The 140,452-nt window shown below is 53.8% G+C and overlaps 4 protein-coding genes across 15 annotated transcripts in view; all 4 read right to left on the reverse strand.

Annotated features, from left to right (window-relative positions):
* KIF21B (kinesin family member 21B) overlaps window positions 1-3,475 on the reverse strand; it is a 50,106-nt gene extending 46,631 nt beyond the window's left edge. For 2 of the 3 annotated variants that reach the window (XM_025855259.2, XM_025855258.2), the window contains exon 1: window positions 3,129-3,474. In XM_025855259.2, the coding sequence (XP_025711044.1) occupies window positions 3,129-3,169 (41 nt within the window). In that variant the 5' untranslated portion in view covers window positions 3,170-3,474. Of the gene's footprint in view, window positions 1-3,128 lie in introns of all 3 variants that reach the window. The other variant, XM_025855257.2, reaches the window with a different exon arrangement.
* A 12,448-nt stretch (window positions 3,476-15,923) lies between these two features.
* Window positions 15,924-83,819, reverse strand: CACNA1S (calcium voltage-gated channel subunit alpha1 S). The gene is made up of 44 exons (XM_025855063.2): window positions 83,668-83,819; window positions 81,837-81,942; window positions 66,804-66,943; window positions 64,894-65,036; window positions 64,562-64,714; window positions 61,702-61,907; window positions 60,202-60,305; window positions 58,226-58,371; window positions 57,696-57,777; window positions 55,623-55,783; window positions 52,285-52,510; window positions 51,298-51,505; window positions 50,202-50,322; window positions 49,245-49,359; window positions 48,080-48,173; window positions 47,351-47,420; window positions 44,907-45,039; window positions 44,116-44,245; window positions 43,141-43,200; window positions 41,432-41,538; window positions 40,847-40,934; window positions 40,507-40,614; window positions 38,043-38,095; window positions 37,611-37,757; window positions 36,934-37,135; window positions 36,302-36,460; window positions 34,835-34,945; window positions 34,048-34,131; window positions 28,345-28,401; window positions 27,359-27,487; window positions 27,096-27,161; window positions 26,425-26,516; window positions 25,833-25,992; window positions 24,729-24,856; window positions 23,640-23,736; window positions 23,209-23,311; window positions 22,133-22,234; window positions 21,709-21,833; window positions 20,183-20,311; window positions 19,134-19,384; window positions 17,745-17,830; window positions 16,913-17,004; window positions 16,560-16,703; window positions 15,924-16,426 (listed from the first exon to the last, which is right to left on the reverse strand). The coding sequence occupies exons 1-44, from the start codon at window positions 83,817-83,819 to the stop codon at window positions 16,043-16,045; spliced, it is 5,754 nt and encodes a 1,917-aa protein (XP_025710848.1). The 3' UTR covers window positions 15,924-16,042.
* Window positions 83,820-85,439: 1,620 nt separating this feature from the next.
* On the reverse strand, window positions 85,440-86,236 carry ASCL5 (achaete-scute family bHLH transcription factor 5). The gene has a single exon (XM_073884501.1). The coding sequence runs from the start codon at window positions 86,234-86,236 to the stop codon at window positions 85,664-85,666; it is 573 nt and encodes a 190-aa protein (XP_073740602.1). The 3' UTR covers window positions 85,440-85,663.
* Window positions 86,237-103,695: 17,459 nt separating this feature from the next.
* TMEM9 (transmembrane protein 9) lies at window positions 103,696-123,432 on the reverse strand. Of its 10 annotated transcripts, none has more exons than XM_025855290.2 (6): window positions 123,387-123,432; window positions 122,784-122,885; window positions 121,582-121,673; window positions 115,659-115,767; window positions 113,131-113,262; window positions 103,696-104,788 (listed from the first exon to the last, which is right to left on the reverse strand). In XM_025855290.2, the coding sequence occupies exons 2-6, from the start codon at window positions 122,847-122,849 to the stop codon at window positions 104,636-104,638; spliced, it is 552 nt and encodes a 183-aa protein (XP_025711075.1). In that variant the 5' UTR covers window positions 122,850-122,885; window positions 123,387-123,432; the 3' UTR covers window positions 103,696-104,635. The 10 variants fall into 10 exon arrangements, with proteins under 10 accessions (XP_025711075.1, XP_073740621.1, XP_073740619.1 ...); XM_073884520.1 differs by having other exon boundaries at window positions 122,775-122,885; XM_073884518.1 differs by having other exon boundaries at window positions 122,775-122,955; window positions 123,387-123,412.
* Window positions 123,433-140,452: the final 17,020 nt, after the last annotated feature.

A 140,452-nucleotide genomic window follows, 5' to 3' on the forward strand; every position in this document is an offset into this window, starting at 1 on the left:
ACCACGTGTCTTGGCTTCCTTCCGCAATTTCAACTTTGCCAACTTGCATTTCTTAACAGCTACCCCTTCCCCTCCGCCTCCCATGAGTTGGGGCCGGGCCTGTGTTGCAGCCTGGGACAGGGCACAGCTCGGCCTCACCTCTCTCAAGCATCCTTCCCCTCACCCCCCACCCATCCCCAGGTAGAGAGAGGCTGGTTGTAGGCCATCCTTGGGCCCAGGGAGCTGAGTCCCTATCTACAGGGGATTAATGGATAAAGGGATCACAGGGCAGGCTGGAGAGGGGCTGGCCTAGGAATCTCCGTGCAAAGGCGACTAGCCGATGTTCAGGGGCAGATGGGCCAGGCTCCAGGGAGGCCTGGGGTAGGGTTTTTGGGGTCTGTTCACACCTACACCTTCTCCCTTTATCCCACAGCCCCAGGTTCTGAAAGTTTCCTCTGGCTCTGCCCCAGCCCTGCCTGCCGTGTGGAGATTTGCAGCCAGCCAGCTTTGATCCTCTTCCCAAGGAGATTATAGGGCCAAGAGCCCGGGGCCTGGCACTTCTCACCCAGTGTAACAGTCCCTGCCAGGACGTCCCCCCTTACACAGGCATGCATGTGTACGCGTGCGCGCGCGCACACACACACACACACCACACTAAGTCTGGCTCATTCGTGGCCTCCCTGTCCCGAGAGGTGGACCCAGGGCTCGCCATGTTATTCTCATGGGAACTCAGACAGCACTTCAGTTAGATACAAGAAAGGACTTGCAGGAAGTCAGACAGCTGAACCTGACACCGGGTTGGGCCCCGGCAATTCCAAAGCTTTGGCCTTTCCCCACAATGCCCTACTCCCCAATATTCTACTCCAGCCTGCCACCCAGTCCTTGAGGTGGGACAAGTGACTTCTGGAGGTTGGGATGGGGGGTCGATGGGGATCCAAAAGCACGGATCTCCCCTACAGCTCCTCAGTGACACCATCTGCTCCCTGTCCCAGCCCCAGCCCTAGTCTGGTCCTATCCTCAGCTCTTTGATTAGAAACTGGGTTTTGTCCAGGCATTGTCTGCCTTCCACGGCCGGCTGCCCATTGAGGTCTGGCGTGTGCCAAGCTGGGCACTCATGCTGGAATGGGAGGGGGCAAGTGGGCTGGGCCCTCACCTTCCAGAAGCCCCCTAAAGCCTGGCTCTTCTGATGTTCAAATCTCCCCACCCCTCCATCCGAGATCAGCAACTGGAGGCAAGGAGTGGGGGCATCTGGACACTACTAGAGCAATCTGAGTGGGAAGCAGGGATGATACCCATCACCCCCAAAGAACTGGGTACAGTGGGCAGGCACAATCCCTTCTCTGGAAAGGGTCTCAGAAACCTTCTTTTGGTGGTGCCGAGAAGGCCACACCAGCTTTTCCTCACTCCTCTGCATAAAGTGCCAATCCCATGGGGCTTTCCCACACTTTACCATGCCCCAGTCTAGTCTGGGGAGGCTGACGGTGGTGGTAGTAGAGGGGGGCTTTGTTTGGCTCTCTCCTATAAGATGGAGTCTAAAGGAAAGCCCCCATGGGAGGAGCAAGCACCCTAAGTCCCTTCCTTCCCAGCCCTGGTTCACAGTGAGTGGGGCCAGGGCTTCATTTCCCTTTTATGATGTACTTGGACTCTCCCAGTCTGCTGCAGATGTCATATTTACATTTCTCACTGGCCCCCCCACCGCCGCCCCCACACTTGTACCTCCCTCCCTCGACCTCAACAGAATCCTGCTGCAATGTCAGCCCAAGCAGCAGCCTGGCCCCGCCCCGGCCAGCCCACCAGGCACCTGCAGGGCTCCTCTTTGTCTCTCAGGCTGCTCTGGACCAGCAAGGCTGTGTTCAAGTGATGCTGAGGCCGCGTGATGCATGGGTGGGAGGTACCTCAATCTCCCTTCCCTGACCCCAGAGCTGTGATCGGCCGTCCCCTCCTCCTCTCTGGGCTGCAGAGGACTGGCCAGATGCCTGGGGGAGGGCATCTGCCCTGGGGCAGGAGGGGGAAGCTTTGCCCTAGTCATCTCTGGTCCTGTCTAGAGTGACTTCCATGGACTCTTGGAATCTGGGTCACCTACAACCCAGGGAATCTAGAGACCTGTCTCAGAGACCCACCCTAGCCCTGGACCCAATACTCCCACCCCCATCATACAGGGCTGGAGCAGAGATGGTTGTATTTCTCCACCATCCCTGCCTTGGTGACCAGTCTCAGATTGGCCCTCTCCCATCAACAGACCCCTCTTAAAGAGAAAACCCTAAACAAAAACAAGGAGAGGTGGGGTGGTGCAAAGCCTCTCTGCCCAACACAAAGGGCATATATGGCTCAACTTTGCATGATTTCCTGCTTCACACCTCTGTGTACCCCTCCCAATAGGAGCCCCCCCCAGCCATGTCCTCTCCCCATCTCAATTCTATCAGGACGTCACCGCAAGTCCCAGATAAGGCCATGCACCACCCTACCTCCATCTTATCTGAGAGCCTGAAGATCGGTTATCAGCATCACACCCTCCTGCCCTCTCAGAGGTAGAACCTCAGATACACCGCTTCCTCCCTGCCCTAGCCCCATCTCCTCTTGGGACAGGGCCAGCACGGTTCTCTCCAAAAGCCCTTGACTCCCCACGGAAGGCCAAGGCACCGTCCCAGCCCTTACATTCGTCCCTGCACTCAATCAATCGATCTTTGTCTGCGGAACCGGCTCCCGCCCTCCTAGCTGGACCAAGAGCACAGAACTAGACGACTGGGGTGGATGAAGGGAAAATTCCCCCCCCCCCAATATCCCAGTATGAGACAGCAGCCCCAAGGGGAGGCGAAGAGGAAACACACAGACGCTCCGGCCTGGGCCAGGGCTGGGTGTGAAATACCGGATTTCCTTGTTTATTCGATTTTCTGATCATTAAGGGCTCCCAAGAGGGGCCCGAAATTACCACCCAAACAAAGCCACCTTCCAGCAGCCCGCCGGCCGCCGATCTCCTGCGGCAGCCGGTCCAGAGCACTGCGCCCTCCTGCCTGGCCCATGCCAGCCCCTCCTCCCGGGGTGCGGGCTCCGGAGTGCGGGCTCCGGAGTGCGCCCCCCGGCCCCACGCCCACGCAAGACAAAGCCAGAGCCCCTCCGCGCACGCCCCCCGCCCCGCCGCCGGTCCCTACCTGACGGCCACCTTGACGCAGCAGTCCCCCTGGCCGGCCATGGTCCTCCGGCTCTAGGGTCTGGGCGTGGATCAGGGGCGGGGGTCTGGGGGCCGATGCCCCAGGCAGCGGCAGCAGCTGCGGCTGCGGGAGGCGGGGGCGCGGGTACTGCTGGCGAAGTCTGCCGCGGCGGCTGAAGGTGACATGCTCGCGGGCGGCCAGCCGAGGGGCTCACCCGCGGCTGGGGGAGGCCCCACGGGGCTGGGCCCGCGCGCCTCCTCGCGCCATCGGGCGGCGGCGCGCAGCTAGCTGACAGCCCGCGGCGCGACCCGCCGCTCCCCACGGCGCGGCACACGCGCGCACACACCTCCCACCCTCGCAGCCACCTCCCGCCGCAGCGCGAACAAAGGGGGCGGGAGCCGACCCGGCCCAGGACCCGCCCCCCAGCCCCGCCGGGCCCGCGCCGGGCCCCGCCCCGCTCCGGATTCACCAATCGAAGGTCCGAGGCAGCAGCAGGGGCGGGACTTGAGCCTTTAAAGGGACCTCTTGGCTCGCGTCCACCCGCTCGCTAGGGGGCCGGCGGGATTGGAGGATCGGGGAGGAGGAGGGCCCCGAAGCTGACCACGCCGGAGTCTCTGTCCCCCGCAGTCGCAGAACCTCAGCCTCGATGGGACCTCCGTTTCATAAAGAGGACACTGGGACGCAGAGAGGGGAACTTCCCAAGGTCACACAGATTTGGTGGCTAAGCAAGGGGTAAGAGCCCAGGTCTTCCCCGGGCGGAGTGCCTCACTTCAAAGCATCGCACAGCGATTAGCGGTTTATATTTTGAAAGCGCCCTGAAAGCTTCCCTTCTGATTTGTAACAGTGAATTTGTCAACCTTTATTGAAGGAGATTCTTGCTGGTGACTAACAAAAATTCCCTCCACCTCCACCCTGCAGCATTTTAAAATTCATCTTTTGGTTGGTTCCTGGCTAGGCTCCTCGCCCAGATGAGCCCCTCTCTCTGCTACCCCAAGGCGGTTCCACTGACCTTTATGACCACAGATGACCCTTCTGGGCCTGGCTCACACTCTGTCGTGGCCGTGGCCGTAGGGGCAGAAGGTCAGTGTTGGAGGCCTGAGCTGCTCGGGGAGACCAGGGAACAAAGGGGGCACTCAACTCCAGGCACCTGAGTAGAGGCTGGAGGGGCCAGATGGGTGGGGAAGGGGACAGAGCAGTGCAGCTGCCTTTACATGGATATAAAGGACAAGGGGGGGCCCTGGAGCCTTTAAGCACAGGGCAGAGTTGGAGAAGAACAGTGCTCTGAGAAGCCACAATTCCCTTTCCACTCCACCTACCCTCTCTCTGAGCCCAGACACCTTCTCCCTGCCCCCCCCCATACTCCCAACATTGGGGCCATTCACAGGGCCCTCACCAGCTGCCCTCCCTTCCCACACTTCAACCAGCTCCCTCCCCTGGAAAGGGCCCAAGGGGAGGACCCAGCTGCAGCTCCAGATGTGGATCATGCTCTCTGGGGGGGGGGGGGAAGGGGAGTCAGACTCCAAGCCTCTTGCATCACCCTCCAGTGATGATGAAACTATGTCAGAGATTTTGGCAAGGGTGTGGGTTAGGGTCTGAGGATGTATCCGTTGGTGCCATCCTCCTTTCCCTCCCCTACTCCCCCCCACAGATAACTGCTCCATCCAAAGTCAAACCAAAACAATGATAACTTCAAGCGCAAATTTCAAGGGCAAATCAACACCCGTCTCCCCAACCTGATGGAAAACAGGGCACCACCAGCAGTGCCCCAAGGGTGGAGGGGGAGAGGGAGGAGACTCTGGTGGGATCCTGCACCTTTTATTAGCATTTGAACCTAGAGGAAGCTCTTTCTGGGGCCAGTAGGTCACCCCTCCCAGAGCAGCAGGCCCGCAGAGTGTTGAGTCAGATCCTGGACAGTCTCTCCCCATCTTCCAACCAAAATAAGAGGTGGGGAGGTAGGTAACATTTATGGACCATCTATGAGAACCAGATACTTTATATGCATATTCTCATTTCATTCTCCTAACCTCGTGAGCTGGGCTTTATTATTATTTTTCAATTTTGCGGGGCAGGGGGGTGATGAGTCTCACCCCGCATGTAAGCAACAGACCCAGGATTTGAACTCATGTGTCTTGTTCCAGATTTCCCAGATCACCTCCAGGCAACTGCCCAGAGGGAGGGAAGCTGGGCTGACCCAGGGTTTTGCTCCAGGTGTAGGCCTCCTGGATGATAGTGCTGCATTTTGCAAAGCTGCTGTCCCGCCCAACAGCCCCTGGACTTCTCTGGGGCTCATCTCTGGTTTCCTGCCTCTAGGAGGTCCCCTCTGACTTCTGAGAGTAGGTGACCCTTCTGACTCACAGCTTCACTGCTGGGAAATGGCGCCGGAGGGGCTGCACCAACTACCCCTCCCCCACACCCATTCCTCCAGACTAAAGGATGTCCAGCCTGAAGAAGCAGGGAGGCGCACGGGGCTGGCAACTCGGGCCACCTCAGCAGCTCCTTCCTGGACCTCCAGGGCAGTGAGATGTCCAGACCCAGCCTCCTGGGCACTGCTGCCCAGAGGTGAGGAGGCAAACTGGGCACAGAGGTCAGAGGGGAATCCAAGTGGCAGGAAGAGGCTTAAACTGTAACTTGGAGAGATTGAGGTTAGATGGGTGATGGGAGGCCAGGGACAATCCCTGCCCTCCTCAGTCTCCCTGCAGCTTCGGCTCAGCCTCTGCTTCCTCTCTCTGGTTTGTTCCCACCCCCACCCTTTCCCACCGCTTCTCCCTCCTCCCAGCTGCTCTTCTTTCCTTCCCTAACCGTGAAGTTTCTCAGGGAGTTGCCTATACACATATCTCCCCCAACCCCCACCCCTTCCCTCTCTGCCTGACAGAAACAGGTAAACACACATACACGCTATCCCGGGTTTGGCCCCGAGTCCCCTGTTTGGACCGGGATTTGAGCCCCAGTTCTTGTCCTGAGCTGAGGCCTTTCCTCACCAGGCGTCTAGGGGCCTCCATCATTTCCCTTGACAGGAGCAGTGGGTGTCTGGGCAGATGGGAATGTGGGGGAGCTGAGGAGGACCCTCTCCGAGGCAGGAAGCTCCCACTCCTATAGTTAAAATACTCCAGCAGCAACTTGAGGAAGCCATCTGGCCCAGATCTCTCAGGCACCGCCTAGCTCTCAACAGCAACCCTACAGTAACAAATCAATATACCTAAGAGATACCCTTAGGCTCTAGAAGTGTCTCCAGAGGTGGCCTGAACTTGAGTCCTGTTCCATTTTATCATCTTTAGGATTAGCACTAGGCACTGACATTTGCAGAAACTAGCTGAGCATTGTCCTAAATTTCTGGGGGTGGAAAGTATAGAGTTCTGGACCTCCAGTCCTAAGTGCCGGGCCCACCCCAGCGGCTGTGCTGGTTCCATGGGAGAATGGGCACGAGCCCATCCTGCCAGTCCAGCCATGCCCTCCAGTGCCCACCTGAAGAGGGAGCTCAGCTCCGCCACCAACAGGCGCTCAGAGCCCCAGAGAGGGTCTACGGGGGTGCAGATTCAGAGGTCTTAGCTCAGGCTCGGGCTCATCCTAACTTCCCCTGTTACAGAAGGAGACAGACTTAGTCTTAGAGGAAACCAGAATTTGTTATAAATAGAAGGGAGAGAGAGAACCGCTGTGGATTATAAACACCCTGTCAGTCCTAAAAAACCCCAACTATTTTTGGTTTCAAATGTTAATGACCGTTTAATTAATACTCCATATAACCTCAGACATGGGCTCTTCATCTGCTTTCAACTTTGCCATGCTGCCCATGAGGGCCAAAGGCAGGAGGAGCAGGTGTGGGCAAATTCTCAATGTCACAGAATGCTAGGGTTGAAAAGAACCCAAAGATCATTTAATTTTACAGCTTTGTTTTCAGGTGAAGAGACCAAGGCCCAGACAGGTAAAGAGACTTGTCCACAGTTGTATGATAAGCTGGTGAGCGGGGACCCTGGGACTAAACGCATGGTCCCATAGTCCCAGAGCAGGGCAGCTCCCCCAACAGCACGGAAGGACCCAGAGGCCATATGTGACTTTATGGTTTGGATAAAAGCAAAGACTGTACAAAATAACAGATAGCTTGGAAGCCCAAGTGTGGCGCTCCGAGTCAGAGATCTGGGTTCAGATTCCAGCTCTGCCACTCGCTAGCTATGTAACCCCTTGGTGAGTTACGGAGCTACTGCAAACATCCATTCCCTCACCCCAAAATGAGGATAATCACCCTCGCCTCATCGCAGGACTATGATGAGGTTGAGATAAGGTAACCTGGATCAAGCACCCAGTACTATGCTCAGCACAAAATGGATAGTAATTTCCTTCACGTTGCCGTTGCCCATGGATTCTCTGCCCCTTCTTCAGTGGGCCTCTGTCCTCCAAGTGGACATAAAGAAGTTTTTTGCAGGACAGGGAGTCTCCAAGATGAGTGTGGATGAGCCTGGTGCAGACAAGGTGATGAGGTTTGGCTGGCCCGGGTACTCCTTGTTGATCCAGGGAGGTGGAAGAGTTACTCAGCCTCTGCTGGCCACTCAGTGGGGCAGCCCGGGGAAGGGGGCCAGGGGAAGTGTTTGCAGAACGCAGGAAGGAGCCTGGCATGCTGGATCCCTTCTGTACACAAACAGTCCTGGTCTCAGCCCCACTGGAGGTTAGCTGGAGGGCATCTCAGCTTCATTTTACTCACCGCATGTGCTACACTGTGCCAAGGATGTTACATAAGATTTCTCATTTAATCCTCACAACAATCTCCGAGGTAAATACTGTTATTGTCCCCATTTTGCAGAAGAGGAAATGGGCTCAGAGGTCACTTGGCCAGTGCAATAGTCATTAGTGCTGTGCACCAAATATTTCCGGCCCTCTGCTTCTGTCACAAGGGCAGGACTGCATGTCCTCTGTGTTAGCTATGGCCATGTGACTGACTTTGACCAGTGACGTGTGGGCCAAACTGACACGTATCACTTTTAGGTGGAAGCTTTAGGAGCTCCCGGTGCCCTCACACCACTTCGTGTTTTGTATGGAGTTTAAGTGAGAAATAAACTTTTATTGTGTTAAGCCCCTGAAATTACAGGCTTATATGTTACCTTGGCATAGCCTAGCCTAAAGTCAGTAAAGGGGCAGAGCCAGAATTCAGAGCCTTGGTCCATAAAGATCCCAAAGGGCCCCAGTACCTTTTAGGACTCCATGTGCATATCTAGAACCCACAGAAGCCCTGTGGGGCCGTAGAAAGGGGCAGGCAGCCTCTCTGCCTCCGCTTATCTCTACTCCTGATGATTTGACTAACCTTTTGCCATGGTTCCAGATTGCTGGGTCCCAAATGAGCGTGGTTCCATATTAACCGTTTGGGGGCTTGGGGGTCTCCTGGCAGCTGTCCCGAGCTATCCCTAGGGGATCAGGAGCCACTCTGAGAAGTAATCAGAAGAAATCCAAGGGACTTCCAGTGCTGCTGCCCATCGCTTGCCTGGGAAACTGTTCTCAAGTTGGGTATCAGGACGCACCTGTGTGAACCCCAGTTCAGAGCTCCTGGAGGAAGCCAATCGTGGAGTGGATAGATGCTCTCAGGGCACACGCCGAGCAATGACAGCTACCATTTCGGAACATTGTGTCAGGCATTGTTTAAATGCTTCATGTAGTGCTCACAACAACCCTAGGAGGTAGGAACAGCTACCATCCCTGTATTAACAAAGGACACCAGGAGTTGCCCAGGGTCACACCACAAGCGATAGAGCAGGGGTCGAACCCACCCAGGCAAGCTGATTTCCTGTTTCATCCTGTGTTGAATTACAGTGAAGAATAAGGATGGATCTAGGCCTTGGTGGCTGCTGAGCTAAAAAAACAAGCAGAGCACCCTGAGAAGTCACCTGCTTCATAGGTCCACACAATGCCTTGCACACAAATGTTCATAGAAGTTTTATTTGTCATAGCCCCAGACTAGAAACCCAAATGTCCATCAACAGATGAATGGATAAACTGATGTAGGTCAAATAATAGAATACTATCAGCAATAAGAAGGAAAACTATTGGGGATGCCTGGGTGGCTCAGTTGGTTAAGCATCGGCCTTCGGCTCAGGTCATGATCTCGGGGTCCTTGGATCGATCCCCGCATCGGGCTCCCTGCTCAGCGGGGAGTCTGCTTCTCCCTCTGCCTCTGCTGCTCCCCCTGCTTATACACACACTCTCTCTCTGACAAATAAATAAAATCTTAAAAAAAAAAAAAAAAGGAAAACTACCAATGGTACAGCATGGATGAACCTCAAAGTAATTATGCTGAGTGAAAGAAGCCAGACCTGGGCCCAGGGGGCAGTGAGGGTGCAGAGAAGAGGGAGGCAGGGGCAGTGAACAGAGCAGGGAGCAGCAGAGGGGGGATTACTAATAAGCACCAAGAAATTTGGGGGGGGGTGGACAGAGTGGTGTTGGTTCCATGGCTGTGTATACATCTTTCAGAAGTAATCAAATTGAGCACACAGACTATGTGCAGTTTATTATATATTATAACTCAACAAACTTTTTTTAAAAAGGTAACTTGCTCTGACTTCTTTGCTCCAACAGGGGTGCAGAGCAGCTGGTAACTGTTCCTGGGTCTTCGGGACAATGAACTGCAGCCCTGTGCCCTGCCCCAGGTGGCCTGTGGGCTCATTGAGGGTCCCCTCTCCCCCAGAAGGGACAGGGGTGGGGAATTAGCAGACACAAAAGGAACAAGCAGGGAGCCAAGCAGGGAAAGCAAAAGAGAGGGGAAAAAAAGAGATGATGCCAAGGAAGGAGGAAGGAAAGGGGCAGAACCCCTAGCCCCAAACGTGGTGGCGAGGAGGGGGCCTCCGAGGCAGTCCTAGCCAGGAACCCAGAGAAGCCACATCCCCTTGCTTCAGATGCCACCCTGGTAAGCCCCTTCCCTCTGATTAAGTTGACAAATACGCCCCACCCTGCCTAGGAGCTAGTGATTTCGAGTCCCCAAGGATGCAGCAATGCCTTGGATTTTAATACATATTTGCTTCAGCCAGACCACGCAGAGCAAATTGCCAGCAAACAAACATTTAACACTTTAAAAATAGGAGGAGATGGGGGAGGGTGTTAGAGACTTGGAGGGAGGTGGTGGGGGCGGATCACACAAGATTAACCTCTGAAGGATGCCTTTACACAAATATACCAGGTTGTGAATTTTATGGGACAGTAATGAATGCCAGCACACCAGGCTGTGTGTGTGTGTGCGTGCGTGTGTGCGCGCGCGCGTGCGCGCGTGTGTGTGTGCGTGCACGCTGAATCTCACGGGATGATTTTAGGAGAATTTCAAAGGCCCTTTGACAATGACAGCCTGCGTTGGGCTGAGGTGACATAATCTCTTGAAAAATTAATCTGTGTCTTTCCCCCCACGCTTGTGCTTCCTGACACTTATCCCTCTGACAGAGGAGACACTTCACCTTGAGGAGAATTAGCCGGGCCTGGGCGGATGCAGGGACATCTCAGCGACGACAAGTGCTGAAAGCCGCCCCCCCCAGTCAACCTCGGTCTGCATGTTGCCTGAGAACAGTCCCACATGGGACCCCCACCTCATTGAGCCCTCATCCAGACTGATTTGTATAAACTGCCCCAAAGCAGAAGGTGGGGTCTCTGCCTCCCCCGACCAAAGCGGCAGTGGTGGTACTTGGGTGTGACAGGACAGTGGGGTAACCACCCTCATTATAGTAGGTTAGACATGAAATTGCTCTTTTATAGACAAAAGAGATAGAATATCAGCAATTTCAAATGATTCAATCTAATACACAGGGTTTAGCAGTCGACGTGGTGTGCGGTCATGCATTCACTCTCTCTCCCTCCCCTTCTCATCTCTCCCTTTCTACCCTCCTTCTTTCCTCCCTCCTTCCTTTGCCCTTTGCTGGGGATACAAACTTGATAAAGAAACTCACTGTCCTTGAGGAACTCTCAGTAGAAAAAACAAACTTTAAACTCCTAGTTACACTACATGGTAATAAATGCCGTAATAAAAGTTATCACACAATACAAAAGCCCTAAGGAAGAGACAACGGAGTGGAGTGTACCCAGGCCATCGGGGAAGACAGAGGTCGACCGCAGCGGCATTTGCTGGGTGCAGAAAGGCACCGCGAGTGGGGGCTTGTGAGTGTGGCCTGGGCCAGGAGGGGCTGCGTTGAGGGTGGGGCCCACTTGGCAGGGTGCGGGAAGGGTCTTGGGCCAGGTAAGCGGGGGACGGAGTGGGGGTTGGGGGGCATTGTCGGGGGGATCCTCACAACAATGCAAGAAGTCAGCAGCTCAAGAAGAGTGTCCAGGCTCTTGTCCGGCCCCTGGCATCACTACTTCTCGGCCAAGTGACTCTGGGTAATTCACTTAGTCTTTCCGAAGGTGTGTTTCCATCACAGAATGGGATTCACAAGGACGCCTAGTTTACAGACGGCGCTGAAAGACTGAATGAGATGTCGCCGGCCGGGCACTTAGTGAACTGGGCTCCCTGAATACCAGATCTTGGAAACCAACATTTCACCGGCCTTTCTGAAGTTCGACAGAGGCTGAGGTCTCCTCCTGGCTCCTCCCACTGACTTGGGAAGTTGGGTGTCTATGGCTCTGTCCTTCTCTGGGGCTTGGTTTGCTTTCGCAGCATGGAAAGAGTCACCTGGCTCCATCAGCTGTCAGCCCCACGGCAGGAGTGACATGTTATTGGGATCAGATGCCAGAAAAATGGGGGTCAAGGTCAACTCTGGGTTGGCAGTGCCTTCCATAGTGGCTTCTCCGGAAGCAGGAACTGGCCTCTCCAACCACAGGCTGTCCTGGGAGCAGGCAGGGCCTGTGGGGGATGCGGTCTAATGCAGAGATCCCTGGGCTGACAGTCACATTGCCCGGCTTTCCCTAAGAGGCCCAGGACGTCCCCTGAGCTCAGTGTCCTCCCAACTTAAGGGTCTGGCTCTCTCACTAGCCAGCATCAGACAGAATCAAAGCCACAGCTTCTTACCAAGGGCTGGGTCTTTACATGGTCACCGTCACACCTTTCAACACCCTGGAAGTAGGAACTAGTCCCCCATTTTACGGAAGGAGGAGCAGAAGCTTAAGAGGATTGTGTGAACGGCCTGACATCACAGCATGGAGGTAGGTGAACGGGATTCAGGTGTAAATGGGTCTGGCTTCCAAGTCTATGCTCTGAAACCCGTTGCAGAGAGTAGCCATATGTTTCCTTTAAGAATCACTCAGCCCCATCGAGAGCCGGGCCTACATGTGCATGGAGACCAGAGCCAGGGAGCTCCTCCCTACTCCGAAGATAGTCTGGAACTGGGCCCATCCTCACTGGTTTTCCAGAGACCGTCCATCTGAGCTTCACACCTGCCAGATGGGAGGGCTCTTCTAGTCTCCACGGCCGGCATGAGGCTTTGTGCCCATTCCCTCCCACCAGCGGCACCCCCGCCCCTTTTGGCAGACCCCCGCACCCAGCAGCTGGGCCCCAAGTCTGCAGGGAATCAATAAGGAGAAGATAGGGGTCCAGCAGACACTGCCTCTGGCCTGTGTCCCCTGGCGACAGAAGGCGCCCCCCCCGGCCCCTCCGGGTACAATGTCTCTGTCCGACAGTCCTGCTCAGCAGAGGGGCATGTCTCCCCGCACGCCGGCCTGCTCCCCTCTGCTCCCACCTCCGTCCTCCTCCTTCCACACCGTTCCTTTCAGGCTTTATGGGAGCAGCCTGGCAGCCAGGCGTGTGTAGGGCTGAGGTGAAGTCCGGCTTGTTGCCCCTAGAGGCAGAGCACCTCCTCCCTGCCTTCCCTGGCCCGGACAGACAGCCAGTGTGGTGGAGGCTGCAGAACCCTGGCGGGTGACAAGGGGCAGGGAGCTGGTGGAGGGAAGGGTCCCCGCTGCTCACCCTTGTCCTGCATTTATTAACAGTTACGGAGACACTGGTCTGGGTTGAAAAGCGCTCAGCTTTGGGGGGATAACTTCAAATAAAGTGGACCTGCTCCTGATTTCGTGAAGCTAGCCTCTGGCTAGGGTAACAATAAACAAGCAGTTATGATCCCCACTGTACTGGAGGTGGGGGAGGGCGCCATGTTTCTGGGCCAGGCTTCAGAGGGTTGTTCAGGGAAAGCTTTCTGCAGGAAGCAATAGCAAAGCTGAGCATTGAAAGATGACTAGGGAGGGATCCGTGGGACTGAGGGTTCTGGCGGCAGGAGAGGGGGAGACCAGGCCCTGTGTGAGGGCTAGGCCTAGAGACGTGTAAGCAGAGGCAAGGGTTTGCACGACATTCTGAGGATTTGGGGTGCCTTTAAGGCTTTTAAGCAAAGGAATGCGACAACAGACTTCTCCTTTCAGAAAGATCAGAGACAGACTAGGGGGAAGAGAAGAGAGGAGTCCAGGAGGGCAGGCCAGAGGCTCTTGCAATAGAAGAAGCGTGAAACGGGGCTGCCTGGGTGGCTCAGTTGGTTAAGCATCTGCCTTCAGCTCAGGTCATGATCTCGGGGTCCTGGGATCGAGCCCCGCATCGGGCTCCTTGCTCAGTGGGGAGCCTGCTTCTCCCTCTGCCTCCATCCCTTTCCCTCCACCCCCACCCCACTTGTGCTCTCTCTCTCTCAAATAAATAAATAAAGATCTTAAAGAAACAAGAAGAGGCATGAAACGTCGATTGAACATACCAGGAAAGTCACCGTGGACACAAAGACAAGCTTGGGAACTGCTTAGGAGGATGAGTCTGGGGGGGCAAGCTGGGAGCCCAGGACAACACCCAGACTTCTGGTCTGAACAGCGGGTGGGTTTCCTTGAGACCAGCAACACCGGAGTAGCAGCCGTCTATGGGGAAAGGACAGCAAGGCTGAATTTGGACACGATGTGCTTTGGGCGCGTTGGACATACGTGAGTTGTCAGGGAGAAGGATACAGAGATGTGGAGGTTCGCTCTAGCCATATGGAATTGGGAATTATCGACACAGACACAGCTGAGATGTGAGTGGCTAAGAGCATCCAGGGACACTTCCCAAGTGGAAAGAGGGATCAAGGACACAGACCCCTGAGGAGTCAATCCCCCACCGGAGAGGTAGCTGGGCCAGGCGAGAGCTCACAGGGAAGTGAGGGGTTGGAGCACTTGAAAGGTAGGAGGAAATTCGGGAGAGCCAGGGGTGCAGGCATGTCAGGAAGGAGAGGGAGGTAAGTCGTTCCTAATGCTGCCTAGAAATCAAGGAAGGTAAGGACTTGGGGTCCCCTAGATTGGCAACAAGGTTGTGGGAGATACTGGTGAACGATGGGCAGAAGGCAGGCTGCATGGGGATGAGACATGGGAACTAGGAATGAAAATGTGGATGAGGAGACAACCCAGGGAAGAAGTTTGGTCTTCAGGAATGCACTAGACAGACAGACAGAGAGACAGACAGGCCGACCTCATGTAGGTAGACAGGACGGCTGGAAGGACATGTTGTTAAGATGGAAACACCTCAAATGTGACCTACAGACAGAGGGAGCAGGGGGTGAGGGGGAGACAGGAGACTGGCTGGGGGAGACTCTGAGGAGGGGTCAGGAGGGAGGAGAGCAAGAGACAAAGGGGGTGAGTTCCTCGCTTGGTAAGAGGAGCTGAGGGAGGGACCCTGTGGCGGCAAACAGCAAGCTGTTGAGGGGAGGCGTGGGGGAAGCCGCTGGTGCTGAGGCTTGAGGAGAGGAGCCCGGACAGAGCCCGGGACCACAGCTCTGCAGCCAGTGGGCGTCTCCCTGCCCTCGCAGTCTGGGGCTTTGCCAGGGGGCTGTGGGGTGGCCCAGCGGTCACCGCAGCCGCGGCCAGCGCCGGGCAAGCTCGGTGAGGAAGGAGTATCGGGCGAAAGGCACCGCTGGGACTTGGGGGGCTGAACTCTGCCTCTCGCTTGCCAGCTGTGTGAGCAGAGGTGCGCCCCGCCACCTCTCTGGGCTGCCACTGCCGCATCCTTAAAACCCTTTAACTACTTAGAGAAGACCTGCTTCGCGAGGCTGGGATAAGAACGAGATGGACATGGTGTGGAAATGCTCTGTACGTAGAATGTGCGAATCCCCTGGGCACAGGGGAGCGTGGGGCACGGGCGGGGGGGAGCCACTTGGTAAATCGTAGCCAGCGGTACTCACTACCGCTTGGTGTGGGCGAGAGGAGCCGTGGAGACTGCAGATCTTTGATGTCCGAGGGTACAAACACTTGAGGGACCCGAGGCCTGTGTCAGCAGTGGGCTCTGGCCAAAGAGACATGGTCATAGCTTTAAAGAAGGTTGGCCTTGGCGGGACCGGGGATGCGGGGCCGTGACTTGTAAGGCCACCGGTCCTTCCTGGGGCTACGGGGCCCCAGTCAGTGGAACTGGCGGCAGACTTCCAGGAGAATCCACATTCTCCAGGATGGGCCCCTCTTGGCCGCATGCGGGATAACAATCCAGACGGCCCTTCCCTTCGGTCCTCCCAGGCCCAGGCTCCCCAGCCCACGAGCAGGAAATGGAACGGGGAAGAGGGAAGAGTGAGGAAAAAAAGAGTAGGAAACGTTTCCAAAAAAGGAGACAAGCAGGGGCCAGGTGCCAATGTCATAGGCCTGGAGCCTGTAACGTCCTGCTGGTGGGAGTGGCCTTCTGCCAGCCAGACACTGGCACTGACAGGCCTATTTGAAAGACGTTAGAGGCTCCATCCAACTGTGCCTCTTGCTGGTGTGGAGAGGGGCCTGTCAATCTACTTCTTCTTCTTTTTTTTTTTCTATAAGATTTTATTTATTTATTTGACAGAGAGAGACACAGCGAGAGAGGGAACACAAGCAGGGGGAGCGGGAGAGGGAGAAACAGGCTTCCCGTGGAGCAGGGAGCCCGATGCAGGGCTCGATCCCAGGACCCTGGGATCATGACCTGAGCCGGAGGCAGACGCCTAATGACTGAGCCACCCAGGCGCCCCGCGTCAATCTACTTCTTCCCAACTTTTTGCGGTGGTTCCTGACCACCCCTACTCAGCCCATCCATTGAGCTGCGGAGAGAGCGCGGGGCCCCGTGGTGGGCTAACCCTTCTCCGCCCCAGCAACCCCTCCCTCGCCATGGGGCTTGCTAGGTCTAAGCCCACGCTGCTGCTGGGTGGGCCTTCACAGCCTGGGGGGATCAGGATCTCCTGGGAGCCCTGATGCAGGTCAAGGCTGCCCAGCGAGGACCTGAGGCTCCAGCATCCAAGGGCACTGGTCGGACCCTCTGGGGACCCTTGTCTTTTCAGTAGCTCTGTGGCTGCCACCTCCACTTCCTCTGGTGTCATCTGGCAGGCATCTGCCAGGGCCTGGCCGGTCGCCAGGACAAAGTCAGCATCAGCCGCCAAGGTGTCCAGGCCTCCTCGAACCAGAGCCTGCAGGGAGGACAGAGGCTGGGTGGGCTCTCCCGGGGAGCTGTCTCAGGGGTCTGCCTCTACTGGCCTGCCCAGGCGAGCCCAGGGCCAGCCCTGAATGCTGCCCACAGCTCTGTCCCCGCCCCCACCTCACCTCGTGAATCAGCTGGGCTGTCGCTGGAGTCTGGCACCAAGGACTACTCTCCTTGGTCCTACGGCTACGGGATGCTTCCTCAGGCAGAGACGCCGGGGTGGGGCTCCTCTTCTCCTCAGGCAGGGGAGACTCAGCCCTGGCACGCTGTTCCAAATGCACAAAAGTGAAGACCCCAACAGGGATGTTGGAGCCCACTGGGATCCAGTGAAACTCCAGCTCTTCAGAGGGAGCCTCTGCCAAGACCCACAGAGAGAGGAGGACCCAGGAGTGCGGCCCTTTCTGTTATTAATGGGCAAATTACGGTGGCCCCCTTCCTCTGTATAGAGTTTCTTCCCAGGCTTCTGCCCCATTACCTGGCAGGGGGCAGGAAATGCCTGGGATCTGGGCATTTCTCTCTGGGTCAGCTGTCCTTTTAGCTGTTCCACACAGGATTTGCTGTGGGGTCCTGTGGGCAATACAGAGCAAGGGCAAGAGGGGCTGCTGAGTCCCGCCAGGGCCCCTGCGAGCTCTCTGAGAGCCTCGGGGCTGTGGAAGGCATCCTAGAGGGGTGCACAGGCTGACACCCAACCAAGTCCAGGCCGGGCAGGACCCTGTGCTGTCCCCTGGCCCCTCTACTTGCCCTGGTCTCTGTCCTTGTGGGTCGGGGAGCGGGGTTGGTGGGGAGGGATCAGGGCCAGAGTTTGATCAGATCTGGTCAAGCTCTTTTTCAGTGTGTCCGTTTGTGCTTGCGTGCAGAAGTGTGCATGTGTGTCCTGTGTGCGTGTTGTGTGTGTTGTGTGCATGTGCGTGCTCTGGGGAGGGGGGCGAGTGCCCTCAAACTCGGGCATCCTCAGGGCTCCTGCTGTCACACACAGCGGTCTAGGACCCGCTGGGAGATTGCCAGACCATCTGCTGAAGGGCCCCAGGGCCAAGGGGTCAGTGTGGCCAGGGGCTGTCCTTCGGAGGGGGGGCGCGGTGGGTGGGAGTCTCCTGGCACGCCCCCTTCCCACCTCACTCAGTTACCTAGATGGCTCCCTTCTCCTCCGCCTGGATGAGGAGCTGGCCCTGACAACTCTTCCATCCCAGGCCCAGCTGACTCCCATTGTGACAGGCTCCCAAGCCAGATTCCCCAAAGGAAAGGGGAGAGCCAGGCTCCCCAGGCCGCTCTGGGAGGCTCAGCTTCTAGGGCGCACAGAGAAGACTGACCCAGGACCCTTCGGGGCTGGCCAAAGGCTCCTCCTCTGGCAGCAGGCGTATCTGTCTCTCCAGGGAACTCCCTTTCGTAGTGGATGCTGAAACGGAAGCAAGGCTGGTGAGCCAGAGCAGGCTGCTGGTCCTCCCGCCATCCTGCCCCTCTGTGGCCCCTCAGGGTCTGGCCCCATCATTGGTGTCATCTTGACTCCAGAGCTGGTGCTCACCCCGCTCTCTGCCCAGCCAGTCCTGGCCCTCTAAGAGAAAGAAGCCAAATACGTCCCCTCCTCTTCTCCTTTGCCCAATGGATGCCCCTCCCTCATGCTTTCCACATTCTGTTCATCTTCTGAGGCCCAGCCCCAGCCTCACACCCTCTAGGACACTGGTTCTCAACCTTGGCAGCACACTGGGTCACCGGGGGGCTTTAAAAACTGGTAGTGGCCGTGTCCCATCCCCAGAATCTGTGGTGAGGCCCCGTGCACTGCAATTTTGGAAGCTCTCTACATGCTTCTAATGCTCAGCGGAGGCTGAGAAACATTGCTTAGCTCCATTCTAGGCCTTTCCAGCCCTTGGCGATCAGGACGCCTGCATTCTCAGGGCATTCTCAGGCTCTTTGTGATTATTTGGTCACAGTCACGTCACAGGATGCATGTCCCAAGAAGACTACAGTCCTTTCAGGGCAGGGCCCGGGTCTGGCGCTTTTGTGTCCCCACCATGGTGATCCAGGGCACAGGCACCCTTCCGGGCCTAGGGGTCTCTGAAAGGAAGGGGGTGTAGGCAGCCCTGGCCCGGGGAAATAGCTGCTCATGGGGCATCTGCCCTGTCCTGCCCATTTCTGACCGTGTGTGACAGCCATTCCAGGTCCTCCTATCTAGAACGGAAGCTCTTCTGGGACCTGAGCCCTCAGGGGCTGATTTCCAAGAGGCTCTCCCCCCATCCTGCTGTTTTTCATGGTACTTATGTAACCGCAGATTATATTTAGTCTACAGCTCAGCGTGGGAGAGAGAGGACCCACTCAGCAGTGAGATCTCCCTAGAACCCAAATCCAACAGTTAAACTTTAACTTCCCACAGTTTTTTTTGTAGTAACTCTTCTTGTAGTAACTCTCTTTTCCTAACCTACTACGTTCAATAGGTCCCAGCTCCTAGACCTGCTGCAGAGAAATAAAGGAACCACAGAGCATTTGTGCCAATGCTGCCCTCTGCTGGCTAAAGGAGTCTCTGCAGTCCAGGCCTGCGTCTTGCATTAAGGCGGAGGATGGATCCCAAAGGACACAAAGGCAAGCAAAAGGCAATCTATACATTTCAGAATGTCCCCCTCCCAAGAGCCTGGAACCCACTAACCATGTCTTCCCAGCCCTACCCCAGGGCCCCTACATCCAAAGCTGGCAGTTGCTGCCACTACCTGGAAAACACCTGCCTGTTGCTATGGTTGCTGTTGCCATAGGCGATGTTGGCGTTGGCATTGTTGGTATTGGCATGAGCAAGAGGGTTGGTGCTTGGATCTTGAGGGAAATCCTCCAAGAAGACAGGCGATTCCAGCTCTTCCATCTCTATCTCAGCAAACTGGAGGGGTCTCTGGTTGGCCATGACAGGGGGCAGGGAGTTGGTCCTTTCCAGGAAGTTGTCCACCTGGCCAAAGAGGCCTCCAGTCCTCTAGGGGCAAGGAGGAGAGAGTAAGGGCTGAGAGCAGTGATGGGGGGATGGGAACTGGGAGTGCATGGGCACTGCCATCCTGGCATGATGTACTGGGAACAAGTGATATATTAGAAGACAGATCCTGTAAGGCCAGAGGAGAATGGACTGGGCTATAAGGCCAGAGAAGAGATCATGATCTCCCTCTTCAGAAAGTTCTCAATTGAATAGGGTAGACAGGACGCAACTAAGGAACTACATCGGAGACATAGACAGCCAGATAGAGAAATATGTTGTCGTGGAAAGAGCACCAGCTTGGGAGTCTGGAGAACTGGTTCTAGTCCCACGTCTAAAACTAACTTGCTAAGTGATATTGGACCTCTCCTATCATCTCTTCAGGTCACGGTTTCCTCAGGGAAAACCAAAGGCATTCGCCACTAGGTGGTCATTAAGAACCCTTTAGTTTTACAGCGTCATAAAAAACACTGGACAGAGCTAAAGACTGAGGACCAGTTAACTGGAAGCAGGCAGGGCATTTGGTATTGAAGGGATTCCAAGAGACGAATGTCAGCTAGGGCTTTGGGGGAGGTGAGGACGAGAGTAAGGCTTGGTAGAGGAAGGGAAGAGAGTATGTGTCATATTTGACAACTCCGGCACCTTGGGTCCAGTAGGATTCTGTATTCCCAAGAGAAGTGGGCTGTGGGTGTCTTCAGTTTCCAAATTCGCCCCCTTTATGGCTGGGCTCCTGGCCCTTGTATCTATGGGATGTTGCTGCTCCCCATGCCTAGAACACACGGGGTGGTCACAGTCTTCACTTACCCGGAATATCCCTTCCTCCAGCGCAGCCTCCACCATGGCTCTCTCCAGCTCCTCTTCCGCTGTCAGGTCTCCTGAGATGGTGCGGCGGATCTCCGGAGCTGCCTCTTCCTCAATGGTCCGCAGTCCAGCCTGGGGACAGAAGGGCAGTGACCCCTCCAGTCTAGTGGGGGAGACCAGACTGCTTCCCATGGCCTCGCTCATTTCTAGCCCCAGCTCCAGCCCCACTCTCTCCTGGACATTCAATGACCCAGGGCTCCATGAGGCCCTGCTCTGACCATCTGGGATGGTCCAAACCCTAATGGCTCCCAAGGAAACTTTTCGCAACCTTATGCGTGATTTCGCACCCTCCCAGGCCTCCAGGTGGAAAAATCTTTTTACTCAGTACAGTCTTCTAGACAAATGATCTCTTTTGATTGAACATGTCATTCATATAATTTTTTGAGTTGATCAAAGCAATGGGAGGACAACATCATTTCTGTGGCATTCCTGTCCAAGATGTGTATCCTAAATCTATCATGAAGAAACAGCACATGAACTCAAACTGAAGGATATCCTGGCGATCTTCAAAAGTGTCAAGGTCATGTCAAGGAAAGACTGGGGAACTGTTCTGGATGGAAGAGTCTAAAGAGATATAGAAACTATGTGTGATTCTGGATTGGATTCTTTTACTATAAAGGACATTATTGGGACAACTGGTGAAATTGGCATGAGGCCTGAGGACGTGATGGTAGTAAAGTCTCAATATGTGTTTTTTTTTTTAGATTTTATTTATTCATTTGACAAGAGAGGGAGAAAGAGAGAGAGAGCGCAAGTACCCAGAGCGGCAGGCAGAGGGAGAGGGAGAAGCAGGCTCTCCGCTGAGCAGGGAGCCGGACCTGGGGCTCGATCCCAGGACCCCAGGATCATGACCTGAGCCGAAGGCAGCCGCTTAACCGACTGAGCCACCCCAGTGCCCCTAAAAGTCTCAATGTTAATTTCCTGTTTCTGGTGGTTGCATTGTGATTATGTAGGAGCATTATGGAGGAGAATGCCCTTGTTGCATATGAAAATGCTCTGGGTTGATGGAACATTATGTTGGGAATTACTCTGAAATGGTTCAGGAAAAAAGGTGTTTGTATTATACACACAACTTTTAAAATTGTGAGATAGTTTTAAAGTAAAAATTGCAAGTGAAATAAGTTTTTGAGCACACAACCCAAATGCATGTATATTTTTGAATTTGTCAATTGTGTGCATTATAATTAACACAAAAAATAGAAATAAAAAACAGATGAGATGAAACAAAGTTTTAAATTTCTTTGTGTACCAGTGGATCATTTTAAGCACTCAAATCTCTCTTTTGAACAAATCCCATTTCTTTGGGTTCTATCATCCAGAGATGGAGGAGCTCCTGGCTCTTCTCCTCACTCACCCTGGCTCCCTCCTTCCCTCTGTGCCTCCATCACTGGCCTTCAAAGACATGAAGAGGGAGCTGGAGCCTGGAGACCTGGCTCAGTGGAGTCCCTTGGAGTTCAGGTTGAGCTTACCTGGATCTGTATGGTGTCCTTCTTGGGCCGATACCCATAATACTCTTCCTGGCGCTTCATGAACTTCCGGAAGTGCTCCTGGATGAGAAATGTGGCGTAGAACTTCCCTACAGTCACCTCATCATCTGCAGAGGAGCCAACAAGGGATGTCCTGAAGGTGGGTAAGAATCTGAACTGGGTTCATAGTGGGAGCCAGGGGTAGCCAGGGCCGGGCCATTTAGGACATTCCTCTCCTTGCTGACTTGGACAGTGGGCAGTTTCCATCCTAAGTCTAGTACCTGCCCTGATGGCCACCATGGGGTCTATCCGAGGTATTTACAAAGGGTCTGGGCTATTCTCAGATTCTCAAAGGGCTTCCTGGAGAAGTTCCTTGTCCCCTCTCCTCAGCTGCTTCTGGACTCTGGTCTCCCAAAGCAGCACTCACCTCCTATTGGAGGAATGACCTGGTCCAGGAGCTTCATGCTGGTTCTCTTCCAGATCTTCTTGATGATGGCCCTCAGCTCCTCATTGGCCTGCTCAAAGTTCCCTGGGGGCAAGGGAAAGGCAGAGGCCGTCTAAAGTCACCCAGCCCAAGTCAATGGCACTTGACAAAGCCACCTAGGATTCTCTGTCAACACCTCATTCAACAAATGTTGGCTGAGGTTTTTGTTTGTTTTTTGTTTTGTTGGTTGGTTTTGGCAGCTGCTGTGCTGAGCACTGACCATGGGGGGAGGGCATCACCATCCCCCTGGGGAAGCCCAACCCTTGGGTCATGTATTCACAACCCACAAGCCTTGGCACCCAGTGTTCAGAGTGGCTGCTTTTGAATGCTGTCTGTCATCTCCTGCTCTTCTCCCTTTCCCCTCAAAAGCCCTCAAATCCCCATGCCCTATGGTCTTCCCAAGGACCCCCAGGCAGCCTTCCTGCTGCCCTAACTTGGTTTCTCCAATTCTTGACTCTTTGCCTTCCTCTCCTTGCCTTCCCAAGAAAACGTTCCCTGGGGCTGTCTCAGATGCTGGCAGAGGTCCTGATGGCCTTCGGGGATGGCTCTGGTCGAGCTGAGCCCTAAGTGACGGCTCAGGAACGATACCAAGACTCCCACCCTGACTCCTTTCCCTATTCCCACCACGTCTGCCTTCCTGGCAGGGGGAGACCTGCGGGGTTAGCGGAACTGAGTGTGGACTGCCTGCCCAGTGCGACCTGAGGAGCTTCTCTGCCCCTGCCCAGAGCCAGACCTCAGGTGGCCCTCCCCTCTGTGCTAACACTGCCATTTCTCTGGCCCCATTCAGATATAGTTGTGTGGGAACAGATCCTTAGTGACCTTTGCCCTGTAGAGAATTTTCCAGCTCTCTCTAAGCCCTGAAAGGCATGAGAATGTTGTGGTCATGGTCTGGAGTCCCCCTTCTACTTTCCCCCATGGCTCTTGGTTCCAACCTTTAGCTCTGAGAATCTGGTAGAATCTGCACCAGAAAACTCATCCTCTGAGAGAAGGGAGGGGGCCGCACACCAGAAAGCCCTCACCTTCCGTCTTGATCTTGAGTGCCGTGCGGACCAGAGCGAAGAGTGTGGCATTGAAGGTGACCGTGCCATCGCTGTTCAAGGGCATGTTCATACCCACCAGCCGCTGTGAGGGGAGGGGCAGTGGCTGGCTGCTGAGTTGGGACCAGGCCAGGCTTGGCAGGTCATCCCAGCCTGGTCTCTGGACTGGGAAGGGATGGGACATGAAGGCTGGGGGTGCGGGTGATTCAGGACACCCTTCACGAGGGAATGGAAGGATGAGTTGGGGGGACACTGTTGAGACTTGAGGTCCTCAGGGAGGGACTTGGGGACCCAAGAGATGACTACTCTAAAATGACTCATCCAATCAGGCCCTCCCTCACCAGCTTCCCTGTCCCAAGGTAACTGAGCCTCTCCTTTCCCAAAGGCCACCCCTCTCTGGCAGCACTGGTTACCTTACATGCCACCCGGTGGGGGCAGAACTTCCCGAAGCCCAGAGGGGGCTGGATCCGTCTCAGCAGAGTCACCACATCCAAGTGTTTGATTCTGCCCCTGCAGGAGGACACAGAGACTTGTACCCTCGCAGTCCCACCCAGAGCCACTCTCCCTGCTCAGAGAACAGGCCAAGGGGAAGAGAGCCAGGCCACGGGGGAACACTTACTCTTTTCCAAGGAGGTAAAAGCTGAGCTCACTCTTTAAAGAAGAAACAATGTTTGGCTTCACTATTGCCCACCACCAGGAATGGGCTGTTCTTTTTTGGGCAAATGTCCTTGTGAGAGCAGAAGTCCCTCAGATATGGGATCTCCAGGTCTAGAATCTGGACTTCATTTTCCCCATGGCAGAGCCTTCCTTGGGTTCTATTTGAGCTGACTGGGGGGCTCTTGGGTTATATTAACAGAAGTAGAGGGTGTGGATCATTGGAGGTAGACCCTCACTTCCAGGGACTGATAGAGAGCTGGAGAGCTGTGTCATAGATTGTTGTAAGGATTAAATGAGATAATGTACGCAGTGGCTAGCGCAGTGCTTGACACCTGGGCAACATTCATCAAATATGAGCTTATTACCTTTTTAGAAAGAATGTAAAGCAGTAGTGCTTCTCAAGGTTTAACATGCATACAAATGCCCTGCGGATAAGGCTACTAAGCAACGCAGTTTCTGATCAGTCAGTCTGGGGTGGGGCACGGGGCTCTGCATTTTAATCAAGAATCAAGCTAGCGCGCTGTTGGTCAGTGGACTACAACTCTGACCAGCCAGGGCCTGTGGAGGTACTGAGTTCCCTGCTCCTGGATGTGTCCAAGCAAAAGCTGGATGATCATTTCCCAATAAAGTCAAGGGGTTTTCTGCCCTGGGAGGCTGTGGGATCCCTCCAACCCTAAGAAACTCCAATTTTCTGATCTGGAACCTCAGATAATGGAGGGAGAAGAAGCCCACTCATTCTTATGAAACTTGAGAGTGACTACATATAGGACACCAGGATGGGGTCTAGGATGGAAGGGGGGACAGTTGAGGGACAGCCCCGCACAGAGCCTACAGACTGGACTCACTTCGCCTCTGGGTCATACTCTGCCCAAATGGCCTTGAACTCGTCCAGGTGATGAGGGCCCAGGATGGACCAGTCCCGCGTGAGGTAGTCAAAGTTGTCCATGATGACAGCAACAAAGAGGTTGATGATCTATAAGAGGAGAACCGAGGGCTCCCAGCATGGAAAAGCGGGTGATAATGGGGATAAGGTTGGGGGCTGGGAGGTGTCCACTGGGTAAGGGGGCCAGAGCTCCTTCCTCCCTGGGCCCTTCCTTGCAGCCCTTCTGAATGACCTACACCCCCCACACAAGCAACCTGTGTCACACCTTTCGCTCCTGCACGGGCAGTGTCTTCTGACGGGGATCTTAGTGCTCATCCTGGAAAACCCAGCTCAAGCTCTTCCAGTCTCAGCCTCTTGCCCCCAGCCCAGAGAGGTGACCCTCCTCAGTGTCCTCACGGGACCATGTCCCATCACTGCTCTTGCCTTGTCTGTGTATAGCAGGTGTCCCTTTGAATGGCAAGATTTGCTTACGCATGGATTCCCCAGGTACCCAGTGAGCTCCTTCAGGGCCAGACTGGGTGTTAGCATGTTTCTACCCTCTGCACTGAGCCCAGGGGCACACAGATGCTCACACAACAGTTTTGACCGAAATAGGAAAGAAGAAAGAGTGAAGGAGTGACAGCCCCATGGACACCACTGGCTCTTTGCCTTCAGCATGTGACAGACAGCAGCCCCGGAGTCTGAGAATAATCTGCGCTCTGTTTCTAAACCCATTAGGGACCTCCTCTGGGACCCTGTTTCCAGGGCCTCATCCCCCTCACGGTGGGGCAACTTTCTCTTCAGAGGAATAGGAAGGGGCAAGTGGCTTTATTGGGAGCCCCTATCTATTTAGGACAGAGCCCCATTAAATTCTTTTGATTACTAATTGCGAATCAAAAAAGGTAAAACTTTTTAGCAACCCCTCTGGAGCATGATAAAGCCCTCAGAAAATCAAGTCACGCCCAGGATATGCGGAACAAGGGGCCATCTAACCAGAATCTCCTGTGTCCCGGAGGCCAATCCCTGAGGGACAGAAGCTGACAGGGGCGGGGCAGGGGGCGGGCAGGCTCCTCTCCTGGTGTCTCACCAGGAAAGCACAGAGCATGTAGAAGCTGATGAAGTAGTAGTAGGCGAAGTTGGTGCCACACGTGTACTCCTCACCCGGGGCGTAATCTGACTCAGGGTCACACAGTTTGCCGTAGCTGCAGGCCAGCAGGATCTCCTGCCATGCCTCTCCTGTGGCACACCTGGAAAAGACAGGATCCTGCTGGTGAGGCAAGGTCGCAGCCCTGAGGCCCCACGGCTCCCGTGAAGGGACCTTTGGCCCCGTCTCCTGCTTCAGCGGGATGAGAGCCGGGGGGATAGGCCATACTCCACTCAGGACCAGCCACGTCATTTCTGGGGCCCAGTGCAAAATGAAGATGTGGGGCCACTTGTCCAAAACGGATTTTAAAAAATGGCATTGGTTGTGCAGTGGGGAGCTTAGCTGACTTCCAAAAGCGATTAAACATTTCAAGACGGGAACAGCAGAGCCTCAGCGGGTCAGGGCGCAGGGCCCTCTGTAGCTACACCGGCCCCGGGGCCAGGAAGCCCAGGCCTTGCCTCTGGAGCAGAGTAGAGCAAAGCAAAGGCCAAGGGCAGGGGGTGGGGATGGGGTGGGGGCAGCGGGAGCCTTGAACCTGAAGAGCAGCAGCACAGCTTGTGGAAAGGTCTGGAAGTTGTTGTTGCGGTTTATTTGGGTCCCGTCCACCATGGCGATCTTACCAAACATCTGCAAATCACAAAAGGCTCCCACCTTGGGACCTAGATCACAGCCTCCCCTCAGCCCAGGCCGCGCTGTCCTCTCCCACCTCACCTGCTCCCCTCTCTCACCCCTACCTCCTCCAAGTCCCCTTCACTGCGGGCCACAGCAGACCGGGAGTCAAATTAATCGGATTATTTTCAAGGTTGGGTGAAGTTCTTCCCATCAAGCCAAGGGGAAGCAGGAGGGCAGACGGCTTTTCCCAGCACAAGCCAACTTAGGGACTCCATGTGGGGAACGGGGGGAGAGGGCTCGCCGGAGGGTAGACTGAGGTCACCTGAGGCCCTTGTCATGTGACCCCTGCTGTCCGCCCACATGCCAAGTCTCCTCCTGGGTGGCTCCCAGCCCACCAGTCCTGTGGCCGCCGGCGATAAGGTGCCCAGCGTCCTTCCTCAGTCCTGTGTCTGACACCTTGGTGGCCAGGATGGAAGAGGCAGGGAGGGTGGAGGATCCAGCCTCCATGATGATTAGGCCTCTCTCGAGGGTCCCCAGATGCCCCTGTCACATGGCCAAGATCCCTCCTTTGACCTGGGCCCCCCTGTCTCTCACCTGCATGCCGATGACTGCGTAGATGAAGAAGAGCATGACGATGAGCAGAGCCACATAGGGCAGGGCCTGGCGGCGAGGAGGGAGGGTCAGTGCGCAGGGCTCGGCGCACCTGCTCGGCAGCCCGTCCCCTCCCTGAGCTCACTGTGCACCCCACGGCCACCCCGGGGCTCTACCCTGGGCTAGCCAGACGTCCCCAACAGCCTCTCCGGGTCCTCCGTGCCGACCTGGCCTGGACCCTGGTCAGGCGGGCTGGGCAGGCACACCTGGAAGGACTTGATGAAGGTCCACAGTAGAGTGCGCACTCCCTCTGCCCGGCTCAGCAGTTTGATCAGCCTCATGACCCGGAACAGGCGAAAGAAGGCGCTGGAGATGCGGGCACTCTCGTCTGGGTCCTGCGGGCCAGCAGCCCCAGAGGTCAGTCTGGAGGTGGCATCTCAGAGGGGTAAGGAGCAGGCGGGGCGGGAGGGACAATGTGTGTGTGCCGGGGAGATGTCCATGGCGGAGGGGAGCTCCAGCCCCACCTCATGGCCCCTGCTGAGCACTAAGTGCCCGATCCTCCTCAGGCTCAGGGCTCTGGGCTTGTTGGGCCAAAAGGAGGGACGTGGGCCAAGCAGTGCGCTAAGCCCATTCTCAGGACAGGCAGCAGGGACTCGGCCCCGGGCCCAGTGAGGCTGCAGCCAGGCCCAATGCCTGTCATTCTGGGGCCTCCTGCCTCATCTCGCCTTCTCCTCAAACTGCCACTGAGCGGAGGACACTTTCAGTGCAGTTTCCCTAGAGCGTGGGTGCTCTGTCCCCGTCAATTCAACACGGCCACTCCACCACCCCACCCAGCACATGGCTGTCCTAAGCCAGGCAAGCCTAGCCTCAGACACCGGGATAACTCTGGAAGGGGAGAGCCCTGCCAGGCTTCCTGTGTCCCCAGAGACCTTGCGCCAGCGAACTGTCACTAAGGTCCTGCACCAGCTAGCAGTCACAGTCCTCTCCGGATGCTCCCATCTGGACGGAGGGTGCCAGAGAGACCCCTCACCCCGTCTCCCAGAGCTCTGAGAAAGCCACTGCATCCATGCACGTTCTGCCGCAGGGCCCCCGCCCCCACCCGAACCCGAACCCTCCAGGGGCGCCTGCTCTAGGGAAGGAAGCCCTCTGGCCGGATCCACCCCATGCAAAGCCATGGCCAGGCCTGAGCATGCAAGCTGCAGGGCGGAGAGCTGGCGGGCGTGCGGGGCAGGCTCATGCAGCCCGGAATTACAACGTTCCCGCAGCCTCCACCCAGGCAATACAGTCCTCCGCTGGAGGCCAGGAAAGTCTGTGGAGAGAAGAGACCAGGGGAGGGGCAGGGGAGGAGAGAGAGGAGGAGGGACACGGGGGAGAGGGGGCAAGTGAGGAGAGGCGTCAGAAAGGACACACAGAAGAGTTAAAGAGAGAAAAGGAGCGGCAAGGGATGAAGACCCCAGGTGGCTGCCAATCAGGGGCGGGGGTGGGTGGGTGTGAGGACCAAGCTGTGGGAACAGTGAGGCAACAGGCTGGGGCCAAGGGAGCAAGAAGGGGAGGGAAGACCAGATGGGGACGGGTCCCGTCCTGTCTCTGGGACGTGCCTACAGCTGACAAGGGGCCCAGGTTCTTCCTGCGTGTCTGGGTTATGAGATGCCGGGGACACATCCCCAAGGGGACACATTAAAGTGCTGGCCCATCACTCTGAGTGGGCTCACACCCCTGTATCTCCCTGGGTCCAAGGAGGCTGCCAGCTCCCTTGTGCCGCCCAGGCCCTTATGGAAGTCCCATCCTGCAGGGGCAAAGGCCCTCCGCGGGAGTCTGAGCCGCCCACGGCAGACGTCTCTCTGCCCCTGGCCCGCGAGCATGACCAAGGCTTGCATCCCGGTGGCCAGGTTCTTAAGAGCAGCTGTTGCATGTGTGCAAGCAGCAGTTTTTCCTATTTACTCAGCTTCTCTCTTAGGCCACCCTTCAGGAGAAACCCTTGTCCTGGAGTCACGGGGCAGGGGAAGTCGTTGTTTTGTCTTCCCATTATTTGTGGGTGAACTGGTTCCCGGTACACCGGTTTCCCCACCAAGCAACATTCTCTTTCCCCCGGGCCACTGGTTTTCAAGCCTGCCGACACATCAGAATCACACGAAGAACTTCAATAGATGCCTTCGCTGGGTTCCCCACCCAAGCCAATTTAGTCAGCTTCTAGGGGATGGGCCTGGCTTCAGACGTTTCAGTGCATCCCAGGGCATTTTAACATGCAGCCAAGGATGACCACCAGTGTTCTAGACCTGCGCTGCCCGTATGGTAGCTTCCAAGCACATGTGGCTCTCTAAGTTACAGTGAAAATTAAACCAGATGAGAAATTCATTTGTTCGTTTGCACTCGCCACATTTCAAGTGACCAACAAACACAAGTGCCTAGCAGCTACTGTACGGGATGAAGCAGAAGATTTCTATCACCGCCGAAAGTTCTAACAGACAGTGTTGCCCTAGTCTGCTCCCTGGTTTGTATGTCAGGAATAGAAATCAGTATCTAAATTTAAAGCCTTAACATGACTTCAAAGAAACATTGCTGGTATCTCTGCTCCTAAAAATCAAATAATGACCGACACCCTCTGGGTCCTCCACCCCCAAAGAATTGTTCTGATTTACCCAGGCTTCCTCTACACGGACCCCAAACCTCAAGAAGTAATTACCTTTAATTTGGGCTGTTTATTTTGGCTCTTTAGAGTTCTCCTAACTTTGCTTTCAAACCCTGGGGCCTTTGGGATGCTATTCCCCGGTGGAAACTGAACATAGATGGAAATATACAATACCCACACACCCACGCACGCACATGTGCACACTGGTTCTGCCCAGGACCCACCCTGCCCTTCGTCTGCCCCACCCTCTCAGGATCTGAGCAGACAGAGTTCTGTCATTGTCTTTCTGTACATGGGGGTGAACAGGATTCCCAGGCCAAGCCCTCCCCCAGAGAGTCCGCAAGGCAGCCAGGTCCCCGGAAGGTGCTGTTCCTGCCAGGGCTGAGCCTAAAGGAATCGCAGGCTGAGGGCTTCTTCCTCACAGGCTCCAGACTTTTCCTGAGCTGTCCACGCCCCCACCCTGCCCCCTCTCCGGTGCCTCTGATGCCAATCCTCTTCACCTCCCCACCCACCATAGGGTTCACGCCTGGGCTGGCAGAGTCTGAAGTGCTTATCATCGGGCCAGTGGGAAGTTCAGAAGGAAGCCCTCTACATGGGGGAGGCTCTGGCTTTGGGGCTAGTCCCCAGCCACCCCTGAACGGAAGCCCACCATGGCCATGGTTAGGGTGGCTCAGAAGGCTGAGTGCTCTTCTCCACGCCCGTCCCGGGATACAGCTCAGCAGGCACTCTGCCCAGAGGGCAGCCGTCTTTTGACTTCAGCCTCTGATTCTTGGATCTCTTCTTCCCTGCGCCCTGCTCCCCTCTTTCACCCTGCAGTGACCCCCCACCCCCACACCCGAGCTTCAAATCTGCAGGGAGGCCAGCCTGGAGAGTTCAGCTTCGAAGATCTCAAACACAGACCTCGCTGGCTGAAACCTCCTGCCTGCCCCCAGCGCTGTTTCTCACTCCACCCCCGGGGGCCTCGTCCCCTCCACCCCACTTCTCTTGGTCCAGCTCCTGGGGCCATATGCCTCCCCGCTCAGCCCGGACCCTTGTCCTGCCATTTCGACAACGCCCTTGTTTGCCCTAAGATGCTCCATGCAATGTGCCTGCCCTCAAGACCACACCTGGTGTCTGGTCCCTTTCCCCAAGCTCCTGGGCCGCCGAGCATGACTCCAGGGTGAAACCGAGCTCACTAGGCCCACCGCAGCCCCATCATTCTTCCTGCAGACGGATTCATCACATCGGCTAGTCCTCAAGAGTCCGTTCCCGCCCTCATGCCCACTGTCCTGTCCTCCCTTTCAGTGGAAGGTTCGGCCGGCTGCCTCGGACACTGCCGTGGCCGCCCAGGATGAATGCCCTCTTCCCTCCTCCCCACACCCCCGCTCCCTTGCACCCTTCACACGTCTTACGGCCTCTGCTCACGCCCTTCCTCTTCCAGTGGTCTGACTTGTGTCCTTTGCTGTCACCCCTGAAAATAATCCCTTCCTCAACAATCTCTTCTCATGTTGTGAATTTCTCCTCTGCACTGGCTCCGCCTGTAGTCTCCCTTTCCCGGATCAACACCCGCCACTTTGCAGCAACTATCTCTACTGAACTCCTTGCAAAAGCTGTTTCCTTTGCGCGTGGCCATTTTTTCTCACTTTCTGGTCACTGACTGCTCCATCCTTATCATTGGCTTCAACCCCACAGTCTACCCTGCTCAATGGACAGTTTCTTTATCGCAGACCAAGTGGCTTTGCTGGCTTGAACTCTGCGGGAAGCTCAACTCTGCAGCTGGCTGGTCCCACCCGAGGCTTCAACTTCTGTGCATCAGACACCAGCCCCTGTGGATGGAGCTGCGCCCCCAATGGATGCAGAGCGACACTCGGCCCCTCTCCTGCATTTCCAACCACTCGCTACCCATTTCCACTTGTGTACCCAGCACCCAAACCCACAGCACCAGAACAGAATCACGGTGAGTGCTCCCTCCAAGTCTTTCTTTTTGGGAGGTGCTGAGTCACCCTCACTCCTTCCTTCCTGTGGCCCTAGGTCACCAAATCCTCTTGCCTTTGAGCTTTTCTGTTCCTCGCCTGCCATCTGAGCCCCAACTCTCATTGCTTCGTGCCCATTTGTTTTGCTTCCCCTCTTGCTACCATGGATAAACTGTGGCTTTCTTCAATCCAACTTCTCCCCTGGGACACTGGGTCTTAAACACTTTCATTTATTCAAAGGCTTTGCTCCTATAGTTATATCCTCACTACCAGATATTTGCAGAGCCTAAGGATATGCCGTCATTCCTCCCATTTTCTTTTCTTTTCTTTTAAAGATTTTATTTATTTATTTGACAGAGAGAGAGAGAGCGAGAGAGGGAACACAAGCAAGGGGAGTGGGAGAGGGAGAAGCAGGCCTCCCGTCAAGCAGGGAGCCCGATGCGGGGCCCGATCCCAGGACCCTGGGATCATGACCTGAGCCGAAGGCAGACGCTTAACAACTGAGCCACCCAGGCGCCCCTATTTCTCCCATTTTCAAGGAAACCCTCCTTGGCTCCACATTCTCCCCCAGCCTCTATCCCATTTCTCTCTGTAGAGAGAAACACCCTGAAGGAATTGCCCCTGCTTGCATTCTTTGCTCTCCCTCCCCGGTCCACTGCAACCAGGCATTCTTCCCCATAATTCCACTGAAACTGCTCTTGCCAAGGTCCCCCTTGATCTTCCCATTGCCAAAATCAAGTCAATGCTTGGCTCTCATCTTCCTTGACTTTTCTGTTCTCCTTTATCTCAGGACCTTCTCCCACGACTTTAAATACCATCTTGAAATTTAGACACCAACCTGCCCTAACCTCTAAGCTCGACTCATAAATCCCAGCCTACTTGGTGTCTCCATCCAGATGCCTCGTAAGCATCCTAAATTACCGCGTCTAAAACAGAAATCTTGGTTTCTGCCCCACACCTGCTTTTCTAGCAGTTTCCTTACCTCAGTAAACAGAAGCTTAATTCCTTGGACAAAAATCCTTGTAGTCACGTTCAGTTTGTTTTTTCCCCTCTCACTCTAAATCAAGGCCATGTGCAAATTCTGCCAGCTCAACCTCCCAAACAGATTGCCACAATTCTTGCTACATCCACAGCTAGCCACCAAGTCACCATCACCTCTCATGGACAATCACAACAGCCTCCTGACTGCCCTCCCTGGGCCAGCCCCGTGTCCCCGACAGCTTGCTCTCAACACAGCAGCCGGGGGATCCTTTTAGAACTAAAGTCAGACCAGGTTTAAGCCCTCCAAACGGCTCTCAACTCTCTCAGAATAAAATGCAAGGTCGTAACCATGGCCTTCCAGGGACTAAGCCATCTGGCCCCTGGCCGTCTGTCTCTGAACTCATGTCCAGCATTCTCCACGCCAGCCACGAGGGCCTCCTGCTATCCCTCAAACTCAGCGCCTTTGTACTCACTTGTTTTTCTCTCCCAACTATCCTAACACCTGCACGGCTCACTCCTTTGCTTTATTCACGTCGTCACTGAAATATCTTCCTGACACCAACCCTTCATTCCCTTCCCTTCTAAGCTTTTATCCTGCTTTATTTTTCTTTGGAATACACACTGGGCCTACCTGCCATGTTAGAGATCTTTTATTGTCTGCTTGCCCCCATGTTCTTGTTCATTGCTGTATCTCTGGCGTGGGTAGGAGGTACTCGACAAATACTATGTGATAAGTAAATAAATGACCTACTCCCTAACTGGGTGCTCTCATTTTAGTCATTCTTACCTCTTGCCCCTTGCCTCTAGATTAATTTTTTTAGAAGACTAGCTTTAATCCTTCAACTGCTCGGTTCAAACACTTCCTGCGACTTCCCATTGCCTGCTACATAAAATTCCAGGCCCCCTTGCCACCCCTTCCCTCTCTAGTCGTACCCCCTCTCCCCTCAGCCACCCAGCATGCTCACATGCTTCTGCAAAACAGGACCTCTCGGTGCCCTGAATCTTCTATCATTCATCTCCTACTCCGTGCCCCTCCTACAGCAGCCTGCCTGTGGTGCTTGCTCTTCCCTCCGCCTCCAATCACCAGCTCCCCTTCCTTCAGGACCCACTTCAGTTTGTGCAACCTCCATGAAGCCTTCCCTGACCACTCCACCCAGAGAAGACCTTTCCCTTCCACAACAGCTCTTGCCTTGGGCAGCCTGGCCCATGGATTATGTCCGCCTGGAATCTGAGTTGTCTGTCCGTTCTGTAGGCTTGTGGCTTCTGTCATTTCCATCTTTGTAAGTCCCCAGGGTGCCATGCTGCATACACGGTGGGTACCCCACGCATTTCTGGGGACCGAACAAGGGCCTGCACCCCACCCCAGTGATGGCTCTGTTTGCCTGATACTCACGTCGATTTCACTGAGGATGACGTCGATGATGCTGCCGATGACAATCAAGAAGTCAAACACATTCCAGGGGTCTCCAAAATAGCCCTGGGAAGGACAGCGATGGGAGAATCAGGGGGTGAGCTTTAGGGGGAAGGAGTTTGGATGGCCAGCAGGTGGTGGTGGCCCCCAGCCGAGGTAATGCAGAATAGCCAAGCCGGGCCAAGGTGGGGTGCATGTGGCTCTACTTTCTACCAGGGCTCCCTCCTGCCCCCACACCCCCCTACCTCCTCTCCCTTGGGTTCTGTATTTCTCTCCCTCCAGTGCATGATGTGGTCAGAGGGGAGGGAGAGAATGGTTGAGAACTCAGGATTCGGGGTCCTCTTTTTCATCCTCCCCAGCTCAAAGCCCTGTCTGGGGCTCGATGGTGTGGACCTGCCAGGGGGTGGCCAGGTGGGCTGGGTGCAGTGGGAGTGGACTGGGGAACCAAAGACACAGCAAAATACTCCCCCAGCCCTCGGCCTCTTCTTCAGAAGCTGAAGGGGAGGCAGGGCACATAAGACAAGCTCAACAGAGGGCGCAGGAAAGAGGTAGCCAACACCTATTATCATCGCCAGTTCTGGCAGCCTGAATATCTTGCATGCCCTGTGTCTGGAGGTGGAAATGGGCCAAGGAGTAAGCAGAGTGGGAGCAGAAGTGCTGGACGAAGGAGCCCTTCAGTAGAACAAGACTGGGGTGGGGGTGCTCCATGAGAAGGCCCCCATCCCACCAGGCTCCACCTGCTCATCTTGTCCTGTATCCCAGGGCTCACCCTGGCCTTGAACGCCATGAGCTTGAGGACCATCTCCAGGGTGAAGATGATGGTGAAGGCCACATTGAGGATGTCCGAGATGTGGTTCATCTCCTCTGACTGGTTGTAGTGCTGTGGAGAGGCACAGGAGAGGGGGCTGCAGGGGCCTGGCTTCCCCGCTCTGCAGGCTGCCTCCCAGAGCTCCGTGCTCTTCCCAGGCCACCCACGATCCTCTTCTTCGGCCTTCCTGCCCAATTTCTTTTAAAATCTCAGAATACTAGGTGCCTGCTTCAGCCACCTCCTGAACTCCATCAAGTCTGATGGATCCCCCTCTCCCCCGAAGAGATGGTGCAAGGAGGAGGCAAGAGTCCTGCTGAGCATGCTGGTCCACACGTGGGCTACAAGGCCAGAGCTCCCTTCCAGATCTGTTACGGGACGGCCAGGAGGAGAGGCCCCCCCCAGCAGGGCTCTGGGACAGGTTCCATCTAGTCATCCGAGCACAGAACCAGGAGAGAAGATCGCTGGTTCTAGAGCTGGTATTATCAGCAGCTGCTGGAATACTGGTGGACCGCTGAGCTCACCAGGCTGACTATCTGCACACTGCCCCCCACACCCTGCCCCATGACAGCGAGGCAGTCGAAGCAAGAACCTCAGCCCCTGTGCCCCACCACTGTGATCCTCCTTCAATATATTTCCTTATAATATTTGCCAGGAATCTCTTGCTCTTTTTGGAAAGTTGATGAAATCCCACTTTTCCCACAAAACCTTCCCAGATAGTTGAGAAGGATCTGGTGGCTGCCCCCACCCTACCGTGTCTTGGCAGGACTGCCTAAGTCTGTGCCCAGTTCAGACCCAAAGTTGAGCCACTGCTCACGATCCTCTGGAGGACCTGGGCCTGCTGGCTCCGTGATTCCTTTTCCATGTCCTCATCACGGGGCAATGCAGAGTCCCGCGCCTGGGTGTGTCTCAGAGAGCCTAGCTGCACAATTCTATTTATACAGGCCTGACGGGATCTGATGCTTAATTAAGGTTTGCTAACGATGCTGCTGATTATGATATTGTCTATGCTCAGCTCCTAAGAGACACCTGTTCTGTGAATATTAAATCCATTTTTCTTGAGACCGGAGCCAAAATGCCAACCAACTCCATCGTCCACATTTGCAACAGCAGAACATAAACCGAGAAGGCACTCTCTACTTCCTACGCTGCTTTGTCCTTCTGCTTAGCCATCTCCTGTTTACAGAACTGTGTAGCTATTTGTATGTGTGAATTCCTTCTTAATAAACCGGTGGGTGCCTGGCAACAAGGCCTGGGCCCGGGGTGCTTCTCTGTCCCCCCATGGCACCTCACCGCACAGTGCCCGGCACCTAGCAAGTGCCAGGAAAAGTATCTTGCGGGGGGGGGGGCAGGAGAGAGGAACCCTGCCCTACCCACCTCCCTGCCCCAGTGCCGGTCCATCAGACTCTTGTCTGCCGGGGGGGCCCTTACCTGCATGCCCAGGCAGATGGTGTTGAGCATGATGAGGGCAAACATCAGGTATTCGAAGTAGGAGGAGGTGACGACATACCACACCTGGTACTGGTATGGGTTTTTGGGGATATAGCACCTCAGCGGGCGGGCCTTCAGGGCATACTGCACACACTGTCGCTGAGACACAACACCAGAGGGCAGGTCAGCACAGGGGATCCCTCCCGCACTCTCACACTCACTGTGAGGCTGGAGGGCACCCTGCATTCTGGTCAGCCAGGAGCAGCTGTGGCCAGGAGCTCGTGGCCGATGGGCTCTGCTGGCCTGTTTAAGGGAAGAGTCCCAATGGGCCTGTGGGCTCCCCTGTGTTCCCGCAGCCTATTTCAAACATGGCCCTAGCCCCAGCCAGGGCTCTGAAGGGCCTCCTCCGGGCACGATGAGGGTTCCATGAGTGGACTCCCACACCACCAACTTGTGTTGCTTCATGTTGGGGATGGGTCGGAGATGGGGTAGAGTGGGTGGAGGCTGGGTCTGGGCGTGAAATGGAAGTTCTGGGGGTCATCCTTGGCCCCAGGACGTTCACAGTCCAGAGCCTAGGGCTCAGGCTGGCAGAAGGCCGGCTGGAGCTCCACTCTCCACCTCAGCCCAGGTACCTGGTTCTTATCCAGCTCACAGTTCTTGTACTCAGTCTCCCCCTGCTCCTGGAAGGTGACGATGACGAAGCCCACAAAGATGTTCATCATGAAGAAGGCAATGAGGATGATGTAGATGATGAAGAAGATGGCCATCTCCACCCGGTTATTGTAGACGGGACCCATGTCCTCCTTGTATGAGTCTATGGCCTGGTAAAGTAGCCTTGGGATGGGCAGAGAAAAGTCTGGGCTGGACTGGGGTGATGAGACAGAGTGTCAGGCCAGGAAGGTTGGGTTTTACCCCACTGGCCATGGGGAGCCAAGGGAGCTTTCTGAACCATCAAGCAACAGGAGGGAAATTAGGACCACGCCAGAAAATGCTGGAACAGGTCCTGGAAAGGGCCCGCTTTTCAATGGGATGCCCCATCTACCCTAATCAATGAGTAGGGCTCCCCATGTGGGCAGAGAGGCCTACACCTGTTGGGGGATGAGGGACATTTTGTCAGCACTGCCAGGTCAGGATGTCTTCGGGGTGGCCAGTCAACATACTAGTCCTCCAAAACCTCCGAGCTGGTGGGTCTGTTGAGCGCTTACCACGGGCCTGGCACAGCGCAGCAAGGGCCGCAGAAGGGCAAGACGGCTCCCTGGCACTGCCCGCACCGTGCCCGTGTGGGACCCAGGCCCCAGCCCTCACTCACTGAGGCCATCCCTCAAAGGTGGACACCGTGAAGAGTGACATCATGGCCGAAAGCACGTTGTCAAAGTGGAAATCGCTGTGTATCCACTGGCGTGGACGCAGCTCCATCTGCGTGGGGTCCCCATGCTTGTACACATAGTAGTAGCCCCTGAGGTAGGGAGGCTCAGTCACTCCACTGTGCAAGGCCAGGCTGCCTCCTCCCCACCCACGTCCTCTGGGCCTGGGCAGTGAGCGCGCAGGAGAAATGAAGGCCCAGACAGGGGACCAGAGGAGACACTGCTGGGCACTCCGTCACCTCAGTTACCCAAGGAAAGGCACTTTAGGACACCCCTGCTGGGCCTAGGGGCTCGGGTTCCCCAGGTCCGCCTCACACAAGGTCCCCCATCCAGTGGCCGTCCCACCGTGTGCCCTCAGCCAGCAGCTCTCAGCCCACCTGCACTCCTTCTCCGTCATCTTGGATAAGTCATTGCAGCTGAAGAACTTCCCCTGTGTCCCAAGAAGGAGGGAGGAAGGGAGGGAGGGACACACATGGTCACGGAAACCTCATTCCATGGGCTACGGAGGTGACTGGTGGAAGGGAGAGGGGAAGGCAGGGCATGTGGAAGGAGGAGCCTGTCTTTTCCTTTCAGAGGGGGCAGGACGCCAGAATGGTCCTTCTCCTTCCCCGTCATCCGTCATCCATTCCCTCAGCTACCCTGTGGGCTTCCCCACCAGGCCTGAGGCTGCCAAGGCTGGGAAGCCAGTTGCTTAGCAGGAGCCTTGGCTGCGAGCCCCAGGCCGGGCCTGAGGGGAAGGGAATATGTATACAGCTTGGCCCTGCTCCTCCCTCAGGCAGACCCCCGTCCCCCACTGCTATAGGACTCCCTCTTGGGGTCTCCCCATTACAAACCAAAAAGAAGGGTTGTGCCACCTCCCACCTTCCCTCTCCTGCCAGTGGGGTGGCCACAGGGCTGCTGTGGGAATGAGAGCTACAGGGATGGAGCCCATTGGGCCATGATGGTGCAAAGTGGAACAGGGGTCCCAGCACGCCCCTGCCTGAGGGCCTGAACAGACCCCAGCGCTGTGCCCCCCTATACTGATTTCAGGCAGAGCAGTTTCTTTTTTTAACTACATCACAGACTCGGCACCCACAGTTCCCAGTTTGCTTGAAGAAAACAAGTTGATGGCTAGGTCTTCATGTGGCTAAATGAAGTTTGAAATCCATGGAATCTGGTCGGGTTCCCTCAAAGGCCCCCCGGAGGGAAGTGCTTCCGTCAAGGATATGGGACCGGTTGAAGGCACAGCTGTCCTACCCGCTGCAGGTTCCTGCTCTTCCGACCCCCTTTCCAGTCGCCGGAGCAGCGGGGCCAGCACAGGGGAGGCAGGTGACATTGCAGGAGAAGCAGGGAGAGGACACGCCTGCCACCGGGCAGGTTTGTGGGGACTTGAAACCAAACACTCAATTTCATATAGAAAGCAAACTCTTGATGTGATAGGGAATGCACGCAACAAGGGTGCACAGGGGAAAACGGGAGGTAAAATGCCACTTGGAGCTGATGTCTGACCATTACCGGAATGGGCAGTAGCTGGGGGTCTTTTGATAAGAGACTAAAACACAGGGGTTGTTTGGGGGTTTGTAGGACAGCTGCTCTTTCTTGGAAGGACACAGGAGCCAAAGGAAGGGGTTGCTTATTCATTCCTTAAGGGAGTGTATCCTGTGGGCTGTCTACAGGCCGGGCCCAGGCTGGGTGCCCAGGTCAGGGATGAGTCAGACACAGACTCTGCCCTCAGGAGGACCCAGGGCCCCTGGCCTGGCAGTGGAGGCGGCAGGAGAGTGAGGGAAGGGGGCAGCCCTCTGCTGGAGCTAGGAGAAGGTCCCACGCAGATCACAGTAAGCACTGTTTTGAGGCTCAGCTCTCTCAATCCCGATGCAGGTTCCTAGGTGATGCCCCCTCCACCGCTCCAGGACAGCAACCCACAGCACCCATCTCCCTTCAGGTCATCTAGGAACCCCACCCTGACTGCTCTCCCCAAAGCCTGCTCCCTGCCCACAGGGAGAGACTTATGGGGTTTGCTTCATGACCCCTGACCCCTTCTCAGCCTTAGCAGAGGCCCTGGCCCAGAGAAAATGCTCCATAAATGTTGTTGGATGAGTGAATGATTGCAAGAGGTTGCCACTGCTTAAGTCTGGCTGAGGTGACATCATTGTGATTATCATGCTCCGGGGGCAGGAGAAGACTGGGTCGTGAGAGGCAGTGTCAAGGGTGTTGGGGAATGTACTCAGACACCAATTTCTGTGTGAAAGGTGGAGGCATCCAGAAATCAGCTGGGTGGGAGGGGACACCCTTGCAGGGCTGATTCCTAGAGAGGAACTGCAGAGCCGTGTCGTCTCAGGAGGGCGAGAACACAGTGAGGCAGCTCCCAGACTAGAAGGATGGCCTCCCGCCCTCAGAGGCTCCCGGTAGATAGGAATGATGCCGCAGGCATAGCAGCCAGGAGAATGGGGTGCAGAAGCCCAGCTGACCGAAGAAAGTGGAGTGGCTGGGGCTGGAGTGGGGAGCATGTTTAGACAAGCCTGGCAGGATGGGAGGGGTGGCAGGGGTGCTCACAGGGCCCGGCAGGTAGGGGAGGGGCCTCCATCCTCCAGGAGAAGCCACGGAGAGCCAGGAAGACAGCAGGTGCAATGGCCATGGTGGCCAGCAGAGCCATGGGGGCCAGGGAGGGGCATCACCCAGAAAACTGCATCCAGACTCCAGATGGCTTAGCCTCACAACCCTGTGCACTCAAGGACATCTGTTTGCACAGTTTGGGGCTCCCTTTGCTTAGAGGCAGGGAACAGACCAGCTCTGGCCTTGGCCTGACAGCTGGCCCTAGAACTGGGGAAGGGAGGCAGGCTTCCCCGCATGGGCGGGGCTCACCTTGAAGAGCTGGACGCCGATGCAGGCGAACATGAACTGCAGGAGGGTGGTGACCAGGACGATGTTCCCGATGGTGCGGATGGCCACAAACACACACTGCACCACGTGCTGCGGAGGGAGACCGGGTCGGCACCACTCCACGCTTGCTATCCCTTGTTGCCTCCCAGCTAGGTGGAGGCAGAGAGACGTTCCTGGGGGCCAGAGGGCTGCCCAGCCTCATCCTCCTCCCCCGACTCCCGTTTGGCAAAGGGGATAGAACACACACTGGGCTGAGGTTTCTAGCGTCAGGCCCTTGCAGCCCCTCTTCCCTGCTCCTGGGGTCCTGCGCACACCCTCTCACCTTCAGCCCTTTGGCCCTGTTGATGGCCCGGAGGGGTCTGAGCACCCTCAGCACCCTCAGGATTTTCACCACGGAGATGGCGCTGGACCTGGGGGAGGGCAGCCGAGGGGTGGGGGCTGAGGGCAGCCAGCTCTGGCCTGGTCTAGACAACCCCCCCCATCTGCCTCCTCTCCGCCTGAAAGCCCTGCCACTGTTCCCCGCCCTCCCGTAGGCTGCCCGTGTGCTCTGCCCCAGGGTAAAGCCGCCTCCTGCTAACGGTGAGGGACTCCTCCCCCGCTGGCTACAGGGCTCTGTTTCTCCCATCAGACCGGGGCCCCCCCAAGGTAGGAGCTGTGCTCCCCGCGGCGTAGCTGGAGGACCGCCTTCTCTTTGCCGTATCCCCTCCTACTTTCCAGGACACTGCTCTGCTCGCTGAGCGTGGTCCCTTCAGTCCAGTTGGTGACACCCCCGGGGGCCCTGGACCCCCATCCCCGGCCCTGAGAATCCCTCCCCTTGCAGCTTGGGGCCCACCAGCATGCAGTGGGTGGGGCTCCACTCCAAGGAGGGGAGCCCCCCTCCCCGGGCCGACCCCTGCCCCTGGCTCACTCAAGTCCCATTGAGATGAGGGACACGGCCACCACCAGCAGGTCCAGGATGTTGAAGTAGTTGCGGCAGAAGGAGCCCTTGTGCAGGAAGGCACCGTAGGTCGTCATCTGGGGGCAGAGGCAGCATCCTGGGTGGGGGCGGGGGGGCTTGGGAACAGGCCTGTCCCCACAAAGAAGGGCTTCTCGAGGCAAGAGCCACCTGTCTGCTCACAAGGCACTCGCTGAGGCAAATAGCTGCCAGGGGTCTCTGTCCTTCACTGCACTCCTTGCTGCGTCCTCAGGGCTGTTTCTCCCATTCTCTGCTCCCAGTTCTGGAAGCAGGACTTTTCACGGGCAGCTATGCCACACTTGGCTCTCTGAGCTCACCTCTCTGCTCAGAGGCCATAGGGCGCCCCAGTTTCCTGTTCCCTGGGGCCACAGAGTGGGGACGCCCCGGCCCATTTTCCCCTGCACAACATGATGAAATGCCTATTGCTCCTCCCCAGAAGGCTTCTTCAGAAGCCGCCTCCGCCCTGAGGATTGCTGGGTCGGGCTGAACAACCTGGCGAGGACCAGAAGACCTCCACCAGGCCCCTGACCCCTCCTGCCCCCGTTGCCCCACCTTTTGCTGGTCTCTCAGCTTCTTTCCTGTGCTCTGTGATAATCTCCCAGGCCCTGTGCACCAACACGTCATACCCTTGAAGTCTGATGAGCGCGAAGCCTTTCCAGGCATTGAAGGTGATTTCATTTCAACTCGCCTTCCTGACTTCTGAAGCCAGGTCTCCCGTGTGTTCTGTGCTATGTCCCAGCCCAAAGGGACCACTTTCTCCTCTCTGAGCACATCCCAAACACCTTCTCACAATGCATGTGCTGTTGTTCTGTCTTCCCAGACTGGCCCTGCTATCTCTCTCCAATGAAGTCCTGTCCAACCTCAAGGTCTAACTCTAATGCCACCACCTCCAAGAAGCCCTCTGGGACCTCAGGCAAGCCACCATCCCTCTGCTCAACTCCTTTAGTATTCAAGGGCCCTGATATAAGGAACTGTTCTGAATTCATATTGCAGCCTGCTCTGGGCTCTTCTTCCTGCAAAGCCCCCCTCTCCCCTCCTCAGTCATGAAGGTGAAGACTGGGGCTAGTGGGTCTCAGTCACAGATGGGCCCTCCCTCTGCCTCCCACACCCTCTACGGCGGTGAGGGTGATGGTGCGAACTCCGTGTGTCCACCTGAGACTGGGAGAGCAGTGATGTGCTATGGGTAAGGAGGGGGAGGGCCATGATAGGGCAGAGCTGCCTGAAACCCACCCAGGGCGGAGGTCACTTCTCTGGGGACTCCCGGAGAGATCATGTGTCACAAAGATCTAGGAACAAATCACAGCCCCCTGGGTCTATTCTTAGGCTAACTGTGCCTTCCCTCTGGGGGAAAAATGCCCAGGGTTTCATAGAGATGGGTTGTGCTCACTGAGAGGTGCCTAGGGGTACACAGCTGCAGGTTGGTTGTACTTCATGTCCCCACCTGGCCACCTGCTCACCTGCTTGCCCAGCTTACAAGCAACAACCCCATCTGCTCTCCTGGGTCTGGTGAGTCCTTCCCTGATGATCTCCACTTTCCTCTTGCTTTTCCCTGCAACCCAGCCTCTGAGTGAGTGCAGCATGTGTAAGTTGGAGCCACATCAGGTCTGGTTTCCTGGCCTGTAGACACTGCTCACCCAGGTTGTCCTACAGACTTCACTCACCTTGAGGACAATCTCCACAGTGAAGACAGAGGTGAACGCGATGTCAAAATACCCAAGGATCTGGTGACAACATAGAGGGGACAGAAGTCAATGAGAGGAAGGGCCGAACACTGATATCATTATTATCTTCAACACCGTCACCACCACCACCACCATCATTGCCATTACCATCACCACCATTACCACAGTTATCATCACTATCACCGTCACCACCACCACCACCATCACACCATCACCATCATCACCGCCACCACTACATCATCACCATAGCCACTGCCATTACCATCATCATCACCACCACCACCACCACCACCATCACCACCACCATCACCATCACCATCACCATCACCACCACCACCACCATCATTGTCATTACCATCATCATCGCCGTCACCATCATCGCCGTCACCATTATCATCACTGTCACCATCACCACCATCACCACCACCACCACCACCATGATTGCCATTACCATCACCACCATTACCACAGCCATCATCACTATCACCGTCACCACCACAACCACCATCATCGCCACCACCATCATCGCTGTCACCATCATCATCGCCATCACCATCATCGCTGTCACCATCATCATCACCATCGCTGTCACCATCACCACCATCACCATCATAATCACCACCACCATTACCATTATCACCACCACCACCACCATCACTACCACCACTGTCATCACCATCACCACTACCACCACGACAACCACCATTACCACCATCACCATCATCATTAAAACTCGGCCTCAAGAGCCTGTCAGTGCTGCATGCTGTGACAACACTGTTCAGGAGTGGTTTGGGCAGTCTTGACCCTCCTGGGACTGAACTCTAAGAGACTCTGATGCCTACGGCCGCGTAGAGCATACATTGAACTCTGAGCACCAGAGTGAAGTGTGCGGGTGGCTGAGGCCTGGGGTGGGGAGGGGCGCTGCGCTGACAGAAAGCAGGGGTCCACCATCACCTGATTCCTCACAGACTCGGCCCGGATGGGGTCCTCAGCGGCCAGTGCAGCACTGCTGAGCAGGATGAAGAGCAGGATGAAGTTGGTGAACCAGGTAGCATTGACGATACGATGACACAAGACACGGATCCTGTTGGGGGGACGGCAAGGGGGTCAGGAGAGCTGTGAGCTCTCGGGCACTCAGGCCTCTCCAGCCTCTGTCTGGCAGAGAGACACTGGAACCCTCCCTCCCAGGTCAGCGGAGAAGGATGGCCTACATCTGAACAGTCCTCTGGCTGGACACGCGGGGCCCCCACCCCTCATTCGGTTCCTGCAGCCTCAGTCCCCTCTCCCAACCAAACCCCTTCCCCCAATACTCCTCCGCCACCCTGTGGTTTTGAGCCAAACGAATGGGGCAGGCTGATCTCCAACCGTGAAGCAGACAGATGAAACTCTGTGGCGACTATAGTCTATGCATATTTTAAAGGTGTAAAACTGTGAAGCCAGTAAGAACTACAGCTTCACCTGGTTCTCATCCCCTTGTTCTGTCTAAATTTGCCCTCAGAAAGGAACCAAAATATACAAAATATACACCGCTTAGGTGTAAGTAACTGCTAAGGTTTCAAGCACTACTTCTCCCAGAGATACTAGCATTTTAAACAGGGCGCAAGATCTTAAGTTAAGGGAGTCAGTTTCTCACGGTTTAATTGTAAGCCCAGAGAATGAGGAGAAAGGGGTCTTTTCAGAGCAGAAACCAGCCCTTTTTGAGCACCCCATCAGTCACCCGGCACAGCAGCCAAGGGGCCACCCACTTGTTGGTGGGGCTGAAGATGAAGAAGGAGCTGGCTTCTGGAATGGGTACTGCCTTCTCTTTTAGCTGCAGCTCAGCCAGGGGGCGTGGTCGGGGGCTCACGGGGATCTCAGGCTCATCTTCTTCATCATCGCCTGTGGGGAGGGGAGAGAGAGAAATCAGGGGCATGTTTACATACTTTACTGCTCCCCAGGCTTCTGTGCTCTGAATGCAGCCAGGAATCCCCAGCAACCGGAAAGTGAGGGTGGTAGCAGGTCAAAGGAGGCCACAAGGATGTCAGCAGAGTCCAGCCCAGGCATCTCCCTTTCCCCTCAGGGAATATAGGTTTGAACTGTCAGGGAAAACTGTCAGTCCCAGAACCCTCCTGAAGCGGGGCCAGGAGCAAAGTCAAGGAGCCTTGCTGTTTCATCTTCTGTCTCAGGGCTGGACTCACACCATCTCAAATGCTCGCAGCTGGGAAGTAGAGAGGGGACCCTGCTTCAGATGAGACCTGAGGTGTGATCCAGGCTCTGCCCCTAACTTGCTGAGCCAACTAGGCAAGTCACTGTCCTTCTTGGGCTTCAGCTTCCCAATTTGTGAAATTGATTAGGGGCAGGAGGCCTGTGGACATAAATAGACTCTGAGTTCCTCTCCTGGGCTAGGATTCTAAAAATAATCATTTCAGAGAGGAACTGCCAGCATGAAAAAAAAAAAAATCAATATTCCTTGAGCTTCAGCCAGTCGCCAGTACCGAGGCAGATACCGGGGTGGGAGGGGTAGAGGAGGAAGAGATGGACCCTCTAGGTTTATTGGTAGGTCTCATGGCCTCATGAGACAGCTGACTACCTGAGCTCCTCAGCTGGGGAGAAGGGAGAGGCGAGGATCCAGCGATCAAACTGGAAGGCACTGTCAAAAGTCGGGGTGCCCCTCATTGTGCAGGTCTTGCCCAGTCTCTTGTTGCCCTCACCCCATAGTCACCTCATCCCTACCTCTACTGGCCCCCTGACAGAGCCCCTTGGGGAAGCCCAGAAAGAGCCACTATATTCTGCTCTCTCCACTCGATTCTGCTCTGCGCACAGGCTCTCAGCTTCACCACCCTTTCTCCTTCCTCACGACGAGTGTCCTAATGTGACACTTCCCACCTTGCCCTGGCTGCCAAGGACCCCGAAACACATCTTATGCTTAATGGAAGAAACTGTTAATTCTTAGAGTTAGTATATTTGCTTTCCTTTTTCCCTTGTCTATGCCCATTTTGTTAATTTCATTGTACATATATTTTGTCCTAAGCGTAAGCCATTTCAAATGGTCTTTGGAAAGAAGCAGGATAAACATATTCAACCCCCTTGGTGAGAACTCTCTTCCAACTGCCCACCCCACGTCCCCTCGATCCTCTACCCTCCCCCTTCTTTCTAACCCTTTTCCCTTTCCTTAACCTCCCATTTCCTGGGTCAGCCATTTTCCCCGGCACACCAGCCACGCTCGTCTGCTAGGTCATGGTCCTTAGATGGAACAGCTTGAGATGAATCATTTTAAAACCCAAATATTCATTTCTAGCAGACATTTGAAGAAATATTATTAGTCCTGTCTCTATCAGTTCCATGCTCCCCACACACTCACTTTGCAAAATCCTTTCATGTGTTCATTCATTCTATTTATTGAGTGCCTACTAGGGTGCCATTTGGAGCACAAAAAGTCCCCCCTGGAGCTTAAGAGTCACTGGGGCAAACAGATGCTAATCAGCCAATTCCACAAATAACCGTGTAATTGCACCAGTGACCCTGTGCTCTGAGGAGGACCCGTGAGTGAGCTAAGAGAGAACCTCAGAGCCCTGGGGCTTTCAGGCCTCTTCCACGTGGCTCTTTCACATGAACCCAGCCTGGTTCTGCTCTTCCCAAGGTGTTCTCTCCTTGGCACAGATGAATGGTTTTCTGCGGCTGCCATGGTTATTTGCATTTGCGAGACGTTCATAGTTTATCTGTGGCTGTGTATTACACTCCTGCCCACCCTACCCTTGTCTCCTTCATTTTGATTTTCCCACAGTGCAAGTCAAGATTCTATTTATTCATGTGTCAGTCTAGCCCCCAGCTCTGCCGGACACTGGGTGGGGGGGGGGCGAGTAACCTGTCCATCTCCTACCCCACACAGACAGACATGTCCTCGTCTGTGGTCTGCTTTGTGTGGCCAGAATGGAAAACTTGAAAACGGAGTCCTCAGCACTGAAGTACATAATGGGCACTCAACAAATACTAGCTGAATTAAATGAAAATAGAATGTGTGGGGTTTTCGATCGTGTGTATTGTAGGGAGAGACAGGCTGGCAGATGGCTTACATGTGTGACTAGGTCAGAAGGGATGTCTCTGTGTCGTGATCCCCTCATGGAAGTGTCCAGGTAGGGGACATGCAAGAGATTGCCCCTGGAGAGAAATCAGCCCCAGGATACACCCCCAACAGTCCCAGGACCCTCACCTGGGAAGTCAGCCGAAGGGTAGGGATCCTTCACTTCATTGACATTAGATTCAAATTCATCGATTTTCAGCTGTAGGAAGGAATACCATGAAGATGACGAAAGCCAACCTGCAGTTTCCACTTACTGAGCATTTACTGGAGGGTCAGTGTAGGCATTAGCTCAATCCTCCCTGCAGCCTGGGGGGTAGGGAATATTAGGATCATTCCCTCTTTACAAATGAGAAGCCAGGCCCGGAATGGTCAGATGAGTTGCCAAGACCTCAGCCTGTCTGAGCCTTTGCATGGCACACCCGGTTTAGTTCTCTGGGGCCCATCTCCCCAACCCTCTGACCTCTGCTTCCTCAGCTTCCAGAAGGGTTGAGCAGAGCAAGGCTGGAGCAAGCAGGAAGTGGTGGGAATCCTGTCTGGGTCTCACAATGGAACAGGGGGTGTCAAGTGGGGTGGGGGACACCCGGACTGGGGTGGGAAGCTGGGACTCTGAGGAAGCCTGGTTCCCAGACTGGGGCATCTGTCCCTCTCAGTACAAAGGCTTCCTTGTGGGAGTGTAGTCACTGACTTTCTCTCTAGTAGAGTGGAGACAGATGCCCTCACCTAGCTGATAACCAAGCAGACAGCCCCTCTCCACCTCCCTACCCACCCACCAGCACCCTAAGTCATGGGGGTGACCCAGAGGACTTGCAGAGTTCCTCCCCATCCTCCCTCTGAAAATACCCCACACGATATGCTCACCTTGGCCGTGGTAGGGATGCCCTCACCCTTGGGTTTCTGTTCCAGCTTCTTGGCCATCACTGATTTCTCCTCCTCTGACTTGTCTGGGAGACCCCTGAGTTAAAACACCAAGGAAGCCCACAGTGGAAGCCCAACCAGACAGTTCTCGGGGATTTGCTTAGTCTGATGGCACCCTCAGGGGGATCCCGCACCGAGGGCTCAGGGGGCTCTTTGGAGGATGGGACAGTGTAGGCTGCCAAAAGGGAAGGGTTATAGGCCTGGGCAAGTCTGTGATGAGAGGGCATGATGCCCAGCTTGGGCCCGTGGCTAAATATGGCTCACTGGTCAGCCACACTCAGTGTTCATTGATGGGTAAATGGGTGGAAAGTGGCTTTGCACCTGGTTCATAAAGAATTCACAGTGTGGGAGCATGGTTTGGTCCAAGGTGGGGCTCAACCATTGCTGGTCTTTCTCTCTTTCTCTTCCCAGCCTGCCTCCCAGGAATGGGCATACCATTCCTGCAGGCACAGGCACTGGAGGAAGCAGGCCTTTGTCTAGAACCACTCAGTATGGTTCTCCAGCCCACGGCATCTGCGCCACTTGGGAGCTTGTTAGAAATGCAGACCATCAACCCCACCCCAGACTTCCTGAATCAGAATCAGTATTTTAACAAGATCCCCAGGTGATTCATTTGCAATTGGAGTTTGAGAAACACTGTCTGGGAGACCTGTCCCGCTGTTACTCCTAGAGGAAAGTCTCAGGCTCTGGAGAGTTACACGACAAACTCATAGACGGAGAGAATTGTAACAGGCCCGAGAAGCCAACCACCACTTCACATTTGACACACCCCCGGCTCAGCAGAGGGAAGGGACTGCTTTCAAGAAGCACAGTGACTCAGTGGCAGGGCCAGCTGAATTCCTAGAACTCCCCACCAGGGTCCCCTGGTCCAATCCGCCTGGCTCTGCTGTCACATTTCCTGAGGCCACCTCCAATTCTGCGCCCAGGGACACCCCTCATAGGACATCAGCCAACCCTAGACGTGCTGGTTGCAGAAGACTGCCCCCCTGGGGCAGGGGTCATCGTGGCACAACCCCTGCTCATCAGGCTCCAAGGAGCCACCCGTGCAGAGCTGGGAGACCACCGCCAAGCACGCCACATCCCTCCCTGCTGGGGATGCAGCACTCACTTGGACATCTTCCTGCGCTTTCTCTCCTCAGCCTTGGCCTTCTGGGCAGAAGTCAGGCTCTCAGCCTCAGCCAGGTTGTCCACAGCAATGGCCAGGAAGACATTGAGCAGGATATCTGAGGGCATCCCGCTAAGGAGTCGGGTTGTGGATGAAAGGGAAACCTCTGGGGCCAGGATCCCACCCTGCCCAGGGGTTGGCAGGACTTAACCCCACTCCCTTGGTGGACTTATCAGAGAGCCTCTTGCCAGAATTACCACGTGGGATGGCATGGACCCTAGGACATCGACGAACACCCTCAGGGAAGCCTGGCTGCACAGGGGTGCCCATGATGAGCCTTGAGGGCCCCCCATTTCCCCTCCAGGACTGATCCCCGCTCCCACAGGGGGCTGTGTGGGGAGCCCGTGAGGCACTGTCCGTGAGGATCGTGCTCGGCACACATGAGCTCGAGGACCGCTAGTTCCCTCCCCATCCCCTCTGCTCATAATACCAAATTCCATGTGCAGACGTCAGAACCCCCCGGGGAGCTGCGGGCTCTTCCTGCCGCATCCATCCCACCTCCCACCTGCTTGCCTCATTCCTGGTCTCCTCTCCGCTCATTCCTCCCTCCCTGCCTCCCAAACCTTTGGACCAGGCTGCCCGCCATCTTCATGGCCCCATAGCCAAAACTTTTCCTTCCTCCTGCTTGCTCCAGGCTCACCAGCCTCTCTGGGATGAAATCCTCCCGCCTATAACCAGTCACCTCTGTGGTCCTTGAACTTTCCCGGTGGAAGGAATTATCCTGCACTTGCTATTTGCTATGTCCTAGCCCCCCACCCCACACCATGAGTCTGGGGGCGCCCCTCCAGCCGGAGAGCCTGCTGCCTGGCATGTGCGTGCCCTTGACCCCCCATTTTCAGACCGTCTCTCCCACCCCCTCCCTCAGCTCTTTTCTGTGCCCTCTTCCTCCCAAGGGGATACAATTGCCACAGACGAAAAGGATGATGAAATAAACACACACGAGCACCCCCGGGTAGGACGGTCCACCATAGGCCATGATCCCATTGTACATCATGGAGTTCCAGTCTTCACCTGTCAGGACCTAGGGGGACAGGGAACACAGTGGGGGGTGGCGCAGAGGGACTCGAGGGTCTTCTCTCGGGACCGCATAGCCCAAAAAGCCCCTAGACCTTTCCACTCTTCATCCACGGCCAGGATGAAAGGTCCCAGCTCTCCTCCTAGAACCTCTTCCAATGGTCAGAAATATTACCGCTGCCCCTCCAGGGCCAAGGAGTTTGACTGTGGGGTCACCACTCCCTGTGCTCTGTTCCTAATGCCCAGGCTTAACTGTACTGAGCCCACCCAGGCCTCCTGGCCTCCCAGCCTCCAGAACTAGTGTGAAGTGTCAAGTGCCTCGTCAGACGTGATGCCCGACCAGCCACGGGGTGAACGGAAGAGAGGGTGAGGTCATCTATAAGACCAGCTGATGGCCACACACTGCCCTTCTCACTGGTACCAACAAGGTGACGCTCCTCGTGAGTGCCGGCTCCAACACAGGGGAGCGTTTCTCTGCCCTACACTGAGGAAGCTCCTCCAGGAGGCCCATGGCTCTGGAGGCCTGAGGTAAGTCACAGCCACGCTCCTTTGGTGGCTTCTAGTGAACATTAGCTGAGCCATGTCTTTGCAGTGAGAAACGGTTGGCATTTCTCCGGGGCTTTTTCAGTCTTGTTGGGGGAGAGCTCACTGTCTGTGTGCTCAGAGAGAGGAGTATTGCATGGGAGAGAAAGCAGGCCCCTGGACACCATTCAGTCAGCATCAGTGTCCCTACTATGGGCCAGCACTCTGCTAGGTACCAGGGACAGAGACAAACAGGACAAATTGGGTGTAGCTCCTAGGCTCCAGAGGGTGGAGGAGACAAATAGCAAGTATCGCAATGGAGAGGAGCACAGGGGAAGACAGGGCCTGGAGAGGGACCTTGAACTCAAACCAGCAGATCCGAGAAGGCTTCCTGGAGGAGGTGATGCCCACCCTGCTCCTGAAGGACAGAAGGCGATTCAGCTTCTGCAGCACCGCCTACCTGGAAGACACTGATGAGGGCCTGCGGGAAGTTGTCGAAGTTGCTGCGCCGCACCTCCGTGTCCTCGAAGTCATACCTGCCCCCGAAGAGCTGCATGCCCAGCAGCGCGAAGATGATGATGAAGAGGAAGAGCAGCAGCAGCAGGGAGGCGATGGAGCGGATGGAGTTGAGCAGGGACGCCACCAGGTTGCTCAGAGACGTCCAATACCTGAGGGCAGAGGGTCACAGGTGGAGCGGAGCAGCACCCCCCTCCAGCGCCCCCTCCGCGGACTGCCTGAGGTCTGGCCAGGCTAGGGCAAAGGCTCAGCCTGAGGGGACACAGAGGGAAAAGGGGCAGCCTCTGGGCGGGAGGCCCCCAGACCAAAGCTGCACACCTACTCTTTCTGCCCTCCTGAGCACTTCTCGTGGTTCGTCATTTCGTATTCCTCAGTACGACTGCTGGTTCCCTTCCGGTCACACCACCAGAAATGTAGACCCCATGAGAGTGAGGACCACGTCTCTCCTGTGCCACCCCTGCACCCCCGGTGCCTGGCACAGTCCCCAGCTCAGGCGGGTGCCCGGTAAACCCTGGGAAACCAATGAGCGCGTCTCTGCTCCCTCACCACGCCCCTCCCTCCTCGTTCATTCTGCCTCCTCACTCCCATCGTCTTTCCCCACCCCTCCTTTCCTCTCATCTTCCTCTCCTTCCTCCCTCTCCCACGCGCTTTCCTCCCTCCTCTCCACGCCCCCCTGCATCCCTGCCCTGCCACAAGATGGTAAGAGGTAAGGAGGAAAAAGTAAAGGAATTAGGTCAAAAGGGGAAAGTCATTTCTTTCAAGGAGGGAGGCAAGTCCTGGGCAAGAGGCCACATGTGAACTTGCCCAGACCCCAGACCCCAGACCCCAGACCCCAGGGAACAAACCCGTGTGGACCAGACCAGGCACGCTGTCCGCTTGGGCCCCCCCCCCCCGCCCCGGGAGCCGCGACTGCCCACCGCCCAGTGCTCACTTGGTGATCTTGAAGATCCTAAGGAGGCGGATGCAGCGCAGCACAGAGATGCCCAGGGGGCTCATGGCACCCGATTCCACGAGCAGGATCTCCAGGATGCCGCTGCACACCACGAAGCAGTCGAAGCGGTTGAAGATGGACATGAAGTACTGGCGCAGTCCCAGCCCGTACATCTTCATCAGCATCTCGATGGTGAAGAGGGCCAGCAGCACTCGGTTGGCCACGTCTGCAGGGTGGGCGGCCCAGCCTCAGCGTTGCTCTCTCTCTTTCTCGCTCCCTCCCTGCCCTGCCTCCAGGCCTCTGCCTTGGCCGAGCCCTCCGCCCCAAACACCCTCACCATGTTTCCAAAACATCATCCCTTTTCCACTCTCAAAATCCATAAAACCTGGCAAATGTTTGCCCTTTGAAGGGACGCTGATGTAAATTTCTCAAACGCTAAACCATACCACGTTTAACTCAAGTTGAGTCTTACTACTTTTAATTTCACTTAAGTTAATTAAGCTCCGCCACACTCTCATTACTGTACACGTCCTTCTCTCCTGCTGGAGGAGGGGGCCCTCCACCTATCCAAAGCCAACCTGTCCACCCCCCAACCCCCACCTCACAAAATCCACTGTCAATGATCCCTTTTCTTTCCTGTGTGTTTAACTTCTTTCAACTGGATTCTCCCATCACCATTTTTAAATGCCCAAGTCTCTCCCATTTTCCCCGTAGCTCCTGCCCTAGCTCTGCCCTCCCTATCACAGCCAAACTTCCAGAGAGTTATCTACTTGGATCCCTTCACTTCTGCCCACCCTGCTCTGCCCTATTTGCTCTCTAACTCATACCTAACTGGGTCCACCTGATCACATCACCAACAAACTCTCAGGCTTACCAATGACTTCCAGGTCGCAAAATCCAATGGGCATTTTAACCTTCATTTTTTCCTGACCTCCCAGAAGCCCTGGGCACAGTTGCCCAGCCTTGCTTTTTCAAATGTTCTCTTTCCTTAGCTTCTGTGACCCCATATCCCTCTGGATTTCTTCTGCTTCTCCTGCTTTTCCCAAGCTTCCTCTGCAGATGCAATTCTTTACCTAATCTTTGGAGGCTGACCTTGAGCTGTACATTTAGCATATACTATCCTCTGGTGGTCTGGTGCTGTCTTCTAAGACTGTAGCTTCAATGGCCATCCCTGCCAATGACTCCTGAATTTTATTTCTTCAACTCAGACCTCTCCATTGAGTTCCAGACCTGTTTTTCTATCTGTCTTCTTGACATTTCCACTGGGATATCTCAAAGGTACCTCAAACTCAACATGCCCAAGACTAAGTTGCTGAGTACTGCCCATCCTCCCCCACACCCAAATACACCCAGCCATTGATTGCCTTCCCCATCTCAGTAAGTGGCACTACCATCCATTTATCTGCATAGGTCAGGAACCTCAAATCTCTGACTCCTTTTGGTGGACAGTATTCACATCTTGTCCACATTTGGGCATTGACAATGCATTGGCAATGCTTGGCAAAGTCAAGGGGATCTCGAGAAGATCGGTGGCAATGAATGTATGCATGCGTGCATCTGATCTAGTGCATTTTTTCCTAGCTCCTTCCCATAGGAAAAGACAGTCTTCGTTTCTAGTTATATTCCTTCTTTTACCTTTTTCATCACTTTAAGCACAGTGTCTTTTGTACTGTTCTACTACTTCAGGCTCCTGGGGTTGCTAACTCCTGTTGGTTGTGCTTGATAATTCTTCCTCAGGGTGGCCCTCTTCCTAATTTGGTTTGTGATTGTTTTGTTGTGAGCTCTTCTTTGGGAAACATTTTCCCTGCAGGAATTCTGTATGTCTTGGGTTGAGAAGCATCCCTAAGGGGTGGCTTGTGTTTGATTCTGCTGGGCACCACCGGGGTTTCACTTGCCTGTGACTAGTTTTTTATGTTACTATCTTAGCTTAGGATCCCTATACCATATGGAACAGTGCAAATTGGACCCCATACTTATACAGGGCACAGATTGGGTTTCAATTTTTCACCTGAGACATTTTTCCTTATTCCCAGAGCCTCTAGCACAGATAAACTTCCACCTTCTTTCCCTGGCTCAATGTGGTGAGATTTTTGCTTCCCTCACATAGGGGCAGCCCTAGGCTCTGGCTCTATGCAGGGGGTCAGTTCTGTTCCTCACCTCACCCAGGCTGTGGGACCAGTCTCCTGTCCCTGCATGTGCATTAAGAACCCAACAGCCACCCTTTAGGGTTTAGTTCTAGGTCTAGAATGTTCCTGGAAATCAACTCATGAGCTCACTGCTCTGGCTTTCAGCGGTTTCTTCATTTCTGCCATCCAGGGATTTCCTCGCCTTTCTTTGAAATATTATTATTATGACTTAGGCAGCATTGCTATGGGTCTATAGTGGGGAGCGCGCTTAGTTTGGTCCACTATGTTGCGACTGGTCTCCCTTTTCTCTTAGTCTCTGCCTTTTCGCAGTCCAGAGCTCCACACGCAGAGGAACATCTATCACGGGGATGAGGCTGACTTGACCTCCACCAAAGCTGATCTTTCAGAAACTCCGGTCTGATCGTGTTATATTCCCGCTGACAACTTTTCATTAGTTTCCCATCGCCTGAGGCTTAAAGTCCCCACATTTTACTCAAGTATTTAAGGGCCTCTCTGCACAAACACCCCTCCTGCTGCTCTCAGTCCCATATGAAGTTCTTACAGCTCCCTGAATTCTCCATACTGTTCTATATGTTCACACCTTGGCACCCCCCTGTTCCTTCTGTGGGAATCCTCCCCTCCCTTTGACTGCTGGTGGGGGGGGGGGCTCATCTACTTATTCTTTAAGATCGATGGAGCTCCAACATTCCTGCCCTGTTATCCTTCTCTTGCTACCTCATATTTGCCTCTATTGTTGCCCTCCCTCTATGGACTTGACATTATTCGTAAGCATCTATCTTCTCCTCTGGCTAAGAACGCTCCTGCAAGGCAAAAGCAGTATATTAATTCTCTCCGCACCTGAGTTCTTTCTCTATGCCTTACATATAGGATGCATGCAATAAATAGTTGGTGCGAGATTGCTGTTTGGGGAGTAGAATTTGAACTTGGATGCTTGGAGATCTAGATTGCTGGTAATCCTTATGTTCGGTATCCGAAATTGTGATCATCTACCCGGACGCCTGGGCTTCCCAACGAGTTGCTCTTATTGCCCCCTGGTAATGCCATAAGGAAAAAAGTACTACCAGCCTGTAATTGCTAGACAACAATGTCAGTATCTGCCTGACGTCTTCTGCCAAACCTGAGGTGCTACTGGCTGGCTTTGGCCATCGTCCTCGTCCGTCCTCTTCGCGGCTTCACTCTGTTGCGTCTCACCTTGCAAGTGGGTCAGCCACAGAGGCTGGGTGTGGTGCTCGGAGGCGATCGACAGGGTGTTGAGGGCAACGACCAGGATCACCAGCCAATAGAAGACCTTGGACTTGATCACATCATGGCACTTCCAGCGGAAGATGCGGTTCCACTGCCTCCAGTGGCGACTGGGAGAGGAGACACGGGAGGCTGGAGGCAAAGAGCGGCCTCACTCCGAGCGCCCGCCTTTCTGGGAGCGCCTTCAGACAGACTCCAGCCAGACTTGGTCTGATGGCCCGCTCTCTCCTCCGGCCACACGGGAGACGCTGCGGGCATGAGCCGCAGGGCCAGACCGATTTAAAGTCTTGCCTCTTACTAGTGAAGTTCTTCTTCTTGCAAAGGAGAACGATAGCAATGCCAGCCTCGGGGCGGCGGGGGGGGGGGGGGGGAGTTAGAGATAACGCAAAGAACCATGCTTAGCACAACGCCCGCCAAACAGCAGGGGCCCCACACACTTTCATTTTAATTAAAGCCCATGGGGGGGGAGGGCAGTTTTGCTCATGATAAAAGCAATTCTGTAATGGATTAATCATATCTGGTGTTGGTGAGGGTGTGTGAAAAGGGCACTGTCACAGTCATTGCAGCCTTTTGGAGAACAATTTGGCAGCGTTGACCAAGGTTTAAAACTATATACACTTTGACCCAGCAATTCTATTTCTAGGAAGCTGCCTGGTGGAAATGTTCATACTTATGCATGACTGTTCCTGTGGTGCTGTTTGTGTTGCCAAAACCTGCAAAGATTAATATTTTATGGCATATTCATACTGTGGAATACTTCACATCCGAAGATACACCAAACAAAGGTGTGTGAGCCATCCAGCCATGGAAAAGTCACGGAGGAAACTTAAAGCTCAGTCACTGAGTGAAAGAAGCCAGTCTGAAAAGGCTACATACTGTATGATTCCAAATATATGACATTCTGGAAAAGGCAGAACTATGGAAACCATAACAAGATCAGTTGTTAGTTGCTGGGTGGGGGGAGGAGGGATGAGTAGGCGGAGCACAGGATTTTTAAGGCAGTGAAAATACTCTGAATGATATTAGAATGATGAATTCATGTCATTATACATTTGCCATATGTATATATAAGAGTGTATGGCACCAGGAGTGAGCCCCAAGGTAAACCACGGCTTTCTGGTGGGGGATGTTGATTAATGGGCTGTGCATGTGTGGTGGCTGGGGGATATGAGAAATCTCTTGTACCTTCTGTTCAATTTTGCCATGAACCTAAAACTGCTCTAAAAAAAAATTAAAGTCTTAAAAAAAGACGTGTTTTAAGTTAAAAATAAGTTACTAGCTACTATGTATATCATATTCATTTATTCATCAAATATTTGGCAGTACCTCTTGGATGCTGGGCACTGTTCTAGGCTCTGTAGTGACCGTAGTTAACATAAAGAACCCTTTCATGTAAAAAAACCAAGCAAAACAAAAAACCTGGTGTGTGTGTGTGTGTGTGTGTGTGTGTGTGTGTAAGAGATAAAAACATAGCAAAGGTCTTGGAGGGATACACATCTGTTGCCATGGTTACCTCTTTGAAGGGCAGTGGGGACCTTCATCTTTTCTTTGATGTATTTCTCTATTGTTTGATCTTTCAAAATCACAAGTATGTATGAATTTGTGAGAGGAATTTGTTTGGCCAACCAAACAAACACATCTTCCTCTTGAGACAAAGGCCCTTGAGCCTGGAGCCAGACTCGTGGGGGAGCCAGCCTCCTTCCTGCAAAGCTCTCCGTGCTACCTCTTTGCAGCACACACCTTCCCTCTTCCCAGGCAGAGCTTTCCAGGACTAATTACCCTGCCAACGCCACTCTGATCAGAGGGTAGCAACCAAATTCTCTCCTTGCCCTCTGGCAGGCTCCCACTTTCTTCCTGAGGTAGTATATAATTAGGTCATCTGCTGAGTGCCCTCTGGTTGCACTAAGGGATGGGAATGTGACTCTAAAGCCCAGTAAATGGGGAACAGTAAATGGGTTCTAACTCCATATCTCCAGGAGCTCTGAGGCTGGGAAGACTCTGAGGAGAAGGGTGGATACTCACATGAACTGGATGATTTTGTTCAAGCCCTCGATTTCATACAGGCTCTCTGTGTCGGAGCCTCCTTCATCCAAAGACAGCTTCCCTGGGAACAAGAGAGAAAGAATGGACCAGTCTTCTGGGCCCCTCTGGACTGGACACACCTAGGCTGGGCACACTGGGAAAGGGACCATTGACCAGAGACAACTGTGACAACGGACCCTAGGTGGGCCTGAATCCCTGTGCGCTCCCAGCCCAAGAAAGAGCCCACACCTGCAGGGGGTTGGTATGGACAGGTGGCATGGTTCTTTGTACTCCAGGAAGAAACCCGGGCACACCTGGATGCTCTCATTTCCAGGTGTAAGGCTTTAGGCAAGTCACTCACCCCCTAAGGGCCTGAGTTTTCTTACCTGCAAGATGGTAACATTATACCTGCTCCGTGGGCCTTCCAGGCTTACAGGAGGTTACCTGACGCAGTGCTCCCTATGGGCGCTGACTGCGAGGGACAGCTCAGGGGTGGGGAGGGCATGCCGACCATGCCTTTGGGCCCGAACCTTCTCTCAAGTCCTCAACGTCCATGACCTCGCCCTGCGTGATCCAGCTCATGTAGCCCCGGAGGTCCTCCTCCAGCTGCTGCTTCTCCCGGAGCTTTTGGAAGGTTCCCCTGGACTTGGCCTTCTCCCGCTCCTTAGTGAATTCCCTGAAATGGAACAGGGGAGACAGGGGAGGGAGGAGAAAAAAGAAAGGGGGTGAAGGAGGATTGAGCTTCCTAAGGACAGAGAGAGCACATTCTGTGGCTGGGTGTGTCCCTGCCTTCTGGCCCAGGGGCTCACCTGGGGTCCAGGTGCCCTTCCAGGTGACGGAGGGGCAGGCCCTCTCATGCCCCCTCACCATCCCCTCCCACGCGGCCTGCCTTTCTCATTGCTTTCTGCTCCTCCCATCTGACATTTCACCCTACCTCGTCTTGGGGTTACCTTGGATATTAGGGGTTAATGACATGACAGCCCATTGCTCTCACAGAATCAGCCACGGATCCTCACATTTTCCATGCTGCCCTGACCTTGAAGCTACCGTGGAAACGTAATTGTGCTTACAGACCTCAGGCCTGGAGGGAAATCTCCTGAGTCTAGAAGAAACCAGCTGGCAGCACTAGAAGGAAGGGACCTGAGGGCCAGCAAGGGGTCTTCAGACCAGTAGAGGCAGCCCTTACCACTAAGCAGGGTGGAGAGAGAGCGAGACTGGAGCACAGCGATGGGCTTGTGACTTGAGCAGCTCAGCTCTCTGCACCGCCCTCCCGGGGGCAGGCCCCTGGCAGGGCCCCTGGACCTTTCTGTGCTGTGGATCGTTGGGTAGTCCCATGAAACCTATGGGTCCCTCCTCAGAATAATGTTGTAAAATACCCAAAATAAAACTATCTCGTTACAAAGGAATCTATTATATTAAAATACAGTTATTGAATTATAAAGAAATTGTGATAAAGTACCACGTATGTTTCTTTATTAACTCATTAACTAGCAACATCTAGCTGCCGATCTTTATAGTTTCAAAGTAGTAATGAGTGTAGGCACTATTTGCAACATTTGTAATGTGACGTGGGGTTTCTACTGGGACAAGTCATAGCGCTAAAACCACTACTGTGGCATGTTGTCTCCATGCCTGATGAAAGGCAACATTAAACTTCAAAGAGAGTTAATAAAAAAGAAAGACAAGTTTTTCTTATTCGAGTTCACAGAACCCCCTGAATTCTGCCTACACAATGCCTGGAGGGAAGCTTCTGGAGGCGGGTGATGGCAATGGGGAAGGGGGCAGACAGTCACTTCTCGACTGTCCACTGTGGCCGAGGTGGAGCCGTCACAGAGAGAACCTCTCTCATTAATAATGACCATTAGTACTTAGCGCCCATTATGTGTTGGACTCTGTTCTAAGTCCTTCATATGTATTAACTCATTTAATCCTCCCAACAACGCTATGAGATTACTCCCACTTGAGAGATGTGGACTCTGAGGCACAGGGAAGTTAGGTAATTAGGCCAAGGTCACACAGCCACCAAGCGGTAGTGCACGGATTTACGCTTGGACAGCCTAGCTCCAGAGTCAGGTGCCTCACCTGAAGGCTGCACTGCCTCCTAATGCCAAGCATCAGCTCAGGCACATCCAGGGGCAGGAGGCTGGGATCTTAGGGGCTTCACTCAGAGGGCGTGTGGGTGCAGAGGGACAGAGGAAGAAAGGATGGGAGAAGGCTTGAGGAGAAGGAAGAAGAATTAAAAATGGAGGGGCTCCTACGTTTATCTTCTATATCTCCCTTGCCAACCCAGGAGCATGCTCTTGACAGAAGGGATAGCGGAGGTTCTAGTCCCCATCTCCCTGCCCTCCTCCTCTACCCACTACTCTCCTTCTCCCTCTGGCTCTTTTTCTCCTTCCTACCCTCCTCCTCACCCCCACCCCAGCTGCCCCTTCTCCCTCCCACCCTCCACCCCTCTTCACCTCTTCTCTTCTTCCCTCTCCTCCCAGCTGCCCGTGGGCTTCCTTACCCGCTCAGGACACCCAGCACCAGGTTGAGAATGAAGAAGGATCCCAGCAGAATGAGGGTGACAAAATAGATCCAGGGCCACTCGTTCCCGATGGCATCATTGACCTGGTCCAGGCAGAGGTGTGAGTCCCGTCCACTGACCCGAGGGCTTAGGTCCCCTTCCAGACTCAGGGCTCTCATGCTCCACCTGACCCTGGGGGAGAAGGAGAGAGGCCATCTGGGCCCAGTGAGGTGACTTTCCTCCCTCTCCAAAGACCTAGGACCTGGAGTTAGAAGGACTTCCCAAAAGGAGACTTGCTGACTGTCCACTTGGCCCAGACATGGCTGACCCATTTTTCCCTCCAGCCATCCACGTCCCTGGCTGGAGTTTCTCATACACTCTCTGTCCAAGTGGTTTCTTTACAGCTAAGATTTTTCAAAGCAGAAGAAACACTAAAAAGTCTTGGCCTAAGCGTGGCCAACTTCTCACGAACAAGCTCTGTGACCCTAGACAAGTCACCTAACATCTCTGAGTATTATCCCATCTGTCCATGGGGATGGTGATATGTGCTTGCCCCCACAGGCTTGTAGTAGAATCGAAATAACACATGTGACAGGCCCTTGAAATGTTTGATAATTTGCTCCCATAATATGAGCTCACAAGAACTATTCGCACTAATCCTTTCTGTTTGCAAGCATCTGAACAGTTTGACAACCTTTCCTCAAAAGGCAGTGTCACATTGTGGTTAAGAGTTCTGGGATCGGAGCCAGATGGACGAGAGTTCAATTCTTGGATCTATTGCTCACTGGCTCCATAACGGCAGGCAAGTTACTGAACCTCTCTGAGCCTCAGTTTACTCATCTGTAAAGTGGGAACAATGGCTTCCATCGTTGGAGGATTAAATAAGAAATGCAACCTATCTCTGGATAACACCAAATAAATAATACACTCCAACAGGAAAACTAATATAGCATTGACCATGTTGCTGGCACTGTTGTAATTCAATTAATATGCCTAGTAACCATCATAACTACCCTATGATGTAGGTAGTATTTTTACTTTATAGACAAGGAAACTGATATCTAATAATATTTATATCAGAAAGCAGTCTTGCCCTGTGGCAAAAAGAGACTCAAAGGGCCCTTCATCCCTCAGGAAATCTGAGATTCTAGGTCATTCGGGAAATCTGAGATTCTAGGTCATCAGGAATGAGTCACCCTCAGGCAGGCTTCGGAGAGAGTTAGAAGTTGAGACCAGAACCCATGGATTCCTTGTTTTCATTCCTCACCCACCTCTTAGGTCCTGCACAGACAGGTTGTACCGTGGGGACTGCCCAGAGGATGCTGGGACACACACTGGGGACAATAAGGGGGCCACGCACCCTGTGTAGGTTTCCCAAGGACGGGTGAGAAGGAGCAGTGGACCCTAGAGTCAGTGAACATCAGGCCCCACCTCCCCCCCGCCCCCAGGTGAGCCTGTGGATGAAGGGAGGGGGCTCTGCAGCCACGGGGCCAGACCCACCCAGTAGAGGACGTCGGTCCAGCCCTCCATGGTGATGCACTGGTACACGGTGAGCATGGAGAAGCCGAAATTGTCGAAGTGGGTGATGCCATGGTTGGGCCCCGGCCAGCCGCCCCGACACTCGCTGCCATTGATGGTGCATGGACGCCCCGAGCCCGTCCTGGCACAGGGTGAGGGCTTCTCGTTCTCCACTGTGGCCACGATATCTGGAGGCAGAAGGCAGCGTGAGCGTCAGATAAGAGGCGCAGGTGGACAAGAATGGGAGAAGAGTGGTCTACAATCACTGAGGACTAGGTCTAGAACACACTCAGCTGGAAACACAAAGGAGTGCTCCCCGGGAGCATATGGTGCTAGAGGAGAGGACTGCTTGGGGCCACGGCCCGGCCATGGGCATCTACAGGCAGCAGTGCTCATATCTTGGGCCCCAGGGCCTCATCAGAGGGTCGGCTTCGAGGATTACTTTCCTATGAAGTGCCCCCTATGTAGCAGGTGTAACCTGAATGTCATGTCTACCCACAGAGCTTTTAAAAATGAGGCACCTGTGTGGCTGGGGCAGAGGTGTGGGGTGGGGCCACCCGTGTTCTGACTTGAGTTCTTTCTGGGAGCTGACATGGAGATGTCCCAGCGGGACTGAGATGAGCTGCATGAGATGCGAAGCTTTAGGGCGGGGGTCTGCTCTTAGCCGACGTTCCCAACAGGATGCAATCCCTTCCGTGTCCCTGGATGGTACTCTTTGGATGACATCCTGGATCCCCTTTTATCTCAGGATGTTTTAGTCTCCTATTGTGTTTAGAGATTCGATTAGCTCATCATAGCTGGAATGCCCTACCTTACCCATATTTACCATAGTGGTTCAGTCTTCTGGAGATGCGAGAGGAGAACATCGATGAGTTCTGAGCTCTGAGTGGGTCCCTGACCCTTCAAGTCAGGTAACTCCCAACCCAGAAATGTTCTTGAGCACTGCTGGCTGGCACCGGTCAAGAACGCATGAGAACACCAGAGGAGGCCTCCAGATTTGGTTTGAAGGCTCTGATAGAAAGCCTCCTCCTCTCTGTCTGGATAATGCTAATTATAGGACATAGATTGTTACAGGAACATGAAGAGGCTGAGCTGGGAGGGGACTAGGAATGGAACCACCAAAAGCTCTATCAGAGTTCACTGTCTTGACTTGGATTTGGACCTTGTGTTGCCTGTCCCCTTGTCAGTGGGCCTGGGGAAGTGAGGAGTCTCCGAAGATACTGCAGATCTTGGCGGCCTTGTCCATCCTGGGTTATTCTGGTGAGTTAGATTCTGGGCTTTGGGTGGGAGGGATTGTCCTAATAGAAGTCACTTCTTTCTTGTGCCATGCCCAATTCCTGTAGAGCCTGGTAGAAGCTAGGCTCTGACCGAGACAGACTGACACAGCGGGCTGGCAGCACTGAATCTTGGAGTGGGGGACCCATATCCTTTCAGGGCACCCACCTGGTCCAAATTATTTTTTTTAATTTTTTAAAAAAGATTTTGTGTATTTATTTAACAGAGAGAGAGAACACAAGCAGGGGGAGTGGCAGGCAGAGGGAGAGGGAAAGGCAGACTCCCAGCTGAGTAGACAGCCAAATGTGGGGCTCGATCCCAGGACCCTGGGATCATGACCTGAGCCGAAGGCAGACGCCTAACGACTGAGCCACCCAGGCGCCCCTGGTCAGAATTATTTTTATAAGAATGCCAAGACAGTATTTCATCTCCCAATCTTTCAACGAATGCAGAGTGGAGTATTCTAGAGCCTACATGACATGTGATTTCACAATAGACTGAACACAGAAGTAGCTGTGAGAATCCAGCAGATTCTATTAAGCTAAGTCATTAAAGAGATTTAGATAAAATGTAAGACAGTACCATCCTTCGCACTAAATGTTCTTGGTTTGGGAAAATACAGTTATTTTTAATAAGATATTTATGTTCATAAGTAATGGGCTAATCACTGTTCTTTTAAAATGAATTAATAAATTAATATGACATTTTCCTCAGTTTTCCTATTTATGAATATCAATGAATATCAATAAGTAAAATCCATATTAACAAAAGCTCTTTGGGGTCATTAAGAATTTTTAAGAGCGTAGAGAGTCATGGGGCAAATAGTTGGAGAACGGCTGGTTTGGAAGGCTTGGCTCAAGTTCATTTGGGCTTCAAGATACGTTATCTCCGATAACCCTACAAATGACACTTTGGCTCTTGGGTGCTTTCTTGAGATCCCCTTTAGACCCCGCTCTGTGGGCCCCCCCTGCTCTGAGGGGCTGCTTAGATTAAAGCTAAAAGGGAGGGCTGCAAAGAAAAGTACAAATAGAAATTCAGGCCTCAGGGAGCCTGGGTGGCTCAGTCGTTAAGCATCTGCCTTCGGCTCAGGTCATGGTCCCAGGGTCCTGGGATCGAGCCCCACATCGGGCTCCCTGCTCCGCGGGAAGCCTGCTTCTCCCTCTCCCACTCCCCCTGCTTGTGTTTCCTCTCTTGCTGTGTCTCTCTCTGTCAAATAAATAAATAAAATCTTAAAAAAAAAAAAAAAAGAAAGAAAGAAATTCAGGCTTGTCCTGAGCCTGCATCTCAATCCACAACTGGCCCAGAAAGCCCAGAGATACCACACTGATCTAGGGTGGGAGTGCTTCAAAGCAGGCTGTGGCCCAGCCCTCAGCCTGCTTCCCTTGATCACTGACCCTGACAGACCTGTCCTTCTTCCAATTTCCCTTGTCCAAGAGAGACCTATTCCTCAGGGTAACAGGTGTGGGAGGAAATGACCTCGCTCTGGGGGTTCTTCAATGGCTAAGGCGGCTGTCCCTTCGAGTCGCCCTAGGGCCACTCCCACCTCCCCAGTCCCTTGGGAGCTCACCTGTCCCAGTGAAGTAGCAGGTCTTGTGCATCTTGCCCTTAAAGAGCTCCAGCCCGATGATGGCGTAGATGATGACCATAAAGAGGACGAGCAGGGCGATGTGGAACAGGGGCAGCATGGCCTTGAAGATGGAGTTGAGGACCACCTGCAGGCCTGCAGAGGGCGAGCAGGGAGGAGGGAAGGGGAGTCTTCTTCCCTCTTGGACTCCTGGCCCTCCCTCTCTCTATCTCCTGGGAAGCCTCGGGACAGCAAGCTGGGAGGGGGACCCAGAGCCAGGCAAGGGAAAGGGTTGGGAGAGGAGGAAGGGCGTCTGCAGGGGCACTGGCACCCACTCGGGACCCCGGACACCAGCCGGAGGGGTCTGAGCACACGGAAGGCTCTCAGGGCCTTGACGTCCAGACCAGCCCCTTTGCTGCTCATTGGGGCTGTGTTGCTTTGGATGACGTTAACCTGTTCCAGAATCACGGTGAAGACCCTGGAGTGGAGAAGAGGCAGAGAAGAGGGCCCCATGGTCAGACAAGCCCCTGTTCTGTGGCTCTGGGACCCCGTGTCCCATCTGTGCTCAGGGGACCGGTGGAAAGGCCTAGTGGAGAGGTGACAACTCTCATCAACCACTAACTCGGATTTGGTGATGTCTGTCTGGAAAATTTTATTAGAAAATATTCCGAGGCAAGTTCAGACTCAGGGAAAAGAGTAATGGATCCATCTGCAATGTCTCATCTGGGAGCTGAAGGGAATTGAGGTCCATGTGCCACAGGCATTCATGGTCCCCAGCCTGCAAGCTGAGCCTACCCCACAGTGGGCTGAAGGTCACAAGCAGCGGTGGCCTCCGTGGGGACCCAGAGGAGAAAGCCCAGAGCTAGGTCTCCCCGTGACTGTTCCTCATGCTGCACTTCCCGACAACGCCCTTTTATTTTCTTCCCTGCTCATCTGCTCCTCCTCTCAATTTACTCAAAGTCCCATTATCCTTTGAAGTCCATCTCCAGCCCTTCTTTATGAATCCTTCCTTTGACAACCGAACCCCTGGGACACTCTGCCGTGACAATGATGCACTGGGTGGTACTGTTTTCCGGCACTCCATTATTCTGTATACATTGGTCCTGGCCTCCCAGCAAGGCAGCTCGGTAAGAGTGGAGGCTGATTCACAGAATCCTGTTTTCCCCAGGGTGCCTAAAGCAGCACAGCATAATGAGTAAATAATCGACATCACGTTTATTGAATCGAAGGGCAGCGTCGTGGTTAAATAGCAGCCTCTGGAGCCAAGATCGCCTTGGTTTGAATCCTGGCACTGTCACTGGCTAGCTCTGTGACCGTGGGCCGGTTGCTTGACCTCTCTGAGCCTTAGCCTCCTTAAATGGGAAAACTGAGAGTGTTGAAGAACCTAAATGAGATGTTACATGTAAAACACATAGTAAGTGCTTAATAAATGCTCTTGTTACAATGGGGGTTATTAGGTTATGGACTGAATTGTGTGCCCCTCAAATTCGTATGTTGAAGCCCTAACCCTCAGTACCTCAGAATGTGGCTGTATTTGGAGACAGGGCCTTTTGAAAGAGTTAAGTTAAGTGAGGCCGTGAGGGTCGACCCCAATCCAGTCTGACTGGTATCGTCGGAAGAAGAGGAGATTTGGGTGCGCAGAGAGGCCTCCGGGGGAGCTTGCGCACAGAGGAAAGACCACGTGCTCACAGGGAGGAGGGGGCCACCCACAGTCCCAGGCCACAGGAGAAACCAAACCCGGTAACGCCTTGATCTCGGACCTCCAGCCTCCAAAACGCTGAGAAAACAAATTGCTATTGTTGGAGCCCCCTGTCTGTGGGACTTTGTTATGGCAGCCCCAGCCAACAAATACAGGTTCCTAAATGTCTATCTTTGTGAACCCAAATAACAGGTACTTAGTATAGGTCCATGGAAGAAATAATAGATGATAAAGGTTGAGAGATTTATAAACGTCCAGAAACTGCTGGCCACTGCAAGCACGTACATCATTTCCAATTGTGTGTGATGGGAGAAGAATAAAGGAACGTGGAGTGCCTAGCTGGGGAAGGGCTGTGTGAGCTGGCAATGCTGCACTCTCCCCCAACCCTGGCCACATCTCTGCAGGGGCCTGCCCTTCCAGAGGCTGCCCCCTGGCACAATGCTTGGGTTTCCATCCTGCCTCTGGGATGCTGGCGGGGGTGGTGGGCACAGTGGCCTCAGAGAGCCCCTCTGACCTCAAACCCCACCCCCCACACGGGGGCCTCACCCCAGGAAGACAATGATGAAGTCTAGCACATTCCAGCCACTGCGCAGGTAGGCATCCTGGTGGAAGAGGAAGCCGTAGGCAATGATCTTCATGGCGGCTTCAATCGAGAACACAATGAGGAAGAAATACTCCAGTTTCTCCTGTGGAAGCAAACACAGCCACACCACTCTTCTGTGCATCCTGAGTGCATCCTTGAGCCACCCTGACTTCTCTTCCAGGCACGCAGTTCCTCCGATGCGCCCACCTCAGGACATTTGCACTGGCTGTTGCCTCTGCCTGGAATTCCTCTACCCCCATCCCCCACATCTCCACCACACATTCCCACATTGCCAGCTCCCTCCCCTCCTACAGGTCTTTACTCAAGATTCATCCCTCACCCAGGCCTTCTCTGGCCCCACAAGTACAATATGAGGGACCTCTGACATTTTCTGTTCCTCTTGTCTGTTTTAGTTTGTCTTCTTAGCACTTATTCCTAGCTAAAAATACCATATATATATTTTTTATCTCGTTCATTTCCTATCTCACCCCCTTCAAAACAAACTCCATAAAGTGTGCGGATTTTTGTTCATTTCTTTCATTATGCTTCTTCCTGGGCCTAGAATCGGATCAATAAATGAATGGTCTGGGCAGCCCTCAAAGGAAAGGTCCCCAGGTGGTTTCCGGTTTGGGCATCTTTCTTCTCGCACCATCCTGAGGACTGACGGTGGGCACGGCGGCGGAGAGGGGGAGCATTTCTCAGAACCCCAGATGGCCCTCTCCGGGCTGATCTTACCAGGGTCTGACTTTTACCTGAGTTTTCTGTAACCTCCCCTGCGTGTCCTACAGCCCCACACCAGCTGCCTGCCAGCGGCCACACACTGTCCCTCAGGGTGAGGGGAATGGGGGCATGCTGGGGATGGAGGAGGCCCCGCAGGTAAGAGGCGGGGTTTCAGTTCAGCCCCGCCCTGCGGAAGGCCTTGGTGACCCCTCCAGGTTCTGCCCCTGGAGCCCGGTCTTCTGATCCTCTCAGATACCCCTTCCTGGGCCCAGTCACCCTTGCCCCTCCTCGGGGCCCGGGAGAGCTATTTGTAAAGGAGAAGGCAGAGTCCCCTCTGCCAAGACTCCAGGCTGAAACTGCTCTCCTTGCAGCCGACCGAACCCTGGCTTGGGGGCTTCCATGAGCCCTGCGTCCCATCCCTCCAGGTCTCCCCAAACAAGCACAGTCTCCCGAGGGGGTGTCTGCGCAGCCTGCTGCTGATGGGACCGGAGGCACTGCACGACCCTGGGAGGCATGTAGAGAGAAGCTGGCTGGCCCTCTGGAGCTGACCAACAAGGGGGGGCTGTGCCTCACCCCAAGCCCGCTCTTACCATTAGTCACCAACACCCACACCCGGGAAAGCACTCCCCCTGACCAGGGCCTCTCTATCAGCACACCAGGGAGGCCTAACTCATACTATGAATTCATAGTTCCTTCATTCCGGATGGAGCCAGATCAGGAGACAGGCCACCTTATTAATGATTTGGAAGAGAATTTTTTACTTCCAAGTGGTAAGTGTGGGAAGCAAGGGAAGAGGTCACCAAATGGCCCATTGATATAGATACGGTCCTAGAAACCTCCCAACTTGTCATTCAGAGAAGTTTCCTGAGAGCATAATTTCCCCTTCTCTATAGAAAACTGAGGCACAATGGACTGAGCCTACTTTCCTTAACCTCACCCCTAATTCCTCCCACCAGTTTGTAATACCAAAGCTTCCTTTCTCTTCCATTCTTTTTCTGGAATGCCATTCTACTAACGGCCTGTTTCGCTTTGTTTGCTTTAAGATTTATTTATTTATTTGAGAGAGAGAAAGAGAAAGAGAGCATGAGCAGGAGGAGGGGCAGAGGGAGAGAATCCTCAAGCAGACTCCCCACTGAGTGAGGAGCCTGCCACGGGGCTCCATCCCAAGACCCCAGGATCATGGCCTGAGCCGAAACCAAGAACTGGACACAACAACTGAGCCACCCAGGCGCCCCCAACAGGCCTGTTTATAGGAATTGTACTTAATGGGAACATGAGGTGGGGATCATGGGGCACCTCGCTCCAGGAAGAGCTGCAAAGGGCAGTCTGGGCAGCTCCCTGCTGAGGTGGAGTGGGGGGCAACCATGGAGGGTCTCCTTGGAATGAGCTGGGTCCTTCCGTTTCTGGGCAGGGCAGGCTTCCTGGGAGTCAGGCACACTAGTGAGGAAAACTCGTAGGGAAGAGGCTGAAGTCAAGTCAGCATTTACATATTTAAGTGGCTGCAACCCCAGGGGCAAGACGCTTGAAGTGGGGTTGAAGGGAGGGAAAACCGAGCCCAAAATAGTCATGGTGCTCACAGGCTGGGCGGCCAGTCACGTCCATGGGAGAGCCGCCTGCACCTGCTACTGTTTGTCCGGCAGCCACTAGGCCCTGAGGGCGCTTGTCGAGGGCCGCGGGCCACACTTGGGGTCGCTCGGCTTCCACAGCCTGATAGCTCCGAGGCCCAGCTCTCCCTACAGCACTGACCCGGCCTGATCCCGGAGCGCCTGGAACTCCCCCGGGTGTGCACATAACATGGGCCCTCACCCAGGATATGCCCCTTCTTGAGTTTTGGGACAGTGTTGTCCATGTCTCATTGGGTTGCCCCGTGGCCCCGCCAGCCGGGGCTCAGCCTTCCACAGAGGAATGAGGCACATTCATGCCACAGATATTTATTAAATGCTGGAATGGAGACAGCAGGCAAGCCCCGGTTCTCTTTCCCTAAGATCAAAGTTATCGACCTTCCTTAAACCACCCCAGTTCCCTCCGGCGCCCCCTCGAGAGGCCGCCATCAGCAGGTGGGCGGCAGCAGGTATGCCGCACAAGGTTTCTCGTCAGCTCCGCGCCTTTGGACAAGCTCCTAACCTCTGTGGATCTCGCCTTCCTCACTGTACAGCTGAGATAAGCCTGCTCCCCGCAAGAGTCCTTTTGAGGAGTAAATGGCATCCAGCAAGGAAGTGCCTACAGTTGCCTGGCGGGTTCCAAAAGCTCAGTACATCACAGCTATTCTGATGAGAGACCTGGGCCCCTCGTGGAAGTCTGTTCCCTGCTTGCGCCCTGTTCTCTCGGTTTCCGCAGACCTGTTGTCTGAGGTCACGTCTGCGGGTGGCTCACCAGCTCTTGCCTCTGTCCTACCTTGAATTCAACATGCTTAAAACTGAACTCCTCTTGCCCCTGCACTCGCTCCCCCTCCTTTGTCCCTGTCTCAGTCAATGGCACCGAGCTGCCCATGCCACGAACCCAGGGTCCTTCCGGGTGCTGCCCATCACTCTCCACTGGGTCCCACCGCCCACCAAGTCCAGACCTCTTTATTCCCTGACGGTTCCCGAACCCACCTCCTCCCCTGCTTCTGCACTGCCCTGGCCTTGCTGGCTCTCACGCTTACCCAGCCTGCCGCCCTCACTGCCACCCTGGTCCCCTCTCCATAGAGATCTGACCATCCGCTGGCCTGCATTCTCCAATGGCTCCATACTGCTTACCAGAAAAAACCCAATGCCTTCCCTTGGCGTGCAAGGCCCTCTCTGACCCGAGCCCTGCCGACCCCCCTGGCTTCCCCGTGGCCTGCTGCCTCCCCACCAGTCACGTGCAAGGACGTTCAGGTCCCCTAGCTTTCCCCAGCTTCCGTGCCTTCGCTCACAGCGGCCCCTCTGCCCAGAACCTACCTGCGGCCCGTCACCCAAGCAAGACCTGTCATCTAAGAAAGTCCTTCTAATCCCGCACAAGGAGAGTAAGTTCTGGGTGTCCTCACCTTCCCCTGTAATACTATGCTGTTCTTCACCGCCTTTCACCAAACTGCAACCTTCTTGAGACCATGTGTATTCTCAACTGTGGATTCTGCATGGTTTTTCTGCCGTGTAGACAGGAGAGATGTACGTTTCCCCCTCAGGAGTGGTATTTGGGTAGTGGGGGCAAGGGTCTCCCTGTACAGAAGGCTGCTCAGAGTCTCTGGTGGTGGTGGGTGGGGAAGGTTTTGTGGTTGGACCCCCACCCCCACCGATGATTTTGATTCCTTGCCCTTACAAGTGTCTGCTCTCCCCATGCGCCGCTGAAATGAGCTCAGGGCTTTGGCCCCTGCTCTTCCCTCGGCCTGGAATGTTCTTCCCAGATAACCTCTTGGCTCACTGTCTTCTTTTGGATCCATTTGAATGCCACCTTATCACCGAGGCGCACCTGATGCCCCTCGCCCCCTCCCCCCTGTCTATCTCCTTACCCGGCTTTGTTTTCCTTTTCAGCAGTCATCACCACATAGTGCACCATATAATTCTTTTTTTCTTTTAACTCTTTCCCTTGGCCTGAATTTAAGGTCCGTAAGAGCAGGGCCTTGGCTTTGTCCACTGCTGTGTCACCTGCATGTAGAACAGTACCCGCCACACCAATCTTTGTGATCAGAGGAATGAGCCAGTGTCCTTAGTGCACTGCTTCTCCAGATCCAGGCTGGAGACCGGGGCTGTCCACAAATTATTGTTATCACTCTGAGACAAGTGCAGCCATGGAAAACAAGCATTTGGAAATCGTTATAGCAATTCGCCACAACTTCCCAGCACATGGGTGGACTATAGGCTCAGTTTGGGCTTGGTGAGTCTCACAGGGTGCGCGCTCTGAAGCGGTCCCACGAAGCAGCACGCCCTCCCAGTCCACAGTGGACTGCAAATTGGAAGCAACAAATTGGTCTTTCCCCACAAATCATCGGAGAATCTCTGCTCTAGAGCATTCTGTGCTGATTGGCACGGAGCAAGTGCTCAAGAAATGTTTGTTGAATGAATGAAAAAAAAAGTCAAAAATCATCATCTCTCCTGCAGCAAAATTTAAAGAGAGGTGCTGATATTGCATTTATAATGTGAAATACAAATTTGGTCTTCATCCTTGTTAATGGCACAGAGTTCCTAAAACACTTGGAATTTTCTAAGTGATGAGAGTGACAACTCTCATCTTGTGGAACTCACCTAAGGTTGGGGACTGGCCACCAGAGGAACCAACCATGTAATTAGAAGGTTGGAACTTTCAGTCCCACCCCCTTAACCTCCAGGGAGGGGAAAGGAGAGAAAGGTTGAATCCATCACCAATGGGCAATGATTTAAAAAAATCCATCGTGCCTATGTAATAAAGCCTCCGTGAAAACCCAAAAGGCAGGGTTCAGAGAGTTTCTGGGTCGGTGAACAGCAGAGATGCAGGGAGAGTGGAACACTCAGAAAGCATGGAAGCTTCATGCCCTTTTCCCCCATACCTTGAGGCCACGGTATACATCTCCTCCATCTGGCTGTTCCTGAGTTACATCCTTTTATAATGAGTCAGTGATCTAGTAGGTAAAATGTTTCTCTGGGTTCTGTGAGCCACTCTAGGGAATGAATCAAACCCAAGGGGAGGGTCATTGGAATCTCCCATCCGTAGCCTGTCTGCCAGAAGCACGGATAACAACTTGGACTTGCTGTTGGCTTCTGAAGTCGGGGGTGGTGGAGTCCATCTTATAGGACTGAGTCCTTAACCTGTGAGATCTGATGTTCCGTCCAGGTAGACAGTGTCAGAATTTATTCACATTGCTGGACACCCAGCTGGTGTGAGAGCGTCGCTTGGCGGGCAAACCCCCCAGATACACGTTGGAATTGGGTGCAGAATCAATACAGGCGTAGCCGCGGGGTCTCTATTCCTAAGAAGGGACACTACACCCCAGGCTCTGAAACGGGGGAGATAACTCTGATCCCCTGACCCTCCTGACCTCGTGGGAAGACCGTGAGCCCGTCTGACTTTGTGAGATGAGCTTTGCTACCAGCTTCCTTCAAGGGCCTTCGTTGTCACATGTCCCTTTCAAGGAGTTCTGGTCTCTCCACAGACAGACCTCTACCCGGGGCTTTTGGGGGCCCCTCTTGGCCGGAGGTAGGCCTGGTATATGGCCCAGACCCACAGGCCTTGCACCTGCTCCTGGGGGCGTTACAGCTGGATGCTCCTGAAGTCCTGGGCTGAAAAAGCAGGGCTCAGACTGCACTTCCCTCACCGTCCTACTGTCTCTATTTTCAGGCTGTCTTCCAGCCATAAGGGTCAGCCAGACCCGCCACGGGACTGCTCCCCGCCTTGGCTTGTACTGGGCGCTGAGGGAAGATGGCGGGAGCCGGCTGGTCCCTGTCTGAGACCACAGAGGCAGCTGTTACCGCACCCTCTTCCTCCCCATCCCTGCCCCAACTCGGTGGCCAGCAGGAAGACTGGACTGGACTCCAGGCCCCCAGGGCCCCAGCGGCCCCCTTGGAGGGCTTAGAAAGAGCCATAGCAGCCTAGAGCAGGGCTGACGGAGGAGTCAGAATGGCTCAGTCAAAGGGCTCCCTGGGAAGGAGGCCTGCCCCCACACACCCTCCCCATCACCTGGGCCTGAGTCTCCTTCCTTAGGGTCAACCCCTTGTGATCTGTTAGGATACAAATCTTCCTGGTGGGAGGGCATTCTTTCATATTTGGTGCTAACTCTTTAAGGCACATTTGCTTCAAGGAGCCGAAGTGGGTTTGGCTGAAGGAGAGGGAACCCGGGTGCTTGGAGAGGGCCCGGCTGGGTAGGGCGGGGCTCCGGATGGGCATCCGCACCCAGCCCTTCGTGCTTGCGGGCCTCACAGCAAGTGTTCGAAGCAGGCTGGCTGGGTGCTGCTATTATAAGATACTTTCGTAACATTAATGATTGTTTTCCTCCTGGATTCGTCCCCTTTCTTGCTCCCTTAAGCAGACAGCAATGGTGGGCCTCTGGCCTCAGGAGAGGTTTGTGCCAGGGCCCCAGGCCTTTGCTTTCTAAAGCCTGAACCCACCATGTGGAAAAGGGTTGAAGAGACAGAGCCATCTCACAGGGAAAACAGAGATTCCCCGTAGGTTTGAGAAGCCTCCAGGGTAGACTTGGTCTGGGGTCTGCTTCCTCATCATGCCCTAAAGATGTAGCAGGGGCTGGGAGGAGGCCCCAGGACCCCCCAAGAAAGCAGGGTCCCACCTTGCCAAGGATTCCTGCCCCTTCAACTTTGCATGGAGACAGTGGGGGGCGGGCCTGAGGGGACCATGGGCCTGGAACAATATGGCCTCATCTCGGGTGGACAGAGCACCTGTAACCCGGGACCCTCAGCACTGCCTGAGACGCAGAGCCTGGCCCAAGCCCAGGGCAGGCAGGCTAACAGAGAGTACTGAGAATAACTGAGGTTGAGGTTCTCCCCATCCAGAGGGACACAGGCTCAGAATCAAGAGAACGTTGATTTCTAGTAAAAAGGATGACATTTCCTGAGCACCTCAATTGTAGAGGAAGGTTCAGCCCTGCTACACTGTTTTTCCTACTTCCCGGGTGAGGAGAGTGGGGCTTAGAGAGGGAAGCGGGGTGCCCGAGGCCAAGAGAGCTTGTCCCACCTGCCGTGACTGAGTCAACGACTTTTCTACTAAGCCAGCCTGGTGTCCGGTGGCCACACTTTTCACGGGGTGACCAGGGTCCTGGCGTCTATCTCCATGACCACCTCAGCTTCCAGGTTTGGAAGATGACCCGTTCAGGAGTGAGGAATGTGGCTATATTTAGCCTGATGGACTCTTACCCAAATAGATCTGATCTGAGTGGGTCTCTCCTGCCACCCTACTTCCCCTCCACTTCCCACGCGGGAGAACCAGACTCACTCAGGTCTTGGTGGGTCAAACATGTCAGGGCTTTCTACCCAAGCGAGACCATGGAGCCGAGAGTATCAGGAGGGGTCTGCATACTTGCGGTGGTGGTGTCAGGTGGGATGAGGAGAAAGCGGGGTGCCCCAAGCTGGGAGGGGTTGGGAGACCAGTCCCGTCTTGGGTAATCATAATGATAGCTAAGATTTATTAAAAATCCACTTAAGTACCAGGCTTTATTCTATCCACATACATACATTTAATCCTCACAGAATCGTATAAGGGAGGTACCCCTACCCTCATTTTACAGATGAGGAAACTGAAGCACAGAGGGGTTAAGTGATTTCTCACAAGTACTGTGTGATAGAAACACAGTGTGAAGCTAGACAGTTTGATTCCAGGGCCAGGGGTCTCAGCCAGCAGGCCACAGTGGGGAGGGGGAGAAACAGCATGCCTGGGACACCTGGAGGGGTTTGTCAGGTCCTGCCCCCCGCAACCCCTTCCAGGTCTGCCATGGGCCCATGCTTGTGGTCTGGGAGGGCTGGTCGGGCAGAGAAGGAAAAGAATGAAAACCGTACAACCCATGTGTGCCAGGTGGGACGTGGCGTCATTGTCCTCATCGATGTGAGAGTTCTGCAAAAGTCACTGTCGTGGTCTCCTGTGAGGTGACTGGGGCACAGAGAGTTTAGGAAGCTGCCAGAAGTCCAGGTTGGAGGCAGGTTTGTCTGATGTGAAAGCCCCCTGTCCCCCCTAACTCCCCCAAAGTCTGCACAACTTGGACAGGGCGCCCAGGGTTTCTTCTAGGCTTCCGTTGTTCACTACCTCCCCGTCCACAGCCCTGCTCTGTGCGAGGGGTGCAGATTAGGGTGGGGAATGCTAAGCCCCCAGAAGGGGAGCTGAGTCCCTGCAGTGAGAGAGGGCAGGCTCCGAGGTGAGGCCGAAAGGCAGGCTTTCATTTTACTTTGCCAGACCCTGTACGGTGACCCAGGCTTGATCACCTGGGCCCGGCAGGTTCGGATCTCCGAAGACCAAGGCCAGAGCTGGGGTCCATCTGAGGCCAGAGCCTCCCCAGATGGTGAGGTGGAGTGGGTTGCCGGCCGCAGGAGTCGGCGGGCACATTCCAGACCCTATAAAAAGACAAGTGCCCTGGATGCCAGAGGCTTAGGCTGCAGCCTTGTGCAGAGAACTGCACAGGAACCTGAACCCCAGGAATGTACTGGGGCCTGGCCGAGAGTCTGCTGACACAGGAGGGCTGGCAGGGGCGGGCCCACTGCTCTCCGAGGGCCGGGGATGGGGAGGCCACGGACAAGCTGAAAGGCTGAATCCCACTAAGCCTGGCCCTGCCCCGGGCACCACCAAGGCCCACCTGACTGGTGTGCCAAAAACCATCCAGAACTTAGAAATTAGGCAAAGGGAGGTCGCCATGTCCTTGTAATGTCATGTTGGAGCATTTTATAACAGGCCTGGCCAAGGACTATTTCATGATCTAGGACAAAGTTTATCAGCCCCGGCCTCATTCACATTGCAAGCCAGAGAATTCTTTCTTGGTGGGAGGGGGCCATCCTGGGCATGGTGGGACGTTTAGCAGCATCCCCGGCCTCTACCTGCTAGATGCCAGGAGCGTGGGCACGGTCCCCACCGGTTTCCCAACATTGCCTAATATCCTTCCCCTCCCCTGCCCTTGTAAACCACTGAGCTGAGGGAAGGTACCTGTTCAACTCTCACAGTTCTGTCCTGTAGAGAAGCAAATGATTTCTGCCTGCTAGAAAAGATAACCCCAATGGGTTACTGTTTCATTGCCCTGTGGGACATCAGCCAGCTTGGTGTCTAACCTGGTAATCTTATTCCATCATTTCTTTCTCCAATATCATATACTTCTGTTCCTCTAATGCTCATTGAATCAGCTTTACCCTCCTGTTTGTTCTCTTCTAGGTTGAATTGATCTTTGACATGTGTTCCTTCTTTATTTTAATCAGAGTCATGTTTGCCTTGTTTGAAAAGCGTACTTGGACACAGGATTGCTTTGAAGATAAAGTAAGATGATGTAGCAAAAGCAATCAATTCCCAGTCTGTGCCCAATAATTAGTAACTGATCCTTGTTGCTTTTCCACATGGGTTCCCTCAGGCTGCTCAAGGCTGAAATGGTGACCCTTCCAAAGACCCTGTTAACTCAGTCCGGGGTATCCCCTAGGAGCAGCATTCCTTCAGACCTCAGGGAGCAAGTGGGGCTTCAAGGAGCAGAGCTGGCTTGGGAGGGTCTTGGTCTGGGTTGGGGGCTGGGGCCCTGAGCTCTGGTCTTGGCTTCCAACTGCCCTTGGACTTCTCACTGCCCTTTTGCTGGCCCCCGTGGTGACTCAGTGTCTAGTCCATCCTCCTGCTTCTTTGACAAATGGTGTCCCTTTGTGACCTGCATCCCCAGCCTTCACTCTCCTGGGAGAATTCTGGGACAGGGCTGTGTTAGACACAGGCTTCCCAAGCCTAAGGCAGGCTTCTCTCTTGGGCAAGTGGAGTCCGGCCCAGGGGGAGGCTGAGGCTGGATGCTCTGAGCGTCCATTCTGGCCTGGGCAGGCAGCAGCTTCACAATCAGGAGAAAGCAGGGTTACGGCGAGGGGCTGGGGTCTGCTCTCCTGGGACTCCTTCCTGTGCCACTTGCCAGGGAAGCAGGGATGGTCATCTCTCCCGATATCAAGACGCCCAGCACAGGGCACGGGCCTGCTCACGTAGCCGGCTGGGCATGTGCGGTGCTTTAACCCCTCTGTGCCTCAGTTTACTCTTCTGCAAAGATGAGAAAAATAATACTACCTGCCTTGTGGGCCTGTTGTGGGCAATAAACGAGATCATGTCTCTAAGGCATCAGAATAGAGCCTGCGCATTTGTGAGCGCTCAACAAAGCCCGGGTGCTGTTGATGAGGAGGAAGGGGAGGATGATAATTTGCTGGAGGAGGGGGTTTGTGGGGGCCAGGAAAGCCATTCAGATAAGGTGGATGTTTCAAGAAGTGAAAATGAAAAATCTAAGAGAAATCTGGGACAGATAGTGGGTAGGATGAAGAGGAATTTTATTTGGAATAATCCTTTGGTCACAGCCTTTGAATCTAGAACAACCCAAGGGTCTCTGTGACCAGGGCTTTGTGACTGGGGAACCTACTCTGAGGCACTGTGGTTCCTGCGTAATAAAATTCCTCATGTTGAGAGAAGGCATGCTCCAACACCCCAGGTCTTGACTCATCCAGTAACTTCTCTCGAGTATATGATGCTATCCCCATCCTACAAATGAGGGGACTAAGGGCACAGAGAAGTTCAGTAACATGTCCAAGATCACGCAGCTAGTATATGAGTGGTCCTGGATTCAAAAGCATACACTGGTAGCTGCAGAACCCACTCTGCTTCCCCAACCTGGCTGATTTCAGAGCCCCCTTCCCCGTCTGCCATGATGCTACACGGCTGGCCAGGACACCAGCCTCCCCGATTCTCTTCTTGCAGTCCTCCGACCCACCGGGTCTCTCCAGAACGCCCCTGCCCTCCCTGAGCCTCGGTGTCCTCGTCTGTTCCGGGAACACCTGGGTTTCCCCACTGACACAGAACAGGCAGAGTTGGGGGGTAGTTCAGCTCCAGTCCATCACCTGCAGCGAAAGCTCGGGGAGCGGGGGAGATGGAGAGCAGGAGAAAGCTCCTGGAGGGGCACCCAGACCTTGCAGGGGAGTCTGCTCCACAGACAGGTGTCAGGGTTTCTCTTCCACAATGGAGGGTGCCAACTGCCTCCTGACTCTGTTCTGCACACAAGCTACCTGTGGGAAGCCTTTCTCGCCCCCTGACCAGCCCTGCCCCCTACCTCCCACCCCCATCAAATGCTCAGACCTGCAAAGCCAATTGCCCGGTGAACCCCGGCCCCCGTATCTCAACATGACTGAAACCGAAAATCACCGCCTCCCTCCTCCCACCTCAGCCTGCTCCTCCCCCGGGGCTGCCTGTCGGTAAAGCGATACCGCCACCCACTCTGTCACCTAGTCTGAAACCCGAGTGTCATCCTTGCCTCTCCTTCCCCTCCCCCACGCCTCCGTCCCCACAGCCGTCAGGCACCAGGTCCCACGGAGCCGTCTCCTCGGCATCTCTCACCGGCACCCTCTGGCCCACCAAGCCTCAGTCCCAGTCTGCCCCATTTCCCGCCTGGACGACTTCACGGCCTCCTCCCTCCTCTCCCTGCTTCCTTTCTCCCCCCACCCCAGTCCACCCTCTACGTGGTGGCCCGAGAGATTCTTCTAAGTCCCAAACTTATCTCTCAACCTCTTGCCTCCTGCACTTGGTTCACGGGGCTCCCTGCTGAGGCTTCTACAACCTTTCCCCTGGTGCCCCGACCCCTCCTCCAGGACCAGCTACATAATCGATAGGCCCAGGATAAAATGAAAAATTGGTCAAAAAGTAGGAAATAAATGCCATTAAAGGTGTTAAAATATAAAGCCTTTTCCTTCCTTCCACAGTTTCCCTTTCCTTCCCACATGTTTTTTATTGCCTATTTACTGTTGTGGGGGGCGAGTGCAGACCCTCACAGGCACTCCCCGACCGCCTTCATGACCCACGGCATGCTCAGCCCGCCACCATCCAGCAGCCAGACATCCTGCCCCTTGGCTAGAGGTGGGGAAGTGGAGGCAGGCGTCTCCCTTCCCACAGGCTTGCTGCCTCCACCCAAGGTGGACAGCCAGCACACAACGGTGTGGTTACCTCTGCTCCAGGAGACACTAAGTATCTGGTTGGGGGATACCATAGGCTCCACCCAGCAGTCGTTCACTGAGTGGGCTATGATCCTGTCAGCCCAGGGTGGGGAGACACCCAGGGTCTTGAGACACCCAAACCCCGCGCGTACCCAACCCTGAGTCCAGCTCAGGACACCAGTGGGGAGAGACTAAGCAGTGTCTGTCTGTTGAGGTGGGAAGCTGGTAGGAGGTGACAGAGGGGGGAACTGTGAAGGGGCCATGGCTCCAAGCTACTGGGGCATGTACCATTGTCCCATTGGTCTTCACTCACAAAATAAGGAGTCAAAGATGAAATCGTTTAAATTTTCTGTACTGTAACCACAGATCATTAAACCCCAAGCATGGGGCCCTTCTGAGTGTGGGCCCCAGAGCGACTGTATAGGTCATGCCCATGAAGTTGGCCCCATCCTCATACTTCACATCTCAGGGTAAACATCTCATCCTCTGGGAAGGACTAGGTCCTCCTGCAGTATAATATCATAGTGTCCCAAATCTTATACATTTCCCATCTCATTTTAACTATTGTGTAATTGGTTTAATTATAATTATTTGTTTAATTGACTTAATTAATTAAGCCCTGTGAAGATTGGAACTATGTCCACTTGGTTCCCAATTATATGCCCAGCGTGTGCCAGGGATATAATAGGCACTAAATAAATATTTGTTAAATGAATGAGAAAGTTAATGAAAAATTGGTCCTTGGGCCTTCCTTCTTAAAACCTATGGGTTATTTTGGATGACCTAAAAATCCCTAACTTTTCTCAGAAACCTACAAAGCGGCCAATAGGGTAAGAGAGAGATAAATGTCTGATTTCCCTTCCTTCTGGTCTAATTCCTCTCATTTCCCTCCTGCTGGATTGTACGGAGATGAACATATAATTGACATGTGGGAATAAAGAGTCCACAGCTAGAAGAAACTGGCTCTGTGACTCTGAGTATCACCTACCCTCTCTGGGCTTCACCCCAAAGGGATCAGATTAGGATCCCTCACTGACTGTTAATAGTCTGTCCAACTTTGATATTTGAAGTGATATTCACTGCTTTGGAAAGGTTTCTGCTCAGGTTTTCCTCTTCCAGGAAACTCACCTGTGCTTGTGAGCTCTAGACCTTACCCAAGGCTTTGTAACTCCAATCCACAAACAAAAGGCAAGTTCACAGGACCACGCAAAATTTTTAGGGCGGCCATTTTGTTTCAAGATGGAAGACGACAGACCCAGTAAGGTGTAATTTAACACCCCCCAGAGGGCAATTTCTTTTGAAAGTAGTCAAATTCTTAAGGAGTTGAAATGGAACAAAGGCCCAAAAATATGAAATCGTGAAGAGTGGGTTGGACCCAGAGCTCTCCTGGATTCAGGGACATGGAATATGAGGCCTGTCTTGTGGAAGGCTCGGCGCCCCCTGCCAGCCCTGGTTGTATGGGCCCTGCTTACAGTTCATCTCACTCTCCTTCCACACTCAGGAGCTCAGAGTTTTTTCTGTTTATAGCCAAGCACACACTTAAAAATCCCAGCTTCTTACCAGCTCAAGATAGATTCCCATGGAAACCAGCATAAGGGAGGAGAGGCAAAGATAAATACCTTTCTTTCAGGCCCCGGATGCATGTTAATTGGCCTCCTCCCTCCCGCCTCTGTGGTACAAATGCAGGAAAAAGCCTGTTGAGATGGTGGGTCCATTGTCTTGTCTCCTTGGGGGCCTAGACAGTAAATGCCTGAGAGCCCTGTTTCTATGAGGGCTTCCCCTAGAAGTACTCATGCTGTCACCACGTGGGCAACACAGGGCTCATAGGAGCAGGTCCTAAAATCAGAGAGGCCTAAGTTCTGTGGTAGGACTTGCATGTGGGGTGACCCTGGGCAAGGCACCCAAACTCTCTGAGCCTCAATTTCCCTGTCTTTTACATGGATTTAATGGTGTTGCCTCACAAGGGGTAGTTAAGAGAATTAAGAAAGACAATAATATAAAATATTTAGCACAGAACCTGGCATCCAATAAGCACATTGTAAATGGTAACCATGTTTACCATTATCTAGCTGTTAGGTCAAGTCAGCCCCTTCACCCCCACAGGGCTCGGTTTCCTCATCGGTAAACCAGTGAGGTGGGGAGGAGCTAGGACAATTCGATCCTGGAAAATCCCTTCCAGATCTGGCATCTTATGGTTCTGTGTCCATGTTATTGGTGAAGGAGCAAGGAGAACGTGGTATAGAGCTCTAAAACATGTGCTCTTTTGGAATTCCTAGATCCCACTCTCCCAGGAGACAAGTTCCTTCTGGATGAGATCCAGGAAAGGGAAAGTAGCACTCGGCCTCCATTGCTCAGTAGCTGACTTTACTAAGCCTCAGTTCCCATATCTGTCAGATGGCACGACTTTATAGGGTTGTCGTGAGGATTTTCTGAGCTTCCTCTCATCAGGGGCTTAGCACAGTGCCTGGGCACAGTGAGTAGTCCGATCAGTGCTGGATGGTAATGTTACAGAATCCAGAATTAGCAGGTTTACCCTGCAAAGCTGTTGAGTCACCCCGTCAGCCCCGCAGGTGGCTGGGAGGGTGGGGTCTGTATCCTCAGGAGACCATCCACCAGCTCCAGCACCATCCAGGAGCATGCAGTCCACCAAGGGGGCCTCCCCCAGCCTGGGGCTGCAGGCCCACAGGAGCCGGGGAGGAGGACCTCTCTTACCAGGCCAAGGTTCAGAGTGTTGTTGTCATCTTCTGGCATGGGCAGGTACACAGCCAGGGCCACACAGTTGGCAAAGATGGTGAGCAAGATGATTGTCTCGAAGGGTCTGGTGTCAGGGTTAAGGAGACCCCTTGAGTGAGGGATTGTGGGATTGGCCCCTTTAAGGGAGTGGTACAATACAGGCTGATGGGCACCATGTTGCTCCTTCCCTGCTCTCCTGCAGGTTATAGAAATGGCCAGGTTCTCCTCAGGAACAGGTAACTTCCACCTAGACGTGATGGGAGCTCGAGGCTCTGGCTCCTGGCGGAGGGCTACTCAGCTTCAAGGGCCAGGAAGACTTAATGCTCCACAGCAAACACCTGCCCATCCCCCAACCCTACCTGCCTGGCTCCTGAGGAGCCGTGACTTTCTGAGATTCTCGCCAGACAACTTGGGGGGCTCACTCAGAGAACTGGCAAGGGATGCTGGGGGCTGAGTATCTGCGGGACAGGCCCGGGAAAGGGGAAACTGCAGAGGCGGTACCTGAACACCCCCCTAACCTGAGGAAGGAATGGATAAGCCGACTGAGTCAGCAGCCCACCCCGCGCCCTCCCCAGCCACGCTCACACGCTGGCGTGCGCATCCCGCACCCACTCACGCCTCGCTCCCAGGCACACCCACCCCCTTCACAGTCATTTCCCAGGGGGCACCCCCAGGCCCATTCCTTTATGGGTGAGCAGCCCAATCCACCCCATAGGCTGAGCCACTGGAAAGCCGGTGGTGGAGGTGGAGACAGGTTGGTGGGGGGGGAACGCCCACTATGCAGAAGGTCTGGACTGACTACCCCCTTTTCTTGCTGCTGGGGTTTGAGAAGAGGTGGGCCCCAGCGGCAGAGGCCTGCAGGGGATGGTGGAGAGAGAACCCACCCCAGGGAAACCCGATCCCTCAGGAGACAGGCCAGGAGGAAGAGGCAGGGGGCACTCCGTGTCACCAGGTGCAGCTGTGGGCAGCAGGGCCGACTCTGACCCCGGCCATTCCAATTGGTCCCATGTTTTTCTTATCCTTCCTATTAGCCCTTATTCCCCTTTCTTCTAGGGAACAGCTGGTGGGAGCCCAGTCTTCCAGAACCCCACAGAAATATTTCAAATATTCCTGACCTCTCTCTCAGAAGGCACTTGACACAGCCGCTCCCCCCAGTCTCCTTCCTCCCTTCCCCAAATAACCCAGATATTTTCATCATTCTTCCCCTCAGAGCTAATGCAAACAGAGAGAGGGATTGCAAGTCCCTGTCCCCAGGGTGGTATGTCTGAGCTAAAACGGCCAGGCATCTCGGCCTGCCCCCAGAGCCCCTCACAGCAGCCCTTTGTTCAAGGCCATTTCTCCCTTGACTCCATCTTCAGCTGGACTCCCCTCACTCGGCAATCTCTTTGCCTTCATACCCTCCCACCAAGGGGGGGGAGTGGAATTTTCTTGCAGAGGCCCCTGCTTTTGTCTCTCCCATCCTGTATCAAAATGAGACCGTCGCCTCAAACCCCTCAGTGAAGCCCCACGATAATGGGATTTGGGCACACCTGCAAACCGCCCCTGTGAGCCATCCGGGCCCCTTCCGCAGAGGGTTGTCACCAGGCCTTGGGCCGAGCACTCAGGCCACAGCGGCCCCACCAGCTACTCTTTCCTCTCAGCCGAAGCCTTCCTTCCCAAAGGCTCCTTACACCCTCCTAGGGCAGTTCACCCCGTCTCCAAGTCCCCAGGCCCCTTGGCCCCCCAAAGTCTGTGATCTGTGACCGTGCTGTGCCTCCCTCTCCCATATCACACGGGCTCTGCCTGACACCCTGGAGGTCCCAAAGGATACTTCCATTCCACGATGTCGATGCAGGCCTTCCTCAGAGGGTTCTGGAGGGTCAAGCAGAACAAGGCCCGGGGTGGCCTTGGCAGAATCTCAGGAACGGGCTTCTTCGGCTGTTTCTTCCTCAGGCCCTCATCCTGGGGTGAGGACGGCTCCATGGCTTTCCTGGTGGTCTCGCTGTCTCCTGCTCCCCCACCCTGCTGCTCCCTCCTCCCTGCGTCCCCAGTGCCCCCCGCCTTGGGGACTGGACCGGCTGAGCCTGCTGGGCCAAGTGTGTCCTGCTGAGCCAGCCAGGGGGCGGGGGCAGGAGGATTACTCTCCCTGCTCCCAGCAAGTAAAATTAGCCTCCACTGGCTCCCTGCTTGCCTGGCCTGAGCTCCTGAGGCCAGGCAGCTGTCATTCCTTCCCAGCCCAGCCAGTGACATCCCAATATGTCCCTGAGGAGGTTGGTAGGGGGTGGCGGAAGGAACTTTCACACGGGCCTGGGATGGGGTCAGTGGGAGACAGGATGGAAGACTTCAAGCCTTGGGCAATAGAGCTGAATAGAGTTCAGGAAGGGGGTAACCTATGATATGGAGCCTCAAACTGCAGACGGGCTCCCTTGTGCCAAGATGAGCTTCCCCCCGCTCCCAACCCCATGGCACCCTCCTGAAAAGGTCCTGGGTGGCCTAGTTCGGCACATCTACACCACAGCCCCGTCCATCTCAGAACCTGCGGCTAGTTATCAGGCCAGACCTCGCCACCACATGCACACCCCCTGTCGGGGAAGGCTAACTCCTCCACACCGGGGTGAAAGGCTCCCTCAGAAGAACCTCGAACGTGCATACTTCAGGCACGGCGTGTAGTGACTGTGTGCTTTGTACCCTCCTCCCTCCACCCCTCCAGCGCCTAACTGTACAAGGGTTGTGTCTCCTGCCTGGGACTCTGGCCCCTCCCTGACACTGTCCCTGGCATACACTAAGCTCTCTGTAAATGTTAGTGGAATGCAGAGCTAACAGAACACCCCTGACATGGCACCCAGTACGTGTTCCGAGCTGCAGGTGGGAGTGACAAAGGGGCACTAGTGAAGTGAGGTAGACAACCATCTGGAATCACACAACTCAACAAATCTTTTATTTAGCTTCTTGGTACAAACACAGCGCCATATGGTCCCATTGCCCACAGAGGGATACAGTCTGAGGGGGAAAAACGCAGTCCTCAAGCAACCTGGGGGGAAAAGGATGAAAAGGCCACACTGGGGGGTCGGGGTGGGGGTGGGTAACCGCCCTCCATGGAGGAAGCCAGAGTGCGCCACCAAGGCACGCACATGGCCTCTTCCCAAGTCTGATCTGGGCGGAGTGTAAGCAGCAGTCTGGCCTCCTGTCTCTGCATCTGGCTTCCTTCCGGGGTGGGTGGGGTCGGGTGGGAGGCGGGGTGGCAAGCAAGCTCCCAAAGTGGACGCTAGGATTTGAGGCCATCTCGTGGGCAGCAAGGGCATGGCTCATCCCAACCAAAGACGGGCCGGCCTCCTGGGGAGTCGCAGACACAGGGCTGCACCCATGGCGACGGAGGTCGAGGTCGGAGAGGGCCCCCACAGCGGGTAGTGCACAACCGGGAGCTGAGCTCTGACTTTCCGCAGCGCGGGGCTGAAGCCGAGCGGGAGGCCGACCCAAGGGATGGCCGTGCTGGGTTACCCTCCTGCGGCCTGGAGCGGGCGCGGCGCGCACCCCGAACTTCCCCAGGCCCCTGCGCCCTCACTGCACCGACGGGGCTCCTCCGGTCTCTGTGGTGCCCCTCTCTCCCCACCTCCCCGCACCTCTGCCCCAAGCTGGAAGGAATGAGGTCGGTGGTGGCGGTGGCGGTGGCGGAGGGACGGCGTCGCAGACACCCGAGCGCCGCGGACCCGCAAACGCCAGGGGCCTGCGCCGCGCCCCGGGTGACCCGGCAGTCCCCCGGCTGCTGTCGGGAGTGGGACGGCCCTGGCGGGTCCCCCCACCACCACCACCACCAGCCCCGGTCCCGATCAGTGGCTGGATTCTTCCGACTCAAAGAACGGCGAGGAGGAGAAGCAGGAGGACTCGGACGACTCGGGCACCAGGGAGACGGGCGCCCGGGTCTCGCCGTCGCCGCGGCAGTCGGGCGGGGAGGCGGCGGGCGGCGCGCCGTCGGGGGCCGCGCTCAGCAGCTCCTGCAGGTACTTGATGTAGCGGATGGCGGCGCGCAGGGTCTCCACCTTGCTGAGCCGCTTCTCGGCCAGCGCGCCCGGGAGGTGGCCGCGGAGGCGCGCGTAGCCCTCGTTGACGCACTTGACCCGCTGCCGCTCGCGCTCGTTGCGCTTCTGGATGAAGGCGGGCTCGAAGGGGTAGTCGTACACCCCGAAGGCACCGGGGAAGGGCACGTAGGGGAACACGCCCGCGTAGGCATCGTAGTACTGCGGCTCGGCCGGGCCCGGGTACAGCAGCAAGGGCACGTTGCCCAGGGGCTCGGCGGGGGGCAAGGGCGCCCGGCGCGGAGCCGGCACGACGCCCAGCTGCATGCAGCTGGGGGACGCCAGGGGCCGCCGGTCCACCAGGGCCCGGCAGAAGTTATTGTTCATGGTGCTGCGTGGAGCTGCACCCAGAGGCAGACCCTCCCCGAATCGCCCCTGCCTGGGCTCTGCGCGGTCCCGACCACAGGGACGAGTCACATCGCCAGCAGCAGCCCCGGGGTACCAGGATGGGTTAGGGCTCCTCTTCGCCCTCTGGGGTGGCCTCCGAGATCTCCCTGACAGGAGTCATTGCTGTGGCCTTAGTGTGGCTCCTGGCAGAGGCTCAGCAGTTCCCTCTCCGGTCCAGCCGTGGCGCCGCAGAACTCCGGGGACCCCGGCCTTCTTCCGTGGCGCCCATGGGCGGGGCAGCAGGCCTCGGCACCCCGGCTCCTCCTGAGCCCAGCATGGGCACCTCCCACGGGCACTAACCCTGGGACTTCATACTTGGGGCCAGAGGTGCCCGGTTCTTGTTCCTCGCGGCCTTGGGGATCCCCCAGCCGCCAGGGGCCTCACAACCGCGGCTGTTGTGAGAAGTGTGCCCGCTCAGCTCAGGGAAATGTTTCTAAAGAAGAGGAGAGTGAACATATCAATTAGGAATTGTATTATGGGCTCTTCTGTGTCACAACCCCCCCCCCCAAGGGGATCGTAAGCGTCCGGAGCTGAGGCAGTGTGGCTGCTGAGGAGGAGGAGGGTAGGGGCAGAGCTGGGTTCAAACCTGTGTTCATCCTTTCATGGTTGGGGGACCTCTCTGCGTCCTGGTTTCCACATATGGAGATAATTCAACATCCCTCACAGGAGATTAATAATAATATGTGAGAATCAAATGAGAAAAAATATACCAAAAAACACCTCCTGGGCCCGGCTTATAAAAAGCGCCCAATGACCCTATGATTTAGCAATTTCACTACTAGCTATTTACCTAAATGACACAAAAATACGAATTCAAAGGGATTCATGCGCCCCGATGTTTATAGCAGCATTCCCTACAGTAGCCAAATTATGGAAAGTGTCATTGATAGATGAATGGATTAAGAAGACATGATGTGTGTATACACATACACACACACACACACACACACACACATATAATGGAGTATTACTCAGCCATAAAAAAGAATGAAGTCTTGCCATTTGCAACAACACAGATGATGGAGCTAGAGTGTATAACGCTAAGCAAACTAAGTCAGAGAAAGACAAATACCATATGATTTCACTCATGTAGAATTTAAGAAACAAAACAAATGAGCAAAGGGGAAAAAAGAGAGAGAGGCAAACCAAGAAAGAGACTCTTAACTACAGAGAACGAACTGCTGGTTACCAGAGGGAAGGGGGTGGGGGGAGGGGGGAAACAGGTGATGGGGATTAAGGAGGGCACTTGTGATGAGCACCTTGCATTGTATGGAAGTGTTGAATTACTATATTGTACATCTGCAACTAGCATTACACTGTATGTTAACTAACTGGAATTTAAATTAAACTTAAAATGAACTAGCACAGTGGCCACCACAAGTCCACCAAGGGGGGTAACTCTTTCCTGAAGGAAGTGAATCCGATTCCGAGAGACTCGGGTGTTGCTGGGACTTCCACAGCCCTCTGTCCGGCGGAGCGGCAACACCAAAGCCTTCTGTGCCCTGTGCCCGTGGATCCAGGCTGCACCCTCCCACCCCGTCCTGGGCTTCTCCTTCGTGGCACTTAACGGAAGTGTCTATTCTCTCACCTCTGTGTGCCCAGAGCCCGGCCAGCTCCTGGCCTGTAGCAGACGCTGCACAAATGCTCGTTGAAGAACTGGCCGGAGGGCTAGGCAGCAAGCTGGGCTTGTCAGGGTTGGGCTCGGTTACACACGGCCTTTCCCAGGCTCTAGGAAGCTTCTGTCTCAGAAATAAGCGGCCCGCGTCGAATTTAAGTGCCACCAACCCTCATCCCATGTGGTTAGCAGGTTCGGCCTGGGTGTCATTTCCTCCAGGAATTCTCTCAGGCCCTGTTCTCCCCACTTGTGTGTGTCCCCAGTGTCCTACAAATGCCATCTTAGCCCCTGTCACACGACTCTGTCATCGTCCTCCTCGTGGAAGATGGAGTGACTGAGGGAGCTGCACCCACGCGGGGAGAGATGGGGCAGCAGGAGGCCTTGGACCAGGCCTTTCCATGAGACAAGAAGGGGCTAGCTCTCTCCCTGACAGGGGGAGCTTGGTGCCTCAGATTCCTGGGGGAGTCTGCTTCTGCACTTTCTCATCTTAGTCCTTAATTGGGCCCCAACTCTGTTGCCAGCTAGCTCTGCCCTTGCTGAATGAAAACTGGGAACAATGAACAGCAATTCTAGGTGTCATGCAGACTTGCATCTGCTCTCAAGAGTGGAAGCAAATGTGCCAGACATCAGGACAAATTCACATACCCCTCCCCTGCTCAGCAGCATTTCAGGGCTCCCTGCTGCCTTCGAGGGAAGGTTCTAGACTATCTCTTTCCAACAGCCTCTCAGCTCCATCAGGACCAGTCTCCTCTCGTCATTCTCTGCTCATTCCTGACCTCTCTCCTTGGCTTCTACTGACAGGCCTTGGCACCCTTTGCATAGCTTTCTCGATTTTCCCCATTCCTGCCAACCTTTGAGGGAGCTCCCGCCCATGCTGACTGCCTGAGCTCAGCAGTTCCCAGCATGGACTCTCAGGGTTGTGCCTTCTGAGTCTTCAGCCAGATTGTAAGCCACCAGAGGGCAGGGGCTTGGCCCTTCATTCTAAGCTAAAGCTCTCTGCCCCTTGCCCGGTGTTGGGTACCTAACACTGCTGAAAATTATTTGCTAGCAGTGCCCTGTTTTGGTAAAAACATGAGATCCAGACTGTACTCTCCCACGTGACCTCTGTCTATTCAAATTTGATTTAATTACTCAACTTTACTTTGATAGAGGTCAGAAGTTTATTTGTATCTAGTGACAATTTTACAAATATAGCTTAATATCTATTTGTGTTGACTCAATATTCAATATTTACTTACGTTCCAGACATACTGTTCCCATTGTTTTCATAAAACCATTCAGACAAGTGACAAACAAGAAACCTCACAGCCTTACGGCCCCTGAGACACTTCTCTCTCTACTGTCAGGAAAGAGCTCATAACCCGGCTGGGAGCCCAGGTGAGGACACACCCGCAGCTGCATTGTGTTCTTCTTCTGCCATCGAATCCCCCACCCCAGACCAGAAGCCGGGGACACAGTGTGGTAGGTTATCCCCGAGAGGCAAGAGAACCGTTCACTCAGCACTTATTTACTGGGGCCCTTGTGTACATGAGGGGCACTCTGGGCACTGGGATAGAGCAGTGAACAAAACACTGTAGTGAAATAACAGTAATGATAATTCTAGCTGTTATTTATTATTTGTGATGCGCGAGGCAGTGTTACGTGCTTTCCATGGACTGTCCCATTTAACTCCTACACCATTCTCGTGAAGTCAGTGCTAAGATCACCCAGTTTTACAGGTGAGGAACCTGAGGCTCATAAAGGTTAAGGTACTGGTCCAAGTTTCCACAGTTAGTAATTTCATAAACTAACAAATCTAAATGACCATACCCTTCTTCACCCCTTCTCCCAGGATGTCTCCCCGCGGCTTCACATTTGAACCAAAAGATCAGAGGAGCTTGTTTTGACCTAACACAAGTATCTTATTAAATTATGATTCCTGTTGGAGGGGATGTCCCCCTGCAGATCCGAGTAATCGTGCTGTGATTGAGCATCTGCTCTGGTGACAGAGGTTCCGCAGGTCACCTTGGTCAACCTTGGGAAGGGAGCGCCCCCTTGAGGATATTCTCAGGAGGGTAGCCGTGGAGATCTGCGGGTGGAAAGGCAGGTAACTGGGATGTAATCAGACTGAGTCAAGCACCAGGAGCTGTACCCCAGGGATCCTGATAAAGAGCCCCCTTGCCTGAGCTCAGACACCCTGAATAGTGGGATGCTCCACACTCAATGATCTGCAGCCTGGTCAGGATCTGATCAGCAGCCAAGAACTGCTAACCCTTGCGCTCAGGCCGCCGGACTGGGCAGAACCATTTGCTAACAGTGCCACCGTGTGGCGAAAAGAAGCAATGGCAGTAGCTGATCGAAGAAATTCCAGGTCGGGACCTCATGAGTTTTAACCAACTTGCTGTTATAACTCCCTTTGGGAACTGTGTTTCCAGATCTTTTGGAAATCTAGGGGGACAGGAAGACACTCCCCGATGAAGAGTCACTCAGTTTTCTGTTAACATGCACGAATTCTCTTCCTGAGTTTGTGGATCAATTCGCATCACTTAAACTTTCATCATATACAGATACATAAAGTACGTATAATCAAGCATATTTTGTGATTTGTTTTGAACAGAAAATAGCACATTGTGTTAGTATCAGGCAACTCACTAGAGAGAAGTGTGGTTTGGAAGTCAGTATAGGAAGTCCCCCCACCCCCTCACTTCCCCCACCACCCACCCCACTCCTGCACACCTTAGCAGTGGTGGTGACTATTGACTGGGTCAAGTTCAACCAACCCATAGATTGTTTTAAGTAGCCACAAAATAGCACCCGTGGGCAACACTGTCCATGTTTCAAAGGGGCCTTGGCTCCTCTCTGGGGCTGAGGGCACTCCTTGCCCGTGGCATCCCCCCCCCCCCCCCCCCCCAGTTTTCCCCCCCCCCGTTTAATTTCACCCTGGCATGGCAGAGCAGATGTGCTTGGCGAGAGGCACCTGATATTCTTCCATGAAGCTCACTTCATGACGCAAGACACTGAGCTTCCCCTTTTAGGACCTCAATATGTTCACACCATATAGCTGCTTTGTTAAAGGCCAACTGTCATCAAGTTATTATACAAAGGACTCCATAACCCCGAATCCAACTTGCAACAGAGAGAGTCAGTTGCCAGTGGGGGTGTCCTGGGCTTCCTTCCCAAAGTGTTGCTGTTCCTAATTGTGCAGCATGTAGCATTTGCCCCACCAGTCTCAGCTACTTGTTGTCACATGCTGCCAGAGGCACTAATGTCACAACCCCCCGGGATGGCACATTATTATAACTCCTTGCTGATGGTGTCGTGAGCACTGCCTGCCGACCCCTGTCCCAGCCCTGCCCCAAGTGTCCAGTGGCTACTCAGCCCCATCTCCCCACTTTGCCTCCCGCTGTACTCTTGGTGGCCCACGGGCAGCCAGCAGGCGCTCTCCCCAGGGTACCTCCTGACACCGCCTCCCGACCAGGTTGTTAACTGGAAGGGAAAGAATGCCTGTCTTATACTTCATTTTTAAGACAATAGTATGTGCTCAATCAATGTTTGTTGATTGACACTGGGAATCCCTGGGGAGGGCTGAACCATCATTTATCAAACAAAGGGAGATGTGAACTTCCAACAGGCTGGACCACTTAAGGAGCAGGTAACCTACTTTTCTACCTTTGTAGCTTCTCTCACTGTCTTCACCGGGACTGGAGCCAGAGGGGGGAGTCTGAGGTCAGAAACTGGCTGGCATGGAATGCATGGCTTCAGCAGTGGCTTTGGGGGAAGTGAGTTCATGGTCTTCTGCTTCTCCTACCACTCTGAGAGATTCCTACAGTTGACAGATCCAAGATGGTGCTTTTCAACACCTGAATCGAGACTTCTTCCAGAGCCCTGCCACCCCCTGCTGCCAAAACCTGGGAGGATTTATAAGGAAACCAAGCACTCAAAATGACAGAGTGGGGGGCCTGGCTGACTCAGTCGGTGCAGCATGCAACTCTTGATCTCAGGGTCGTGAGTTTGAGCCCCACACTGGGTGTAGAGATTAGTTAAATTAAAAAAAAAATGTTTTTAAGGACAGAACTCATTGGCTTTGTGCTGTCATCTTGCACATCCCCCAGCCTCTAGCAAGGTGGTCAATAAAACTTTTCCCCAAAAGCTCCATGGTCAAATACTTTGAGAAATGCAGCCCCCTTTATTCCCTTTCTAGGAGACTCACAGGGTCCATTAGCATCCCAGAGAAAGCCCTGCAGTAAAGAAAGCTGGTTTTGGTTAACTCAGAAATTCCCAAATGGACCTCAGAACACTTCTTTTTCCCTCAAGCCTGCTAACATCAAATAGAATACATTTCAGGGAATTGTACTTTAAATCTCCAGGATAAATATGTACTTTGTCTTTTTTAAGTAAGAAATGTCACAACCTTCCTTGGGAGTCTGTCTTATAGCCTCTAACTCTTTCTAGAAGGATAAACTCACCACTCCCACCATATTCATATGCAACACCCCCAAATATATGTATAACATACATAATCATTTCAGAATCTCAATGATATTACACTGGATCTGACCAAGGCCAGGCCCAGTGGCCACATACCCACATAGTGCCTTTGGAAGGTTAGAAACTGCCTTGTCCTCTGGGCAGAAGCGGAGCTTGTGCAGGCTGAGTTCAGCCCCTCTGCCCCCACCCCTGCACTGGACGAGGCAGCACTGCAGTGGCCTCAGCCCCAGAGCTGCCTAGCCACCCACTACCCGCCCAGCCATCCTTCCTGCTCAGGTTCTGGAAAGCTCTGGTTGCTCCTGAGGAAACTGTGTGCACCACTTCCAGCAAGAGAATGGCGCTGCAGACCTCTGGCACGGGCTGACGAAGCCATGTGCTCGAGCACGGCGTCACTCTGCCGAGCATCTCCAAGGAGAGGAAAGGAGGGGAAAGGAAGCCTAATGGGGATTAGGTGCCTTCCGATGTCGGATATTCTGCTTGCTGCTCTGCTCTCCCCGGCTCGTGTAACCCTCACCGCCTCACACTTCCACTTCCAGAAGAGGAAATGGAGGCTCAGAGGTGAAAAGAGCTGCTCAGTGTCACACGGCTTGGGTGCGATTTAGCAGAGGTGGATCAGGTTGATACAGCATGTGTCCCACTGTCTGTCAATTCACCCACCGAACATCTCCTGAGCTCCTTCCAGGAAGCTGCTGTGGGTTGGGGCCCAGCACAGGACAGCCGCAACTGCCGTCCCCAGTTTGGCAGAGGAAGGAAAGACTGCATGCTCGTAGCAGTGCCCATCACATACCCAGCGCTCTCCTATGTGCCAGACACGGTTCTCAGTGTGCTCTCCTTACAGCCCCAGGAGGCCAGCGCGGACGGCATCCTGTGTTACAGGCAAGGACGAGAAGGCTCAGAGAGGTTAAGCGTCTTGCCCAAGGTAACACAGCTGTACAGGACAGAGCTGAGATTCATATCCAGGTATTTGGGCTCCTGAGTAAGCACCACTCACCATAGTACTTAGAGGGAGAAATCCCACCAGAGAGGCAAAAGCAAATGGAGCTGAGAGAAGGTAAAGACACCCGGCATGATGTGAAGGAACATGCACTGGGTTACTCTCTCAGCTCAGCTCCGGACATCCCAGAACCAGAACATGGGGACAGGGACATATGCCTGATCTGTTTGGTGATCCAATGGGTAAGTTTGTAAAATCACTCTGTGAACTGCAAAGTTCCAGACATATGTAAAAGGATTATAATTATTAACTATGTGATTGCCATTTTAAAAGAAGCAGCCACCAATCCGGTGCCATCTCTCTCTGCACGTTGGAAGGGCAAGAGCCAAGGGGTCGGGAAGATTCTCAAATATCCTTTCAAGCCTGCAATGAACTTTGGGGAAAACTCATTCTTGCATTTACTACCAAGGGACCCGCTGGATCTACCTTCAGAAACAGTGACCTGCTGGCTCAGGAGCCATTGAGAGCTTGAAATTCAGAGCACGGCTGGACAATAGCTAACTTATAAGATTTCCTCCATGTTGGCCACTATTGTAAATGACACAGATAGGTGTGCTTGCTTGTACACACACACACACACACACACACACAGTCAGTGATTTAATCCTCACTACAAGGTAGGTACTCTTAATATCCTTATTTTGCAGATAGGAAACTGAAGTACAGAGAGGTAAAGTAACTTTCCTAAGGTCACACAGCTGATCAATATTAAACTTGGCACTTAAGAGAAACTGGCATACACCTTGGGACTGGCTAGGCATCACCCTTCCGTCTGGGGGTGTCTTTTTTAGCAGCCTAAGAGAATGAGTAAAAAAGAAATTCAGAAGAAGAAAGACCATTCCAGTCATTGCTCTTTCTACCCACACTCTCACCCTTGTCCCCTGCTGCCAGTGACACCCAAAACAGGGAGGAAAGACACTACAGTCTAGAAGCCAGGACATCTGGAGTCCTCTGGATCCGAAGCTACCAATAAGTACTAATGTGACTTGGTGGACAAATCTCACCATCAGACAAAACTGCTCCTTCCCTAGCCTTCAGAGAGGGTGTGAGTAGAAAGAGCTCAAAGGAGCCCAACAACCTCATGGTGGGGGTGGTGTCAGGTGGCAGGAGGGCAGCTGGGGAATGAAAGGCAAAGGGAAGGGACCCTGGTCAAAATTTTGAGGGGAGCGCAGTGTTTAACCTGATTCCCCTGGCTGAAGGAATACCAACTGCTTCCAAATGCAAGTTACTCTGATTCCTGTTCGGACCATTACCTGCACAGAGCAGGCGCTCAAGAGCATTTCTGAACCCTTGTGATTAATCAACGCTAATTTCAAAGACAAAAACGGGGAAGGAAAATCATCCTATGGATGCCTGAAAGGCATGGGGAGCATCAACCAGGCAATTCTGCAGGAGAGCTTGGACTGAGAAACTGGAGCTGGGCCTGAGTTTCCCCAGTGGAGAACAGTCGGTTGCAGGCTGGGTACACAGGCCGAGAGGGCACCACGGAAGATGGCCCCGAGGGTGCTGCTCTCCAGAACCACCCCCTCAGCCATGAGTGTGGCAGTCGCCTCCCTGGGTGGGCCTCCTGCCCTGGGCCCAGCACCCACCTCAGGCAGAGACCTGGGCTTTAGGGCCCATATCATTGCCGACTCAGGGAACAAAGGAAAGACTCTCACCCCCTTTGCCACAGAAGAAAGTTGCCCTCGTAGGCGATGGGTATTTCATGGGTAAAAAGTCCCTTTGGGCCACCGAACAAAAGTCTGAGGTTCCCTGAGGCCCCTCCCAGCCAACTGTGGCTCGGGATTCTGGCTTTGCCACTTCCCAGCTCGAGCAGCCCGAGCCACCCTGTTCTATTTCCTCTTCTGTAGGTGGGGGACAGCAGTGGCACTCACTCCCTAGGGTCACTGCACGGGTCCCAGAGGCCCCAGGTGAGAGCGTCGTTGGGTGCCGCCCGACTGGTCAGCCGCTGCCACTGTGGGTGGGAGCTGCTCTCCAGGCTCTGGTCCTGACCCCGCAAGTCCTCCAGACGCACGGAACGAGTTTATCCTCTAAAACGTTACTTCGATCATGTTGCCCCCCGCCTAGACGATTTATAACTCTTACGAGCATACACTCTCTTGCCCAGCACTGAAGGTCCTCAGCAGTATGCCGTCCTCCTCGTCGTCCGGTCTTCTGTCTCAGCACATCACCAAATCAGCCCTCGCCTCCAGTATGACCCATTTTGCCACACCAGCTACCTTCTCCCCATGATGCCCAGGTCACTTCCCTCCTGGAGCTTGAGCCTTTCTACCACCGGTGTGAGACACACTAGACGTGGTTAGAAGTGCTTAGACCAGTGCTTAGCACAGAGTAAGTTCTACATTTCTACCTTTCTACCCATCCAAACTCAACTCCTCCTCTGGAACCCGCTGGAGTCTGTCCTTGCCCGGAGCCTTCCCTGCCCCTCCCATTCTGTTCTGTTCTTGTTCTTTCTCCCCTGAATCCTAAAGCCTTTGCGTGTTGGTCCCTCACTGGCCATCACAGGCTTGGGGACCTCTCTCTCTCTGCTTGCTGATGACCTTGTTTACAGATTTGCATCTTGGTCTCTCAAAGAGCAAGGCAGGATGGTGTCGCATGCACCTCAGCATCCTGCAGGGCCAGTGCTGCTCCTGACACCCGGGAGGTGCCCCCAGAAGGAGCCGAAATGCGGAGGGGCAATTCAGTGGCCAAGCGCGTGGTCATATGTGAGCGCCGCCCACGTGATCCACAACGCCGTGGGGACGCAGGCGCTCACGAGCCACGTCTAGTGTGTCTCACACCGGTGGTGGAGCAGCTTATACAGACCTTCCGCGCCTGAAATTACAAAACTTTTCAGTCCAAGCTGCTTCCTCCGGCAGGAGGAAAGACAGTGTTTTAATGAGGACAGAATCTTGGCTCACTTCACAGGGAAGGGGGCTGCAATTTATTGGGCACCTACCATGTGCTAGCAGCGTTTTTAATCCCCTTGTGCTAACTTTTCTTCCCTGTGTTGCAGACGGGGAAACTGAGGCTCGGAGAGCTTCAGTGAGACGTTTCTAGGAACTAGCAGGATTAAAAAAAAAAACTTATGTAGAACTTACTCTGTGCTAAGCACTGGTCTAAGCACTTCTCTCGTTTGATTCTCACAGCAGCGCTGTGAGGTAGGTATTACTGACCCATTTCACAGGTGATGGGACAGAGACCCAGATAAGCAAATGGTCTGTGGTCACACAGCTACTAAGTGATGGAGCTGGGAATTGACCCAGACCGTCTGCTCCAGAGGCCGTGCCGCTAACCACTGCCCTGTACCACCTCCAGCCTGCTCCCACGTTCAGGCAGAGGACCAAGCTCTCCCCTGCCCAGACCCTGCCCATTTTAGCTGCTTTCCAGGAGACATTACCCCCAGCTGATTTCCACCCAGAAAACCCATACTTTAGTCTCTGGACACTGGCAGGCATCAGGCATTGGGCTAAACCCAGTGGCAATGGACTCTCCCAAGATCAAGTCCACAGAAAAATTCCCAGTTGGTGGCAAAGCCCTTGGCAGCACAGCTAATCTCGCCTGCTCCCCTCGGAGACGTTACACCAGCCAGCAGGTGGCTCGGCTCTGCTTTCCTTTCCTTTGGGGAGGAAAGCCATTGGGGGTGGCTAAGCCCTGAGTAAACTGTTCCCAGCCTCACTCCTCCAGGCCGGGTGGGGCCGGCACTCTTTCGGCACAAAACTCAGCGCCATCCCTCAGCCCCAACCTTTGCACAGTTACCTCTCGGGGGAGCACTCCACCAGCACTGCTGCTGCCACTCCCAGGGATCTGCCGCTCGCGGGCCTTCAGGGGGACAGAGGGATCTCCGGGGCTGCCCACCTGCCCTGCGGTGCCGTCGGCAGCCTCTGGGCCAGCTTCCCTGCCACAGCACCAGGAGCCAGGTACACTTTCCTGATTAAGCTTCAAACGGCGACACACCCAGAAGGGGAGGGAGGAGGGCGATGGGGGTGGGGGGGCCCCTCTGATCTGGGATCCACTCCCAAGGAGGAGAGAGGGCCACTCTTGGCCTCCTGTGATTGGCTGTGCTGTGTCCAAGCAAGACAAATGCAGCTCCAGCTGGAGCCGAGGGCGAGTGGAGATGCTGTCCTCTCAGGGTCCTGCCCAGCTGAGGGACAAGGGCGCGGGGGGGGGGGGGGGGGGGGGGGGGGGGGGGGGGACGGCACACCTGGCCCCGGGCTGGCCGGGCTGGCCGGGAGGTTCTAAGCCTCTAAAATGGAAATCAGTGCAGAATTAGAGCTTAGGAAATGCCTCCTGAGTGTGCAGGGCGCAAAGCCCAGGAAGGCGCAGGGAGTCTCTTCTCGTGGGGGCGGTCCTTACGCTTAGGGGAAGACAACCCTCTCTCTGGAGTGGCTTTATGACCCCAGTTTGGGTGTTGGAGCTGTTGTGATCACTGGGCACTCCTGGGGATGAATGGGGGACCCAGAGGGGTGCAGTGGCCCTCCAGGGACACAGTTCCAGGGCTGGGCAGGATGCTTACTCGCACTGCCGGGCTGGGGGCTGCCATGCGCCACTGGGGACTACCGGGCTGCAGGAGGCTATTCCACAAAACTGCCTCGTGCCAGAGCTGGAGGGGGCCCTTGGAGGCCACCCAGGCCATGGAAACTGGCACCCAGAGAGGTAGGGTTTGCCCAAGACACACAGCCAGCTAGTTTAGCCTTCTGCAAAGCAAGAGCCCAGCACCGGCCAAGCTTACTTAGATGAGGTAGAAGCATGGAGACCTGTGTTCTAGCCTCTGCCTCATCACCCTCACCTCTGCGGTGAATCCCATACTGTTTCCTTGCGCAAAGTGCCTGGGGAGCCCACGGGAGCCCTCTCAGCAGCAGGGGAAGACACTCCTTTCCCTCAAGTGGTTACAAACTACACCACGGGGCACTTACCACCCGTCAGGCCCTGTTCTGCTCACAGACGCACACCGACCCCTTCCAACACCCTGTGAGATAAGCTAATATTCCCACTTCTCGGTCGAAGAAACGAAGACAGATTAATTTGCCCAAGTTCATAGGGCTCGGAAGAGGCAGCGCGGGGACTGGGCCCTGGGGGGCCTGGCTCCCATGTCTATATCCCTGACCACTGCGCTATAGTGTCCTTTGGTGGGTCCCAGGTCGAGGGTTTCCGGGCATGGGTCCCCTTGGTGCCTGCTCGGAGTTCCCCTGGCCCCGCTACACCGGCAGAAACTAGAGAAGACCCTCCTTCACTACTGATTGGCACCCCCCTTCAACCAGGGGGAGACTGAAATCTAGGGAGAGTGGGTGGCTTACAGATGTCAGGTCTGAAGGTGCTTGAGAGAGTGACCACTTCAGGGGTCCCAAACCAGCATCATCAGCACCCAGCCTCTTCCAAATTTCTGCCATTTATACTGACTGTTTTGCTACTATTTTCTTCATATGCACTCGTATCCCCCCTTCTCACTTGTCCTTAGCACCAGTTTCCTCGAAATCACGAAGTTTACGTGCTGACTGCATTTTTTTCCTAATACTCATTAAAATAATTACATAACTACTAGAATGAAAAGTACTTTTTGGGAAACCTCTACAATCGCCATGCTCACGTGAACTGCTCTTTGGGCAACAATGGGCTGGGTGTCCTCACTCTATCCGGAGACGCTCAGGCTCAGACAGGAGGCCTGCTGTTTGAGGTCACCCAGCAAGGAGCAGCAGAGCCAGGGCGGACCAGAGCTCCTGGCTCCCAGCCTGGAGCCTTGCCCTCCGTGTCCGCCCCGATGCAGTAATCAGAGGAGCAGGGGCGCACGGGATGGGCCCGCCTCTGGCCTTGACTCCGAGCTCAGCTCAGTGCCTAGGGAGCAGAGATGTCACTGGCCAAGAGAGCCACCAAATAATCACCCCCAGGGAGTTCTGAGCAGAACTTCAAGAGTGGGATTTAGCTGAGGGGGTCAGGGTTTCCTGGAGCCCTAGGGGCCCCCATCACGCCAAGTAGGAATTCCCTTTTGAACCTACAGAGCCTTGACCGGATGGGTAGGTCGTGCCGTACTAGTAACGACAGTGAAGTGAGTAAGAATAGCCAATACTCACCAGGTGCTTATCTACGTTCGAGGATTGTTCTAAGTGTTTTGTACACATCAACAATTTATTCCTTACAACAACCCAAGGAAGGAGGTAATCACCCCCATTTCACAGTGAGCAAACAAAGGCACGTAAGGCTTTAAAATGTGCTCACAGTTGCCTGGCCAGTAGGTGGCAGAGTCAGCATCTGCACCCAGGCTACTGGCTCAGAGGTCATGCTTTTAACTGCCCCCCGCTTGCTTTACTAAATGGAGGACAGATCTTAGGGGGAGAGTTTGGTGCAGGCCCTCAACATGGCAGCCATCTCCTGAGGAGCGCTTGCCACAGGCTAGGCCCTGGGCCATGGTACTATTACAGATGGTGGGGCTGGCTCAGAGGGGTGAGGGGCTGGCCAAAGCAGCCAGGTCCTTTCCAGCTTCGAGGCCCACACTCCGACACCCCCGCCTAATGGCTCCCCGGAGCCGGCACAGTCCCCTGTGCCTAGAGAGCAAACGGTCAGGAAGAGGAAGCGAAGCAAAGGTCTAAGCACCCCGCTTCTAGCCCTTCCATCACTCCAAGCTCTGCTTCGGCCTCAACTCCCCGCCCAGGGCGAGCTAGCGAGGCTGAGAGCTGGTGAGAGGCTCGAGCAGCTTCTGCCAACGCCTCCCGCCCAAGACACTGAGCCTCGCAGGGGGCTTAGGACGAGCTGTGTCCCTGGCAGCTGCGGCCTGCACCCCTGACGTGAGCTCATCTGTGGAGGGCCCATCAATTTCTCGCTACCAACGGCTCCACCGGGCAACTCCGCCAGTTTGCCCTGGAGCTAAAGGCTGAGGTATGGGCAGATCATGGCCACAAGCCTTAGGAAGTGGGGGAGCCCTTTATGGTTCTGAGGGAGGGAAGTGGCATGATCCTGAGAGAAATGATGAAGGTGTGAACTGGGGAGTGGCAGTAGGGGCAGAAGAAGGGGATGGATTCCTGAACTAGCTGACTCTTGTGCAATGTGGGAGTTATGGGCGCCGACCCCCCTTCCCCTGTACAGTTGAAAATCCACATATAACTTCCGACTCCCCCAAAACTTAGCTACTAATAGCCTGCTGTTGATTGGAAGCCTTACTGATAACATAAACAGTCGATTAACACATATTTGGCATGTTATATGCACTAGATACTATATTCTTAGAACAAAGTAAGCTAGAAAAAATATTAAGAAAACTGTAAGGAAAATACATTTACAGTACTGAACTGTAAAAAGTAAACATATAGGTGGACCGAAGCAGTTCCTGTTGTTCAAGAGTCAGCTGTACTTGAAGGTCAAGTTGGTGGGACTTTGTGAATGACTGGGCATAGGCATCGCAGAGAAAGGGAAGAATCAAGAATTGAATGACCTCCAGGTTTCTGGCTTGAACAAGTTGGTGGGTGGGGTTACAACCGAATCAGACAATGAATATAAAAGCCAATTAAAGATGAGCTTAATCTTGGACACGCATATTTTGACAGGCTTGAGGCACCCAGTGGAGGATCCAGCTGAGAGCCAGGTAGACAAGCCTGGAGCTCGAGGGTCGGGTCTGGGCTAGAGAGAGAGATTCTAGAGTCAATACCAGAAAATCACAAAGGAGAGCAGACTTCCAGGGAGAGTACTTAGACATTAAATATTAGATTGAGTCATGTAAGCTGGGAATGGAAGCCTGAGAAATAGCAAATATTTAGGGAGAAGTGAAGGGATGGTCAGAAAGGGCAAGGAGGACCAAAGAGGCAAGGTCCCAGAAGCCAAGTGAAGAATTTCATGAAGGAAAAGGATCACAGTATCATATGTAGTGGGGCGGGAAGAGAAGAACCAGGGACATCCTCTGGGTCTGGCAATTAGTCATCAATGACCTTGGCTCTGGAGGGCTTGGGGTGAAGGACCGAAAGGGCAGGAGGTGGACGTGAAGCCCATGGAAGTTTCTTTGTAGGGCAGAAGACCTGAAAATGTTAACAGGCTGAGAAGGACCAGGAAATAAGGTGAGGGTGAAGAGATGACAGAGGTCCCAGAAAGAAGGGGATGGGTGAGCTGGCTTTGAACAGGAGGGACATACTATTCCCAAGACCACAGCAAAGAAGACCAAGATAAGTATGAAGAAAAACTTGCAGAGGGGAGTAAGGAAGTTGAGAGATGGCACCCACTGGTCTTGATTTTCTTGAAGTAGCAAGGTAAGATCTTCTAGGGTAGGGAGAAGGGGAAATACAGGAAGGTTGCCTAATGACCTCCAGAAGGATTCACACCAAAGGATTAATGCTCCCCCACCCCCACCACAAAGGTAGGGAGGAGGTGGGGGGTGGAAAGCGCAAAACTCTAGTCTTTCATAAGCAGAGCAGAGCTGCCCAGGGAGGAGCAGAGAAGTCAGGCTGGGTTGTGGATCCATGGTTGGGATTTTGCTGGTGGATGAGTATGGTGCATACAAGGAAACAAAGAGTACAAGGGAGACGGGAGTGGGTCTGAGTGAGGAACAGAGGAGAATCCACCAGGAAGCGTGCTGGCCTCTCCCTGTCCGTTCCCTGCATGTCACTTCCCTTTGAGCCAGACGAGGATGAGTGCCAGCCTCAAACCATGGAGACTGATTCTAAGGCTCTAATCCCCGGGGCCAAACCAAACCAGTGTCTTCCAGATAGGTCCAATCCATTACAGAAGAGCATGTCTGGTGGGTTTGATGGGAAACACAGGATTTCTGAGCACGACACTAACATTCAGGTCACACCATATGAGATGGGATAGTGTGTCACTTCTGCTCTTTTCTGTCATCAATGGCAGGGATCCTAATTTCTGTTCCAGGTGACCAGCAAAGCAGTAAACTCTCCTTCTGCTGGGCCCCCTGTTCTTTCATCATCCATAGAAAGATGAGATACACTCTGCAGTTGTCTAAAAATCTATTTTTTGTGTGTGAGGTGAAGCATATTTAGATATTTGGCTACTAGGAATTCCTATGTAAAGTGAACAGTCATTCTAATTTTTTATATTAATTTATCTCCAGATATTTCGCTTATTTATGGTGACAACTGCTTGCTTCATATCAAATCCTTAAAACCACCAAAGCCTGGGTGGATCATCTGCAGGACTTAACCAAAACTCAGAGACACACAGGACTCAAGGTTTCCCCTAGGCGGTGTGGTTTAGTGGGGACCCAACAGCGTTAGACAGCCATTTCTGGATTGGTTATTCTCAACAAGTTAACACACCCATCTGCCCACTTTAGAAAAGACCCAATTTTGTCTGCCCCTTGAAGTGCACATAGCCCCATTGTGAAAGAATCACACTGCCCCCCGACCAGGCTTCGAGAGCAGTGGGTAGCCCTAGTGGGTGCTGCGTCTCTACCAGGCAGAGAAACACGGTAGGAACCAGGGCTGGCTCCTCTGCCTGGCCTCCCATCCAGGGCACATATAGCTCCTGTCAACCCCACCGTAAACCTTCATGCTGGCTCAGCATATCTGCGCCGGATCCCACAATCATTCTGGTCCTTTCTCTGCTGTGTCCCTCACTTGCTTCCCAGGCCAACTCCCAAGTCTCTGCTCTTCCCGGAAGCCCCATCTGCATGTTCACCCCCTCCTATCCCCTTTAGTGCTCGCACTGGACTTTGAACTTGGGCAAATCTTGGCAAACTGAAATCCCCACCTCACGTTTGTTCTCCTGGCCCCCACCTCTCACCAAGAACCAGCATGGGGCTCTGCACACAAAGCTTCTCAATACCTGTTTGTTCGCACAACCCGAGGGCAGAAACTTCAATTAGCTCCCCTGGTCCCTCTAGGTGCACTGTTTCTGCGGGGTCTTGGATGCAGCCCGCGCTGCACTTGCCAGGAGGGCATGGGGGGCCCCTGATGGTGCACACATTTGCTGCTCCCAGGCAGTTCTGTTTTCCTGGCTGCCCCAGCCCCTCTGAAAAGCTGTGGGTTTTCATCAGGGAAAACGTATGGATTTTGCAGCAAGCACTTTTTACTGCATCTGTATCTCTATCTGCTGATATAGCACTTTGTACTGTATCTGATACTGACAGCAGGCCCTGTTCAGAGTTTAAGGGGGAATCTCCCACAAAGATGAAACACAAATCAAATCTCAGGGTAACTGCCCAGGGCCTGTGGATAGAGCTTGTGAGGAGCCAGTCCCCACCCGTCAAGCGAGCAGGAATCCTGGCGAGCCCCGGGCCTCTGCCTGGAGCCCCCGTGGGCCCTGCCACAGCCACCGGGACTGTCTAAGCTCTGCTTCTCTGCACGGACCTAGTAAGGACCACGTTCTCTGTCCCCTCTCTGGGACGCAGCGTTTATCAGATCACTTGCGAAACACTCCCAGCTCTCTAGATGTCTTGAAATCCAGAAAGTGAGAGAAATCAGACAATTTAATGATGGCTTCCTTGGTCTACAGACAATGGAAGGACAAAACATTTCTCTCCATGCACTGGTACAATGAATCAGAGACGAGCAACAATCCCAGGACAGGCGCTGGGGTATTCAGACCCACTGCTCGGCCTCCCGGTCACGTGGTCCCACCAACCGTGTGGCTCAGCGACTGCAGACCTAGGGAGGTGGGGGGACGGCCTGGCCTCCTGAGGTGGGAGTGAGGGGCCACAGGCCACAGGGAGCAAGGTGCAGCGGCACTGTTGTGCACTGGTGGAAGGGTGTGTGTGTGGGGGGGTGGGAACAAGTGTCTGGGTGTGCCCTGAAGACAGGGCAGCTCAGTGGCGTCAGCTGCCCCATCAGAGCCGTCCTGAGGGCTGGAAGCAGGCTGAGCTGGGGCTGAGGTATCGGGGTTGGGAGGAAGGTGGCCAGAAGTACCAGGCAGAGAAGAGGCACATGCTGACTGCTTCCCTCCCACAAACTGAGTTCTTGATGACCCAGCTCCATCTTGCAAAGGGTAAGGACACTCCCAAGATTTGGAGCTGAAGGGGTGGCCAGGGGTGAAGTAAGGAGGTACAGACTGTTCTAATCCTGAGGCCACCTGAAGCGTCTCCGCTCTGTTCTGGCCTGCCACCCCCTCCCCTCAAGCCCGAAGACTGGAGCAGGCAAACCCGAGATCAGGGACCCCACCACTCTTCCCAGATTCCATCAGCAGGTGACACCTTTTCTAAAGAGAGGGAGGAGAAGGAAAAAGGCCATGGGCTTCTAAAGAGAAATCCTGGGAAGGGTGGCACCGAGGGCTGGGGAAGGGGCCTCTGGCTCCGTCCAGCCCTGGAAGCTGGCAGCTGTGGCCTCTGGTCCTTGACCCAACCTCGCCGGCCCACCTAGCTGAGCATCTTGTGCCGATCGAAGACTGTCTTGCGCTGCTCCTGCACCTGCAGCTTCCACCGCTGCTGAGCGCCCTCCACGCGCTCCAGGACGGTGTTTGCTCGAGGGCCCCCCAGGGAGGCAGTGGTGGCACCCACAGAGCGAGCATCCTGCAGGGGGAAGAAACAAGAGAGAAGGTTCAGCACGGTGAGCCAGGGTGGGTCTCGGAAATCCGACACGGAAAAAATGCCCTTACAGCAGTCCCAAAGGCTGAGCTCCCCCGCCGCCCAAGGCTGGGAGGCTGGACCTCCTCGACGGCTGGGGGCGGCTCGAGGGCCTCGCCCAGTGCACCAGGCCAGTGGCAGGCTTGGTGTTCAGACAATGTGTAAGGCGCCCTGGGAAAGGGGGCGCTCTGGGAGGAGCATGATCTAGGGCCCCAGTTACCACACAGCTGTAGTTCAAATTGGGTCCCTGATTGTACCCCACTGGCCGATTTCTAACCCTCAGGAGGAATACTGAGTGTTGGCCTCAGGACCTCACGGGGTCAGCGCAGAAGCCCTGATGCCCTTTGTGGCTTGAGGAAACGCATTGGTGAGTGCCAGGGCGGGCACCAGGCTGCAGAACCCCCCCGCCCTGCCAGCCACCGCCCAGGGACAGCAGGAAGACCCAGGTGCTAGGGCCTGGCTGCCCGGGGCAGGGAGCACATGGGTGCCAGTGGGGAAGATGGGCCCACCGAGGAGTGTGCACAGACACTGCTCTGCCAGGGGCTGGGACACCCAGCCGACTGCCCCCAGGAAAGAAGGCATGTCCCTCACTCAGGGAGTCTGGCAGGGATGTAAATCCACCCCAGCACTCCCATTCCAGAGCCTGCCCTGGCCCACTCTCCTCTGACAGGTTAGGATAGCTCAGCTCCTCCCCTGTGTGCCCCGCTGATCCCCTTCCCCTCTGCTCTCAGAACCGTCAAAGGCAGCAGCTCCCCTAATTACCACCTCTCTGCCTCTGAAGCTCCGGAGCCCATGCATTTCCTGCAGGACCCCAACCTGATCTTTGGGGGGAATTAGAGCCGAGGGCCAGGCCCACACCCCCATGGGGATTTCCTCCCTCGCTCTCCCTGCCTCTCATCTCCTGCCACACATCTCTTAAGGGATTAGCACACCTCTCTTAAGCCCAGAGCCGCCCAGTAAATGCAACTTTGCTTCTAATGCCCCGCGCTGGCACGGCTTCTGTCGCCTCGCAGCTGCAAGGCTGGGGAGAAGGGAGGGGTGGGTGAGGCGACGGGAGGGGAGGCAGAGAGCTGGCAGTTGCAGAGAGGTGGCCGGCTAGGGGTGAGGCTGGGAGGCAGTTCACTGTCGCCACAGAGCTGAGTCACTGTCTCGTGAGGGACAAGGCCTCCCCGGGGGGCCCGGGTCCAGGACCCTGAGGAAGGCTTCCTGGGCCCGCAGAGCTGCCAATCCCAGCGACACCAAGGACGCAAGTGCTGACGGCCTCGGGCAGGGGGCACACTGAGCCCAGAGTCAGGACTCCTGGGTTCTAAACTGGGCTCCGAGGGGCCATCTTCTCCCTGTCTCAGGTCCCACGCCCCCCAGCCCCCCAGGGGGCCCATCTCGGAGGCCTACAGTGGGAGCTGGGACAGAGCCACCCGGCAGCTTTGGGTCCCTGGACAGGTGACTATTTCTCCCAGCTTCAGTTTAACAAGCCAGTCTTTGCAGACTTTTTTGACTGTACTGTCAGCAGAAATAACATGTACCTCATGACCCAGTGTGTGTGCACAAACATAGGCATAAGCAATAAACAAGTTTTATAAGACACTTAAGTATGAGGCATTCTGGTATTCTTTGCTCTGCTCTCCTTCATTTTTTTAAAATGCTGGTTATGACTCACAACTGATTTCATGACCTAATGGCTTGTGACCCATACTCTGAAAAACAAGGTTTAGGATGAGTGGATGGGTACGGCAAGGTTAAATAAAATCATACATATAAAGTTCTTAGTACTCTGGCCATCACAGAGTAGGAGCCCAAGAAACGTTTCGTTTTCTTCTTCCCTGGCAGTTCCGCTCAGGGGTTGAGAACACCGTGGAATCAGACAAACCCAGCTCTGAACCTTGGCTCTGACACCTACCGGAATAGGAGCCGGGCAGGTCCGCTCACTCTCGGAACCTATGTCCCTGTCCGTGAGACGGGGGCGGCAAGAGATGCCTCTTCATGAGACCCTGAAAGCAAAGCCTTTGGCGGCGCCTGGCAGACAGCAAGTGCTCAATTCACAGCAGACACTAGAGGCCTCTGGGGTCTCCGAGGCAGGAGAAAGGGGGAGAGAGTTGGCAGACTGCTGCCAGAGGGAGCTGACTTTGAAAAAGGACCACGGCACCACACCACTTTTCAATGCCGTCCCTTCCTGGTTCAGCTGCACCAGCCGGCTGCTAGCGGGGGCCAAGGCCAAGCCTCCAGGTGGCCGGGTAGGGGAGATGGGCACTGAAGCCCCACTGGGACCTGGCTGTCCTGGTTTCGGGGGGGCCCAAGGGGCTTCTCTCCCTCCCCATCTCTCATCTTGTCCCTTCCGGGGCCCACGAGGAGTGCCGGGGTGTGAGCCCCGGAGGCAGGCTTGGCGGGATGGGCCGGCCTCAGCCCAGCTTCTCGTTGAGGGCTCTGCAGCTCAGAGAACGTCTTGAGGAGGGGAAGGCAGAGGAAGCCAAGAGCAGAGCATTAAGGGAACATGCTGAAATTCACCGCATGACCACAGTATCATTTGTTTCCCCTTCATGTAAAGTCTTAACAAACAGCTCCTAAGTGGGGGAAAGCTGCTGCTGAGAGGCTCCGTGTTTCCACCGCTAATAGTCTGATTAAAAGGTATTAAAGCTTCCACGTCTGTTCTAGAGACGGGCCCAGATTGGGGCCTCATTCTTGCCTGTTCTGGGGCAGAATGGCAGCTGGAGGTGGGAGAGAAATCACACCATTTCTGGCCCCTTCCCTTTGAGGCAACTCAGGGAGGCAGGAGGGCAGCCACGAGAGGAGGAAGGTGCCTGGGTCCCGACGGGGTGCCAGCGGGCGCCTGGTGCGACCAGACTAGCATGGCGATGACAAGTGTCACTGTGTGCCACGGGCTCTGTTAAGTACTTTACGCGGATTCTCCCCAGGCTTGGGGGTACTGGGTAACATTACTCCCATCTGCAGACAAGGAAACTGAGGCCCAGGTCACACAGCCCTGTGGTGGCTGAGTGGGGGCTGGAACCCATGTCTGTGTTCTCCTACCCCAGCACTCTGCTGGCTGCTTCTTTGGCTGGTTGCTCCTAAGAGGAAGCCAACATGGAAAGACAAAGAAGCAAGCCGGTATCTTTCCACAAGATCAGAGTTAAGCACAAAGCGCCAGTAAAGGCACCAGGAATCAGGGACCTCAGGCCAGGCTCTCCTCTCCGGGCCTGGGAGGCCCCAAATCCTGGTGTGCACAGGCCAGAGCTGACGACCACCATCAACGCGGCCCAGAGGAAAGCTCCCTGGCCCACGCAGGAGCACTGGGCTACGGACAAGCGGACAGAGGAAAGGAATCCCCACTTAGAGCTATGCTCCGTCCACCCTTCCCCCAGGCCCGGGAGTGGGGGTTAGGACAGGCAGTGCTGTCACCTACCCGGTCACGCAGCTCGGAATGGCCCGGGTACAAAGCCCTTCCGAAAGGGGACTACATGGCCACCCTCAGTTTTCCAAGTTTAACCCAAATCCTTCCCGCTGTAGCCAAACCCCGCCACTTCTCTGCTGTAAAGCTCTCCCTGACTCCCACTTGCTGCCAGCCATGGTCCTAGGACATCCCATAATGCCATGCCCCCACGCAGACATGCTGCCTGCTGACTTGGCTACTCAGACAGAACCCATGTGGGTACAGCATCAAGGCCTCGGGGCTGGCTGAAGCGCACACTCCCCCATGCCCCCCAGCCCTGCAGCCACCCTGGTCCACATGGCAGCCCCTCACTGCCTAGCCTTTGCTTGTGCTGCTGCCCCAGGCCTTCCCTCCAATAATCACCATGCCACTGATGTGCTCAGACCGCACAGAAAGGTCTCATCCTTAGGAGTGAACAAATACTTGTCAAACTGGTGCACACATTATCACAGTGATATTGAGGTTAGAACAATTACAGCCATTCCACATGGAGAAAAGTACACTAAGAGATTATGCGTCATGGCTAGTAACTGGCAGAGTCGGACTCCGACCCAGAGCTATGGTTCCAAAGCCCTGCTCCTGACAACAGTGCTGGGAGCCTCCCACTGGACGCTCTAGAAATGGCTACTGCATCCCACACTCTTCTGTCCGCCCCCAAAGAACTGTCCCCATCAGTGTGTCTTCTTCACGTGTCTCCATCAGCCTCCCAGGGCCAGGGCCCTCAGCTGTGTGCTGCCCGACCATCCCTGCAGAGGAAGGGCGGCCGTCCCAGGGACCCTGAACCTTCTCGTCACTCCGGCTCCTTCACGGCCCCAGGTGCCCTCATCATCACCACCATTCTTCGGTTCCCCATATGTCCCTCGTGCACCAGGGGCCCTGAACTGCACCCAGCCCCCGCGGGCTGAGATCTCTGAGGACCCCTCAGAGCCCAGGGTGCCCACGCTGCGAGTAGCAGAGACGCCAGAGCCGCGTGGAAATCCTTATTTCTCGCTCTTCAAAGAGGGCCAAACCCGTACATTTAAAAAGCTCTGTTTGCCGTTTCTGTCCCAGCAAACATGCTTGCTTCCTCCTTTCAAAGGGTGTCTGAGCCTGGGGATTAAGTCTAATGCTGCCAGAATCCTAGGGGAGGCAGTGCTCAGCAATCAGGGACCACTGAGGCCTGCCAGCACTTTCAAAGAGAACACGACAGGCTTTCATCTCCCTCCTCGGGGGCGCTGGGGCTGGGCCTGTGGGGGAGGCCTCCCTTCCTCTTCCAGACCTCTCGCCCTAGGGCAGGAGAGCTCCTGGCTACAGGAATTGGGGGAATGGAGCCAAGAGCCCCCAAACCTGGGAAGTGATCCAATCCCCAGATCTCATCTCTGATTGGATCCCAGACTTGGTGGCACAGAGCCCGGACAGTTTCCTCCCCAAGGTCATTGAGTTATGGGGGCCTAGGCAAACTTCCAAAGAACCTGAGAGGTCCCGTTCCAACTTTCTTCCTTTTGGAGTGAAAGCTAGATCCCTTACCCCAGGGGAGACCCCATCCTTCTTGCTTCCTTCTTAAGGGAAACACTCTCCAAACCACTAATACCCCAGAGACACAGCTTCAGCCCTGGCTCTGCCACTGTTTGGCCAGGTGGCCTTGGGACCTGCTCTCCTTGCCCCCCACCCCCACTCCCTGCCCCATGTGCACTGAGAGAGGTGGGTCAGCAGAGTCCCCCCCACCATCCAAGGCTGGGACACTGGGTCTCTGGAGAGACAAGATCGTTGGCGCTGACTCCACTGTCCCTACAGCAGCTGAGCTGTCACTCTCCCATGTGTCCTCTGAGCTGGCTCGAAGACCCCCTCTGCCAGGAAGCCTTCCTTCCCAGACTAACAGGAAGAAGAGAAGTCCCCAGCCCCTGTCTAATAAAGAGCTTGCCAAAGTACCTAGCTTTCTCCCTGACTGCGATCTCCTAACACCTGATCTCACCCACTCCTTTATGGCTCATTCACTTGGCTTGGACTCTGTCTTGGGGCTTCAACCGCTGAGGGCAGACATGACCTCTGTAAATCTACACAGTGCGGCCCATAGGAGTTGAGAGGCCAGAGGGAAGCAGAGAAGCCCCGGGCATGGGAGAAAAACGGAGCTGCTGAAGCCCCAGGAGGGATGACCTAGGAACACCTAAGTTGGGGGCACCTCACAGAATCATGAGGTGGAGGGATGGGGAGCCGGGCCAAGTGCCGAGACTAAGAGGCAGTGCGTGCTATGGGTGCTGAGCAGGTGAGCAGACCCCACTCACAGCTGCCCCAAGGTATTCCCTTAACCACCCTCCAGGTACTAGGGAGCTGCACTCTGTGCAGAGATGGCTATAGCTCAGGTCAGGGCATCAGAGACTGACCACCTTTTATTTCCTTCTAGAACGTTGGGGTAGCAGGTGAGGGGTGTCATCCCTCCCACCTCTCTCCCAGGGCAGGAAATCTCCCCTAGAGTGTGTAGCGTGGGCTTGCCAGCTTCAGCTTCAGAGCTGCCTAAGGCACCCCACTGCCTCCCTAGGCCCCCAGGGTACGTGGCCAGAAAGCACTTCCTCATAGGGCAATCCTCCTCACTCGGCCCAAATCTGCACCCAGGGAATATACACCCTTGGATTAGGGATCTGCTCTCAGGAACTGGTTGGCCACATCTAACCCCCCTCTCCCCTTAAAGCCCCCTCACACAAACAGAGACACCTCTGACTTACGCCTCAGAGTGGGAAGCACCCCGGGTCTCCTGGGGGAGAGGGGTCTGGGCCTAGACCCAGAGATGGCAGGCTGCCCTCCCCTGTGGCACCACATCCAGGATGGCAGGAGACACAACAAGGCCATGCCTGAGAGCCATGCATTCCAGAGAAATCGTAGCACGGGCTGTGTAATCACGGGGCTGCATCTCTCAATTACTCCCCCAGCCAGGACTGCAATTACCACATTACCCCTAATCACCAAGTGTTTATTACCGATGCCCCTCCCCATCAGAGCTGCTATTACTGTACATTAATAACCAGGTAGGCACGCAAGGCTTCCTCTTGAACACAGACCACCCAACTGCCAGGGCCGCCACCTCCCAGGCCCCAGCTCCAAGAGGCGAGGCTCATCCTCTCTGCTTCCCCTTCGGCCACACTCATGTCAGCGGGAGACTGGGGCAGACTGGGAGCGGTCCAGCCACATACCCAGGAGAAGCAAGAGGGCCCGTGGGGTGGCCAGGCCTCCCTCCTTCCCCGGCCTCGTCCTCCTGTTTATGCTGGCCCAGACCCACAATGCCCCGTGGCTGCACACGGGGATCTGAGCCCCGGACCCTCTTGGCGGGGGGGAGGGACCCGTCCTTTCCCATCTCCAACCCGGTGCTGGACATGTTCTAAACTGTGACCACCTGGTGGCGGTTTAGCCGATGCCTGGTGATTTCCAGTGACCCCAAACACACTTGCTTACGAGGGAGCCCACCCAACCCATTATCAACTGTGTCATCTGCAAGAAGACTTCTTAGATCGTGTTAAATCTCCCTCTCCTAACTCCCAACTATGGGTCCTTGTACCGCTGGCTTTACCGGGGGTGAGACTAAGCTCTCTCCCACCAACACTGGAAGGCTGCTATCATGTATCTCCTTGAGTTTGGTTTGGTTTTTTTTTTTTTCAAGCTCAACACCTCCCAGTTTCTTCAACTTACTCTCCCAGGACATGGCTGAGATGCTTCACCGTACAAGCCCCTTTGTATGTGTGCTGGTTCCCGTACTCCATCCCTCAGTCTGGAATACACAGCATCTTCCAGCCGCAGGGAGCACGAAGGTCAGAGCTGACAGACTGCTCTGTGCCCTCCGCAACTGCCCGGAGTAGTACCCCCTCAGGGTAGCGCAGCGGCGAGGCCTGCCCTGCCTTCGCATACCATCGCTCTGAGGCTGCCGTGGCGGCTGTGTGGTCCCACAGAGGGGTAGCTCTGGGCACAAAGGATGAGGAGACTCCCTGGGAGAGCGCGCTGGCTCACCACACCCCTGCTGGGCCAGCCGCACACGCGCACCACCTCTCACTCCCACCAAGAGCTTCCTCTGCAGGGCACCCGTAACCCCTCAGCATGGGGACAGATGGAGGAGGGTGACAGTGGCTGCTAGCCATGCCAGACCTGGCCTAAGCCCCACCAACCCTGACCTGAGGGGTTCGCAGGCTGCCTGGGGTCAGTGGTTCCCTTCATTATCTAATGGCGTTGAAACTCCTTAGCCTGACATTTGAGGCCAATGACAATCTGGTCTAAACTTACTGGCCAGCTCTATTTGCCACAATTCCTACATGCCTACCTTATCCTCGAAATGCTCCAAATTCCTCAAGCACCTCAGCACCACTATCTACCTTACTACTCACTGGCCCTTAAAATCCTCCTTTTCCCTTAAGGTGCCCAGGTTGTGCTTTGCATCGAGCAGGCACTCAGCAGATGTCTACAGAATCACTAAAGAATAAACGTGCTAGCTCCAAATCTACCACCCACTTGACACTTGCTCAGTGTCTGAGCAACCAGGATATGGTGTGCGTCTACACATGACTGGCCCTGGTTGGTCCACTTCCCCTCAGCCCGGAAAGGCAGCACAAGGCAACATATGCCCCCGCCACCACCCCACGGCTCATGCATCCAGGCTGATGCCAGGCATCAGGAACACTGCAGGGCCACCTCCTGCTTCATGTGGAAGTGCAACAGGTGGTTCCCTGCTGAGGAAAACTCTGGAGTCTGGGTGACGTGTAGGACACTGAACAGGAGAAGAGCAAATTGGAGCATGGGGGGTGAGGGACATGGAGCCCCACCTAGGCCTCCGTGATGCTCTTCTGGTTCTGCCCTGGGGACTCACAGGCTCGGAGCCCAGGGCCCCAACACCCAAAACCCCAGTTACCTCATTCTCCTCCTCATTGTGCAGATGTTCGGTGTACGCATCCGGCTTTCGAATGAGAGGGTCCACCAGCATCAGGAAAGCCATGTAGAGCAAGAGGGCCCCCACCACTGACAGGTAGATGACAATGATGACCTGAGGGAGAGAGCCAGCCGGCCCTGTGAACCAACACCCCGGGCCAGGACGGCCATGCGCGTTCTGCGGCGACAGGGGTTGCCTCGAGCGCCGCACTGGGGAAGGGCCCGGAGGCTGTGGGCTTGCTGGCAAAGACAGAAGGGACAGGGGGCCCTATTCCACATATTTGCCAGCTCTGCCCTAAACAGAGGGGATCCCACAAGAATAGCGGACATAAAAACAACAAATCATGAAGGAAAGCACCTGGATCCTGACACCCCAAGAGGCTCCCAGGGGTGCAGAGTGCGGAAGCGGGGCCTACCTGGCTCTCTCTAAGAAAGGGTGGAAAGCAATGGGACACAAAGTGAGAGCAGGGAAGGACCGGCTGGTGGAGAGGCCTGAGGCTCAGCCCCAGGGCACGAGGGCTCCCTTCCCACTGCCAAGGGCGCGCGGACAGGGGGGAAGGTCCAGTCCCGAGAGGGCACGCCGACTGGTGGAGGGAGACAGGCTGGCGAGAAGGTGTGCCCTGAAGGCTGGAGGCCACATCTCCCCCTCCCGTCAGTCACCCTGCATGGAGGTGACAGCCAGTGACAGAATGACAAATCTCTTTCGTACACGGAGAGGCTCACAAGCTGCAGTAACTTCCATCTGACAGAAAAGACAGATTCAGTGAGGCTAACTCAAGTGTCTCCCAGTGTGGTGCTCTGGACTCTCCACGCCCCCCAGCAGCCACGGCGGCGTCACTAATACACCTGTTACTGGGACCACAGAAGCACCTTCACTGGTGTCCAAATACCCGCTGGGCAGCCAGCACTCACCTGAGAACCATGACCCTAGGTCCCAAAGTTAGCAAATGGTAGAGGTTTTTAACCTGAACTCAGATTTACTGACTCTGGCTCACACGCTTTTGCTACTGGCACAACGCCTGGCTGTCACTGGCTTCTGATCCCAGCCTTGGCCCCAAATGGACTGTGATGAGTGACAAAAGAGAGAAACCTTGGGATGTTCAGGTCAAAGCCCAGCTCAGTCAAAGGTCAAGTTCAACTGGACCAACTTCCTCCCTGACTGGAGCACCAGTGTTTATGCCTCTTTAAACAGGGCCAATGGTCAGACCTCTTGCCTGTACCCCGGGAAGGGCAAGGGGAATGGAGGCTGAGTGTCTAGCAGGCTGAGGCTGAGGGGTGGGAGGAGCCTCCTAGGGAGGAGGACTGGAGGGAAACTTGAGGGATCAGGAAGTGTGTCTGATGAGGGCCCTGTGTCGGGAAGTCCCTTTCTGCCAAACAGGGAGAGGCGACACCTGGCTCAGCACTGGGTCTCAGCCATCTGGTCCCCAGAGGGTGGGGGCCCTGGAGCATGTTCAGAGCAGGAGAAAGACGCTCCAGGAGGGGCTGGCTCAGGCGGGAGGATAAAAGGAGTTGAGCCTGCACAGCCTGATGGGGCGAGGACTGAGAGGTGGGGGACAGACAGCTGCTTCCCATCAGAAAGGTGAGAACACGGGAGGACCGCAGGACTGGGAAGGAGCTCCCAGCTCCCTGGTCTGGGCAAGACAGCAGGGAACATCACCTCCCTTCCTGAGCCTCAGAAGGAGAAACGGGATGGACTAGGCAATGCCGTTAAACTCCTCAATTCCTTTCTCGATGCTATTTCTAGACTCTCCGTAGGACCAGCAGAAGTAAGCTGAAAATCTGGCCAGGAAGAGCTTAAGTCAGAAATCGGGACGCGGGGCCTGGCTCAGGAGTCATAACCTGGACTAGGAGACCCCGGGGGAGGCTCCGGGTGGATGAGCCCCTGCTAGCGTGAGCTGCGGTCCTGTGGACCCCGTCTAGTGGCAGAAGAAAGGACAAGGCCCCTGCCCTCACTTGCTATGGTGGTGGCCGTGTCTACTGTTTCTCTCCCAAATTCACCCAACAGTCTCTGAGAACGAGGTTCGGGGCCAACGCCCCTCCTGCCCAGGTGCCACCACGCAGACACCTAGCCCTGATGCACAGCTCTCGGGGGGCTTTTCAGGAGTCTGAGGCCACTCTGGAAGCTCAGTTAGACTGGGTGTTCTGGGAGGGGGGGCTCACTGTTCTATTAGCAGCACCCTGCATGTTACCCAGAACATAAAAGGCACCTGAAAGAGGCTTACTGAATGAATGAAAGAAAGAAGGGGGAAATTGGAAAGAACAGGAGGAAAAAAGTGACATGAAGCACCTCTCCCAGGTTCCCTGGCCCCCATGCAATGGGAGCCACTAGACAGATGTCAGAAGACAGAGCTGGCTCCAAGAAGGTGTGGGAAGCAGGCCCCTGTGTCTGTGACCAGGCCAGCCCAGAAGCCAGTCCCATAGCCACTTGGAATGTTCCAGAATATAGCAAAAGATCATGGGTGCCGGGCAGCCAGGGAGCAGGGTGGGCCCGAGCCCCGAGCCCCAGGCTACCTTGATGGTGGTGGTGCTGCGCTCCTCGTACTTGCACTCACACAGCAGGCAGTAGGCCTCCACGTCGTGGCCGGGTACCGGCATGGGCTCCACCACGTGCAGGCAGTTGCTGGAAAGAGACAGATGGGGTGGTGGGAGCAGGGCCCCCGGCAGCGGGCAGCCCGGGAGGGGAGGGCGGGGCAGAGGAGAAGGGGCTCCCAGGGAGTGGGGAGAACCCCCTTCCCAACCCACCAGCACCTGGCCCCGGCCCACCCGAACCAGCTCTCTAAAGCGCACCTACGGTGCCGGCACCAAAAATGCCAACATTTCCCAAACTGCTGCCCTCAGCTGCCTTCCTATCTCATGCCATGCACCCTCCCCACCGCCCCGACTCCCATGGGCTCATTCAGTCCAAGGATTTCCAAGTCAGAGCTGGGGAGGCCCAGACTGGAGTCTTAGACTTGAATCCCTAGTCAGGACCGCCCCCGGCACCCTTCCATCCAGCTGCCCGCTAGTCACCACAGGAGCGGCCCACAGGGACGCTCCACGGCCACCCTCCCGTCCCTCTGCCCCAGCTCCCTGGGCCGTGTCCCCAGTGGCACAGAGCACCCCTACCATCCACTCCGCTGACCAGGTCCAAACCTGGCAATCACCTTTGACACTACCTTTTCCTCTCACCTATAAATCCACCAAGTGCCAGGGATTTTTACCTCCTTAAAAATTTCTAAGACCCACCTCCTCTATTGGCTCCTACTGCCCTGTCTTAGCTCAAGGTCTCATCACCGTGTCCCCGGCCCAGCGCCCCGGGCTCCCCACTGCCCTCGCGCCTCTCACCTAGCCCTGTGCCTCTACTACCCTCTCCACCCGGGAGCTCAGTGGTGTTAGCCAAATGAAACTCCTGTCACATCACCTCCCCCCGCTGAAAGCCTAAAGCTGGTCAAGGTCTCCCACAGGGCCTCTAGGGTGAGGCCAAATGAGCTGCTCCCCCTGGGGTACCCACGGCTCCACCTCACTCCAGGCTGCCTCCCTGTCCAGTCCCATCCCCTGGCACATCCCACCCCACTCCCCATCCTCCAGCTCTGCTGATCTTCTAGACTCTTCTCTGAATGAGCCGTGCTCCCCTCCTTGACACACCTCCTGCCTTCTGCAGGAGTACACGGTTTTGCCACCTCCCGTCCCACGCTTGGAATCCTACACATCCTTCAAGGTCCAGCCCAAAGATGTGACCTCTCCCCACGGCAGCCAGCTCCCCACACTCAACTCTATCGCAGCGCTGACCCCCTGTGCTGCATTCCCACCTCTACTTCTATGGTCTCCCCCGGCGGACGCTACGTTCGTCGAGGACAGAGGCCATCTCCAGCTTCCCAGCACGCAGCGCAGGGCTGGCAGCGCAGGGCTCTGGGAACAAGCTCAGGGAGGGCGCCTGGGTGGCTCAGTTGGTTAAGCGACTGCCTTCGGCTCAGGTCATGATCCTGGAGTCCTGGGATCGAGTCCCGCATCGGGCTCCCTGCTCGGCGGGGAGTCTGCTTCTCCCTCTGACCCTCTTCCCTCTCGTGCTCTCTATCTCTCATTCTCTCTCAAATAAATAAATAAAATCTTTAAAAAAAAAAAAAAAAAAACAAGCTCAGGGAACAAGCTGCTGCCAAATGAGTCCCGTTCTAATGGCGTGCCCACTGAGCCCGCCTTTACCTCACAGTGCTCTTGACCCAGGAGAGCTAAGGATCACAGCCCCCACATTTAAAAAGAGGGAAGTGAACTCAGGAAGGCAAAGTGGCACTGCCACCACGATGAGGTCCGGACCCAAATCCCGATCCTTGGCTCGTCTTTCCACGTGACACTGTCTCAGCGGGACCTGTGCCTGTGCTCAGCTCTTTACTTGGGCCTCTTGATCGGGCTCAGCCTTCTTCAGATCAGCAGGTTTCAACAGGTACAGTTCGCAGACCACACACGCAAGTGACCTCGAGAATGCACCTTGATCATTACCACTGGGGAAAGTCAACCCCTCTCGGAGGTTCGCAGAGGTAAACCAGGCATCCCACTGCAACGGACGGCCAGGTCTGGGGCCCTGGGCCTATGTCCTCCTCTCTGGGATACAGGAGTTGTACCACTTGACAGCCCTGACAGGAATCCTGCAAGAGCCAATGGGGAGAACTTGGGAGACAGTTCCATTAAGGGTAGTAGGTGGAAACTGAGGCTGGGCAGGATTCTAGGACCCAGCGACAACACTGGCGACACCCCGGGAGCAGTGGGGGTGGGGACTAGACCTGCAGTCAGCAGGTCAAATGTACAGCAGGGTGACTACAGTTAACAACACCGTATTATAGGTCTTTCAGGTCTCTGAAAACAACCATGCCTGTTCTGAGCTATCCCAAGGTCCTTCTAGACTCAGGCTGGGTTTCTGGCTGAGGCATCAAAGATGTGTGATGTGAGGATCAGGTGTGGAAATAAACACGAGATGTCCTCTAAAAGCCTCTGTTCCCCTTAAAAATCCAGTACGTAGCCTACGTGATTTTCCCTAAACCCCGATGATTCCAGTTTCACCTCTGGGTAACAACTTCAACACATCACTCCTTGCTGCGTGAGTGGGTCTTCTACGTAACTAACTGCACCATTACCAGACCCCACACGCTGCTACCTCTGGGAGGAGCCGATGGACAAGGCCAGGTTCATGCACAGCACTGGTCATCACTGCTGGGACCGTCTCTTCTCCAGAAGTCCCTACAAGCCTTCTGAGGACCAGATGCCTCCCTTTCTGAGCCACACGGGGTCCTGGTTTGGAAGGCCACACCAATGCTGCAGTGCGATGTGTGCCCTCCCTGCCAAGTGCAAGCAAGGTGGGGTGGCAGGGGCAGCCGGGAGGAGCGAACCCAGGTTCTTCAAACTGGAATCCTGTTACTCATGGGAATAGGCTGTAAAGGGGTTAGGGGAACAGTAAACAGAAAGCTGAAATCTTTCTGTTGTCTCTGGCCTCTTGAGAGTCGGTAAAACCCTAAACATGATCTTGCTCTCTAAGGATTTCATTTACCTTCCTGGGGATCGGTAGTATCGAAAGACTCCAAGGACTGGTCAGAGGACATTAAGGGAGAGGTCGATAAGCTCGGAGAAAGATAAGCTGGGTTTAATTCTCTGCTCCACCACGTATTCTGTGATTGTAGGTAATTTATTTCTCCCTTCTGGGTCCCCGTTTCCTCAATTATAAATGGAGGCTGAACTTATCAGTACCTTTCAGGCTTTGTTCTCTTAGGTACCCCAGGAACCACTGGGCAAGAACGTGGTGGAGGGAGGGGCTGAGGGACGGGTCCCTCTCAGCACCAGGTCTGATTTTGTTTCCCATGTTGTGTTTCCAACCCAGATTCTGTCTCCAGAAAGGTTCAATTTCTAGAAGTCGGAAAGACTGAACTAACCTACTTGGTTCCTTCCCATTCTGGGACTGCCTCTGCAACATATGTCCTTGGCAGACCCACCAACAGAGCAGCATTGTTAGGGTTTCTGCCCTCCTACAGGCGTGTGGTTATGAACTCCCAGCACTAGATGGCAGAACACCAGCAGCGCAGGAACATAAATGCAGTGACCTGTGAGGCCTGCAGCTGAGATAGTTCTGGCTTCGCTCCACACAACAAAGGATGCAAGTATTCCCCCAGCCGTGGACCCAGGGGACAGCAAAGTGGCGACACTGGCAGAGACCTTAAGATGTAACTGGTCTCCTCTGACCCTTGCCAGAGGGCTGGAAGACCACACGTCAAGCCCCCCGACCCCCACCCCTACCGGGGTGTTGCCAATGTTGTCGCTGGGTCCGAGAATCCTGCCCAGCCTCAGTTTCCACCTACTACCCTTAATGGAACTATCTCCAAGTTCTCAACTTAAGATTGTTCATTGGGTAATCCCCTAATTCTGACTTCCAAGGAGAAGAAAATAAACTATAGCCTGAGCAGGACTCCTTTCTCTGTGGGCATCCAAGCTTGGGTTTGCAGGCCATCCTATCACCCCAGGCCAGAGACAGGGCTACTAAAATCTGCTGTTGCCTGTGGGAGGTAGCCTTACTATCTGCTGTGGGGCTCAGTCTATCAATGTATTTACTGATGTTATCTGAGCTATAACCGCAAGATACAGGGAGGTCACAGGGGCTCCTCCCAGGACTTCACGTCTTAGGGCTTTGTGAATCCATCAGCACAGGCGAAACCAGAGGGAAATACTCTGCTGCGTTGTGGGAACCAGAGGAGCTCGTTTTCTGGGGCTGTGCTCTAAGTCTTACGATGATTACCTAGGTGGTCTCTAACAAGGCATGATAATATATATTAATATCAGCTAACATTTATACAGCACTTACTACATGCCAGGCATTGTCCTAAGGGCTCTGACATGGGCATGTTCAAGCACACACGCTCAATACTCAATATACTGCCATCCATCTTACAGATGAGGAAACGGAAGTACACGGGACATGAAGTCACTTGTCACATGATGAACAAGGGGCCAACCTGGATCTGAAGCCAGGAGGCCGGATCCCAAGTCTGCACATCTAGCGACCCTGCCTCTCGGAAAATCACTCAGACTATCTCAGAACTGGAGAAGTTCCAAATTCCCAAAGGCTGCTCGTAATCACCTAAGGAACTTCAAGAGAACGTTACTCCTGCTCCCCAATATTTCCTGAATCCGAATCGTAGGGGGAGGAGATCGAATGTACAGGAGGGAGACTACAGTTAACAACACCACATTATATGCTTGAAAGTCATAAAGAGAGTAGATCTTAAATGTTCTTAACACACGCACGCAAACGGTAATTAAGTGAGGTGACGGAGGTATTCATTAACCTTATTGTGGTAACAATTCACAATATGTATGTGCATCAAACCATCAGGTTGTACACCTTAAACTTAACACAAAGTGCTATGTCTAATGGATCTCAATAAAGCTGGGAAGAAAGAAAACAACAAAACCCCAAATCTTGGGGGCAGGTGGTGCTGGGAGTCTGTATTTTCTCAAAGCCCACCTGATGATACTAACCTACAACCAAGGAGGGGCCCTGACCTGGACACCCCCTCCTTGTGATGCGAATCCCTTCCACAGTGCCCTTAGCAAGGAAAGCACCGCATCTGTGCTCTCAGGTCCCTTGAAGGATGGGGCTCCCCAGCTTTTAAAACAGCCTGGATTAAAAATGCTTCCTTGGCTCACGCTTCTATCTGTTTCCCTGAAGCTACCCTTAAAGCTGTTTCTACTGACTCCAATTCTACACCAGAAAACCACATTGAACATAACTGATCCCCACTCCCCTGTGCCCCACCTCCCAGAGCATGCCTGCCCTGCCCTTGGTCTTTGTCAGCCAGCAGATATCCCCACGCCCTCTCCTCGTCGAGCCTCCCTTAAGCCACTCCTTCTAGGATATGGTGTGGACACTTCCCTTCACCAAGCTAGTCTCCTTTCTCTGAATGAATCTGTGCTTCTTTTTCTCCTTTTTAAGGGGAAGCATCCAGAAATGAATTCGGGACTCCAGGAGTATAACTGAAATTTCCTCTTTGGGTTTTAGTCTCTGCAATTATAAAAAGGGAACACTACCTATCCCATCTACCTTACAAGGCATTAATGAGACTGGTACAGAATAATACACATAACAGAGCTCTGCAAAAATACACAAAAAGTCCCATCATATGTGGGCATACTATCTACCTCACCCAATCTCTCTACTACCATTCCGCATCACTAATAAACACCCAAATCAAAGCAAAATAACAAAATCCACTTCTCTGACCAGGAACCCCTCAGCTAGAATTCAAGACACCTGGGTTCTGTTCCCAACTGGCTGTGTGACCATGGGCAAAACAGTCCTTTGTAGGCTCTAGTGGGAATGAAGGGGCAAGCTTATCCTCCAGGGATCCAAGAACCCCAGTAAACACTAGTAATTTCAACTAGTTGTAGCAGCCACGAGCCAGGCTGTACAGCGCCTTACCAGTCCTTCTGTGACACATTCTGGTTGTAAATGTGCCCACTGATGTTTCTATATGGTGGACAGATGCATTTGCAACGAATATCTTCAGAGCTCTGGAAGAGAAAGTACATGGTAGGCAGGTAGGCAGGTAGGCAGGGCCCCTGGCTTCAGGTTCTAGCAAGACTTGTTCATACATGAATGCTCCTGACCTTTCCCATCCCCAAGTTCAGTAAGGAATGACTTCTGCAAAAATGATGTTAATATCACAGGATTCTCAAGACAGAAACTGTCCAGGTGGCAAATGAGAATCACAGAAAGCTGCCTAGGGCTGCCATTCCCCAGTAGGATGCTTGGGAGTGGGGGTGTGTGTAGCAAGCAAAGTGACAGCCCTCTACTCTGGGCCCCACACTTGCTGTGTGCACCTCTGCCCAGCAACCTTGATGGTGAGCCCCTTCCCACCCCCATCCCAACTCCAACTTCCTAGGTTAGGAATGGGGAAAGGTAAAGGGCAGGGGTACACAAAAAGTGGATCATTTCCATGGGAATACCCAAGCAATCCCTTAGAAAGTTCCTCCTCTCTAAAATGAGTAAGAGACACCACCACAAATATTTTCATTCCAATCAGGAATTCCCCAGAGAGGCTGGAATCAAACCCTCAGACTCAATCTCACTTAAAGCCTTGATGTCCTTCAGAATTTTAAATTCCATAGAGCTACCCAAGCCCAGTTCTGGGTCATTTACCCCTAAAGAATGGAAATTTCTCAGGAGTCCCAGCGCTTAGGTTGGTCACCCTCCGTGTAACAGAAACTTCCAGCTGTGCAGGACTTCACACTTAAGGAGCATTTCCACAAACTGTATTACTTGATTCTCCTTAAGTAGAGTAGTAGACATTATAAGCACTCCGATTTTACCCAGGAGCAAAGGAAGGTATGGGGAACTTAGATAACTCCTCCAAACACAAACTCCCTCGCTGGAATCTCATCTAGATTTCCACTCAGATCCAGAACGTGTGCTCTGTGCTCCACCCCTCTCCCTCACTCCACCCTTACGCGAGAAGGCCTGCAGTCTGGCGCCCGCGAGAACACTTCCCAAAACTACAGTCCATTGATGAGTGAGGGGCAGGGCTGCAGCAGCAGCTACCGCGGGGGGGGGGGGGGGGGGGGGGAGCCCTGTCCGCACGCAGGGTGGTCGTGCACGAGGTGCTGCTGGCTCACCTCCCTCACCTTGTTGGCTTGAGCTGGGGGCAACAGCAAGCACCCGACCACGGCCACCAAACATAGGAGCTTCATGCTGATCGGGCTTGGGAGGCCAGCCAGACCGGACACCTGCATAAGAGATGGAAGTCGGGAAGGCGAAGGGGGCCACACCATACCCCGCACTCTCGGCCCTTTAGCCCTGCCGACAGGACGTAGGAATGCGGTTAGGAGCTGGGTTCAGCATTCCAGGGCCTCCTAAAACCCTGTGGCCAAATACTGCCTTCCCTCTCCAAGTCTCCGGCTCTCCATCGCCCACCTGGGGCGCCCGGGAAGAGGGAGCCTCCCGGGGACTCCGCGGCCGGGGGCCTCGAGTTCCTAGGTCCAGGCCCGGCTCTAACCCTCGCCGCGCGTTTCACCGCCCTCCGCCATCTCCGCCTCCGCCCGCCCGCCCGCCTGCCTGGCAGCTCCTCCCCACTCAAGGCCAGATGAAAACTTTCGGTGTACAGGCTGGGAGCCCTGATCCGACCGCCAAGGCCAGTACCCACCTAATCAGGGGTCTCGGGCCGGCCTGGGACCCCCGGGTGCCCCAGAGACCCCCCTTACCCCTCCCCCAACGCCCGGTCCGCTAACCTGCGAGCCCCGCCGCAGTCGCAGAAGACCCAGCTGGTCCCGCCCCCTCCCGGCCTCTATTGGCTGCTGGAGCAGCCTCTCAACCCAACCTCGCTATCGCCAAGGTAACAAGGCCCACCTTCGCCTGGGCTTGGAGGCTCCCGCGCAAGGGAGAGGAAAGCATTTCTCAGACTCGACCAAACAAGAAAAGGGAGCGTCAACTTTCCTGACAGAAACAGGGAAGGGTCTTGCCTTTGTGTGGCCTGTAAAACTCCCACAGCAGTGCTTCGCCCCTCCTCGTATTACACAACTCGGGGGTCCGGAGAGGGGCTAAGTTTGTTTCATCTTGTAGTTTTATAAAGAGAAAGCACTCTGTACACAATAAGCTAGTAACAACAACAATAGCCTTAAAAACCCAGTAAGGGGCTTTGTCCTTACTCCCAGTCTGGAAATGTTAGTTAGGGATGCACATCTTGGCTGCACAGGACTTTACCAGGCCCCACCTCTGCTCTCCCCTCACCCAGCACCCTGAGGAGGAGAAGGAAACCGGCGGGCCAATGAGGTGGTGGGCTGGGCCTGGTGCACAGCCACTCTCACCCAGTCTCCCTGCGCCCAGCGCTTTCTGGACCTGGCAGACTGGGGCAAGGTGTGCAAGGCCAGCGTGGGGAGTGGGAAGCTGGTGGGGAGGGAAGGAAGTCTGGGGTGCTGAGGGGCAGGTGTGAACGTCTTGCAGCTGTGAAGGAAAGAGGAGCCCTTTGAGTCCAGGGTACCAGACGCAGAGAGAGGGGACACCTAAGCTTTGGCCCTGGCTTTGCCACTAAGCAGTTATGTTAGCCTGGAAAAGCCACCTCCCCTTTCTGGGCCTCAGTTTCCTTATCTATAAAATTGGTTGGTTGGATACTAAGGTCCCTTTCAGCTTTGAAATGTTGGGATTCCTGGGAGTGGCCCACACTTGCTGTTGGTGGCTGGAACCAGCATATGGGCTGGGCGTAGGCATAATTAAACCCCTCTCGGGCACTGTGGACGGCATCAGGCTCCTTCTGTGGAGGTAGTGGGGTTTATATTTGTTTCTCCTACACATGTCTTATGCCTCTTTAATTCCTCACCGCCTGGCAGACCACCCTACCCTTGGTGGGTGCTCAGGAAGCATGTGCTAAATGGAACTGGGTAGAATTAAATTAAACCTCATTGGACAGCAGGCAAGAGGCACAATGGTGTGACAAAGTCATAGCTCAGTGAGCTCAATGACTAGGGCACGAATCCTGGTTCCCCCCACCTTCCTTGTTGTGAGGATGTGGGTTGTTGGCTTCTCCTCTAGGGGAGCTTCAGTTTCCACATCCATAAAATGGGGCTAATATTACCTACCTTTCAGGGTTGTTATGAGGGTATAATGACTTGGAACAGTGGCTAGTACAAAGTGGGGGAGGGATCTATAAATGGAAATGTTAGCTCATTCTGGGGGTCAGAATGTCTGCTTTGGTGAATAGGCTGGGGCAGAGACAAGATGCCTGCCACATGGGAGCAGAAGGGACAGTTCAGGCCCTGGAAAAATACCCTCCTCCTCCCAATTCATCTGCTGTATGGAGATGAGGATCTTCACAGGGACAAAAGCAATGGGGCTGAGTCTCGGTCACCTCCAAGGCGTGCCCTTCTGATACCTAATACGAAAATTGCCCAGTGCTGAGTTCACCGTCTTGCTCATCTAATGAAAGCCAGGCTTCCATCATCCTGCTTTTCTCAGGCCCCAGATTGTGGTGTCAAATTATCTTTGACTCCACCACCTCCTTGTCTCCACATCTAGTCTGTCTAGGTGTCCCTGTGGGACAGCTATTATCCCCCTGCCTACATCCTGCCACAGCCACACTTTGCTCCCTGAAATATACTCCCTGTCCTCCTGCTTCCGTCCCGTCTTCCTCCAACTGTGTTTTCAGCATAACGCTCATTGCTCAGTAATCCCCCATAGCACCCTGTCGCATCAAATCCAGACCACTCCACCTGGCATCCAAGCCCTGACCGCCATTTCTGCCCTCCCCCACTCCATCACATCTCTGGTTACTGCCCCCCAGCTGGGCTTCCCATATTTGACTTGGCTCACACCTCACACCTTCCAACCGCTGCCCCAAGTGCTTCTCTTCCCCAGAAACTTTTCCCAGGGAGTTCGAGTTGACGCAGGGCGCCTCATCCCCACACATTCCTCCCTGTGCCCTTTGTTTAAGAACCAGACCATTGAGGTGAGTCTGAACCTATTTATTCAATTCAATTCCACAAACATGCCCTGAGCACTGTCAGGATGCCCCAGGGGATACAACAGACAAGCCAAATGTGAACCCTGCTTTCAAGAAGTGTATAGTCTCACAGAGGAAAAATCATACGGCCAGGATGTAACTTAAAATAGAAAGTGAGGTGTCATAGAAGAGTTGTTCCCCCTCAAAATATTGTTGAGCACTGTGTGCCAGGCAGTGTGCTAGTTGCCAGGGATATGTCAGTAAACAAGACCAACTCTGTCCCTGCTCTCATGGACCTTGAAGCTTATCACAGGAAAATGACCAATCCACACGTAATTACAATTCCAGGTGATAAGAGCTATGGTGGGGAAGATCTTCAGAGGCTGGTGGGAAACCTAGACCGAGGGCCAGAGGAGCCCAGAATGGTAGAGAGGAGTCTTTGAAGGTAGTGGGGGCTACTTGAGCTGGGCCAGAGTGGAAGGCAGAAGAGTGGCCTTGCCCAAAATGTCCACATCCGAATCCCTAGAACCCGTGACTAAGTTACCTCCCATGGCAAAAGGGATTTTGCAGATTTAGTTAAATGAAGGTTGTTGGGCTGGGGAGAGTAGCCTGGATTAGCCAGATGAGCCATATCTGGTCAGATGAGTCCTTAAAAGAGGGAAACCTTTTCTGGTTGTGGTCAGAGAAAAAGATGAGACAGTGGAAGCAGAGTTGGAGAAATTGAAGATGGAAGGGGCCGTGAGCCAAGGAATGAGGGCAACATCTGAAAGCTGGTAAGGGCAAGGATCAGATTCCCCTCCTTGAGCCTCCAGAAGGAACTTCATTTTAATTCAGGGATATCTGTGTAGACTTCTGACCTACAGAACTGTAAGATAATAAATTTGTGTTGTTTGAATCCACTAAATTCATGATAATTCCTTACAGCAGCAATAGAAAACTAATACGGCCAGGAGGATGGGCAAGATTTGGAACAGAATTCAAGAGCATGATGATGGTGGGAAAGGACATTCTGAGTAGAGGGGGTGTAGGAAGAGCAAAGAGATGGCACTGGGAACACACAGGAGGGGAAGAGCAAATGGTTGTTTGGCTCAAACTCGGGGCAAATGAATGGGAAGGGAGGGCAGAAAGATAAACCAGAACCTCATGACAGTGGAGGGTTGATGTGAGCCAGGGAATGAGCCCAGGCCCCTGGCTCGGGGGTCTCGGACAGGGCTAGGACCAGGCAACCTCAGGAATGTGCTCCCTCCAGCAGAATGAAGCTGAATGAAGCTCCGAGATTCCTGCTGCTTCCTCCTGGGACTATTGGTCTCCATCCTGCACCTGGCTCCCTACTCCCAGATTTGGAGCTCTGGGACTTAGACCACAGCCCAGACCCTTGGTTTCCCTCTCTGGTACCTGCCTTTACCCCAACGACCCTAATACCAGTTTGGCCTGAAAAGGCCGGGTCTTGGCATCTGTGCCAGGGCTGAAGTTCTGGGGTCCTCCTCACTCCCTGTGCCCACTCTTGGTTCTCCTGGGGAGGGCCTGGACTGCTGTCATCACCCCCAAACTGTGCCTACTCTCCTTGGCATCAGCTACATGGCCCCGCTCTTCCTCTACGCCCCAGCAAAGCTTATCTATCCTGTGCCTTACAGCCTCCAGCTCCTATGAGTGGATTAACTTCCCAATTGGTGTACCGGCACCCATGCTTTACTCCCCCCAGGGAATAGCTACACTAAAGCATCATCCAACCTAAGCAGAGAATAAAGCTCAAGGGCTAGAATTCAGACACTTGTAACAGGCTCCAAGGGGTGGTGATTGGTGATTTGGAGTACAGAGAAGCCCTACTTAGATCCACCTCTAATGGGAAGTCATCACTCTGCCCCTAGATGGCAGGTCAAGGGCCCAGGGATGTCCTTGAGATAGGGTGGGCACCATCCTCAGATACCCTGAGTAGGTCTGCTCTCTCTGACCACAGCAGGATTTCTCAGGTGTCAGGGAGCACAGAGCTGTGGGCAGAGGGCGCCCTGCTGCATAGCACACTCTCCGAGCTCAGCATCGGCCTGAACATGTGTACTCTCTTTGTCTGGGCCCCCAGAGTTGCCTTTTCACAGACAGGCTGCTCTCCCAAAACCAACCGACTAAGACGACACCAGTCAAAGAAGAATTATATTTAACTGAATAAAACTCTGAATGAAAGCATTATTCTATCTAAAGTGTAATATATGACATTAACTTTGCCCAGATACACACACACACACATACACACACACACACACGCATATGTATGTAGTACACACACATTTAAATTTAAAATTTAAATTCTGGACCCACTTTATTTTTTTTAATTTTATTCATTTATTTGACAGAGAGACACATAGCGAGAGGGGAACACAAGCAGGGCGAGTGGGAGAGGGAGAAGCAGGCGTCCCGTGGAGCAGGGAGCCCAATGCAGGGCTCGATCCCAGGACCCCAGGATCATGACCTGAGCCGAAGGCAGATGCTTAACGACTGAGCCACCCAGGCGCCCCTGGACCCACTTTATGGCAGGCGTTCTCCCAGCAGTTATTAATGAGGCACCATTCTGTGTGTGACCTTGCACTACGTGGTCCCTCCCCCTCTGTTGTATCTTTCTTGGCTCAGCTTCTGCCACCATATGTCCTCTTCTGGATTCAGTCTTGACAGCACCGCAGAAGTATAGAACAATAGTTCACTTTGGGTTTCAATTTTCTTTTTTTTTTTCAAAGATTTTATTTATTTATTTGAGAGAGAGAGAATAAGAGATAGAGGGGAGAAGGTCAGAGGGAGAAGCAGACTCCCCGCTGAGCAGGGAGCCCGATGTGGGACTCGATCCTGGGACTCCGGGATCATGACCTGAGCCGAAGGCAGTCGCTTAACCAACTGAGCCACCCAGGCGCCCTGGGTTTCAATTTTCTTAACCACATCAAGTATCTTGGATTCTGTTTGATCAGCTCCCAAAAGGACATGAGGCAGGATAGGGTTTAGGTCAGTCCCTTGGACCAGAAATCACAAGATCTGGTGTCTAGTTTGAACTCACTCCTGTCCAAGCACTAGCCCAGTAGGGCCTCAGTTTCTCCCTAAAGGGATTTGTTTGGAATAGCAGCTTTAATCTTTTTGGTCTCATGTCCTGTGAAATAATAAGAAATATATATATTGGTCTCTGCCATGGTTCCTAACACAAAATTCCTAAAATCTTTTAATTTTCTGAATGACGGCAACATCTGGCATATACTCCCAAACCCTTGGGAATTCCTGGCTGATAGGAACATCTTTTGTTCTGGTGAAGTGACTCTTGGTGGGCTCCTGGGTGAGGGCTGATCACTAGGAAGACCAAGCCAGGATTAGAAGTTTGGAACTTTCGGCCTCCTCTGCAGAGGGAAGAGGGGCTGGAAAAAGTTAATAATTAAACATGCCTGCATGAGGAAGCCTCCATAAAAATCTCGAAGTATAAGGTTCTGAGAGCTTCTGAGTTCCTGAGAGCTTCCGAGTTCCTGAACACATAGAGGTACTGTGAGAGAGGTATGCCTGAAAAGACCAGAACACTCTGCACGCACATCTCCACACCTTGCCCTCTGCAGCTCTTCCACCTGGCTGTTCCTCAGTTGTGCCCTTTGATAAAAGCTGGTACTCTAATAATGACAGTGCTTTCCTGAGTTCTGGGAGCAAATTATTGAACCTAAGGAGTGGGTCATGGGAACCCCAATTTATAGCTGGCCAGTCAGGACAGGTGACAGCAGGTGACTTGCAACTGGCATCTGAAGTAGGGGAAAGGGACAGTCTTGTGGGACCGAGTCCTCAACCTGTGAGGTCTGCACTAATACCGATTAGTGTCAGGATTGAATGGAATTGTAGGATATCCAGCTGATTTCGGAGAATTGCTGGAGTGGGCAAACCCCACACATCTGGTGTCAGAAGTGTTGATGTGTGAGTGTGAGCAGAGAAGGAGAAACAGTTTTCCCCTATTTTCATGTCCCCTTTACCCTTAATATTATCGAGGACCCCGAAGAGCTTTATGTGATCATATCCTTCAATATTTTGTATTAAAATTCAAACTGAGAAATTTTAAAAATAATTTATTTGTTTTAAAATAACAATAATAAACTCATTGGGTACATAAACATCTTTTGATGAAAAAACTCTATATTTTCCAAAAGAAAAAAAACAGTGAGAAGAGTGGTATTCTTAAAAAAAAGAGAGAGAGAGAGAGAGAGAGAGGGATTGTTTTACAGTTTTTGCTAAATCTCATTACTGTCTGGTTTCATAGAAGACAGCTGGATTCTCACATCTGCTTCTGCACTTAGTCAGTTGTGAATTACATGTCCACCCAAGTCATCTGCCTCCCCCCACCCCCAACCCCCACCATACGCCTGGAAGAAAATGAGAGTGGAAGAGGTGATTAGGAAAATCGTTCGACCTTGTGATTGCCCTGAGTCTTGGGGGCCCACACAGTCCTCAGACCGCATATTGAAAACTGCTGACCTAGAGACCCTAACATGTCCACCAGATCTGACATTTTGTGGCCTTTCTGAGAAGGCTCTGTGGTAGTGTTTTTCAGAATACCTTTCAGGGATCACACTCCAAGGAATAATTTCATGGATGTCACTATCCGTGGGGAACTGTGGTTTCTACGAGTAAATTAGTTTGAGAAGCCTTAGTTTAAAGTAAATTATGTCATGGATTTTACTGCAGGACTTTTTAGATATGTCCTTCGATATGATAATACATGTTATGAATCTCTTTCAAAAATACAACTGTGTATAGGGTTTCCCCATGGTTTCAGCCAGAAACGCTTTTTTTGAGAAGCATCTTAAAAGACTAGTGTAACAGGGAACATAGTTTGGGAAATGCCGCTCCAGTGACTCCTGGGTACTTGTTCTGAGTGTTAACAGATCAGATTCTATCATTTGGAATCCATTTTTCTCTAAGTAAAATTCTGCATGCATACTTTTTGATTCTTTTAATGCAGAGACTTTATGGTAGTCATGTCGAGGGCTAAGAGAACCTCAAGTTGCTAAAAATTTGGCCTCTAGATAAGTTGCTGAAAATTAAATAGGAAGAATATTACCAATTATATTAAGAGTAATATATATATATATTGAGCAAATGAATAAGTAATATTTCTTGAACATCTACTACATGCCAGCGACCTTTTTTAAAACACAGTAATCAAGACCGTGTGGTATCAGTGGAGGGACAGACACATAGATCAATGCAACAGAATAGAGAACCCAAGAATAGACCCACATAAATAAGCTCAACTGATTTTTGACAGAAGTTGGAAAGCAATTCAGTGGAAGAAAGATAGCCTTTTCAACAAACGATGCTGAAACAATTAGACAACCACAAAGCAAAACAATGAATCTTGACTGAAGTCTCACATCTTATTAAAAAATTACTCAAAATGGATCTTGGACTGGGGCACCTGGCTGGCTCAGTTGATAGAGCATCTGACTCTTGATCTTGGGGTCATGAGTTCATGCCCCACCATGGGGTGTAGAGATTACTTTAAAAAGGTGGATCATGGACTTAAATGTAAAACCTAAAACTATAAAATTTTTAGGAAAAAAAGTTGTAAGGGCAAATTATTAAAATCTAGGGCTAGCAAAAGCATTCTTATACTTGGTCAGAAAACACAGTCCACAAAAGGAAAAAAATGATAAGTTGGACTTTGTAAAAATTTAAAACATTCGCTCTGCCAAAGACTCTGTTAAGAGGATGAAGAGAAAATATTTGCAAGTCACATATCTGACAAAGGATTAGGATCTAGACTATATAAAAACTTTCAAAACTCAGTAGTAAAAAATAAAATTAGAAAATGGGCAAAAGACATGGAGAGATATTTCATTGAAGAGAACATACAAAAGGCAAATAAAAATATAAAAAAATATTCAGCATCACTAGCCATTTGTGAAATGCAAATTAAAACCAGAATACATATCTCTATATACCTGTAAGAATGGCTAAATTAAAAAAAAAATAGTGACAACACCAAATGCTAGTGAGAATGTACAGAAATTGGGTCACTCATACATTGCTGGTGGGAATGTAAAATGATACAGCTCTTTGGAAAAGAGTCTGGCAGTTTCTTTTAAAATTAAATCCGGAGCTCCCATGCAACTCTAGACAGTTGTACTCCTGGACATTTAACCTAGAGAGATGAAGACTTATGTTCACAACAACCTATGTGTAAATGTTTATAGCATTTTTATTAAAAATAGCCCCACACTGGGTGCAGCCCAGATGTTTCTCAATGGGTGAATGGTTAACCAACTATGGTACATCCATACCGTAGAATGTCACCCAGCAGTAAAAAGGAGTGAACTATTGATACATGCAACAACCTGGATGAATCTTAGGGAATTATGTTGAATTAAAAAAGCCAATTACAAAAGGTTACATATTTTATGATTCCATTTATACGACATTCTTAAAATGGCAAAATTATAGAAATGGGGGAAAGAATTAGTGGTTCCAGGTATTAAGGAGGGGAGGTTGGTGGGAGGCCCTTGAATGACTCCAAAAGGGCAAGGTGAGGGATTTTTGTGGTGATGGAAAAGTTCTGTGTCTTGACTGTATCAATGTTAATATCCTGGCTGTGATACTGCACTTTATTTTGTAAGATGCTACCAATAGGGGGAACTGGGTAATAAGTATAGTGTATTATTTCTTTAATTTCCTGTGAATCTATAATTATCTCTAAATAGAAAGTTTAATTTTTTTAAAAATTACCTGAATTGGTCAAGATACTAACTCAAATTGGCTTAAATTATAGTCTAACCCATGTCATGGGGCTAACGCATGTCACATTGCTAATATTGGACTGGTTTTGACTTAGAAAAATGACAATTTCATATCAGTCAACTTAATACAACAGGAATATATTAGTTCACGTAAGCATTCAAAAAGAAAACCCCATCCTGCCAAATATTTTGCTTTTTCTTTAAGTGTCTTTTAATGGAGATATAACAAATCTATAGTAAAGTACATAAAATGTACAGCTCGATCAATTTTTACCATGTCAGACTCAGGCCTGGGGGTCAGGAGTCCTTGTCCTGGCCCCAGCTCTGCTGTTAAATCTCTACATGATTGAAGGGCGCATGTCCCTTCCTCTGAATTCTAGTTGCCCAGCTAGCTATAAGGCAATACTATTAAACTAGATAGGTGTTTCACAAAGTGTGGTGTGTTTACGCAAGATGATTTGAAGTATACGTGGAAGAATGGGTTTTATGTTTTGATAGGTATGCAATTTATTTTTTAAACTTCCATATGGAGTTATACCTCACATACAATAAAATGCACAAATTTTTATTGAACAGTTCAGTGAATTTTTACCTAAGTATACAACAAATAATGCATATAAACCATTTCCAGCTCCTCAGAAAGCTCTCTGTGCCCTACCCCAGTCAGCATGCATCCCCTGGCTCCCCAGGTAACCAGCAGACTGAGTTCTATCGATATTAACTGGTTTTTGCCTGTTCTTGAACATCATGCAATTAAATCACACAAGATCTACTCTTCATCTCTGTCTAGCTATTTTGCTCACCACTATGTCTGTGAAAACCACCCACATTGTTGCATGTAGTGGTAGTTCATTCCTTTGCATTGCCAAACAGTATCCCGTTGGCTGAATATACCACAACTTACTTATCCCATTGCAGCTGGGCATTCAGATTATTTCCAGTTTGGGGCTATTGTGAACAAAGCTGCTATTATTGTAGATGTCTTTTGGTGGATATACGTACCCACCTCTCTTGGGTATGTTCCTAGGAGTGAAATTGCTGAGTAATAGAGTACTCAGATATTCAACTTTTGTTTTCCGAACTGGATGTACCAACGTCCACTCCATCAGTGTATGAGAGTTTTAGGTGACTGGCATTGTTGCCACCACTCAGTGTTATTACATAATATCTTGTATGAATATAAGGAGGTGTACTGGAGGTGGGAGGAGGTGCACTGGTGGTGGGAGGGAATAGAGACGATCTCAAACCTTTTAAGATTTTTGCGGGGATTTTCTGACTCAAAGGGGGGTTTTCAGTGTCCTGGTATACACACCCCTAGAGGGAGGAACTTAGAGGGGACACATTTGGGCAAAGACCTTGGATGAAGAAAGAGCACATGCTTAGCAAATTACAGAGACCCCAAGGCTGTGTGTATGTGTAGAGGTGGAGTGGGGAAGAGGGTCTAAGAAAAGGCAATATTTTGGAGGAGAGAGTCAGGGCCCAAAAGATCTTGTAACACTGTAATGAAGGCTGGATCTGTTTCCCGCTTACACAAGTACAGGATGGGAGAGATATGTAATGTAACCAAGGACATGTTAGTGCTTTACACTAAGGCAGTGTAAAGTGACTGACTAACTCATTTGACTCAGGCTGAATTCGCAGACCTAAGAAGTCCTTTCGATTAGAACAGAGCATTTTATCTTTGTTCTGCTCTCTACCAGAAGCCCGCTTCCAGGGTGGTCTGTTCCACTGCAGAGCCATATGCTTATGAGGAGAACAGAGAGGATGCATTCAGAGCACAGTGGCCGGCAGGCTGGAGACCTCGAAACCCTGCCATGCAAAGAACAGCTGTAGGGAATGGGACATTGTTCTGGGAAAGAGAAACCTCAGTGGTATGATAGCTGTCTTTGGCCATCTGAAGGAATGTCATGTGGAAGAGGAATAGAATTCATAGTGCACGACTCTAAAAGGTCAACACTAACAGAGAAAGCTTTCAGTTTGGTATCAGGAAGGATGTTTACCAAGGTTGGCTAAAGAAGGAATATATTGCCCGGAGAGACTGTTCTGTTATCACCAAGGGTGTTCACATACCTTTTGGTCAGCTACTTGCTGAAGCTACCTCAGAGGGAATTTAAGCATCTGATGAGAAGCTTGACATATGACTCTAAGTTCCCTTTTAGCTCCGAGATCCCATGAGTCTGGCTGTGTGACTTTGGATTTCCTGGAACCTCAGGTCTCTATAAAACAGGGGACGGGTTAAGGATTCTTCAACACCACATTTCGCTGTGAGCTGATTCCCACAGGCGCTGGGTGGTGAATTATGCGCATTCCCCATCATTAGCTGTGACCCTGGCAGCTAGGGCGCTTTGGTTGCCAGCAACAGAAACTGATTGGCTTACCTAAGGAAAAAAAGTTTGTTGGAAAGAAGAGGAAAATCTATAGAATCTAAGACGGAGCTGAAGAATAAGGCATAAAGAGGGCAGAAACTAGTGCAACCTCTCATAGCTTTGCCACAGGGGTGAAATGGCAGCAGATGGTCCCCGCCACCCCCATCCTTAGCCCACTATTTGGTATCCCGAGTCCAGAAGAGGGAGAGTGCCATGGACCTAATTAGGTCTTACACCTGCCCCTTGGCAAGAAAACTCAGGACACATTGATCATCAGCCCAAGGTCGTCTCCCAAGATGAAATCAGAAGCTATTATCAGAAGGGGCAAACAACAGTGTCCCCTGTGTACATCACCCCTTTCTCTCCTACTCAGGACAGCACATCAGAGCTCAAGAGAGTATTTGACACATTATGAGAAAAACAATCTTCCACCCCTTCTCCTTTGTCTTTAAAAGGGAAAATGCACCCATGTGAATGCTTACATTTTTTTACTAGCAGCACACGTTGACACATGCTTTAACTGTGTGATGAAAAGCTAGACGCCTAAGAACCCGACGCTCCGGGGAGACAGACAAGCCAATGGGCATGTGCATCAACAAACAGGTATCGGATGCCTACGATGTGTCAAGCCCTGTACTAGACACCAACACTCATTAAGCCGGGGCAAAAATGGAAAGGTTAAATATTTGCCCCGCGTAAACGCAAAGGGGGAGGAGGGCAGAGAGTGTGGGGTTGGCGCCTTGGGTCCCGAGGTGGCCCGCGCTCGCCCCACCCACGAGGAGGGGCCTCCCGCTCCAGCTGTCCAATCGTCGGGCACCCCGCCGCCGGTCTAGGCGCCCCGAGCGTCCGCAGCCCTCGGGAGGAGGGGACGCCCCCAGCGTGAGGACATTTAGGTCCCGGCCAGCAGCTGTCACCTGAGAAAGATTGAGATCCGCCCACCAGGGGACAAGGCTTGTTGTAGCCGAGACAGGCATGGCTCAGATTCCCTCCCTGAGGTAATTAACCCCGGGGGGAGAGAAAAATGTGACAAATCGCTGCGGCATCCGCCCTCCAGCCGGCCGCTCACTCGCTCCAACCTTCCCCAGACAGGGCCCGAGCCTGGAAGCTTTCGGGGAGTAATCTGGTGGTGGGGAGGGGTGGTCCCCGCCCTTTCTCGGGGTGCCGCTGGGAGGACTCGAGACAAATCCCGCGGGGGGACGTCCGGGGCTCCAGACCCGGGCGCCCGGAGCAGACGGCGAGCTAGAAGCACGAGGCTGAGGTCAAAGAAAGCGAGCCTGGACCACAGCGGGGGTGAGCTGGGTCTTGGGCGCCGGCGCCAGCCGCGTTTACTGAGCCGCGAGGTCACGGCTCTGCGTCCTCGCCCAGGACCGGAGGGGGGGCGGGGGAGGCATGGCAGCACGGCAGACACTAATCCGCAGTTTTTACACATAATCACTTCAGACGGGAAAGATTAAGTACCTGTACCTCAAATTGCACTCGCAGCTGGAAGGACTGGTGGTTTGCGAGGCTTTCAGCTCGTGTTCCCAGGGAGGCACCAGGCCCCCCCCTCCCCGACTCGGATCCCTGAGCTGCCACTCACTCTAGATCACAGCATCTCCCTGGACCTCAGTTTTCTCTCCTGTCCAATGGGTTAAACTAAACCTGGTGCATCTTACCTCCTTTTAAGAACAAAAGAGCAGATCCAAAGAATGTTTGAAAGTTAAAACATGACAAGTCTATGAATCTCACAGACCTCTCCCGCATGCGTGTTTGGTCACCAAAGAATGCCTTTTTTTTTTTTTTTTTTTTTTAAGTCTCTATTTGACTTGCAGGAAATCAGCCTAATGGCTGGGTCAGATGGGGATAGGAAGTGGATTGGGGGTGATAGTGTGGGAGGGGCTGCTTTATTTGCAGGGATTCTCTCAGGGAATGAAGGAACCAAAGGAAAACCGGGCTTGTGACTTCTGTAAAGATTCCTGTGATCAGAGCTGTTATTGAGTTGCTGATGGGAGCAGGAGGCCTCGCATTTAACAGATAAAGAAACGGAGGTGCAGACAAAGGGAAGTGACTTGCCCAGGGGCACCCGGGTGTTGACCAGAGTCCTCAGCTCTGGAATTTCTTTGCAGCTTCTTAAAACCAGCTTCGCTGACCCAGACCTCAGTCTTGCCTCCCCTACCTTCAGGTTTTAGGATTTGGGCCTTTCCCCCTAAGGGTTAGTGGGGTTGTTTCGGGATTCCAAAGCACCTTAAACTGCCCCTGTAAAGCTGTTTTCTGAACCTGTCTCTCAAACTGGGAGAGGCAGGAGGTGCCAGGGGTTAAAGAGTATTCCCCGGTGTGGGATTCAGCAGGGGTGAGATGTTCACAGGCACTTGCTCAGTTTACAACTTGCTGTTAATAGAGGCCATTAATCACAGCCAACTGCAGCTGGCTTGGCCTGGGACAGGGACGGCTCACCATCCCTGGGTGGGGCAGGCAGGCAGGAGAACACAGGGAAGGGCCTCCTTCACTTACCCCTGAGGCCCAGAAATCTGTCCTGGGAAGGAGGCAGTGGAATAAATGCTCCCACCATGGTGACCCAGGCACATAGCATCGGTGACTCGCTCCTTCCAGTCGAGTTTCCCAAATGCCCAACCCGAGCCAAATGCCTGACACAGTGTCTGGCACACATGAGGTACTTAATGAGTACTTTGAAGGAGTCTGGTATTTGGGAGGCCTTGCCCCAAGAGATCAGGAGAGAGGAAGGGAGAAGTTTGGGTGGTTTCAACTGCCATCTGGGCGGCAGAAACCTGCTGATTAGTCTCCAGGGTGGTGGAAGCTGCTGCTGGGTAGGTAGCTCAGGGACAGAGTTTTCCTTGCAAGGGGGCAGTGGGGTGGTGGGGGCACTAGCCAGGTCAGTGGGCTCAAGATGGGAGCTTCATGTTTCAGAGCTTGCTTCTCTTTCTGTGATCTCTGGTGGGGCCCACACTGCTCTGAGTCTTGGACATCCGTAACATCTCTAACTGGAGACTCCGGACCGTCTTGGATTTACTCAGGGTCAAGACCAGAATTCTGGTGAACTAGCCTTCTAGGCAGGCCTCCTAACAGAGTCCTAGATGCTCAGTGCTGAGGATGTAGAAAGGCTAGCTATCATGTTCTGGAATGTTCTATCCCAGTTTCAGACTGTGCCCTGGAGCCAAACACTGCATCATCAGGACCCAACATACCGTTAGGCCTCTTGAGGTCTAAATCAGAAGAAATACCTGTTGTCTTTTGCCAACTACCTATTTTAATGCTTGAGCCTAGAACAAGAGCGAGTGAACATAAGTGAGGGAAAAGATTTAATAACTTGATGGAGTCTAACAGCCCCCACCAAGTAGGTGGAACTCACCTATTCCTTGCGTGTTATTCAAATATTACCTCACTTAGAGCTCCCAACAACCCTTTGAAGCAGGTATGGTTTTATTCCCGTTTGGCAAGTGTGGAAACAGAGGGGCAGAGAGATTAAATTATTTGACCAATGTCACAGAGCAAGGAAGTAGCAGAGCTGGGTTTCACACCCAGGCTATCAGGCTCCAGAGTCTCTGCTCTTAACCACCTAGAAAGGAGGGACCTGGGAAGAACCTTCCAGTGGTGTGGTTGTCAGATTCAGATGTCATGCACTTGCAAGATCCCCCCCTCCAGCCCAGAGTGCAGCGCCCCCTGGAGAAAGGGGAGAGCAAGATGACCTCTGGAGGCCCTTTCACACAAACAGGCCTCCAACTCTCCCTGGAGAATTCCTCCCTCTTGGACTTCCCTTGCTTCTCTTTCTGTCCGGTCCAACAGGCGGGTCGGGGGCTGCTGGTTGCGTTCAGCTGTCGCTGTGGGACCAGGAGACCAGTGTGCAAACCCCTGCAGGATTAGGGGTGCCAACGAGGCAGCCACCAGAGAAGAGCATCACTTAACAGGCCTCTCTCCCTCAGCAGTCACAAGGGCCGAGCCTGGAGCCCTCTTCCTGCTCCTCTGGCCGCCCTGGCCTCCCTGTGACCCAGCCCTTCTGGTTGCCATCCCCCCTTCTCTCGCAGCTGCTGTTTTTGTCAGGTCCTCAAAGCTATCCCTCTGTCATCGGCCTCAGCCCCCAGAGAGGCCTGGAAAGTTCAGAAGTGCACGTCCTACTTCTGTGCAGGGTACTCCCTCGTCTGTGCCCACCTGAGAGCCCTTCTCCCAAATCTCCATGGGAGGAAATTCTTCATGTCCTTCGTCCGTGTGTCTCAGCATTGACAAAGCTGTGAGGCCAGGGCATTTGGTGAGATGGAATTCCTGGGGGCAGGCTTCCAGGAGTTTGTTGGGGGTACACACAAAGATTTAAAGTATTCGGCTCATCTAGCCCAGGGGTCTGCAAAGGGCCAGGCGGTGAATCCTTTAGGCAGGCCCTGCAAGTTCTGTTGCAGCTCCTCAATTTCGCTACCGTATCGCAAACACACCTTGAGGGGTAAGTAAATGAATAGGTGTGGCTGTTTCCAAGAAAACTTTATTTACAAAAACAGGCTATGGGCTATGGTTTGCTGATCCCTGACAGAACGCAGCAGCGGGGAGCTTCTGTATCGTCCCTCCCACCGGCGAGGGTGCTCTCTGGACCTGCGCGAACAGGGACACCTACCTCACCCACCAGAGGCCGTGAGTAGACAGAGGCCAAGGGGGAGCACTGACCAAGGGTCAGAATTGCTGTCTTGGAAGCACCCCTGGAATGGGGTGCTGGGATACTGTCTTAAGTGAGGAGCCCCCGCCCCAGCCCCCAGGCCTTCTGACCACTGTATTCAGTCCTTCTGCCCTGCGCAGCGTTCCTCTTAACGGAGGAGTCCCCGCAAGCCTTACCATTGACTAACACCTCTGTCTTCTGCTGCTGGAGCTAAGAGCAGCTCAAGGCGGACGCACTCAGGAGAAAACCCAACTGGGCTGTGCATGGCTGCCGAGATGCTTCCTGTCTGGGACCTGGTGCTCAATGGCCTTGGAGAAGTCCTTGATGCGGACAGGCCTTGAGGAATCATCTCAGACTTAACAATGATTTCACTGCCTCCTCGGCACCTCTCTCTTTTCCACCTCTCCGCCTCTACACGTGCTGTTCTCTCTACCCGGAACACTCTTCGTCCATCTCCTTCACTTAGCCTACTCATCCCGTCACCTTCTCCAGGAAGCCTCCTCAGATTGCCCCCGTTCCTCAAGTATGGGTTGGGCTCACCCACTGTGCTCCTCTGAAACCGTGACAGTCCCCTTGCACAGCCTTTAGTGTGCTTCATTGTGACCACGGGCTTGCCTGAATCCTCTGCTAGAGTGTAGGTTAGGCTGAAAATTCTGTGCGGGCAGGGCCCCCAGCACCTGGCATGAGACCTGCTGCTCAATGTTTATACAGTAGCTGGTCAATTAAATATTTATCAAAGCAATAATCTCACCCACATCACGGGGCAGAGCTTTCCCTTAACTATTGTGGGAAGACATGTGTCCATCACATTCTCTATAGACTTCCCAAGAAGTCAGGGGAGCAGAGGTCCTTTCCTGTGGTCAGAGAACCAGTCTTTCCGCTTGAGCTTCTGTTTCCATTAATTAAGTCCGAACACATGTGCATCATATGTTCCAAGAGTTGTATGAACAGAGGCAGACATCTTGTCTTAGTGGGCCTTCGTTTGGGGAGGGAAGTGACAGGAGGAATATTTTCTTGGACTCTGGAAGGAAGACTTCCCGTCTTCCTCTGTGCTTGGGTACCCTCTTATTTCTCTAGGACTTACTTTCCCTTTTGTAAATAAGAAGGTGCCATGTTTGTGGGG

This window comes from Callorhinus ursinus, unplaced genomic scaffold (genome assembly GCF_003265705.2).
Source record: "Callorhinus ursinus isolate GAN/ISIS: 27379988/994484 unplaced genomic scaffold, GSC_fseal_2.0 scaffold57, whole genome shotgun sequence".
Lineage (NCBI taxonomy): Eukaryota > Metazoa > Chordata > Mammalia > Carnivora > Otariidae > Callorhinus > Callorhinus ursinus.

Bases quoted from the DNA above. Each gene is read 5' to 3' on its own strand.
- CACNA1S (XM_025855063.2), bottom strand. From the start codon at position 83,819: ATGGAGCCGTCCTCACCCCAGGATGAGGGCCTGAGGAAGAAACAGCCG. The intron at 55,784-57,695 runs GTGAGTATCCAC...CTCCTCTCCCAG, and splicing joins AACAAAATCATCCAGTTCAT to TCGCCACTGGAGGCAGTGGA. The intron at 40,935-41,431 runs GTGAGCCAGGGG...GCCCTCCCCCAG, and splicing joins CTCATCTCAATGGGACTTGA to GTCCAGCGCCATCTCCGTGG.
- ASCL5 (XM_073884501.1), bottom strand. From the start codon at position 86,236: ATGAACAATAACTTCTGCCGGGCCCTGGTGGACCGGCGGCCCCTGGCG.
- TMEM9 (XM_073884518.1), bottom strand. From the start codon at position 122,930: ATGGTGTGGCCCCCTTCGCCTTCCCGACTTCCATCTCTTATGCAGGTG. The intron at 115,768-121,581 runs GTAAGGCGCTGT...GTCTCTTTCCAG, and splicing joins AATGTGTCACAGAAGGACTG to CAACTGCCTGCACGTGGTGG. The intron at 104,789-113,130 runs GTAACTGGGGTT...TTCCCCCTGCAG, and splicing joins ACAATGAGGAGGAGAATGAG to GATGCTCGCTCTGTGGGTGC.